At 36.3% G+C, this 144,179-nt stretch overlaps 1 long non-coding RNA gene across 1 annotated transcript; it reads left to right on the top strand.

The window, feature by feature from the left end:
• Nucleotides 1-15,837: 15,837 nt before the first annotated feature.
• Nucleotides 15,838-117,980, top strand: LOC136012586 (uncharacterized). Its single transcript, XR_010611835.1, has 2 exons — nucleotides 15,838-15,990; nucleotides 117,655-117,980. It is a non-coding gene; the product is annotated as an uncharacterized LOC136012586 (long non-coding RNA).
• The last annotated feature ends 26,199 nt before the right edge of the window (nucleotides 117,981-144,179 follow it).

Consider the following 144,179-nt stretch of genomic DNA (forward strand, 5'->3'; position numbering starts at 1 on the left):
CAGTATCTGCTATACAGCCAGAGGAAAAATACAATATTCTATAGAACAGAAAAAGAAACATGAAATATAAAAGATAAAAGAACTTATTAATCTTTAATCATGTCCACTCCAAAAAAAAAAAATCATTACTTCTTCCAGATACTGGAGTCTTCTTGTGCACTAAACTTATTAACAGCTTTCTTAGAGATAACATAGCAGACCAAAACCTAGGGAAGGTCTGTAAGCCACAGTTATGTTTTAATGTGAGTATAGAGTGTATGCACCCAGGATAGATCTGAGTGTGATCTTTGCTGCAGAAAACAGTTCAAGGCATTTTATTGTGCCTGAGTTTGTTTCTGGGGCAGGAATCACATGCCACTGAATTCTCTGGCATTCCCTGAGGCCACCAATCTTGACTAGCTTTTCACATTGAGCTCTTACCCTTGAATTAGAATAGGGTTTTTTGCAGTGTGCTTCTTTGAGCGTGGCTCTTTGTATCTGCTTGATGCAACAACATTTAGAAGCACTGTAAACTGCAAGTGCAGTTGGCTGCTTTTTGTCCTTTTCTTCCCTTCCAGTTGGTTTGCACCAGTGTCACTCCTGTTATGGGCTTCTTTCCTGAGTCAAGGAAAAAAAAAAAAAAAGAAAGAAAGAAGGGAAAAAAAACCCAAACCAAAACCCAAACCCTAACCACACAACAGAAAAGAATAACCTCTCTACATGTATCTTTGATCAAACTGTTCTTGAAAAACTCCCTTGCTTTTAGTGAGAGTGCATCAGTCTTAGTAAGAATGCTTGATTTGTGTTTTTCCTTTTGAGACTTAGAAGGAGGAAATACTTCAGCTAGATGACTGATACAAAAGCCAACTATTACATTCCCATGCCAATGCTATGAAATTACAAAATGCAGTAGGTTGTGGGCTAAGTAGAGATGGGGAAGAAAGTGAACCTCAGTGTGTCTACTAAGGTTATATGAATTTTTGAAAATTTTGCAGGTGTAACCTGAACTTTAATAATAAACTGCCTAAAAATCTAAATAATTGTGATGTTCTTAGTGCAGATGCCCCTACAGTTCTCCTGAAGGCGCTGTACACAAGTCCATTCTACGGCAGTTTATATATTTTATGAAAAAGTTAATTTACATCACTTTCTAAACTATAGGACTAACTCTGTTCTTGAGGAGCAGCAGGAGCAGTCTCCTTGCACCTGATTAGCATCTATGTTGAAGGATGAGCATAATTCTGCTTCGGATTTTTTTCCAATTTGGAACCAGTCAAAGAAGGCCCTTCTCAATAAATACACAAGAAATCACCTTATTGCTTCCAGAATGAAGTCCATGTATGAACAGGAAGAGAGAGAACTGATATATTCTTTTTTATATATGTACATATACAAATATGTATTTATGTATCATTTTAAAACATAAACCTGCACACACAGTCACATAAAAGCACATGGAGGCACAAAGATATGTGCATATTTCTACTAAATGTTAAAAATTGCATTTCTTGTGTCTAATGAAATAGATATGCTACTCAGAATGAATCATTCTGTCTTGTAACAGATAAACACAAAAGAGTATCTAAACATGGCTTGTCTTTCTTCCTCACACTATTCTGTACACTTTTTCTCAAACCAACTTCAATTCAGATTTTTACTGCCAAAAGGAAATTAAAGAAAATGTGATCTTCATGGAGTGCAGTTTTTCTTTCAGCCAGTGAACACTTTGCTGCCTTTAATATTTTCATGCCTTTGGCAACCACCTGTTTTGTCTGTGTGTTAAAGCCTAAGATAATTCAAAAAAATATTCAGCTCACAGTTCAGGGAATTCAACAGATCATTCCTGTAACTGATAATTGAAGACTTCCCTTAACACAGGGTGTGAAAATTACGTGTGATGGCAAACAATGCTGCACTGAATGAGCAGGGTGCCTTGTCAGAATTACCCCAGCAGTCACAGGTCCACTTTTCTTACTCAGGCATCTAAGACCAAACACCTTGCAGTAGCTTCTTTTTCTCCTTTTCACCCACACTAATCCAGGATTTGATTAAATTTATTGGTTTATGTTTTATTAATCTCTTGGATTAGAGATTGATTGTAGTAGAGCACTAGAGTTACTCCTACGGGTACTGGTATGGACAGTTAACTTCCATTACAGGACATGAGGTTTCTGATGAGCAGAAAAGACACAAACAGAAGAAATTCGGTTTTAATGGGCTATTTTATGTTTTCTTCTTGTTTCTTTCTTTTCAGAGAATAAAAACTGTTCTTGCAAATACAACCACGATCTCTAGGCTGGAAGTTGAAACAGAAAGAGCCTCTTTTGTTCTTTATTAGAGTATTCATCAGCAGAAAAGTAGTAAGGTACAAATTACAGTCCACCATAAACATACAGGATTCTCCCAAGCCCGTTCATTGCACAATTGTGTCAATACGTGTGCTGTAAATTTTTTGCAGGTGTAAGGTATCTAATTAATATCGTTAATTGAAATAAACCATTTTTATATCTGTTTTAGTGAAACACAGAATTCTGACTCAATTTTTTTGGTAAAGCTAATCCAGTGTAAAACATTTGCTAACAGGTCAATTTCTCTCTTCCCCTCCCCCCCCCCTTTAAATTGTCATCTATAAAAAGCTTTTTTCGCTCTTTTAAAGACTTAAAAAATACCCTGGCTAAGGCTTAGCTGCATTTTCAAAAAACTAGACTCTCATGTATAGTTGAAAAAAGTAATTTGCTCTGATGGTGGATCTCAATATCATCGGAGAAGTTTATAAAGGTACCAATAATTTACCATTAAAAGAAGTGTGAGACACAAAGAAAATAACAGTTTTAGAATGACAGCAAGAATCAGAATCTTACAAATGAAGATAGAAGTAAAAAAGTTTAGGACTTAAAATTATGGGAAAAGAAACAACAGAAACAGACTGATAAAAATATGCCATTACCTCAAATATGTCAAGTCTGATCCAGTTCAAACTGCTGTCAAAATATCTTTATTTCTCAAGAATTCCCCTCTATGGATATGAATGTGTGTGTGATGGACTGAGGTCCTGTGAGTTTCTTTAATCTTTGCTTTACAGTAGATATAGTGCCCAGTGTCCTTCTGGTACAGTATATGAAATCAAAACCATACTGTGACAGACTAACTGACCTTCACAATTTTCAATACTGGGGAGACTGATCTATATTCTAACTCTTATTATGGCAGCCATAGGGACAGAAACTTGCAATTTCTTCTTTGACCAGAACTCTGGAGTGCTTGGTCATTCTGGTTTTCACACTATTGGTCCCTCAGATAACCTCCAAGTAATCAGACTTACTTAACATAATGCTGTTTTGGTTTAGATCTGCCTATTTTATCATTAAGCATACCTTACATTTTTTCATAGATCAATTTACAGTCCCGGATACTTTCAGACAAGAGAAAGTATAACATCGTTGCTTTGCTTAATATAGACATTATGACAGAAGGCAGTGTAAATCATACCAGGATACCATTATATGTGATAGAATAAGACATATGCAAATTCAGATTGAATAAAGAAAATGCTTTCTTATAAAACTTTGTCAAACTGGTTGCCATAAAGCTTTGCTAAAGGTGGAAAGTTAAACAGATTTTTTTTAAATTAATGAGTCTTTCATGTGAGCAAGAATATCTGCAATTATCAGCTATTTATTTTGGAAAGTATTAGACTTATATCAGACTTCCTACTGCTGATTTGGAGTATTTTTGAGCTGTCCATTGAGTTGGCCACCTATGCACAAATAATAGAGAACTAAAAGGACAAATCTTCTGTTCTACTGTGGCAATTCCAATGTCCCTATACCAAAAAATGTCTTTAAATGTTTCTAAATGTGCTGCAGTTTAAAAAAATAATAAAAAACCTCCAAATGAGCAAAACTATAAAAAACCTGCTTTTCACCTAATGCAGAGAACAGTAGCCAGTGCTGATCCTCTACTTAATAGACTACAATTCCATTAAACACCTATCTTTTATGTACTACTCAGGAGGCTGGCAGTCTCTCTATAGCCTTCAGAAAGGCCTGAGTAATCTAATTTAATCTTGAAATTAGCTTTTTTTAAGTAGAAAAGGGAAGACTACATGACCTCCAGAGGTCCTTTCAACCTAACTTTTTGCTTCCATGATTTGAAATTGTATTCCAAGCAAATCACGATGCCAATGTCCAGGCTAGAAACTATTAAAATTACGTTAAGAGGAAAGATCAGAGCTCTGTATTCCAGGAATAAAACTCACAAAAAAGCTGCCAACAATTAGAATCAAATGAAACTCCATTTCTCAGTTTAGCTGCTTAACGGTAACTCCTTCCTAAGTATGAACATACACATACATAGGCACGTACATCTGCTAGTCTTCAAGGGGAACTGTATCTTGTTTCCCAACTGAGGTTTTTCATACACTAAGGCAGTAAGTACTTACATTCAGTCATTTAAGAGTCATTTGCTTCTCAGCATATAACTAGTAGTACATGCAGAGAAGTGAAATACTTGCTTTGCTTGAATTGTAGACTCTTAAGTGAAAATACTGCAGCTGTTCTGAACATATATAAAAACTTAATTTTCCAGAGGCCTTGACTCTCTATTTACATTCATATTTTTTGTGAAAATACTCTCTTTTATAGATTAGTATTTTTCCTCTTTTTGAATGCTGTGTGTGCATAGATCATGGAACAGACTGCTGAAGAAATTCTATCGTTTTTATATCTAAAGTGGCATAGCTTTAAAAATATAGATGCTCAAATTTGCATTTCAACTGGTTAGATAAAATGTTTTCAACACCACAGTAAACAAAAGGGCATCTGCTTGGATATCCCCCATGAAAACATTTTTTAATGAAAAAATGTAGATGAGAAGAAAATAAGAACATTACCAATTCCCAGATAAGAAGGGATACATTGTTTTTTATAGGAATCTCAGTAACACATTATTGTCTGTGAAGCCAAAGCAAAAGTAAATCTCCAATGTTTTCCCTCTCTTTTCCTTCAAATGAGCCCTCAAAGAATGACTGCTTGGTTGACTCTTGTGGAAAGCGTTATCTATGAAAAGACACTGTCTCAGCTCTGCAAATCTTATTCACTGTGAATAGGAAAAAAATCTGAAATCACATTAGACACCACAAGAGGTTTTGCTTGATCACAGAAAGAAAAATCCAGATCCATATTTCCAAATCCCATTTAGATCACAATGAAAATACCAAAAAAAAAAAAAATTCTGTCAAGCTGACTCCCAAGTAGAAATGCTGTAAGCAAGGGCAATAAAATAATCAGAAAATGTTCAGTGCCATTGTACAATACATTACCGGCTGTCAGGTTTGTGATTGTGAGACATTTTAAATAAATGACATGAGAAATAAGAAGTTTGGCTTTAAGTCATATGTACCATTAATGAGATTTTGGCAAATACAGTTGCAATATTATAAAAATATCTTGATAAATGTTAATATTGTGGCCAGTCCAGATTTCTAGAATTCTTTTTGTGTTTTCTTGTACTACAGCTCTACCTCAACATGTGAATTAGAGCTGTACTGTGCATCCCTGTGCCATCTTCTATACATCTGTCCTTGTAATGGAGAATAAGCACACACTTCTTGCATCCTCAGGCCATCAGAAAGCTTTTTTACAAGTGCATGCTCCAGTTCAGTAGCCATGTTAGCTCTGTGGATGACAACCTGGGGGAGAAAAATATTTTGAGTACCCAGCTAATGTGAAAGTCTGACCAAAACATGATCTCTGGCAGTATAAAAATAAAGAGCAAACAGTGACTGCAATCACAAATAGCAGGCAAATTATATTTTTATGGGTGTCAAAGGATGCTAAGGGAACAAAATTATAATGGGACTACTGGAAGAATAATGCATAGAGATAATGAACTTAGACTGAGATATGCACATCAAGGGTAAAAACTTGAGTATATCTATTAGCTCTTATCAAAGAATCACTCTAAGAAGGGTTTTCTTGTGCGGTAGCATATATAGCATAGGATAAGGCTGACTGCCTGCCCCTGAAATGGGCTGAACCATTACTTTGGTTAGAGCTATGTCTTGAGAGTAAACAAAAAGTATTGGGTAGTTTTTCTGGTATCTCACAGTTCTCCACCAGACTTTCCCAAAATTACTGCTGGAGCTACAGAAAGCCTGAGCTGTTAACTGTTTTAAGTCACATTCCTAACACAGTATGATTCACCTGACTCAAAGAGTCATTCCTTCTTCTTTACTAGTTGGGGTTTTTTTTGGTTTGGTGGTGTGTTTTTTTTTTTTTTTTTAAATAAATAATTGCCAGTTTTCCTGCAGCTTATTAATAATTGCTATTATTATTTAAATTCACCACACATACAAAATGCAACTGGAGCTCATACTCATAATTATTTATGACTGCTTGGAATTTCACAACAAGGATGCTATTAGAGAAGAGAAAAAGAAGAAAATAGTTTCATGTTTCTTGTACTTAAGTGTTGTCAAGTGGAGATTTAGTTGGCAATTAATGTAAATGAAAAACCACGAACACCTCTTACCACTGCTATCTGGCTGCTATCTGTAGCATCATAGAAGTCACTCAATTGGAAGAAAGGTTCCCGAGGCAACCAGGGTGCTAGGAGAAAATACTACAGAAAGGTTTAAAGAATTCTTTCTCTTACAGCTTGGGAATCATTCGACACTCACAGAAGGACTGAGGCACCTTTTGAGATCTAGTCCAACACTGCTGACCAAACAGGGTCAGGTAAAGAAGGTTGACCAGGACTGTGTCCAGTCAGATTTTGAGTATCTCCAACGAAAGAGACTCAGCAACGTCTGTAGGAAATCATCCTCACAGTAAGGAGAGATTTATCTTCATTTTAAATGGTGCTTCCTGTATTTCAGGAATTTGTTCCCACTGTACCTTGTCCCACCACGGGGCACCACTTGGAAGAGTCTGGCTCCAGCTTCTTCTCTGTCCTCCATCATCTAGTTTTACACACTGATGAAATCCCAAAGTTTTTCTGTCCCAGGGTGAATACTCCCAGACATTTCTGTCTCTCCTGTACTGGGAAACCCAGTACTGAACCCAGCACTTCAAATGTGTCTTATTTATCACCCTTTATGACCTTTTCCACCAACATAGACAGTCCCAAGTAGAAAAAAAATCAGTTTTATCCCAGGAAATACCCTGGGTCCAAAGCAGACAATGAATACCATGGAGGTACTACACTTTATTTCCACATCCCTCCGATGGGTCTTGATTGCCTCTGAGTGGAAGGAACAATCCAATCTTAAGACAGTTTTGGATTCTTTCTACAGGTTTTGGTTATGTTCTGCTGAATTGCTAAATTAAACAAACAAACAGAAAATCCTTAAGAAAAATACTCTTAAAAGTGATTTTTATTAATCCCTTATGCAATATTTTTCCCTTTCTCACTTTCCTTCTGACAATTATTGATCTTTCCCAACCCTCCAGCTTTTCTTTTTCCTATGAAGTACAAGTCAGCACAGCAATATATAGAGTACACTGATTTCTTTTGCTTGTCAAAACCATAAATGATTATTCAATCAGTGTTATTGGCACAGTTGCTGCAAAGAAAAAGAATTTCTTACCTTGTTTTCCCTGATGATCTTGCTTCTTCTGCAGTAATGTAAATATTCTGTAGCATCATGCTTTATCTGTGGCAACCGTGAGATTTTAAAATATTCTTTTTATTTTCCAAGAATGTGTCTAGAACTCAGAGGCTTCTACCTATGAACTTGTAAGAGCGGTTTCTTGTAATTTTAAAAATATTGCTAAATGCTGGGTCTAAATTACAGTACAAATTGCCACAAGGATGAACTGAGCTTAATTCTGAGTACTGATCTCATTTACTGTGCTTCCAGCTGTTCTGGGGCATAAATAAATTATCACTGCTAAATATCTGAGTTTAAAGAGCCTGAATATATGCAGAGACATCGTGTGTACCTGAAAAGAGGAACTGAAACACCTGAAAACTAGATCTTTAAGGACCCAACTTCACAACTGTTTCAGCAGAAGGAGAGCTCTGTGCTTTTACAGTGCCAGTCAGGCTTTGAGAAGGTTGAGGTCTGCTCATATGAAACAGTCACGAAAATTAGGTGTTCACATATTTTAAGTTTATTTCCCAGCTATACTTTTCACAAGTTTTCAGCTTGTTACACACAGATCTATGGAACAGGTTTCCCTGTATAATAAAATTCCCCAATACAACCCCTTCCATACCAATACATTAAATTAATTATTCATGTAATGCAAAAAGCAAATTCAAACTTTAACTCTGTTAAAGTTGGTGTAAAAATACTTTCAAAATTTACTTTTCATTCCTTGCTATCCATTTATAACTACATCTACAAAGAAGGAATTAATCCTAAAAAAAGGACTAAGCAGATGCATTGTAAAACCAACCACTATTATTTTAGATACATTTTATTTCAGTGTGATTCTTACCAACATATCTATGTATTGTTAGTTGTTTGCTTCCCTATTTGAAATTAAATATCTTTCCAAGTGAGCTTTTCCTTGCCCAGAGAATTTTTAATGCACTACAATATTTACTTCTCCATAAGTATTGCTTTGCCATACCACACTCTGTTACTATGGGTAAGAAAATTAATTTGAAATTAATTAATAATAATTGAATAAATTGAAATTAATTAATCAATCAATTTGAATTTAATTGAAAAAACCTCTGGAAAATTATGTATCCACAAAGAAAAATCCTATTTTATGTACTTTGGATAGCATAGATTTGCTTAACAATACAAGATTCCCCCCCCCCCCCCCTTTTTAAGACAAATGTCATAACACACTGACATTTGCCAACTCAAATAGTTATTTATTACAAAGCATCTATTATTTACACTGAAAATCTGAACAAGAAAGCAATGAAAAAGAAGTTGCCTCTTCTACTTAGGGATTTGGGAAATTTATTTAAATTTTAAAAGTAGTATTGCAATCTGTCTTTGAGGTGAGTTGAAATGTGACTGAGGTAGTTCCTGTCAAAAGAACGCTATCTGTGAGTGTAAAAATAATTCACTGTAAGTCAGGAGTTCATTCTTATCTGTAGTACTGTGCTTAATTCCTTACTTTACTTAGAGTTATAACAGACATTGAAGGACAATGAAAAACATATTAGAAAGGCAGGAAGAAAAGCTGGTGAGATAATGAATCAATCTGGATTACCCCATTTAGAAAAGATACAGGAGGATGTTTATTATAATATAGCATCTAGAGAAACCAAACTGAGCATCTTATCTTTCAAAACTCATCAAATTTAAAACTAATGAAAGAAAATTGTGTAACTGACACCACTAACCTTCGAAACTGCTTGCTGTATCAAGAGGCTAGAAGGCGTCAAGAGCTCAGAATCTCTCAGTAAAGGAGCAGCTGTATCCTCATGAATAAGAACATCTGAAGTTGTGGGTCTGAAATGAAATTAAAAGAAAAGTGTTGGTATAAACTATAGTTGTAGATCACATGCCTTTATAACAGTGTGGAGTTAAAATCCACATTCTTTTGACTTTTCCATAATTGCTCAGTTGGTAATCTCTTCCTGAATTCACAGCTGAACACTTTCATCGTGACCTTTCCTCCATGTTGAGAATTGGAGATGTGGACACAGATCTCTTATCACCTGGAGAAATCAGTATTCTAAAAATTATATGTTCCATTTCTCCCAATCTTATTTATGTGTATAAAGACTTATTTCCATAAAGGTTTCACTTACTGTTTACATCCCTCATATCAGCCACCATATCTCCTTGCTCACTTGTATCACATATAAACCAACTGCTACTCAGTTCCAATGAAAACTGGAACAGTGATGTGGATCAAAGTAGTCAGATGGCTCTGAATCGCAGATACTCTGTTTAATCTGGGCAGCATTTAAAACGTGAAGCACATTTAGTATCATGATATAGAACTGTAACCCAAGGGTATCCATACACTTTATAATTTTCACTTTATGTCTAATTTTATATTCTACAGATGCATTTTCTTTGGTCTGGGACTTTGTACGGTTTCAGTTTTTGCTGTCAATGAAAGTATGGATGGCTGAATAAGTGTGATTTAGATTTTCTTCTGAATGTCTCTGAAATTCATCATGATTCAAAATAGTTCAGGGAACAAGTTTCACAGTCACAGAACAGCAGCTGAGAAAAGTCTGTGTTTTGCACACACAACCACTTTAAAAACAGCTTATTTTCAAATTCTTACCACATAGCAACCATTCTTTGCCATTCCACAAGCTGAAGTAACTTGTGCACATGTTGGCTAAGGCCAGCAACTCTTGTCTCTTCTTCAGTGCTGCTAGAACAAAATGTTCTTGAAGGTCCCTCCGATTAACTTAACTGCTATTGCACTACACCAGATATCAGTACTTGCATGATCTGGCAATGCAGTTCATGAAGGAATAATTTTTATCTAAGATACAGTAGCAAACGGCTGGTAACTGAAAGCATGTGTTTACACTTGTCAGGCATGAAGGTGACAGTTCCAACATGCTAAGGAAATGTAGAAATTTACAAAACATTTTTGCATTGCAGTAACAATACTCCCAAACTTAAAAAAATCAGTCGTTGCTCTGGAAATTGTATGAATTCAAACCCTGCTATCTAATAGGAAAGAAGGGTGATAGCGTGAAAAAAAATGTGCGCGTTCATAAGCAGCCCATAAAAGAAGTGAAGTACAAACTGCCATGTTGCTGAATGTGTAGGGAGCTGTATTTGAGCCAGCTGGAGCACCTCAGCATTGGAAGTTTCATTCTGAGGTAGAATAAACAGTGTGCCCATAATCCTGCCCAAATATCTAAAGCTGATAGTGATGGGATAATAACTGTTGAGGGTTCTTTTTTTTTTAGTAACTCATCTAAGAAAAGAAATAGAACCACATGACTAAAAATGCGGTAACCTGGAAGATATGAAAATCTGGCTCTACAGGTCATATGAGTTACCTTGTCTCATCTCTCAAGTGCTACTTTTGCCGCACTAGACACAGAAGTGTTCAACGCTTCCTTCAGACATATAAATTCAGCTTATTGATTTCTTTTGTCAGCACAATATTTTATATTGTAACCAAATTAGCACATTGTACTTCAAGTAACCTTGTCATCTTCAAAAATTAAGCAGTTGTCTGTGCCTGGGCAAAATTATTTTACAGATGTCCATGTCATTGTCTAGTTCCAGCAATCATACAGGGAATTATCCTCCCTACATAAAATCTACGAGTCTCTTTTTAGTATCTGAATAATTTCAAGATTATTTTAAGTTTCTCTAACAGGAAGGAGAGTTCTTTATTTAAGGTGACTTGAAACATACTGGAAACAATGGTTTTGACTCTTTCTCATAAAATGTTAATTCAAAATGCTAGTAATTTTAGATTTCATGAAAATCTCTGTAAGATGTTAAGAACTTGAAACATAATAGTGGTGCAAACAGTTATGAAACTCTTTTGTTTATTGTGCATTGTTTCCTCACAGCAATATGCTGTTGTTCACTGTTGTATAATTTATCTTAGTGCCACTTTAATTGTGTTTTCAGTATTCACGGGAAAGCATCCTATTTGGGATAATTACTCACTTTGGAGATGATCAGCAATTTGGTTCATGAGCACCTCTGAAAATTGCCTTATCTGCAGAAGGCATTTTCCTGCAAGCACAACATACTGGGTTTGCAAGAGGGGCATTTTGTCTTTTCTCTTTTCCTTTTCTCTCTCCTTTCCTGTCCCCAAAATACATTTGATAAGTGCTCTAGGACATGCCAATTTCCTTACGACTCTTCATCAGTTATTTCTAGACATATAATCTCTCTGTGCTTTCTTTGTGACTGTGCCCTTATCATAAGTTCCCCTAAAATTCTCAGCTAATTTTAAGGTGCTTCCTTAACATTTCAGTTTATGTAAGACAGGTAAGCAAATACAGCTGGATCTCTTGGCAACTTGGGTGTCCACAGGGAAACATGCATCTCAGTATAAATATCCATTATGAAATCATCACCAAGATTTAAGTTTCTCTATTTAATCACATTTGCATTGAGCATGCAATCATCAATCAATTTAAAAATAAAGTAATCCTTGTAAAAATACCATGGAGATGTTTCTTGACAAACAAGTTCAGTCACAGCAAGTTTACAGATCCTCAGTTCTTGTAAACTGACATAAATGCAGTGATGATAGCTTAAGATGCTTCTCCTGCCAGAGCCCAGTTTTGCCACTTTTATTCATAAAGGTTGATATGGTACTGTATAAACAATGTCATTGAGTGAAACATGTCAGTAACGTGGGAAAATTAATTCTTGCTCTCTTTTTGCTAAATTAACATGCAGTAGAACTTTGTAGGAGAAAAGGTGCATATAACAGCACAGTTGTGAAAGCTGGAGGCTATTGTGTGGCAGATAAAAGACCAGGAACTTAAGAGATATATCCATTTAGATTTTGAGCATTGTATCCCAAAACATGTAAGGTATTAATCGAACATGTATTTAATATTAGGTAGTATTTTCCTTTCTTTTCCCCTCAGATTTTTCCAGCAAGTCTTTTCAGTCGCTGAGTTGTATTTTCATTGATCTGAATACCTATTGATGGTGATTTCCCCACCTTTTGGAGTAACTGCCCCGACAGAATGTTTATTTTACTTCTTGATGTTGCACCTCTTGGTTGTTCACACAGGATAACAGTCACTGCAGTTTACTCCTAGTCTTATTTTTAAAACTTATTTTGCATGAAAACTTATTTTGCATGAAAATGTGTTTGTTTTCTACCAGCATATTTGTTATGCATGTGATATTATCTAGATATCGTTTTCTAATTCCCTAGTCTAAGTATAGCCACTAAACTCCATGTCAGGCTTCCCCAGTGGTAAACAGCACACTCTAAAGAAAACTGCTATTAGCCAAAGAGTGGCAAATACTAGAGATGTGTTGTTTGATTAGTGTTTTACAGGGCTTTGAAATGCTCATCTTTTGGTTCACAATGTATGATCATAAACACGAGGAGTCATATAGATACAGAGGGCAGAAAAGCTGATCACTTTTCCCACACCTTTCTAATCTCTGTTTGCATGACCTCAGTGTGATACGCTGCTGTGGTTCACTACAATACACTTTTTACAGATCTTTCTTCCATGACAAATGAGTTTTTCTGTTTCATAAGCAGCAGAAGCAATGAAGCCCTTTGAACTTCTTACTTTCTCTCCTCCTCTCCCTCCAGTGCATGGTCTTAGGAGGGGTAGATACACCTTTTAGGTGGTGTTTGTGACAAGAGTATTTAGAGCCACATGTCTACCAATGCACGAACCAGGGGCTGCCTCTTCCTTCAGTGATGTCTCTGCATTTTACCATAGCACTACAAGAATGTAGTTAACTTCTAGATTTATATCCGTCTTCTGTTCTACATCCGTTGCTTCAGAGAGGCAAAGAGTGCGTTCCTTTTCTCCTTGAGAAGCTAGACTAAAACCAGATTTCTTCAAGTCCTGTAGCAGTATGGCATGGAGAGCCTGCATGGTGGGCTCTGTTGACTGCTGCAGGCAAGTAACTAGGCAGATTTCTCGGGACAAGGAATCCTTTTTGTAAAAGAAGCACTCTTACGTCTTCTCAAAGCAAGAACTGGCCACTGGTGAAATTCTCATCATATTTATGATTTAAAACCAGTAAGCTTGAGACAGTAACATTCCTGGTTATGCTTCATTCTGTGAAGGAAGAGACCTCCCACTACTTCTCTACTGCTTTTGGCCCTTAACTAAAGCAGGTTATAACAGATGTTAAGGTCTGAGCACAAGTTATTTATTTATTAATACTATTTTTATTTTTTTTTATTCAGCTTTTGATGGATGGTAATGCTTCAAACACAATAGAAAAAAAAAAGATAAATTTGGCATCCTACCCACTTCATAATGAGGGTTTCTTACTTTTTGCCCATTAAGATTTCTATTTCTTTTTTTGTTAAGGTTTTTATCTAATATTTGCTTTCATCATCTTTCTGTATTAATCTCTTAATGATGTCTATTTCTGTAGCTGGGTAGTGGGGCTGATGGACCCCTCCTACCTGGGAAAACTCATTCAACACAATACTTCCTTCTGTTGTGCTTTCCTGAACCTGCTCTAGGGGCCCTAGCCAAGTTTCTGCCATTAGGCACCTCTTCCGACACTCGAGAGCGGAATGGCTCCTAAATAGAAATCCAGTTCTCACCTAAAAGGCTTTGCCGATGCTGCCATATTTTGGATTTCCAAAACTGTATGAGGAATAATGGTTCCACTCCCATTTATACACACACAAAAATGAATCTATTAATTTTATACTAGGTTACAAAACCCTTCAGGTTCAAGAGCAGGGCCACGTGGTCTGTAGCTGAGCAATAAGGTTCTGATTCATGTGACGTGGATTAACCAACCAGCAGCACAAAGCTCTCACTTTCCCCTCTGCCAGCATTTTCTGCACGTTCCCAGGTGTCCTAAAACGTCATCTTCCAGTTTTATCATCTATCTTGTCAATCCAAGCAAGATCTGACTACATAACTTCTTCCTCCTGTATTTCATAATTTTGTAAGATTACTGTGCAGCGAAAGTCAAGCTGAGATACCAACCATGTAATTTGCATTAGCTTTCAGCACACGCACCCCTTGTTTCCCTCCTCCTCCCCAAACCCCAAATTATCTGGGGAAAAAAAAAAACAATAAATTGTAAAACTTAGTAGGGATGTGTTAATTTGGATTAATCTTTTATTAACTACTGTAACTGCTGCTTCACACTAAAATAAATCCACCTCAATCTCCTTCCTTGTATCATACAGATGTAAGGTCAGGAATTCATAGAAGCTTCATTGGAGACTGCAGCTTCATAAACACCCTCTCAACCCCCCGCAAAAATAATCCCTCTTCAAAGTCGAGCTGGATGAACCCCCACCTTTTTATCACGGTCTTGTTGCTTTTTTTTTTTTTTTTCTGTCTTGGAGGGTTTTTTTTGTTTTACGTGGGTTCCCCCCCCCCCTTTTTTTTTTTTTGTGCGTGTGTGCGTGTGTGTGTGTTTAATTTTGGGGGGATTTGTTTATATTTTGTTTTTTCCTCAAGAAGCAAGATCTTGGTGAGATGGCACCGAGGCATCGAAAAGGTACGCAGTTTTTTTTTTTTTTTTGTCGGTTTTATTTCACCACCGTAAAAAGCAGAGGTATTTTTTTCCCCTCTGTGCTAACAGCAAAGGTAAAAACTCCCCAATCCCCGAGTTTCAAGACATCCAAACCAATAGGTACAAGCCCAACGCGATCAGTCACAGACACACCAGCTTCTCACAGACGCTGCGGTACGGTACCGCACGAGGGAGGCGCGGGGCAACGTTAGGGCCGCGTGTGCAGCCCCCGCGCAACCTTCGGCCCTGCGCTCCGCTCCGTCCGGCTCCGCTCCCTGCGGCAGCGGGGGACAGCTTCCTCGATGTGTCCCGCTGGCGCGCACAGCCGAAGCGCCGCTTTCGGCTCTCCAGGCCCAGGAGAGCTCTGGCTTCCCAGTAGGATTCTCCCGTCGATCCGCCTCTCCCTTTAGGCTGTCTTCCCTCAGGCGACGGTGAGGGAAAACAGGCTCCGAAGGGCGGCGGTGGCGAGGCAGGGGAATTGTTTCTCCGCCCCGATCCCCATGGGCGCTGCCAGCGGGCGGAGATGGATAGATGGACGAACGCAAAGACGCTCCGACACCGCTGCCGCCCCTCAGCGCAGCGGAGGAATCCACCGGCGCTACCGCTCTCCCCACGGTCGTGGTGCGGCCCTGCGTGCGGCGCGGAGGGATACGCGCGGGCCGCCGTGTGCCCGCCCCCTGCGCGGCGGTCGCTGCCTCCCAGATATAGTGCGGCACGGGGAGGCGGTGGCTGGTATTCGGTGAGCGGCGCTCCGCGGGTGCGGAGCGGCTGCGTGGACGGCAGCGGGGGTTTGCCTGGTCTGGTTGAGCACCTCCAACTTGGAACTGTCCACCGGTGCGAGCTCCTGAACATGAGCCTCCTGCCTCTCTACCTGCTCGGATTGCTCCTCAGTAGCGGGCAAGGTAGGAGCGGGGCTGCCTGGTTTTGTTTCTAATTTAGTTATTATTTTTGCCTATACTGTCCACTCGCTCAAATTAGCATAGCCAGTAAAGAAATGGAGAAAAAATAAAGCAGTGTTTAACCCTGGAGCCGAATTAAAAGGGATGTAAAACTTGCTTCATAGCTTCCTCCTTCACCATTCCCCCTTTTTTTAAGTCTTCAAGAGGTATCATTTATAAGGAAAAAAAAAACCCCAAAAGGCAAGCTGGAAGGTGCTAAGTGCACTTGGCTGCTTTGCATGGGGTTTTGTCTTTTTGGGGGGCTGTTAGATGTGGGAGGGAGATAAAACGATTTTAAATACATGTATATCTGTCAGAGATCGTGCTTTAAAATACGCTTCTGCCTAAGGGGAAGGCAGCGTGGGCTTCGCTTTTAGAACCGGGGAGAAGTGCTGTCGGCGGAGGCAGCGAGCCTTCCGAACTGAAGTCTGCCTGGCAGGGTTGGTGTCTGAAGCCCGTTCCTCTCGCTCTGCGGGGAACACAGAGTCCGCCGGCCCAGGCGATGGGAGTTGGTGGCGGTGGCACCGGCACAACCGCGGACGTCTGCGCGGACGCGGAGAGTTTGTGCGGTGAATTAGCGCGGCGAGGGCAGGTGTGTGCGGAGACCGGCGCGCTGGGGTTACGCCTCTGGGCGCGGTTCCGCTTTTGCATATGTATGTGAATGTGTACGGGGGTACATAACAGCGCTTCGTAAAATACGGGGGCTGTGCTGTAGCTGCTGTAATTTGTTCGTGGCTTTTTGGGAGTGTGTGTGTGTGCTATGAAATATTTATTTAATTATTCTGGATGTCGCCGGTGTGGTCACTTGAGGATTTGTGCTACTTTAGGGGACGGGGCGGGGCAGGGCTTCCGAGCGCGGCGTGGCTCGGCGCGGGTGCCCCGGGGCGAGCGGTAACCGCTGGGGCAAGTTTCTGACGCTCGTTCGTAGCGGGACCGTGCTGTCAGTGCCTCCTGCGCGGCGCCAGCGCGCAGCTAGGTTCCCAAGGCGCTGCGCTGCCCGCACCTGAGGGGCTTTGGGGCGGTTTTATGGGAGGGGAAAAAACCCACCAATCCTCCAACCCCCCCGGGTGTCCGCGGAGGGAGCGGCGGGGACCGTCCCTCGGCCCCTGGTGCCGCCGCTTTGCAGCAGGGGGCGGCAGAGCTCCACGGCGGCCGCCGGTGCGCGGGCAGTGCCCCGCGCCGGGACGGGCAGCGGGCGCTTGGGTCGGGCAAGCGAAGGGAGCCGCGGGTACCCCCGCTTCCGGGCGCCAGGGCTGGATACCGCGCCCCGGGGCTGCACCGTGTCACGTATGGGAGAAGCGAGATCTGTTGCACTTGAGAAAAGGGGCGGGCGAGGGGGAGCATTGTGCCTGGAGGCATTAAGACCACAGCTCTGAAGGTCTTCTTCAGTGCAGTTGTCGCTAAGCCTCAATACCACACAGACGTTTTCTCTCGGTGATAAGTAGCAAAGAGCCACCAGATGCTCTCAGTTTATATAGAAATGCTTCTGTGTGTTTGCCACCTCAGGTTGAGCCCTGGAGGTTTCCTGATTAGCAGCGGTTCAGAAATAGTCCGGAGGCTTTTCAACATAGCCAGCGCGGGGATGGCAAAGGAAGAGGAGAACTGGAAAGCCTCCTTTGCATTGATCTGCCTAGGTGTAACGTGTGTAGAGATGTGGTATGTGGTGCCTATAACGGAGGAATGGTAGCAAGCTAGTTTGTGAAGTGTGATTACTGCAGCGTAGGAGGATTACATACATAGTTTTGGTTTTTTACTATCCGAGATGTCAGGAAATAAATAATGGAGTGAAATTCTAAGTGCTACTAATCTGTTCAGAAATGTAGGGAGATAGCTATGGAGGTAGATGGAAAGAAGATGAGAAAAGCTGAATATGTCTAATATTGATCGTAATTTATATTAGTCTAAATTTTGAAAAAGCATATTTTCTTTTTTTTTTTTTTCCAAATAAAGGAAGTGTGTTGTGTTGGTGTGGGGAAGAGTAAGGTTTTTGAACTGGCTGCAGAAATAACAGGAACATGCTTCCTCAGTCTGCAGAAGGGGATAGTAAATGGGAGTGGAAAAAAAATCTGCATATGGAAAATTGCCATTCAGGGTGCTGTGGGAGAAGAACATTCTTCAGTGGTGCTTACTTTTATTTTTTAATTTTTTTTTAAGAAGCATCACTGTGGTGAGGGATTTATCGTGCATCTTTTATTTTTTTGACACCTCCTTTAACTAATTGAGAATTTCTTGAAGTGATTAAAAGAATTTGAAAGGCTATTCCAAAAGCTCTTGGGATTTATCTTTTGAGAATGCAGAGGTGGGGAACATATAATCAATTGAAGGTTCTGGTGCTTTGAGGGGGGGGTGGGTGTTTGTTTTTAAGACACCCAGTGTTATCTGTTTATTAAATAATGATTATAACTTATTTGATGTTGATAGAGGGGAGTGTGGATGTTTAAGAAAAAGTAAACTAGATTTGGATTGTTTGCTTTGGAGATATTAAAGTCTTAGGTTAAGGATTTCTATTTCTAAGAATACAGCTGCAGTAGATTTTATGAAGAGTGAATTTTTTTCTTTGGGAAGTACTGGTGTTCAGGACTGGAAAGGGGGAACTTTAGTGTGTTTGTTCTGTTCTAGAAAATCAGAGAAGTTTGAAAACCAGTAGCAGACAGCAGCCTGTTCCCCCAGCCATTTAAAGTTAAGAGCTTGAGTGTCATAATTATTTTCTAGGGCTGGGTATTCTGTCCCCTAATTTCATCACAAGGGGAGAGGTTTAACTGGCAGTGTTATTATGGTAAAACGAAAGGATTTTTTTTTTTTTGTTAACCTTTCAAAGCTGTACAGAAAATTCATCCAGACTAAAAGGCCCAGATTTAATTAGCTTTGCTTTAATAAAAAAGTGAAACAAAACACACCCACACACTTCCAAACCAGCAAAATGGTCTACTCAACTCTGTAAACCTGCTTTTTAACATATGTAGTGATGGAAGACAAAGCTCCATTGGTTTTTACCAGTGTCTGGGGAGACCGACTTAAAGTGGATTAAATGGACATCTTCCCAGATTAGAAAATCCTACTTCTTTTATCATAGTATGCATTTCTTAAGGTTAGCAAAATTTTAAGGTGCAGTAGAAAGTGCTTTGCTGTAGAGTTTAATCTCTTTTGTGCTCATCCAGGAGATTTGTAGGAGTGAGTACTTACTCAGTCATTGTACTGTAAGTTTGCTCTTTTCACTGCATTGATACTGAGGTGTTTTTTTTTTTTTGTTATTTTTTTTCCCCGAAGAATTCCTATTTACAAGTGCTTATAAGGGACTGTTTGTTAATGAGGAACATCCCCTGAAAGAGATGCCAGCATGTGCATCTTATTCAGACAGTCACTTTCTAGAATCCTGCCTCTATTCTTTTTGTGTGGGGAATCCTGGAAATCCTGAATTTCTTAAATCAATCAGTTTGTCTAGTGGATTAAGTGGAACTAATATTTTACTCCAGTTGTATACCAAAATCGGGAACATATCCTGAGACTTCAGTTAACCCTTGTTTTCTGCTACAAGTTGGTTTATGCAACTGTATTAAGATTAAAATACATTTACAATACATCTAACACGTTTTCTTCTCCTTTTCACCATTCAAAAGAAAAGAAAAAAATTCAAACAAGAAGTAATGTTTGATTTGCTTTTTGATGTGCTTCAGGTGAGGATGACAATCAAAATTTTCCTGAAAATAAACCTTGACTGATGAGGGGTTGTAAAAGGTTTGCTTAAGAATAGATGGTTGAGGAATGTATAGAGTTTTGTTTCATGCACCCCTGTACAGAATGGAGTTAGAAATATTATTGTTTGCAGTGGCTCTGCATCGTGAAATATATGAAAAATAAAGTCATAGAGATAAAGCTTGAAAGCCTTCTCTAAGGTACTGAATAGCATAATTTTGACTTTCTCTTCTCTTAAAGCATAGCTAATATATTTATTTAGGCAACCAGTTATTTTTATCTATGGGAGTGTTATGACTGATCTGTGTATGTTCTCCCTTTCATAGCCACCTTCTTCAATAGTATTTTGGGAACAAATGTTGTATTTGTTTGACCTTTCATTGACCTTTTTCCTGGGGGCAGCTTTCTCAAGTGATTAATGTTTACTTACTGATGTTCTTCCAATTTACTCCAGTAATCTGCCTGTTGCCTTCAGTGCATGCAATTTGAGTTCTCAGTACAGGAAAGATATGGACCTGTTGGAGGAGGTCCAGGCGAGTGCCACAGAATGATTAGAGGGATGGAGCGCCTCTCCTGGGAGGAAAGGCTGAGAGAGCTGGACTTCTCCCCAGAACCTTCTCTCCTCCAGACTGAAGAACTTATTGTGGCCTTTCAGTCCTTAAAAGGAGACTATGAGAAAGATGGGGAGAGACTTTTTAATAGGGTCTGTTGCAGTAGGACGAGGGGTGATGGATTTAAACTAAAACAGGAGAGATTCAGGCTGGAGGCAAGGAAAAAATTCTTCACAATGAGGATTGTAAAATACTGGCAGAGTTTGCCCAGAGGAGGTGATAGATGCCTCATCCCTGGAGACGTACAAGGCCAGGCTGGATGTGGTTCTGAGTAGCCTGATCTAGTTGAAGATGTGCCTGCTTGTTGCAGGGGGGCTGGACTAGAAGACCTTTGGTCCCTTCCAACTCAAACTATTCTATGATTCTATGAACTGAGTCAAATTAATAAAATGTTCTGGGGAGCATATGGTTTAACTATGCCATAATTTGTGTCTGTGGGCTGAAAATCCATTACTGAGAGTGGATGTAGACTTCTCTAGATAAAGGATCTGGATAATAACTGATAAGCATATTTTAAACAGTTTATAACAACTAATTGATGGTATATGGTTTTATTTGGGAGGGTTTTTTTTAGCACCCATTTGTTCTATAAATAAAAGAAGGGCAGTATACTTGATGAAGCATATCCTAAGGCTTTACATGTCACAGGTAATTTCATTTTAATTTTTATAATATCAGCCTCAATTTTAATATCAGCCTCTCTTGAAATTCAGAAATGGGAGAGGCAGGAGAGAACTTAATGGATATACTGATGTATTCAAATCTGAAGGCAACTTGCAGTTATTTGAAGAGTCTGGGTATGCCCATCTTCAGTAACATAATTCTGCATTCTTTCACAAAATCTCTTCATGGCTTTTGTAGCTCAGTTTCTCTTTAAAGTGTATCAGGGAAATGAAAAGAGTTAATATAAAATAACAAGATATTCTTCAGATGTCTTGTATTTATACTGTAACATCTTCAATGGGGTATCTGCAAGCATAAGGGTACCAAGCTTCTTATTTTTGCTATATGGCTCAATTTTTATATTAGTTGCTATCATTTGACTGATGATGTTGTTAATTGGAGAAGACGTTTTCTGATTTGCTTTGCTATGGATGCACTCAGAATCTACCCATTAATTTCTTAAGAGAAAGGAATAAAAGAGAGGAATAAACAAACAAACGGGGGTGTCATCTCTCTGGCTACAAGTATTTGTGGTAGCAGCTTATGATATAAGTGTCTTTTGTACTGGAGAAGAAATACTTAAAAAAGTTAACTTAAAGTATATGTGTAAAGAAAATGAAGAATACATATGCATACACAACTCTACTTTTAGGAAACCTTGTTTAGCAAGACCCCTAAGTCTTTGAATAACCTGCGTTTGAGTAGCTCCATGGAAACACTGTTGGCTGAACTAATCAGAGGCTGACATGTGAAGCTGGAGTCAGTTGACCTCAGTAGGATTTGGCACTGTGGGATAGGGGAAAATATCGCTTAACAGTGCAGGAAGTAAACAGCTTTCATTTTTGAAATGGCATGAGATAGGACAATACTACCCATATATGCTGCTGCTATAATTTAAGGAATTCTGAGTAACAGAAAATTTTGCTTTGATCTAGGTTTTGATGCATGGATGCATTAATGACATGACACGGGAATAATGACTTGAACCACAATTATAAAAGAAGATCACTGCAGAATGATATATTTATAATGTAGCTATTAAATATGAAGATGACTGACCATTGTGGCCAAACTCTACTGACTTTAGTCAGAGGAGGATTTTTATTGACTTGAATTAGTGTTTCCATGAGAAAGAAATAGGACCAGTTCTTTAAAAGCAATTATTTTACTGTCTCAAGTTATTTTGGGAAGGAGGTAGACAGTGAAGTATATCAACTAAAAATTCATTATGTTGTTTATGCCTATTTAAGAATATTGCTACCATTAAAAAGAAAAAAATCCCAAACCAAACCAACAAACCCAAACACCTCCTGAAATGTTTTACCTGTTACCTGCTCCTTTTAGAAAAGATAAAGAACAGTTGTTTGGTTTCATCTGTTCCTTCATATGATACACACCAGGTTGTCATTTGCCACCAGGTTCCATGATAGGTATGTTATTTGAAATAGCCAGTTTGTGGTTGGTCAACATCCAGATAAAACTTGAGAAGCAACATTAAGTACTATGAGGGTTCAGTCAGCTTCTTTATTGGTCCTGCCTATCATTACTGAAATAAATTTCCTTTTATCCAAGTCCTATGCAAATTCCTTCAAGAACTATCTTTCCATCAAAAGCATAAAGCATTGACACATTAATTTATGTTTATTTAAATTGTAGTGGCTCTTTTCCAGGAAAAATGGAGAAGGGGAGTAGGAGCGGCTTTTTTTGCCCAGTTTTCTTGTCCTACCTAAATTTTTATTGTGACTTTAGGATACGTTATTGTTATTTAGTGTTCTAATTACCTAACTAGAACTACTAAAAAGCAGACCAAGGTTGATGAATAACTTCATAATCGAGCAAAATTTAAAGTAATACATAATATACCTGTAGCATATGAATAACTTATTAGGGTATGAATGAAAATTCCCTTTTCAAAATTAAATTTCCAGTTAGCTAATATTAAATGGATTATTTACATTGCAGTTGTAGCCTACGTAACAATACCAGTTGTTTGACTGGCTATGACCTGAAATTCATATTTTCAATTAATGTATGAAATTTGTAGAAGAAGTTGCTGAGCTCATTGCTTTGTCCAGGCTGTGCCATTTGGAGCATACTGTGAATTCAGTTTAAAAATACAATCATTGCCATCAATTTTCTTGCTACTAAACTACATTGCACCATATTCAGTTAAGTTGCAAGCAATTTGAAACCCATTAACTTCATGGATCTTTGTACTGCAGCTGTATTTGGCTTGTATGAAGTCAGGTCTAGCCTTAAAATACTGAAGAAAGAGACATAAAGCAGCATATGGAAATCCTCGTGGTATGCGTCACAGGCATGAACAGGTAGGGAGAGGTAATTCTTTCTCTTAATACGAGTAGTTTTCTGTACCTATCACATAAAATTTTCTTCCTAATAACAGGAAATCTGTAATCAAAACGGCAGTCTTACTATGTCAGTATTATGTCATTGTGTTATTTTAATTAGTCAAAGCAAAATAAAGATCCAGGATTTCGGGGAGAGGGTAGAAAAGGGGGATGTAAGTATACTGAAAACCAGTTAACAGGAATAACATAACATTATCTTTAAAGTTCTTGAACCTCCCATACTTGTAAACTAGCATGCTTTGAGATCAGAGCAAAGATCGATGTGCTCCAGTGACCTTGATCCAACAGAGACTCAAGACAGGAGTCATAAAGGAACAGAATAAATGCAAAAGGAGAACAGTGTGGTACTTCTGTCAGTGCAGTCTACAATGTTCAGGGATATGTCAGGTTACATCTATGTGATCTTCCTAAATAATCTTGGCAGATCTTTGTTGTGTGAATTTGTTCTTACATCTGTCAATACTTTGACCTACTTGGTTCACTGTGTCAGCAACTTAAGGGAAAAATGTGGAAAGAAACCTAAAAAAAATAAAACTTCAGTCCCTTAGTTGCTGTATTGTAAGTTGGGGAGTAATACTGTTCCCTTCCTCAACTCTTCTATGGCATCCATAATTGTATGTACCAAAGAGAAACTGCCTGTCTCTTCTGTGTCGGGCTCCAAACTTCATTATAGTTATGGACTTTCCATCAATTTTTTTACATTTCTTGTTCTGTTTGTTGTTTGTTTCCTAGCATTTTTTAATACTTTATTTTCCTAGCCTTTTGAAAATGGAAATCTTAATTTAACAAATGGTGATGAGAAGTGCTTAAATGTTAAGCTGATATGCATCAAGCCAATTGTAAAAAAAAAAAAATAAAAAAAAAAAAATTCTCAAAACCAAAACACCTCCTTGTTCATAAGTATCTCTTTTGCTCTGTAATCAGTGTTTGAAATTCTGACTTACAAGGGAGCTGTTACCCTGGTAAAATGAAAACTGAGAGAGATTTGATTGCTCGGAAGGCGACTCCCAGGGTGGAACACATAGAGACTACAGAGGTACTTGAAAGGAAAGCATGATATATGAGTAAATGGATGTAAACTGGTTACAAAAAACCCTTCAGGATAAAAACCTAATTTCTGGCTGTAAAAGCAGTGAATCTGGAGCATTACAGGAGAGAGAGGAGTGTGGTTATTCTTAAGATGGTTCTTTATTAATTTATGAAAGTATTACATTTAATGGGTCCCTCGAATGTCCCAGGAGATCCCTTCAAGTGATGTGCTTTTAAGACATTCTTCATATAAAGGTTCTCAGACACGGATAAAAAGTAATTTTCAAATTGCTGAATGATAATTTCTGGAAAATATAATTGAGGGTATCTCATCTATTAATAGGTGTTAGATAACAGATCTTGCTACTTAATGCAGTAAGAATCACTAAGTTTTCTTTGGTACCTATTGCAAATCTACTGGTGTTGTTAGATGTTGTCTGTACATTTAAAGAAAAAAATACTCTCTACATTTTTTTTTCTGGAAAAACGAAAAAATATTTAGATGCTGGTGTCACGTTTTTTCCATTTTTTTTTTTGTTAACATAAGAAAAATCTTATGCTACTGTAAATAGAATAAAGCTGTTAGAAAATGCACCCTTTATTTATTTGCATATATAATATTACAAAGACAAAAAATGCACAATGAAACATTGTTTTTTGCTAATCACCTCTATGATTTTTGTATGACATGCATATTTCAAAATAGAAGGTTTGCTTTTGTTGCTTTCAGCTTGCTTTTTGTTCCTGAATTACAATTTTGTAAATCTTACCTGAGATTTGAAATTCAAGATGAATTATAGCCAACTGGGACTTGCTATTAGTAATAAATACAATAATTAATGGGCTCCTGTTCTTCCTGTGTTGAGGAATAATATCTAACCTTAGACACATGAAAAACCAAATATTGACTTCTTCCAGTGGAAGCTGTCCATGGTATAATATGAATGCTACATCTGTCTCTAGCCTGTATAGTTTAAGAAAATCATGTTGTGAGAAGTGAGTTCTACTGACAGAACTGAGCATACCCTGCAGCTATGGAACTCCCACTGAAGTTGATAGGATGCTTGTGTGCCAAGAGTACTGTTTCAGGGGTTGTACTGGTGGCAGCTTTCAGGGTCTGATTCAAGCTTTCAGGAGGTGTATAAGTCCCATGTGAGTATATGTGAATTTCTATTGAGCAAAGAACACAAAATGAAGCTCTAACTTTATGTATATTTAAGTAGTGGGCATGTTTATAAAGTACTGCTGAAAAAGTGTGGCACTAATCCAACAGAAGAGCTAAGAACTAAAGGGATGTTCTGTTGTGCCAGGTTCAATTCAGGATAGTATGAGACAAAAAGGATATTTTTCTCGTTTTTTTTTTTTTTGTTTTTTTTTTTTTCCCTTGTTTGTTTGGTTTTTTTTTGTTGTTTGTTTTTTTTTTTTTTTAATAAAACCAAAGATATTTGTAAGCTACTGATTTCATAACCTTCCTCTGGGAATGTATGGGAAAGTTGATAAATCATTATAGTCACTTAGTTGTTGCAGCCCAGGTCATAGCTGTGTTGGAGAGTTTAACATTCAGTATAAAAATGAAGCATTTGGGCTTTTGTTTTTGAGAGTTTTGATTTACTTGTTGGCTTTGGTTTGTGCCTTTTGTGATGCTAGTTGAAATTGTTCCTTAGATGTTCTGTATTCAGGTCGTGCCTGTAGGACTGTAAGTGTACTGTCAGAGTGATCAGATGTTAAATGAATTTGTGCCAGTTTAGGGCAGTTCCACACGCTGGGTTCAACAGCTTTTAACATTCAGTTGAAATAGTCCTCCCCAGCACTTTTGCATTACATTTGGATTATGCAGCCTGTGTACATCCGGAGTTTATGCTACTGGGCTTGAGAACTCTCTCATAGGTGATATTTTCTACGCAGTTCTCCTAAACTCATGGTAGACTTACTCTGATTTTACCATTCTTAGAAATAAACTTACACGTTTGTTTAGGATCGCGGTAGCTGGTTTCAGTTCTGATTTGCTTGCATGATGCTAATGTTAAAATGTATTTTGATCTTCTATTCACTTTTTTCTGTCATTTGTGAACATTAATATTGATCAAAATTTTCCTAGGTGTGTTCTAAAACCCCAGGAATCACCTGCTTGATTCTGTGCAGCCCTTTATGTGCCACAGTCTGATAGGGTTTTTTTGTTGTTCGTTTTTTTATTTTATTTTTGCTTGTGTTTTTTCATAGGTACAGGAGTGAACAAGTTATCTGCTAAATACAAGAGCAGATCTGGCTGGGGGAAAAAATAGTTTCCTGTAAAAAATCTTCTTGAAAAGAAGTATACTTCTCTATGAAATGTTTATTTTGCATTTTTGGCTATCAGGATCTCATTTAAAAAACAAACAAAAAAACTACCCAACCACCCAGAGCCAAACAAAACCAAGGAGTACTCCTTTTCAAGAGTCATTTTGCTCCTAGATGGAGTTCTTGTATCTGTTCTTCCATGTTCTTTCTAAACTAGGGAAGGCAACTGTAGCCATTGAGTGGACTGAAAAAATTGAAAGAAGAGACTTTATAATCACGTCAATATTATAAAAATTATTTTAAAGAAATCTCATTTGATTTCTTGTTATTAGCAAATGTTACTGTTGCTTTAACGCATCTTCAGTCTGTTTGTGACCTTTCCAGACCATGAAGCTCACTTAATACAGTCCTGAAAGTTTTCTAGGTAGTCTTTGTTATACCCCAATCAATCAAAGTTAGCCCTGGAGAAAAACCTTTTTCTGTTCGAAACTACACTGGATCTGTTACATGTGACCTACAGGTATTAAAGAAGTAATATCTCTGCCAACCTATAGAACAATCTGTTTCTGCAGTGATGTTCTGTTTTTACCTATGAAAATAGCATAATGATTTTTTTTAAAATACATTTGTGAATGTTTTATCAGAAGAAAGTATTGTAATGTTGGAGGAGAGAAGACTGTAAATGCAAGCAGCAAGAAGGAAAGAATACATAATATTTGTTAAAGGTGCATGTTTTCCTCTAAGAGGAGACACTTCTTTCCTGATTTGTTTGGGGTTCTTTTTTTGTTTGGGTTTTTTAATTGGTTGCCTGTTCAAAAAATAAAATTCTGTTTTCATAGTCCAGGTGTGATTTGAAGCATCACACAAATTTTCACATGATGTTTCTGAAAGATTTTATTCTTAACACTGGAAGACAAGCTGTACTTTGAGTTATCCTCTGCATGGCAGGCTTTTTGTGTTTAGTGCCGAGTTGTCTTTTTTGTCATAAGAACACTGAAGGCTGGACAAAGGTCAATTGGACTGTTTCCTGGCGATAGAATGCACACTAAAAGCCATGTTTGCAGACATCATGACATACTGTGTGGTGTCATTTTCTGTTAACATCTAGTTCTATTTGTTTTACCTGCTATAGACTGTTAGGAAACCTTGATCATAGAATCATAGAATAGTTAGGGTTGGAAAGGACCTCAACATCATCTAGTTCCAACCCCCCTGCCATAGTCAGGGACACCTCACACTAAACCATCCCACCCATCACTTCCCTGCAAGTAAATTATCATAAGGTTTCTAAGTTTTGGGAAGAGGTAATTAGGCATTCTCACAAGTGTTCATTAGATTCATAAAAACATAGAATAGCTCCCCTTTTCATCTTTCCCTTGAGCTGTAGCCACAGCTGCAAATACATGTTCCAAGTTTATTTTGCTTATCAATTCGGTTTTAAAAGTAATATCTTAAAATTCTGTTACCTGAAGTTTTTCTGAAATTCAGTCCTAAAAATAGGTGCACATCTGTGACGAAGAATTACTAAACCAGCAAAAATGAGAATATAAGCTTTTCTAAGCAGTTGGGGGGGGGGGGAGGGGAAGGGGGAGGGAGAAGAAAAAATGCGCAGTGAAGCAAAGCTACTTTTCACAGTAAACAGTTTTATACAATATAAACATTTGTATTATCAGTCTGAGTTTAATTGCTTATGGCGTATCTTTGTGTAAGGCTTAATTCCTAACTATGTAAAGAAGAGTGTTTAATTTCTTTTAGTCTTCACTTTATGAAAATACTTCTGAATTCCTTCTGTCTAACAAGAACTGAAGTGAGAGTGGAAACAGTGAGCCTTAGACTTGTGGAGTTACTGCTGTGCTTTGCCCTACATCCATTTGGCAGAATTTTTCTCTTCTCTACCACTGTTTCCATTCACTTGCATCAAGCAACGTAAGTGCATTACTGAAACTGAATTTTTTGAGGTATGATGTTAGGGAGGTAAATATTTATGTGGTAAGATTTTTCATTCCAGTGTCTTACATTTGATAATGCAGATGGTCAGTTTACTACCTCGCAATAAAAAGGGCTCGTTCAACTGAAAAATGAAGTACATCATTTGCTGGTAATCACAAGGAACAAGTAGAACACCTTTCTTGTTTTCAGAATGGAGTATGTGTTTTCAAAACTGTTTTAAAAATATATGTCCATTCATTGTCATAGTTAGATATTGACATAAAGAAATCTATTATCATAATTGACACAAATGGTATCTTTCTCAGCCTGAAGAGAGAAGCTGAAGAAAGCTAAATGAGGATGAAAACTTTATGGATTTTAGTTTAGAAAGACCACTGCCTTTTTCTGTAAGGTTTTCTCCTGTGTTTTCTACAATTATCTGTTTGGGATTGCTGATGAAATCTAAACCTGCTTCTGTATACTTGTCCTTGGAGCATGTATGCTGTTCAGTATCAACAGCATATTCAGGAATTTTCAGTGTGAAATACACTAATCCTCACAACGCCTCCAGCCTCACCATTGGAAAAGAAAGGGATTAAGCTAGAACTTATTCTCTTCTAGGCAGATTCAAACTCTGCTTGTGAATGCTCCCAGTTAACTGAAGACAAACTAGCCCCACATCAAAACCTGAAACTGCCATTCCTGTGACAGTGCTTGAAGAAATTGTTGTTACGGCTTATTAACATTAGTATACTGTTGTGGTAATTACAGATACACGAATTGCCATTAGGTTGCATCTGGCCAGCTTAGAGCGTTGCATCTGCCTGCCAAAGATTCTGCCGATGTGCCCACAGCAAGATAAAGGCAGGATGGAGCAAAGATCTTCAAGTTAAAGAAACCCTAAACCAGTAAAAATGGCACATCGTCCTTGTGGTAGAGTGCCCACTCCTGTCAGGAACAGAACTGGAGGAAGATGCCTGACTCCTAGTTACTAGTTTCATTTCCCATAGGTTGTGGCCATGTTGACATAATATATATTGTTTCCAGATTTGAGGTGTCTCTGCATCATACCTATTCAGTTTTCTGCTGCTGATGTCATAGGCACAGCTAGCGTGGTCCCCAGCTACGCATGTGTGATCTAAATAAAGGAGATGTCACACAGAGCAGTAAATGCAGTTCAGTCTCCCAAGTCTTTAGTGTAGTACCCTAGAAGTTGAATCATCTTTTTGGATGCTTGATATTAGTCTAAATTGTAGAAAGCCACACTGACCTCTATGCTAACTAATAAAGTTAGGGGCACTAATGTCGCACATTGTTCTTGGAGTGCCCATGCAGTTTATACTCATGAAGGAAGAAACAAATGTTATCCTTCTGAAAGCCAGTCCAGTACCAGATTCAAATGGGAATAACTGAGATGTTGTTAACTACTAGTGAAAAAGGAAATTCCAGCTTTATTAAATCATAATACGTAGTGTTTCAAATTTAGGTCATTACTCTTCAGTCAAACTATATTTTTGTTTTTCATACAACTAAGATCAGCAGTTAAAACTGATAGATTGAATCACAACCACTTCTAGACAATAGGATATCCATTCAAACAGAAAAGAGCAATTTCATGAAAAAGTATGAAAGACTGTAGGTTTCTAGTTAGAACATTGCTAGCAGGTAGAAAGAACCCAAGTGGCAGGGTTCTTCCAGTGTGAAGCTTTGTGACTTAAGACAAACAATTTTATTGTGCCTCAGCAATTTTACCTGTTATTATGGCCCAATCAACTAAGTCTGGCATCAGAAGGAAAAGGGAGTTGTTAATGTTGCATCTTAGACAGTAATCCTTACTTAGTATGTTGGATTTTTATTTAGTTCTGTCACTCTGTGAAACAGAAATACCTTAAGTTTTGCTAAAACTTGTTTCTCTTTTTGCATTAAACCCAGGATGTGAAAATGAAGTATTTATTTATAAAATTATAGAAGTCATGCTCCTGTGGATGCTCTTGTCCTTAATTGTACCAAGTTTCTCCATTTTATTGATATGAAACGAAACAAAGAAACTTGATCAAGGTGAATTATGAATCCAGGATTGAGGCAGCTGTCCTGATTTCATTGTGGTGCTTTAACAGTCACCTTGCTTTCATTTTATGTTAAGATATGGAGTCAAAACTGACATGGAAACTTGCAGCAGTTGTAAACTGATTTCACTGTTGTTCTTTAGGGTCATGCATACTGATTTCAGCAGCTGTGTTTCAAATGGACTTGATCTGAGGCTAGTGTTTGGTGGGTGTGATGATTTGTCATTCTTTTAAGAACCTAAGGAGTATCCCCAGAAGTCATTATTTAAATCTGCAGATTAGCAAGTGGAATGCTTGGCTCTTCTTTTTAAGATGACAAGGAAACTAAATAGATGGTGCTTTTTGGTGGAAGACTAGATTGGGGGGGGGGGGGGGGTGTGCAACACGACAACAGCCAAAGTAAGAAAACAAAGCAGAAAACCCCACAAAACGCGTCCCAACACAAACCCGAAAACCACCTTAGAGACTCTGGAAGATCTGTATTTAAGTGTTTATGTAGCCCACTCACTACTCAGGCACTGCATCAGAGGTTACTTTTTTGTAGTTTTGGAATAATAGCTGTCATTGTTTATCTCTTTGAAGAATGAAAGTGAATAACCAAATAGTTTTCTTTTCATGGCCAAACAGGCTGTGAATGCTGTACTGGTAACACTTTCAGTAGATGACATTGGGTGAGAAAGATGCTGTCAGTATTGATAGGCTCAGAATCTGCCTAAGCTCTTTTTTCTTTCTTGCAAACTGCATTTACTAAAATTGCCATACTGGATATCTGCAGTCTTAGGGTTTTGTATCTATTTTTTGGAATTAAGGTGGACCTCCTTTAGTCTTCGTGAGTTCTTGTTTCCTTTCAGATATAAGTGGCATGATGTTACATGGCTGTCTTTGTAAGATCCCCAAACACACTGAAATACTAGTAATAAAAGCTAAATTAATTACTGGTGCCATTAGTTTCAAATACAGAAACAGTAAAATAATGATAGCAATTCTGTAATCTGTTAACAGAAAAAAAAAAGGCAATAATGTTACTTATGCAAACATATTGAGTGAGCATTTTAGAGGGCGCCAAATGCTGGTACGAGCTGTGTGGATTCTTTACTCAACACTAAAAATATGGGAGTGCTCTGAAGTGCTGATTGAAACACACATTCCCTGATCCTCTAGCACAAATGGGAGAATGGAGTAATTAGAGGGGCAAAATTTATGTTCCCTGCATTGTTTGTACACATAAGAGGTTATCTATTGCTGCAAATTGGATTAGCTATATAAACAGCAGCATAAATTATTTAAGGTCATGTCTCAAAGACTTGGAAAAGAATAGTGGAAGAACAATAAGGGAACTGTAAAGAGATTTACAGAGAATGCAGCTGTACTTGCATGTAGGTAACATGTATAACTGGATGTATTTTAATACAGTAGAATTTCTTTGTTTTAACCATTGGCAATGTAGGGAGCTTGCAACGCCACATTTCAGCAGAAGCATTAAACCTGTGTGTAAGGGCTGTTGAAATTACATATTTTAAACCAATCATATTTCATGAATTCATAAAATCAATCACCACCTCCTTCTGAGTATGTATGAATATTCATACTTCTTCCCCAGATGATTTACTGAAATGATGATGCACTTTTCAAGTGGATATATATAGTTGGCACGTTGAAGTCAATAACGTAACTTCTATTTAACTTTGGTAGTGGTTGGATTTTGTTCAGTGTCCTCTCACATAGGTACTGAAAGGGACGCTTTGGGAAGCTTCCCTGCCTGCGGCCATGGTGATAGCATGAGAGGCACAGTCAGGTGGCTCCATGCTAGCTCTGCAGAGGTCCATTAGCACAGTCTGAGATGCATTGCTCCTCTTCTGCATTTCACAGGGCTGAAACAAATGTGCTTCTTACTCACTTTGCGTAGGGACTACTCAGATGAAGAAACGTGTAACCTATACTGACCCAAGCAAGTTAAATTATGATTATTATTGATAGCATTTACCACTGGGTAACTCCATACAGAAAGGTAATGCAACTTGGTCAGGCATACAGGGACTTTTTTTTTTTTTTTTGAATATTTTTAATTTCTCTATTCCGTTGGATCTTCAGTAAATATTTTCTAATTTCTCTGGTCTTTACTTGGCATCTTCTCTTATGGGGCTCTAATTTTTTGAGAAACTTCTATACTTCTATACAGAGAACACTGTAAATGCTTAAAATTTGTTGTTTAAATACTTGAAAATGATGTGAGTAGCTTTAACAAAAAAGATACTTCTAAATGAAAATGTTTATTTCCTCATGTTTAAATAAGCTGCTTGACAAGAACAGTTACTTTATTAGAAATTACATTTATTGCCTGCAATATGTACCTTGGTTTTTCTAACCTTCATTGTTGATTTTACAGACCAAATTTGTCACTTCGGTAAGCGAGATGTTCTATTTAATCTCCAGTCTTCAATGTAGCCTTCTAAAAGAGGGATCTTTTTGAGTGCAAAGTTCGTTGTCATGTTACTAGTGTGTCTTTCTGACCAGAATGCAAAGTAGCTTTAATCCATACATTCTTTTTTCCCTGTACTGGGATAGCTGCCAAATCTATGTCAGCGATTAACTTCTGAATGTGTCAGCTGTAACAAATACAGTTCATTGTTTCTTGACTAGTTAACAGTTAGTTTAAAAGGCAGGAACAGCTCAAATGAAAGTACTGTACATTTTGTATCTACAATATTCAGGCTCTTAGAACTACTGAGAGAATTTAGAAAAAAACCCCTCAGTACTAGGAGGGATTTTTAGGTAGGCAAAAATACTTAGATGATTCTTAAAATCAAAACATGCCAGATTGCTGGGTAATGAACTTATCTGATGAAATTATGGTTACAGGTACTTTTCAGTTAAGGGTTATATAATTCAGTATTTAAGCTCTGTTTCTCATGTGAAAAGCAGAACAACTGCTTCCTCCCCTTCTCCCAAAAAAACTCCTACGCCCCTGAAACTCCCAAACCCCCAACCCTACAAGAAATCTCTTTTGAGCTCTTTAGAATATATGAGATACTTGTTAAAAAAAAAAAAAAAACAGAATATCACAAAAAAGAAAAATGCCTTAACTGATTCAGAGAACCCGAGAGTATGAAAATTATCGTTTAGAGCAAAGTACAAAATCACAGTTCAGAGGGGTGAGTTAATGATGCTCTTCCTCAGATACACATTTTCAAATTATATATTTTTTTTATTCATAAACTGGACCAAACGAGAACAATCTCATATTCAGGATTTGCCCATCTATTTGGCAAACTTTTCTCTGCAAGTGAAATGTGAACTGTTTGCTATAAATGTTTTAAAAGCACAGCGTACTTAATTAGTTCCTCATGCTTCATGTAGACCTTTATTCTCTTCCCCCCCTCCCCCCCCCCATTTTAGATCAGCTAAACCATCAGAAAAGTTTTGAAATTCAAACTGAAATTTTAGTATATGTAAGACTTTTTCTCCTTCTAACCTTTTATTTAAAAGGTGTATTTTTGTATATTGTCTCTCGAGTATAACATGAAAATACTGGTAAGAAATGAAGAAAAAACAAGCTGTTTTAATAGATGTCATATCTGATATCTTGCATAAGCGATTCAGTTGTTTTCTCACAGTGGTGACAGGCGCTAAAACTCTCCAGAGATGCAAAATTATTTTTGTTGACTGGCTCATTTGAGTCTTGCTATTTTCAAGTTGCAGTAAGTGAAAGGATTGAGTGTCCTGTTAGGCAGAGCGAAGAGAGGCCATGCAATGAAATGTCAGCAATCTAATGAGGAGGAAATTTATATTGTTATATGTAAAAACAACCCCTTAAAAAAAAAAAAAAACCAACAAACAAAAACCAAGGGGAAAAAAAAACCCAACCAAAAACTCCAAACAAAATAAAACCCTCTGGAAAGCTCAAACTGGGATCATACAGAACATGTGCTTTGAAATAAATAGCAACTGCAATGATTTACAGTGAACTGTACTACTGGGTAAAGTTTTAAATGCAAAGAAACTTGTGGAAAAAAATCTGTTTTCTTAGCTTTTAAGATAATAGGCATTTTAAGGAAGTGAAGGGGGGAGATGGTCTTTACATAGTTAGAAATCATAGACTTCCTGTATAGATTTGTGAAATAAAATGTTACATTTCAACTTATTGACAGTGGTGTAGCCAATGCAGAGTGCTTACACCTAATAGTACAGACTGTGAATCTACAGTCCCAGTCCTGCACTTATTTCTTCTTGCCCTGTGCCACCCCACCCTCATTCCCCTATTTCCTTTTTACACATTTTTTTTTTTCATTTAAAAAAGGACTTCAGACAGTGGTTTCCCCTGTACATGAGTCAGAATGTTTTATATTTGTCATGTAATTTGTATCTGTAGAATAGTGGTTGTGAGTCATGAGTGGGATTTGTTTGCTTACCCTCCACTTACCCAGTGTACATGTAGAAGACAGAGCCTCCTCATGTTACTGGGGAAGATCTGTGAGCCTTGGGAAGCAAACCAATTTGAGATACATAAATCAAGAAATCTATTAATTCCTATGTGATATGCATGCCATCTTTGACTTGTGTTATATACTTACAGCCCAGCTCCTTCTGTAGTCTCAATCACCTTCATAATTTCCTACTGCTACTTTCTGTATTTCTTCTTGAGCATTCCGGTGGCTGAGAAACACATTCTGAGGTATCCTGTGCATTCTTTAATCCCAGATGTTTGAAATTCTTGCAATGCAAGATCTTGTAAGGAGGGGAAGGAGGTATTAAAAAGGGCAAAGAGAAACTGAATGGTAGAGATAACAACAGGAAGATTTCTGCATTGGAAGTGGAAGCCAAAATGAATGAGCAGGTAATCTCCATTCTGTGTTCCTAAGTGAAACTGAGTATTTGGTGGCAAATGGTGTAGAATTGTTTAAAAGGTGGAAGATCTCTGGCCCTTAGAGGCTTGTTTCTGTAACACAAGTGGTGTGCAAAGCTGCATATATGTATGTGTATGTATGTATATATATATCTCATATAACTTTCAAATATAGATAATTTTATTTTTGTAGTTATGCCATTGTCCCAGATTCCAATGAAATCTGTTCTTTTAATTGTATACAAGTCTGGTAATCCTTTTTCAAGACTAAGTGTTTGGTGCAAGATGACAAGGCATCAGGGCATGAGAGAATATGGGCTTCTTTAAAGTAGAGAGAGGATATGTTTAGAGTCTCAAATTCCAGAGTGGAAGAAGGGAGAATTATTCTTTCTTTAAGTTAAGGTATGTTTGGTGAAGGAAGAAATGCGCTGTAACTGCCTGAACAATTTTGGTCTGAAAATGTAAAGATTACTTTCATCCATAAAGAGCAAGGAAGATGTGGAACAACCTTTAAAAAAATGGTTATATAAATCTGAGTGTTTTTAAGAAGGAGGTAAAGAGGAGTTGAGAAGGATGTTGTAATGCTGTGCCACTAAAGTCCACTAGAATTTTTACCTGAAATATGCTGTTCTCTTGCGTTCTTGATTAGAGTTGTATTTGGAATTAAACCCTGAAATTACTCTTTTAAGCTTGTACTTAGTAAATAAAAAGTACATTTGAATTAAGGATTTAATTATGTAGTAACAGTTAATAAGTTAAATAATCCATACTAAATGATAGCGATTTGTTCAGGAAATTGTTTCTAGAACTTTCAGATGTGTAAAATCTGTGCAACGATTCACCTTGAAATGAGAATGAACTCTCTTTCACTCTTGTCATGTTCTCATTATGAGTTGGTGATGATGAATTAAATCCAAAATCTGAGATTAAAACAAGGTAGCATTTCATTAGTACCTTGAAGATTTGCATGTAGAGTCTACTCTTACGCACTGAAAGAAATGCTTTCTAAATGTTTGGACTTCAAGGAATAAGTAGAAGTTCTTAAGCAGTGGAAATAATAGAAATTGAGATCATTAGACAAATTTCCATGGAACTGACAAAAACCATTCTGGGGATGTTTAAAGGAGAATCTGGTATTTAGAGAAGTCGTAGCCAAGTAAACTTCACCAAGCTGTCACTGAAAACATGAAATCAAATTATCAGTATTTGTATTCTCTGCAGATATGATATGAGAAAGTGACTAATCTTGAAGACACAAAATTTTACTTGTTACTTTTGTGAGTGTGTTTAAGCAATTAATGATAAGGTGCTGTGGAATCACTGTACTATCTGTAAAGAAAAGTATTCAGAATTGGCAATTCCATTCATTAGTCATAAAACAATTATTAAATACAAAATGACTTGAATCTGGCAAATTATTACAGGTGGAAGAAGTGGGGAAAAATAGATGATTTTTTTGTTTTTTTTCTTGTATATTTTTTACATAAAGGACCTCAGAATCAATGCCTTCTAATTTACAGGAATTATATGAGTATAGTAGAGTGTAATAGAAAAATGCATTGATTAATATCATAGAGGATTCAGAATCTGAAACTTAGATGGTAATTTCCTGGGCTGTAAGAACTTTGCAACAAGTACTTAGTTGTGTGTGTTTGTTCATTGTGGTAAGTAGTCTACATTTTGGCATTAGTGGTGTGTATACCTAACCAGATTCTACCAGTTTGTATTGGGGAGGGCAAGATACAAATGCTGGAACTCAGACATCCACATTTGATGCATCTTAAGTACCTGACAAATTTTTGCAGTGCTTCCTATTGTAATATCATTAATTTCTGTTCATGGTTTTAGTTATGCTAGAGAAGCGACTTTGCCTGAACTGTAGAATCATATGAAAATTTTAGTGCCAGCAAGTAACTGACAATCAACATGCCAAAGTCTAGTTCCATACACTCTTTAAAAAGAAAGGACAGACTAACATGTCTGTAATGTTTCATATTCTCTCAGAAGAAACAGCAGTATTCTTGGCAGTGGAAGATCTTGTAGCTTAACAAACATTTCCTTCTTAGATTTATAGGCCTTTTGCTCATGCAAGTAAAAGATGCTTAGGCTGTAAATTAAAATTGCATTGTTCTGTCATTTAGATTTCAATAGTTAAAACACACGCACACAGAAATCATGCAATATTGGTCACATTTCTCTAATAGTATACATCTGACGTGTATTACTGTAACCAGTGGAGGAAAGAAATTGATACCTCTACTAATACTAAGTTTATGTGATTAGGAAGTACATCAAAGTATCTATTTCTGTATATGTCAAAGTAGATAATTTCTTTGTAGTTACAGCTTGTGGCAGACAACTTTTTCCATTCTTCCCCTCCCCCCCCCCCCCCCCCCCAATTCTGTTGAGTCTTGTTCACCACCTGGTAATTGCTTGAATACCTTTGTGCTTGAGCGTTAACCTTGGAGCCTAGTATAGCATAAGAAAGCACAGATGACAGTTTCTGAGGTAGGTGAGCTTTTTCAGGTTTAGAAGATGCTAATTTATCACTGTTGTCATGTAACTACTTTTCACATTGCAACCTTGTGTACCTATTATTTTAGTACTTAATAGTGTTCGCAAGTTCCTGAGAACATTGGTTTCTAGTTCTGATTCATGTTCAACTGCTTTTCCAGGCTGACATTGAATCATTAAATGACATAATGACTCCAGTTTAGTATGTCCTTATTTTATATATCTCATCAATGATTCCTTGTTAGATCCGAATCTTTAGCTTTTTGCAAAATATTAACCACAGGATTTCTACCTGTATTCTCTAAACATTAGGTAGGCTAAGTTTAATTCAGCAAGAGACTTTTAATTTAGAAATAATGTACTGCTTTTAAAAACACCTCTGAAACATGCAGCCTTCACTTTGATAATTTATTCTTCATTTTAGTCATAATTCTGTATTTTAAAACGTGTATCTCTTCATGTCATATCTTCCTATCTCTTATTATATCAATATATTTTATATTTTGCTCTCTGCTCAGAGAGGAGATTTTATATTACAAATCAAAGCAAAAGAAGACTCAAATAAATGCTTCAAAAAGGTTAATTTAAAAGAATGTGAACCTGGTGCTTTCAAGGCAGTTGCATATGAAGATGACATGACTTTTTTTTTTGTAGGCCTGAAAGACTAAACCAAATCGAAAGTGTAATGAATAGGAAATGACATCTTAAGTATGAAAAGACTGATGCCCTATTTTGTTTTTGTGCAATACTGTCTGAAAAAATTACGTAAGTCCACAGCTAGATATGTAAAAATAACTTTAATTTTTCATATGAGGAACTGTCTCTATCTTTGCTATACTATGCAATTTGTAGTAAAGCTAAATTGGAGGTTTGATGCTTTTAGTTTTGCTTTGGCATGGAGCCAGTTGTGAACTTCACCAACCTAAAGCCTTATAATTTTCATGATAGCATATCTTTTCTACTGGTGTATGCCCTTGGAAAAGAAGGAAGCTTACAAAGAAGACAGTGTCTTCTGGATACTGCAGTGTCTTTAACAGGAAATCTCTAGAGGGCCACATGCTGATACGTTTTCTTCCTTGTGTCTCAGCTGCCTTTGCCTTTTCCTTCTTGTCCTCATTAGTTACACCCAGAAAGAAGTGCTTTCTCCTCCTTCCTGTTATTTGAGGCAGGGGAGGTGCATGTGAGTGGATTGCATTGCTAGTGTAGATCATGAAAAGGGGAGGGTGACTCTACTACATTACTCAAATGCTGTATTTGCTTATGGTTTGGTTTTTAGTTATTAGTTTGTTTTGTTGCATTTTTTTTTCCCTAAAGCTATCTGTATTCCCCTTAAAATGCGTTGCATTGTGAAGATATGTAGTGACAGTGGTGTGACAGACATTGAGGAAAATAATGTAGTATTCCCATGTAACAACCTTAATCTGTCTTTGTGAAGAGAGTAGCCATGTACTGTCTTTGAGAACTGGTTTTTTTTTTACTGCTGTCACTGGAGGTGACACTTATCTGTTTCCTTACGGAAAGTAGAGAAGTAGCAGTTCTGTCTAACCAGTCTCATGATTCAAATTATTTTGTTGTTTTGTTTCTGTTAAGCTGTCCTTCACATGAACACACCCTCCTTCAGACAGAATAATATAATGCTGCAGGATTGCACCTGAACTGGTTCTCTAGCTTGGGGACTGCTGCTGAGCCTTTGTAATGAATTTCTGTATATTCTGAATTTTTAAGATCAAATTGAGATTTTCAGAGTATTTTTTTTAATCCAGTTTTGGCCTCCCTGTATATTAATATTGGTAGTAGTTACAAAGTATATGCCAGAGTTAAGCAGTGTCGTTCAGGTTCTGTTTTCATTGATTGTTTCATCTACAATAATTTTCGGGTGTGGAATTCCTACCGCTGTCTCTATACATAAATAGGTAGCTTCTTGTTAAATTATCTCCACCTGGTGGCAGTATCTCATAGCTAGCAACAGAGAAACAAACACAACCGGAGCACTTTTTCTCTTTTGTTTTCAGAAACATATCATCAAAGCTAGTTAAATCAAATGAGTCATTGCTTAAAAGAAACTTGTAGATATGCATGAAATATTTTAAAGCTGAAGTGTGGTGTTTTGTATGTAATTTAATGTGCTATATGGATTTTTAACTGATAAGTATCCCATGGATAAGTACCTTCAAAATGCAAGTCAGTTGGCAAAAGCTGTCTTAGCATAACTCTTAATAACGCCTGCATTACTTCTGTTAAAAAGAGCAATGCAGGCATTTTGGTGGATAAAGTCAAGATTCAGAAGTTTTGTGTATATTCCTGCAGTTACAAAATACGGATTAGGTTGTGCAAAGCTTGCATAATCTCTTTCTTGAAGCATATTTTTGTAGTCTGTTGCAAAGAAATGCTCTTTGCTGAAGCGCTGAATTGCTGGTTTTCTTCAGTGAAGAAAGGAAGCGTTTTCAGAAAAAGCACAGTATCAATTTATCTTATCAAAATATGTTTTTAAGACCTTACCCATAAGACCTTTCATATCACACTTGTCAGAAGAAGTTTTATATTTGAAGTTATACAAGCAATTCCATATTATTTAAGTCAAAATATACCAAAACCAGCTACTATAGCTTGAAACTGCAATGGTCATGAAAAGATGTACTTTGTTGATTTTCCTCGCTACCCCCAAAAACTAACTCATAATGTCAAAACATTTTTTGATGAGAACTTGTTAGCAGCTGAGAGCTTGTAGTAAATCATATTTTGCTGATTAAAAAAGCTTTGAAATTTATTAGTTTATAAGTAGCATTATTTGTCTTCTATTATATTTGTAAATGCTAACTCAAATACCTTTATTTTATTAAAGAGATCTCTTCCTTTTGCAAAGGAGCAGTCAGCCTTTTGATGGTTGAGTTTATGTGGTATCAAATCTTACTTAGTGGAACAGTCTTTATACAGTGTATTTAATTTGATATAGCTATTTACCAGGTATACTGATGTGATGAGTTCTTTATTGGTTAAAACACAATTGTAAACAACTTCCAGCTTGAGAACCTCATGGGAAGGCTGAAAAGTTGTTCATAAAGATGGGGGGTGGGGGAAGCAAAGAAAAATAGGCTGGCAGCAATTTCAAAGGGAGCTTGTATCTTTGTGTCCATGCTCTTGTTCTCAGACCTTTACTTGATGCATGTGTGTAGGGGTTTTATTTTTTTGTCTGTAGACAAAATACTGCTTAAATCATCATTCTGGATGAGAACTAAAGAATTCACCTTTGCTGAAGTCATCTTAGCCTTAATAGGCCATAGAAATTGTGGTCTATAAGCACTAAACAGAAAGAACAAGGTAGTTAATTACCCACTGAAAACATTATTTGTGTCTGCCAAGACTTCAAATGTTTGATTGCACTCACCTTATTTTTCTGTAGTGTGAGATGCATAAAATATGAATTTATGGAAGAAAGGACAGGGGGAAAAAATCCCAACCCAGAACAACCAATCTCTTACAAGTGCTAAATAAGGAAATACTATTTTGGTTTGTCACACTGCATTCATTTAATACGATTAGAAAAGTTTCTATTAGGGTCTCTTTTCTCTGCATAAAAGCTTTTGTTTAGGGTTCTTTGGTCCATCAGGTAGTTTCGAGACTCTTAATGTATTTCTGAATTTATCAGTAAGTTGTTGTTTATGAGCTAGAAAAGTGAAACTAATAATAAAAGCTAATTATCTGCTTGCTTTCTTGGTTTGTATAAGACGATATTTCAGTGTGGAGCTGTTGAACTGACCAGCTTGAACTTACCATATTAGGTACTAGCAGCTTGTAGCATAAATAATGTGATAAAACTATCCTCATTAATGAAAGTGGAATTTAAGTAGTAAATTTTGTGCCTTATTGGTTCCAAGTATTTTATATTATAAAAAGCTATCACTACTTTTAACTTTAAATCTTAAAAAGTGATAAAATAAGAAACATTGAAGATTTGTTGTAAGGCTTGGTTTGTATGACAGCGCTTCAGCTGGAAATTTAGGGCCCAAGTTGGGTACTGTGATGTCCTAATACTGCTTCAGAAATTCACATCACCAGATCTTACACATCTGGAAGCTGTAGAAATTTCCTGAACAAATATGCTATTATTTAGTATGGATTATTTAAATTATTAACTGTTACTACATAATTAAATCCTGGTATTTACTATTTCCTTACAGAGAAAAATCTTTACGAATAAAAATAATGCTTTTTAAAATAATCATGGTTATGCAGCGCCATTTTAAATACATACTTCCGGTTTTGTACCTTTCTCTGGCTTCTAAGTCAAGGTAGGACAATGAACTAAATTTTACATTACCACTTATTTACTAAAGGAGTGAAACCAGGGCCACTAGTTTATTGCTGATGTTGCCAGAATGTTTTCGTCTGGGGGAGACTGAATCCATACTATGTCAGGAAGACAGATGAATGCTTAAACACTCAATTGCTCTTCTGGTGGTTCTCAATCTTGGAGTTCATCCAAGTGTATTTCATGGTGTGTCTCAATATAGTGCCTGGCACTTTGGTGCTTGGGGTCAAAACAAAATTTTCTTTAATAGCAGTATTATTACAGGGAGTAGTGTGAAACACTGTATTGTTTCCGTATCCTCTCCCCACTCCAGTGTTGAAATTAAGTAGCTAGCTACACTATTTTAAATAAGTACGTGTATACTTTTAATAAGACTGAAATTTCAATTAAAGTCACTATGCATTCCTGGAAAACCGTTACTAAGCTTTTATTTTGTAAAAAGTCAGTAACAGGTGCAGCTTCTCAATTTAAATGAATATTTTTGGGATTATCCTGAATGCCTAGCTAGGATTCATGTTTGTGTTCCAAATTGATTTGGAAATCATACATATATTCTTGCATATATATAAATATAATGCTGCCATTCATGACTTTGTTCCCCCTTTTTCTTCTGTGTACCAATTATAGCCATATTTGTAGTGTAGTAAAACTGACAATATTTTAAAGCTGCAGCTCAGTCTGCATCGTTTCATCACATAATAGCCTATACCAAAGTTCTTTATGGTCTTGTGGTTTTGAGGTTTCTTCTCAAATGACCACAGAAGTCAGAATTTGTATTGTGCCTACCTGGGTGAGTGGCAAGGTACATACAGCAACAGAGTTCTTCTAGACTGTAGTGGTTTGAAGGTTTTGGAAATTAAATGATTTCTTTGGGTCCTTTAATTGATTCCAACAAGAATAAGTTAATGTGTTATACCAAGATCATCTGAATGTTCTGGTGTGTATATATTATCATGCTGAGAGAGACTTTATTTGATGTGAACCAACTTACTTGCATCCAGTATGTAAAGCATGCTCCTTTATACATCTCTGGTTGCATTAAGGTAGTCATAGTCTTGTCCCAGTTGCTGAAAAACTTAAATTACTGAGTTCCATCTGTCTTTCTGGAAAGAAAGAGGGAATTTTACTATTACAAATTGCAGGAAGTCATTAAACTTTCAGTCTGCTTACATGATCAGTTTGGGTATTAAAAGTACCTGTCTTTCCATCTCTAGGTCTGAAATGAGCAGTAGCCAATTCAATATTATAACAATATCTTTGTTTAAGGTACTCAAAAGTTTTTAACCTTCTCTCAGTCACAATAGTGGTAAAACAGGACAGGTCTAAGAGGATGAAGTATGGTAGGTTTCTCTATCTGAATAGATTTGAGGGAATGTATCTGAAAGATATTTTGAGATTCAGCACAGTAACTAAGTTTGCCATATGTGACAAATATGAGGATTGTACAGAAAGCAAAGAAATTTGAGCAGCTCTGAAAATTTTCATGTCCCATTTCTGTGCCATGGTGAAGGCTCAAGCCTTCATCCTTGGTTCTCACTGGCTCCTGAACTCAAGCATTACAACATTGAGCAATCATGGGGCATGTATGGCTCTTCTCATTCAAGAAGAATGCCTGTTGCTTTGTCATTCTTCTCAAATAAGTCAGAATGGCTCAATCTTGCCATTTATGCTGGTGATATGGTTATCCTGGTCACCAGGGAGCAACTGGTCCCAGTTCTTAGATGATCTAGTTCATTTCAGTTGTTCTGGTAGGTTTTGTTTGCTCAACTGTTAGGCATTATAGCAGTGTGAATACCATCCATTACCTCAAGGGAAAATTTAACATAGTTTGATGCAGGCTCTGTTGACTGAGCACTAGACAGATTTAATCCTTGCAGGTGTAAAATATGAGGGGAGGGAGCAGTGGTGTTTATGGTTAAGTCTTTGCCTGTAATGAATTTAAACAAGGGTTAAATAACCTTTCTTTCAAATGGGAAAACTGACAAAAACTTTGAGAAGAATAAATATATTTTTGAGACCTTTGATATTTTGATCTTGTAGATTGGGTGTTTGGTTGGGTTTTTTTTGTTGTTGTTTTTAAATTAGAAGTATTTTCTTACCATCTTGTAGTATACCATTGATTTTATTATTACTGCAGTAATAATATATTTTTTAAATGTTCAATTCCAAGATAGGCTTGGATGCATAATTGAGCTTTGGCACATCTTTCCCCAAAGCAGAAGATAATTCTGTCCTTCAGTCCTTAGTTCTGTCCTTTACTTCTTTAAATGTCACCTGCTAGAAAAATTGGAGTACTAATGTTAAACTGTCCTTTTCCACTTGAAATCTTGTTAAAGGCAAAAAGAAGATGCCCTATATGTGGAGTCAGTTTATTATTACTCCAATTATGTTTACCAGTTTAGCCAAAATGGAACAAACCTTTGTTCATATTAAGGTCAGCAACTTCCAAAGCCCTTAATACCAGTGGAAAGAAAGAGTTAGTCATCATCCCAAAGTCTTTGCCAGCAGAAGTACTGTGTCTGTGGTTGTGTGGTCTTCCTCAGTCTTGGGTCTGCTTGGAGTATTCTTAAAGCTTACTCTAAAACAATTTTTTTTCCCCTTAAATGTTTTTCTTTATTATCCTTAGAGACATCAGCACAATCCCTACTTGTTAGGAGGAGTTGACTAACCATAGGCAGTACAATTGCAAGAAGTTCACCTAAAGCTAAAATGTATTTAGAAGAAGGTCACCTGGCCACTAGATGACTACTGTTGCAGTTAAAATAAGCTAAAATCAGCTCAGGCCAATACAAATCCAGAGAAATCAATTCGCAAAGAGCTAATGCGAAAACCATATTTACTTTATATATCTATTAATTTTAAAGAGGAACAATTAATGTATCTAGTTCTTTGTGCTTAACTTTTGCTATATATCTTCCTTTTTTTGGTCTACACTCTAATTTTTAAGTTTTCTCTTTATGAATTTCTTGAGTGGTTCCAAGACAGCATGAAAAATTACCTATTTCAGTGAAAGATTTAGGGAGGTAAGTTTACAAGTACAGGTGGAAAAAACGATACACTTCCCCAAAGAATGAGAAAAATGGCAGATAATTTTGAATTTGCTCGCTGCTTAGTTCTTTCTTAAAAGTCACTTTCTCCGAGCAGGAATTATGTTAGGCAAATCTGCATGACAAAAAGCATTTTTGTTATGGGAGTTCTTTGTGAAATTAAAGAAGTGAATTCTGATTCATATAGCAGATGCATTCATCGTGTGGTATTAGATGACTTTTCAACAATGAACAGCAGCTACAGGTAATGTTTTCTACCACGTGTAAATTTTGCAACAATGAAACAGTAAAAAGTAGCAAGTTCTATATGTGTGTTTTTTTATCAGATTTTTAAATGACCATGATAATTCATCCTTTGGTAAGGTGCTATTTGATGTTACAATAGATATTTCTTCTGATGCATAGATCTGCTATTGGAGTATCTCCATTCTTTTTCAGCTGAGTGGTGATTGTGATCATTAAAGAGCAGAACAACTCGGGGTTTTAGAGAAAATTCTAAGTTTTCTCCCTTATGAAGTAAATTTAGGTTAAACAGATAATTAACATATTTTAAATCCTTCAACTAGTCTCAATACAAAAGATACTCAAAGTTACTTAAAGGGTGCCATTGACCATTTACTGCCCAGGAAATAATAGTTCATCCAAAACATGGAAATAGCTTTGCTTGCAGTCAGCCTTCAATATCTGATAGTGTAAAGCTTGAATCATTATTCCAATACTTCAGTTTTATTCCCTTGAAATTCACCTGCAGTCAGAAAATAAGAAATATAGAACTAAAACTATAATGCCCCTGTGAGATACTGAGTAGGGTCTGTTAATTGTATATATAGAGGTCTGCTTATTTGTATATAAAGTTAGCAATATGGACAGTGGTTAAAGTCTATGCTTGAAAGACATTCTCACTATTTACTCTTGTAACTTGATAGAAAGACATCTGAAATTCAGCTTCAGAAGTTATTTATCAGTTTCACAAATGGCTTGGAAGAGGAAATGATCTCCTGCAAACACACCTTAGTGTTTCTTGGAGATTTTGTCATAGCTTTAACAATCAATTTTATTTTTCTGGTTTGCAGGAGATGCTTGGCAATTCACTTGTTTCTGCCAGGCAGTAACTTATTTTGCCTTTTCATTTAAAACTCCAGTAATAGCTTTGCACCTTAAATTCAGTGAGAGAACACAGTTTGCAGAAACATGCACAAGATGTAGATACACTAGGGGAATAAACGGAAGTTTTGAAAGTGCGAGAGTAGGTTATTTGTTTAGTTATTCAGCTAGGTGTCTGTTTATGCAGTTCTTTAAATGCAGTACTCCCTGGCTGCTTTTTAGGTAGCTAGAGCCCTTTCAAATGTAATTCAATCAAAAAAGTAGGTTGTAAAGTTAATTGGCCTTCAGTAAAGTCTGCTGTGACTTACTTGTGAGTAGCACAATTAGGAATTTTCTATACTCTTGAGTTATCTTCTGCACATTCTTCAAAAAACTCTGCTAGTTCCTTCAAATCACCTTTACCTGTTTGAGACGAGTTTGAGTTAGCTTTGATATGTTTTCTTAAAACATCAGTGATTATTAGAAGTACTCCAAATCTTCTGTGGTCAGTGGGGGTTTTTGGGTGTGTTTGGGTTGTCGGGTTATTCTTTGTTCTTTGTTGTTTTATGTGGGGTGTTTTTGGTTGTTGTTTTGTTTTAGGTTTGTTGTTTTTTGTGGTTTTTTTTTTTTTTTTTTTTTTAAGTCAAACCAGTGTATTTTATCCTCACTAACAACTGTCAATTGTGGCAAACGTGATTGTGAACCCTGAGGGTCCTACTGAATTCTATACCTCTGAGCTGATCACAGTAACCTTATAGAATCATAGAATAGTTAGGGTTGGAAAGGACCTTAAGATCATCTAGTTCCAAGCCCCCTGCATAGGCAGGGACACCTCACACTGAACCATATCACCCAAGGCTACATCCAGCCTGGCCTTGAACACTGCCAAGGATGGAGCATTTACAACCTCCCTGGGCAACCTATTCCAGCGCCTCACCACCCTAACAGGAAAGAACTTCCTCCTTATATCCAATCTGAACTTCCCCTGTTCAAGTTTTAGCTTTTTAACTTTAACCTTTACAGGAGTCAAAGTGTAACAGATGCACCATATGACATTTTAAATTGAGAATGGTGAAATACATATTTTTTTTTCTTTTTAGATAGAATAATTTTCATTGCAAACTCTTTCTTCAGCTCATGTCATGTTTAAAGTTGTACTCATGCTGGCAATTGTCTTTCTATGGGCAATCTTGATGCAGCTCAATTCCCCACATGCTCAAACTGTTAAAATTCTTCTCTTTCAGAGTGGAATTAATTCTTAAAAAACCTCTTCAAATGTTAGTAGAGCAGAGGCAGCCATCATAAATTCAGACCTTATCGGTGCTGTCTGAAAAAAAGAATAGAAGGCATAGAGGAACTAGATCTGGGAGTTGGTAGGTTTCTTAAATAGACTGAGCTTTTTCAGGTGCCGCTTAGATGCAAACTCCTTTCAACACTATTAGAACTCGAATGTTGATGTTCCACATCTGGATGCTGCTAGTTGTGGCTGTCAAAGTGTTAGAACTGGAAACATTTCTTCATGATACACAGTTGAGATTCAACTTTGCAAAGATTTTATATTACTGGATTTTTAATTATATTAAATTGCCTGAGCAGAAACAGTCAGGAGAGGGTCTGAGGGAGAAAACCATGCATGACTGTGGTGCATTCATACAGTTCCTGTTCCTTGGTAATATGGCAGGAAAAAGATTCCATACCAAGCAGTCTGAACTTACAGTAATGGTGTCTATTAGTATACCAATTTGAAATCTAAATAAACTCACTTAATGCTAATCCTAGTATTAAGCCATGTTAAAATGATTAATTGATCTCTCCAATTCTGCTGTCACCTAACATCACTTCCATTTCTGCCGTTTTAGCCTTTTAATTGACAAATGTCAGGTATAGTAAAACACTTTTGCAGTTTTTGTGTATATATGTGCATACATATAGAGATAGATAAAATTCTTGTGTGTTTTTTTTTTTTTCCTTAATTTAACAAGGTAAATTTCATAGTGGTACCCAAAATAGAGGCAGTTTTTATGTTCAGATTTTCAATTTCTCATACTGAAGTCAAGAAATGAAGCAAGACAAGTACTTCTTAAGTCCATGCTGTCTGATTAAGTAAGTTTCCCTTCTCAGGGAAGGGGAACAGTTTTTCTTTCCTGTCCTCATATGGTCAGGAAAAGTTGTTTAAGCTTCAGTATATTAACTGTGAGTAATCAGGCACTTACTACAAGATTTCTTGTAACCTGAAAAGGTCCTTGTTTTTCCTCTTCCAGGAATCATCTATGATGGCAGGAGAACAGCTTCCCTAAATGTTAGTACTCTGCCATCTCTCACCCTAGTCTGACCACAACTAAACAGTAGCTTGTACTTGGTGCTCTTTTAGTGATATCATCGCGGGGAAAAGAGGGAAATACTTTTTCTTTCCCCTGCCACAGGGACACTGTCAAATTTCAGCTTAGGTTCTGTGTGATTTTTGGATGGAGAAAATCCAGCTGTGAGCTCTAAAATTCTATCTGGTTGATAAAGAAGCTGAGATCAAATAACTCGGAATAAAAGCATAAAGGAAAACACATCTTTTAAGTTTTGGTGTAAAGAGCTGCTAAATGAAGGTGTTATTGGAAATGATGCTAATTGACCATCGTATTACTGAAAATGCGGTGGAGAGCAGTAACATTTTGGTTAACGCATCTGTAAGAAGCAGATGCGGCTTAAGTGGGGAGATATTATTTTGTTGGTCAGTGACTGGAGAAGTATCTGGAAAGGACGGTCCCATTGGAAGACGTGATTTCAGTGACATAAATATGCTCTTTGAATTCAATATCCTGAAATGCAATTTTGTCTGTCAAGCAAATGTCAAAGCAAATAAAGGTTGAATTCATTGTTAACTTAACTTTGACAGTAGTTTCAGGATAAGTCTTTGAGTTACACATTTTCACTCCAGCTAATGCTGACGTATGAAATTGAAGAAGTATGTTCATTAATACCACTGCTTTATTTTGTGTTGCTGTAAAACATAAATTGTAAGAATATATCTTAAAATATACAAGTCAGGTTATGCTATTCCCTTTTATGTTTTTGTGGGGAGCTGACTGAAAATGTGGGTATAAGATACAGATAATTAAATGAAATTTTAACCTGGGAGCATGATCTCAGTGGGATCAGATCAGCTGAATTACTAAATAGTATATTCTTTTCTGTATTAGACACAAATTTAATTTTTTATGTGTTTCTGGTAATTTCTATGATAAATTATTGTGCTTAAAAATTATATCAACAGGTTTTTCGATTTCATCTGAATCTGCTACTGCATGTGCTGTGTTTTGAAATACTTTCAATAACTTTTTTTATAAAAAGATTCAGATTTCTATTTGAGATTAACATCTGTATTTTGTCTCTTTAGTAGTCTGATTTTTGATATTAATAATTAGCACATTAAAACGATTGTGGAAATGACATTTTCTTCTTTTTAAATAAAAGTAGAATATGCAGTTTGAGCAAAGTGAAATTCCACAATTGTCAGTGGATCATAAATGAGACTAAGAACATGCAAAGCAGCCTGAAACAGGATATCCTAATTCTTTTGATATTCCAGTTCCTAGCTACTGCTGTATTTTTTTTTTGTTTGTTTTAAACTGTCTTTTTTATTTTTTTTTAATATGATGTAATCAATCTTTAGTATTCAGCTTCATTGATCCAGAATGTGGATTAGAAAATTTCAAATATTAAATAAAATTAGTCAGTTTTCTAGAGAATTTATTAGAGGACTGAAACTATCATTAGTTGACAGTATTAGGAAACCTGTTTGCAAACATAGTGGAATCCCCCTTCTTTAGTTGGATCTTGTGGTGTGTTGACCTGTAGGAAACATTTCCTCTTTCCTTAGCCATTCTCCTTGGCCACAGGATGAGGTGGAGCACTGCGTAGGTTCTCAGGTTCTTCACCCAAGTGTTCAGGGCTTGTAGTCACCCTCAGGGTCTCCCCTGTCTATGTTAATGGTACCCATGTGAATAAGCATTGGAGGGAAGTGGTCTTAGGTCTTAGAAATGGGTAAGACTCGGCAGTCTCTGCTGTGTCCAAGATCTTAGTTCTGGACAAGCAAGCCTATAGGTCAGCTCAGAAAACAGGTACTGTCACTCACAGGAGTCATCCCTTATGATTGGTGCCCATTGCTTGTGCGTTGCACCATTCTTTACTCCATTGGTGAGGTACAGCCAGCTCAAGTGCCATCCAATCTCACCTTGTTCAAATTTTCCTGTTGCAAGGGCTGCTCCTGTACCTGGCCAACAACCAAAGCTGTGCAAGCATCATCTTTGGCAAAGTATTTTAGCCCACATCTGTCCATATTCTGATGTATCCTCTGTTTTCCTTGACAAAGAGATGACATTATTGATGAAATACTTATTACCAAGGCAAAAAATGTAACAGAAACATTATGATTTCCTTTTCTATCAGGAAGGAAGCTCGTTGAGAGAAATTTCAGCCCATTTTTGCCGCTCTTAATGTGAAAGATATTTGAACTGGTGAGACAAACTAATTTTTTTGAGGACAGCATTTTTTTTCCCCTACATGTAGTTGTAAAATCAACATGTGGGTTGTTTTTTTATAGAGTTGCTGTGCTGCGTAGAAATGTTGGATTAGCCTACTGATGTGTAGCTAGTGTTGGAGCTATTATGATCTTCTTAATTAAATGTAATTTTGCTTAAAATACTACACAGTTAATACCACAAACAACTCATTGAAATCATCATAACTGAGAGAAAAGAATAGCACCCTCAGTACCAGAAAGAGTTACATGTTGTAAGAAGTATCCTTTCTCTGCTCTGAGATGTTACTAGAAAGAGATTACATTTTTGTTTTCACGAAAATTGTCTCAGAGAATTCCAAAAGATTTACATTTGTTATCTATACTTGCTATAATGAGGAAAAATGGCAACCTCACTTTTGAAAATTTTTGGATTACTTGTTGGTTGTAGGAATTACTCCTTTAATTGAATTTAAATGTTCGCTTGGTAGAAATGATACTACTCTTTTTATATATTAAAAAAAAAAGTATCTTCTGTTGTTGTTGAAAAATACTTGCAACTTTCTAGGCTGGATTCTATTTTGATTTCAGCCGTTATCAGCTGGAGAATAATAATCATGTTATGCCAGAAATCCTGTTTAAAGTTACGCTTCATAGTAGTGAATTTTGATGTACTGCTTGCTGCACTTTAACAAAATGCTCACATCTTAAAAAAACCCCAAACAAACAAAACCGCCCTAGAAATAAAAAAGCTAAACAAGCTTAAATAAACAGAAGCTAATCAGTCCCAGTAGGAGGTAAAAAATGCATGTAAAATTTTAGAAAAAAAGGAGGAAGTCAGTTGTTCTGAAATCAGAGACAAGTTCAGCTCAATGAGTACGAGTGTGTTTTTCTGAAAATCAGCTGGCATATTGTTTGGCGTTTTTTGGGGTTTGTTTTTGGTTTTCTATATATACAGTAGCAGGCTTGGATTTTAGATTTAGTGTTTAGATTAATTTGCAACAGAATTTTATTAGCTCATTTTGAGCTATTTCATGATTAGAGTTAACCTGAAGGACAGAAGATTCTTGGGAGACCTCATTGGGTAATAAAGATGATTGATAAATTTAGTTAACTGAAAATTTGTTAATCCTGAAATGTATGTATTCTCTCATTGCAAATAGTATATGATTGAGCTTGAGTCTATCAAAATGTCTATTCTGAAATATATATGAACTGGAAGATGGAGTATGCTTATACACCTAGCAGTGTCATCTAAAAATGAACTCTCTTCTTCACTTATTCCTCATTCCGAGTACAAAATAGAATCACCTTAGCTTTTTTGGTAGTTGTGCAATTGTTGCTCTTTTCTGCTCCCTTTATGCTTGAATGCCAAATAGGATCATGACAGTAACAGAAGATACAATTTCTGATTGGAGATTAAGATGACAAATACAATTCTCAGATGAATTTACTACTTCAGTGCTCAGTGACAAGGCTGAGCATTACCTGGTTTTAGGTTTTAATTACAAACACAGAACTTCATGACTTGAATACCTACCTAGGCAGTGATTTTACTGGCTCTGGTAATTAGAAATACGGACAAGCAAAATGTTCACTAAAGATTGGAAAATCTAATGAAAGAAGTTGACCATTTCTTTAGGTCAGAGGGAGGCTAATAGAAAGTAAAGCATATAATGTAATGAAGAATGTAAGAACATTCTTCCAATTTTACTGTTACAGTAGTCGCTGAAATTGTTGTAGCAAATGGGGAGGGTTTGTGGTCTGTCAATTTTGCAGGCTCCCATGCAACCCTAGGAAAGTTATTTATTTTATGGTTAGGCAGTTGATTATCTCTTAAGAGGTATACTACAGCATGTTGCCTTGTGATGCTAAAAAGTAAAAAAAATATATGTTATGTAAAATAAATATATGTTATGTAAAATATATATGTTATGTAGCAGCTGTTGCTATTAAAGAAAAAGAAACAAATGATGTAGATCTTGGGCAACTGGATGGTATCTGGTCCTGCTTAAGCAGGGGAGGTTGATCCCTTCCAGTTGCGTTCTGTGATTTTCAGGAAAAATGCCTTGAATAACAGTGGCAAAACCCCACTTTTTTTTTTTTTTTTTTTTTTTTTCAAAGCAGTGCATCATTTCGAAGAAATCTACTTTCCCAGAGAATGCTCAGAAACTTGGCAAATGTATAAAAATGTGCTAAAATTAATGTATTGTGACTATATTGTAGTCCTTCTCAACAGCTATTTCTGGCGCCTTGAGGAATTGGTCTTGTATATAATAACACATTATTGGAGCTAGCAGAGATGTTAAAATGTTCCTTGGCTGTTTAGGTTTTAATTTGTAATTAAGGACATAATCTAAACTTATATAATGAGTGCACAAACCACTTTCATAGGAAGGCATAAAAGTTATTTGGCATTTTCCTCCAGCTCACTAATCTGTATTAAGAATAACAGGAGTAATAGAAAAAAATAGTTTTCCCAGAAGAAAGTATACATCAAATTACCTGAGCAAATAAGGGAGTAGATAGAAGTTGCTTGCGTGGTTTGTTTCTGGGCTTCCTGAGTTGAATGTGACTGCCACAGTGTAATCTCAGACTGTGGTAAGATTTGAAACCACAACAGGTAACTGCAGAGGCCAGTTACAGGCTTTATTAAGGTTATATTGCAGCTTCATGAATGACAGGTGATGTATCAAGTAATGTAAAAGTGTGCAATGTATGAACACTTTAAAGTATTAAAGCCTTTGGTCTGCAGTGCTTTTTGTTGATGCTACTGAAGGTGTAAGAACCTGAAATAATGCCAGATGTGCAGGCCAGAAGCTGTTTGTTATTGACAGATATAAAGGTGTAAGAAAAAGATCTCTTGCCTCTATTCTGCTCTACAGATGAAATTGCAAAAAGTGAGAAGGGGAGAAGGAAAAGATGAAGGGCAGATTTTAATGCATCTGACAATACTGGAAGATGCTCTTAATGGATCTTTCTTTCCATCTTCATAGAAACTGCAGATGTCATAAGTAATAAATAGAAAAGAAAGGAGGGTTGAAGCAGGGGAGGCTGCTACCTAGTGGTTGATATTCTGCTGTTCAGTTAATGCTTATTGCTGTTTGCTTACCCTCGAATAGAGATGTACCATACTGTTTGTCGATACAGCAAGGCGTTTTGTAATAAGAACTTCTTAATTCATCAGTTAGAAAATGAATTTAAAACATTAACTTTCCATATCTTTATCTTTTTACCCTATTAATTAACATAGCATCAATATTTATACATAGAAGCATGTATATAATACAACTTCCTAAACAGCAGTACTTAAAAATGCAATTACTGCTATCATTATGGTTTGACTACATAACCTCTTCTATTTCTCCATGATAATTTAATGAACACTTCTGTGTGATTATTGATGGTTCTGTGACAGTGAGTAACAATTCCATATTTGTTCAGCATTTATGAAAATATTTTTAATTAGATTGCTCTGATGTGGAATAACACTGCATAAAATGAAACTGAGGCGTATGCTATTATTTTCAATAATGATACTGCAGTTTTGCGGTTTAAACCTGATAGGTAGCTAATTCCACCCCCACCCCCCCCCCCACACACACACACATACACACTGGCTCATTCCTCCCCCAGCAAGATGGGGGAGAGAATTGGAAGGGCGAAATTGAGAAAACTCCTGGGTTGAGATAAAGACAGTTTAATAGGTAAAGCAAAAGCTGTGTGGACAAGCAAAGCAAAATAAGGAATTCATTCACCACTTCACATGGTCAGGCAGGTGTTCAGCCATCTGCAGGACAGCAGGGCTCCATTGCATGTAATGGTTAGTTGGGAAGACAAACACTATCATTCTGAATGTCACCTCTTCCTTCTTCTTGACATAGCTTTTATTGCTGAGCATGATGACATGAGGTATGGAATATTCCTTTGGTCAGCTGGGGTCAGCTGGGGTCAGCTGTCCCAGCTGTGTCCCCTCCCAAATTCTTGTGCACCCCCAGCCTGCTTGCTGGTAGCGTGGGGTGAGGAGCAGAAAAGGCTGTGATCCGTGTAAGCGCTGCTCAGCAACAGCTAAAACATCCCTGTGTTATCAACACCGTTTTTATCACAAAACTAAAGCACAGCACTGTAGTAGATAATACAAAGAATGGTAACTCCATCCCAACCAGAGCTAGTATGTACAGTCATAAATCAAAAATATTTATAGAAATCATAAGCAATATTTAAATATTTCCTCTCACTCTAAGATAAAAGATAAATATGTGCCTAGCTGTGTGATTTTGTGAGATCTCATCATTGACCAGAGGGATCAGTACTAGGTCTCATCTTATTCAACTTATCAATGACCTGGATGAAGGGACTTGATATAGGTGGCCTTGCCTTGCAGGGGGGTTGAACTAAATGATCTCCAGAGGTCCCTTCCAACCCTAATGCTTTTGTGAGTTGTGCTTCTTATCTGGCTGTTGTCAGCCTTCTTGGTTGGACTCCAAGGACCTTCTCTTAGGCTCTGGAAAGGACATGTAGTTGTGCTTCTACTACCTCATGTAGTGCATTCAGTTTGAAATTCAGTGCAACTTCAGAGTGCTATACTATATTGTAGTTTCAAATATTTTTCTACTGGAGTAAATAGAGATAGTGGCAGATATTTAACTTGTATATATGTAAACTGTTAGCAACAGCAGCATAGAGTCCTAAATGCTAACAGATAACATTAATTCATTCCCCTTGTAATAGCTGCTATTTTGTATTTCATCACGCTATGTCATTTGTGCATTCTCCTAGGAATCTCTGCTGAATGCTGCCTTGTCTCAAAATCTTGTTTGGAACAATTAAATATTTTATTTCCTCAATAGCTTCATTTAAAACATTCATTGCAGAGGCATCTTATGGCATGTTGTCTCTATAGTAGGATTGTAACATAGGGATCTTCCCAGACTGAACAGATTTCCAAGAATTCTTTCTGTTTTCTGCTGTATCCTTGTCCTTTCTGAATGTTCTGTGCTCATGTGTTCAGACTCTGTCTCTATATTTGATTGCTAATGTAAGGGGGTGCTATTTAGCTATTTTATAAAAAATTGTTCTTCAGATAATGTTTTGTCTCTTGTGCTTTCATAGTTGCCTTTCTGGAGGTTTTCCTTTAACATTCTTCTGCTTTTCTTTTCATGTGGACACAACTCAATTTTCTAGTCCAGAGATTCCTGGAAACCACAAGGGAGCAGAGAAAAATGAAGGGAAACAAAGCAACACGTACAGTTGCCATGTGTGGGTATGATCTACTCTTAATAGATAGTATGTGTGTCGTGGTTTAAACAAAGTCAGCCATAAACCACACAGCCCGTCCACTCACTTCCCCCATTCTTGCCCTCCCCCTACACCCAGAAGGACGGAGAGGAGAATTGAAAAGAATGCAACTCCCATGGGTTGAGATAAGAACAGTTTAGTAACTAAGGTATAACACAAATCACTACTGCTCCCACCAGTCATAATAACAATAAAGGAAATAACAAGAGGAAAGAATACAACACTCAACACCAACTGACCAATAACTTGCCCTATTCCCCTCAGCCGAGCACTGACTGATACCTCGTCCAACCCTGCAATCTCCCAGCCCTTTTGGGTAATTCTCTGTTACATCTTGGGCATGATGTGCTGTGGTATGGAATACCTCTTTGGTCAGTTTGGGTCAGGTGTCCTGTCTCTGCTTCCTCCAGGCCTCCCCTCCTCCCTGGCAGAGCATGAGGCTCAGAAAGTCCTTGGCCAGACCAAACATTTGAGCAGCAACTAAAAACATTGGTGTTATCAACAATGGTCCCAGGCCAAAAAAATCAAAACACAGCACTGCACTAGCTACTAAGAAGGAGAAAAATAACTGCTACTGCTGAGCCCAGGACAGTGTGACATTCTTGTGGCAGACTGTAACCAATCATTACATTTTTGCCTTTTTCAGAAGAGTTGTCCTGTTTATTAGAACACGATTTTTTGTTTATTTTTTTTTTTTTTTATTTTTAATTGCATCCTCAGTATTGCTTAGATTGTACTAATTTGGTTGCTCACAACTGTTACCTGTAATATGTTATAATGATTAAGCAGTTCTCAAACTGGGATAATGAAAAACAAAAATAAAAGCCAACAAAACAAACAGGAAAAAAAAAACACTCCTCCCCCAAACCTCAACAAAACCAAACCAAAACCACCAGAGCAAACAATCTTTTGGACTAAAAGGAACACTTAAAGAAGACTAATGCATAGGAATATTTCTGCCAAAATAACTTCTTTTTTTTTAAAGCAGGAGTGAGGTAACAGAATACTTTAGACTCTAAAGCTTTAACTTACTTTCTCAGAAAATCTTTTGGCTTTCTTTCCCATTGCATTGGTTCCTTCCTGTTTAAGGCACTGACAAAATGTAACCCACTTCTCTGCTGTCTGGGAAATGCCAAGATAAGTTCTTCCTTAGTATAATATCATTCATATATCTACAACTGTAACATTAAAATCTTGTATTTCTTAAACTGTAAATATTTTGAGTGGTTAATATTTCTAGTAATACCATTAAAGTTTTCATTTGGATAAGTATCCTGATTATTTATAGAGAATTTAGTTGCTTTGTAGCATAGTAAATGTTGGCCCATGGTATTTAATGTAGATTGTTTTGGACTTTTAATTTGCTTTGCTCTGATTAGCAGGGGAAAACAAGACTAAGAACAAAAGGAAACACTTTCCTTGACTTTAAGAAATAATATGGTGTGCATGATGAAGGTGCCTTAGAATTAAATCTTGTGCTCTATTGCAGATGGAGTAATATACTTCACTCCTAAGAGGGAGGCTGCAGTAAGAATTCCTAAATTGCTTCATACTTACTTATATCATGGAACTGTCAGTAGCTGATGTATATGCCAAATGTTATTTGGTATGAAATTCTTTATCCACAAATAACCATGTTGCAAAACACATCTGAGAATGGAAATGTCTACATGCATCTTTCGAAGGGGAAAAGAGATGAGTTTCATTGTTTTCTGGTAGGACATATAGCTGGAGGACATGGATGCACATGCAGAGCTTTGATCCAGATCTGTTCTGAATGGTACCTGCAAATAACCTGCATAAGTCTGTAGAGAGCAATGGGAAAAGGAGGATCCAGAGGGTTAAGTACTAAGGAAATACAGAAATTTTAGAGAAGGAAAAAGATATACACATTATTGCAGTTGAGAATAGTTGATTTGGATATAGAATGGGTGGGATTAACAAAGGTACCATCCTCATCTAAAACTGATCTGTCAGTAATTCTACTCCTGACAAATACTGAGATCGTTAGGTAGAAATATTTCCAGTGCATACAATATGTTAAGATTTCAACTAAGATGCTGATGAATGTTTAACATACAGTACTGAACAAGGCATACTTGAAGTATGATTTAGCATTAGTCTAATATATTTGTCAAGGCTGTGTTCTCTACTTACAATAGGATTTGATTCTGTGGTTTTATGAGGGGGAAGTCATGTATGACCAACCTTATAGCCTTCTATGAGGAAGTGACTAGGTGGAGGGATGATGGTAGAGCGGTAGATGTAGTTTTTCTTGATTTCAGTAAGGCATTTGATACTGTCTCCCGCAGCATCCTCATAGATAAGCTAAGGAAGTGTGGGCTTGACGATCAAGTAGTGAGGTGGATCGAGAACTGGTTGAAAGGAAGAAGGCAGAGAGTTGTGGTCAATGGCGCAGAATCTAGCTGGAGGTCTGTGACTAGTGGAGTCCCTCAGGGGTCGGTGCTGGGACCGGTGCTGTTTAATATTTTCATCAATGACCTGGATGAGGGAACTGAGTGCACCCTCAGCAAGTTCGCTGATGACACAAAACTGGGAGGAGTGGCTGACACACCAGAGGACTGTGCTGCCATTCAGCGAGACCTGGACAGGCTGGAGAGTTGGGCGGGGAGAAACTTGATGAAATTTAACAAGGGCAAGTGTAGAGTCTTGCATCTGGGGAAGAACAACCCCATGTACCAGTACAGGTTGGGGGTTGACCTGCTGGAAAGTAGCGAAGGGGAAAGGGACCTGGGGGTCCTGGTGGACAGGAGGATGACCATGAGCCAGCAATGTGCTCTTGTGGCCAAGAAGGCAAATGGCATCTTAGGGTGCATTAGAAAGGGAGTGGTTAGTAGGTCAAGAGAGGTTCTCCTCCCCCTCTACTCAGCCTTGGTGAGGCCGCATCTGGAATATTGCGTCCAGTTCTGGGCCCCTCTGTTCAAGAAGGACAGGGAATTGCTTGAAGGAGTCCAGCGCAGAGCCACAAAGATGATTAAGGGAGTGGAACATCTCCCTTATGAGGAGAGGCTGAGGGAGCTGGGTCTCTTTAGCTTGGAGAAGAGGAGACTGAGGGGTGACCTCATCAATGTTTACAAATATGTAAAGGGTAGGTGTCAGGATGATGGAGCTAGGCTTCTTACAGTGATATCCAGTGATAGGACAAGGGGCAATGGGTGTAAACTGGAGCATAGGAAGTTCCACGTTAACATCAGGAAGAACTTCTTTACTGTAAGAGTGACAGAGCACTGGAACAGGTTGCCCAGGGGGGTTGTGGAGTCTCCTACACTGGAGATATTCAAGGCCCGCCTGGACAAGTTCCTGTGTGATGTACTGTAGGTTACCCTGCTCTTGCAGGGGGGTTGGACTAGATGATCTTTTGAGGTCCCTTCCAACCCTTGGGATTCTGTGATTCTGTGATAATTAACACTGAATCTTGAATGTTTTTCCTCTTTCTTTCTGCATTATTAATTTTCAGTAATATGTTTTAGTGTTTATCTGAATGGTACTATCTGGAATTAAAACCAACACGGGGATAATAAAATCTGTTAAAAGACAGACAGATACTCATTCACTGAACTTCTTAATTGTTTAAAGAACTTTTAGTCTAAGTCTGAAGATGGGAACAGGAGTGGGGCAGGTCTATAAGATGAAGAGGAAACGAGTTTTCTCTGATTTAATGTTTCAAGGTGAATGCTCTAATATTAAAGGAACAATAATGTTTTTTTCTGCTGCTCTACCAGTTATAGTGGCCAACAAAACTATATATATTTATTTTTTTTCCCAATAACATTCACTTTCTATGGCATACCTGTACCTTCTGGTTATTCTTTACTGGTTTTGTATGTGGTGCTAATAAGCCTGCAGTTGTCAGAGGCTTTCATGTTTATAGGCTGTCATCAGCAAGGAGATAGACCTACTTTGCATGGTGTTTCTAAATCATAATAGCTTCTGCTTCCCTCTTAGATGTGCTTTTTCATTTACTTTCTTGGGAGGTTCTTTTTGTTTGTTTTGCTTTTGCCCTGCTTAATTTCTTTTAGATGATAGAACAGTTGTTAAAAGCTCATTACTGTGTGTTTTTTTTTTTTTTTCTTGTTTTTTCCCTGCTGGTGAAGTGTTTTATTTCATTGCTGTGATAAAAGTGTAGCTCTAGCACTATGAATTATTTGGATCTGTGGAACAGCAAATGAATGAGTGAATGAATGAATGTGATAAACACAATTTTAATTGGTAGGGCTTATAATGATGGTTCAAGATTTAACATCAGTTTTTGATTACATGCAAGTTTGAGATGACTGCTAACTATTGCAGTGAACTTGATGCATTTTTCTTTATTCAGCTGTAATTCTGCATATGCAGTGGTTTCTAGTGTATAACGAAAGCAACCAGAATGACATTGAAAAATGATTTCAATAATACAGAGTACATTGGTGAAACCCTTATTTATAAATATCTTAAACAGCTGATAAATATAGTAAGAGCTGATAGTGAATTTTTGGGTCAGTTAAGACTTGTGCTTATAATATTTTCTAGTGTTCTTAGTAATACATTCCATGTAAAATGAACATTAAATACATATAGCTCAACTAGGATATTCTGTAAACCTCCAACGTATTTCACAAGCCAGTTGGATATATAGAATTGCATTGCTTTTACTCTTAACTTATATTACCCTTTTCTAACAATAAATTAGATACTTGCATTTGTTTACTCCTATGCATTATACGTGTACATATTGCACTGCTCCAGTTTCTCATAGAATCATCAAAAGGTTTGGGCTAGAAGGGACCTTAAAGATTATCTAGTTCCAATCTCTCTGCCATGGCCAGGGACACCTTCCACTAGACCAGGTTGCTCCAAGCCCTGTCCAGCCTGGCCTTAAACACTGCCAGGGATGGGGCAGCCGCAGCTTCTCAGAGCAGCCTGTGCTACTGCCTCACCACCCTCATAGGAAAGAATTTCTTCATAATATCTAATCTTAATCACCTTAATTACATGTCCTTGTAAAAAGAACTTCCTCAGCTCTCCTGTAGGGCCCTCCTTCGGTACTGGAATGTCGTGCTGGAGCCTTCTCTTTTCCAGGCTGAACAAGCCCAAGTGTATTAGCCGGTCTTGGTAGGAGAAATGTTCCAGCCCTGTGTTCATCTTTGTGGCCCACCTCTAGACTTTTTCAATCAGGTTATCTAACAATCATTAGTCAGATTCTTCCTGCTGAGACTGGTAACAAAGGGCAGGTGAATATAGTAGTGTTTAAAGACAACGTATAACCTTTTCTTTCCAATGACAGTAACAGTTTTTACATAATCTAAGGTCCTCATTTTTGGGATGGGTAGCCTAAATAACTGTTATGAATGAGTTAATAGTTGGTCTTGTTTGTTTCATATTCATTTGAAATAATTATTGCTTTTTTTTTCCTAGAGAAAAACAACTGGTGTGTGTCTGGTGCTCTGCTATTTGGCAGTTGTCTGAATCCACTTAAGTGTTGCTGACTGTTCTTTTTTTTAATGTATTTATTTATTCTACCACTTGTTTTCTGGACAGAGAATTTTGGAAGAGTCCTCTCAATAACATGAACTTTTTTTGTCAAATGAGAGTCCATAAAGCCCACAACTTTAATAAGGTATGTGTGATACATAACTTTTCTGAAAGAACAGCTATTCATTTAGCCAACTGATCCTACCATCTGGTAGGACTTTGGTACCTTCTAAGATATAAGTCAGCTTTAGAAATCTCCAAGACATAAAGGATGAGTAGGAGACTCATAGTATTCTGAAACACCTCTTTGAGGCTGAGTGGGATCTTCTAAGTAATTTAAAATGTTGGGTTTAGGCAGCTGAGTCCCACTGAGTGTGTAGCACACTGCGGCCTGTGTGTATATAGGCCCTAAAGAATTCTGTAACGCTTTGAGAAAACCGGCGGTACCTCTTAGAATGGGGATGGAATGGGACAAGGTGAATGTAACACTGATCTTCTAAGAGTAACAGAAGAACAGAGCCAAACTGAACTGACACAGTCTGTACACATCTGAATAGATAATTAAATGCTGTGACAAAATGGTTTAACTAAACAGGAAACACATCAAGTGCACTTCTCGTAAGTGTGAAAGGAGTGGTCGTAAGTGTGAAAGAAGTGGCGTTCTTAGTAGCTGAACAAATGTGAAAATAATGTTTTTGTAGCTTAATTTACAACGGGTCAGCTGACAAGAACCTATGGTAGATTTTATTGCTTGCTATGCATGTAGTGGGTCGGAATTTGAATTGACCTTTTCAAAGACTTTTGCAGTAAGACATAAGAGGATGTTCTGTATATCTAAACCCTTTTGATCTCCACTCACAGGGATGTAATCAAATTACTGTTTTCCTCCTGGATTTACAATAATATAATATCAGAATATTTTTATGTATGTAATCTTATTGGATCTTGACACTGCACAAGAGCAGCAGATGGACATAAAGAATGCATAGGCAAAGGAACAAGTAGGGTTGTCTCGTAATACTGAAATAGGAATATGCTGAAGAGGAATAAAGCTCCTGAATTAAGTAATGTGACGCAGGCACTCAGTTTGAAGGACTTATTTTGGATCCTGTATACTCCTTTATATGTGACTTCTTATACCATATGCTGACTGAGTGGGGTGAAGAAACACTTTGCTGCCTTTTTTTCTTAATTTTTTTTTTTAATGAACATCTTTTTCCTTTCTTTACACTTTCAAGTATCCTAATGGCCTCATGAAACTTTTCCATTAAACTGAAAGGAAGGGCAGATTACACACAGTTCTTTTTTTATTATCCGTATCTGTCTCTCTGAACAACATTATGCTCTTTACACTCAAGGAATTACTACTAGCCTTAGTTGGAAAATAAATGCATTTTACTAACAGTAAGCAGGATAATTTTGCCGTTGGATAAGTAATACACAACTTAAGGAAAGCTTAAGCATGTAGAACAGTTTCATTCTGAACAATTGCAGCAAAATGGCTGATTCCTACTGATAGATAAAAATTTTATAGAAGTATCAGAGAGGATCCATTTTTCTATTAAAATAAGATTAGATATACTGCTAAAATGCATATCCATACATGATTATTAAAGAGTTACCAAAACTAAAATGTTATATTTCCATAATTATCAGTTTTTATTATCTAACAGTTTTGTTGATCATTCATGAGGGAAAAAAAATCCACATTTTTAGTTACTTCTCAAGATTAGTCCTTCACTGGTATTTGACCTACTGTTTGTTTTGTACTGGTTAAATTGCTCATGTGTATAAACCACTCTGTAACAGCACTTTTAAAGGTGTGGGTTTGTTTGTTTTTGAATTAACATTGAATTGACACTGGCTGAATTAGTTTCAAATACCTAATGTCACCATAAAATGTGATATGTTGTTTCTAAACTGTAAAATGTAGTATGCTTAATGTGTAATCTATTTCTCTATAAATAGGGAAACATTAATTAAAATACACTGCCAGTTAAAGGATTCATGCTATGAAAGACTGTCATTAGCTGATTTTCACTTTCCAGTCTTCCAGGAGATAGCTTCTCTCTATGCTAAATCTACAGTTATACTTGAGATTTTTACATTTCAAACCAACTTACTCAAATAAATACTATTTCAGATGTTTTATTTACTGCCCTCCTGAGGGTGTTTGGAAATCTGAATGGTGAAAGTTATTTTAAGTTCCTGCTTTCTGCAGAGAAACTGAGGGTGGGGAAGACCAGAAAATAAACGTTCAAATTTAACGTTAAACATTCTGATGACTTCTATGAGTAACACCAAATGCAGAATATTTATGTGATAATGGGTGTTACTTGGTGAGTGCTCCCACTTCTTCCACGTTGGTGGTTAGTTATATACTAAGAGCACTTTAATACAGGCTGAACTGGTAGTGGTTTAGGATTAGTTTTCTTAAAGATGTCATTCATGAATCTTTGAAGTTCTGTTAGGGTATTTTTCAGTGAAACACAGGGGATCGGTGAAAATTAGCAGCAATCATTTAGATCAAATTAGAATAAAAGTGTCTTTGTGTGTATAAATTATACAGTAATGTTGTGATAATTTTAAAGTTCTTCTGCATTCATTCTGGAAGCCTGGGCGGGGAAGGCAATAGATTTGGCTTTTTATTTGTTTCTAACTAATCTAAAGGGTGTCTGGTTTTGGCTCCTGTAGGCCAGAATACAGAAAAGTTCTATCTAGAGTAATATATTACTTAAAGTACTATTAGTCAGTTACTTACTTTTTTTACCAGATTCTCCCATGACCTCCATTTTTTTGCTGCTTGGAGACATTAAAGAAGGAAATGTTTGCTGTTTAAGTGTGAACATGAAAAGACTTCCAGTTTTCTTTTGCTTTGTTGAACTCTTTACTAGGTCTTCAGCTAAGATTTTTATATTGCAGGCTTTGGTCTTTAAGCAATATCTTGAAAAAACCCAACTCCTTTCAAGACAATTAATAGCTGTACGTGCTGCATTTCTCTCAAAACTTTTCAAAGGCTCTTTCAGACAAGAAAGATTTCAAAACATAGACTTCAAGAAGATTTCTGAAGATGAAAGGTAGCATACCATGGTGTAAGAATGTGTTGAGTGTAGGTGGCAAATTTTTGGTATTGGCGGGGGGAGACTGTGAGGGGTGGCTTTCATGAGAAGAGTGGCCAGCTATGCAGTTGGAGCCCCTGCAGGACACAGCTGAGCCCATCAGCCAAGTTGGTGGTGCCTCTATGGAAGTGTGTTTAAGGAATGATGAAATGTTGTACAGGCAGTGAGGAGAGGGAAAAAGTGTGAGGAATAATCCTGCAGACACCAAGGTCAGAGAAGGGAGAGGGAGGAAGTGCTTCAGGTGTGGGAGCAAAGTCTCCCCCACATCCCATGAAAGAGACCATTGGTGCAGCACATCCCTGCAGGTATCCACACTGCAGCCTGTGGAGGGTAAGTTTTTCTGATCTGTTTAATGCAACACAAATAGTTCAAGAAGACCAAGTGTTGTATGAAAAAAATAGTTAATATAAAGCTTTACTTCATAACTCATAACTTGCAGAATGTTACCAAGAGTGAGGGAGGACACGTCTGCTCTTGACCTTTGTGACCAGTTGTAGGTTTTTTGTTTTGGTTTTCCAGGGGTGGGTTTGTCTTGGTTTGGTGGTTTTTCCCCACTGTGTACTGCTGACCCTTGCTGTGTATAGCAGGCAGTTTTACTTGACTTCATTGTGAAGCAAGACCATAAAAATGATCAAGGCCCATTCATTGTAAATGGAACTGTACTTTAAATCTGCCTCAATGAAAGTAGCAAAAGTTAACTTTTAAAATTATTGTACAACACTACCATGTTAGGTATTAGGAAACATAATCTTTCCACTTACCTGTTTTTAACAATTTTTTTGTGTATTTGCTTCTATGTAGGAATTACATCAAAGGGACATTTGGCAAGGGAAAGAGGAGGGAGATACCTCCTGTATTTCGTATTTTGAAATTTTAACTCTGCCCTCAGCAAGAGTTGCTTCTGTAGCCCAAGTATGTGCTTAGTCATGCTTCGATCAATCATTTCAGTATATGTAAGTCAAAGAGACTATCAGGTGTTTATGTATATGTCTTTATGTATAGTGTATATATTTTTACATTATTTATATAAGTTCTGTATCAATGCAAGAGCCATTACTTCAGGTTACAAAGTAGATAAAGCTGAATCCTACTCACCATAGAGAAAAGCTGATGTGGTCATTGTAGATCTACAAAATGCATAGCAACTTACCACTCTATCTTGCTTTTTCAACAAAACCTCTTGTCAGTACTTGAACTTGCACTTTCATTGATATCTTTCAAAAAAGCAGTTTCCTGGGGCAGTATCTATGATAAAAGTAGTATGGTCAAGCATTAATATTTTAAATAATGTTTTCATTTTTGAGGGGTCAGTACCATTTGCTACCTTTTGCAAGGTCTTGCTTTATGAGAGTTCTAATCTGTCTGATGCTATGTAAGATAACTTAAAAAAACAAGCATTGGTAAACAAAAGATGGGTTAGCTACAGGGAATATATTATAGATGGTCCTGTAATACCATCAGATACAGATGGTGTCCCGCATAGTTTCATAAATGCAAGTCTAGTTGATACTGGGTTTCAACCAGAAATTGACTTCTTAGGAGACTAAGCAGCAGAGATTTTCTCCTGAGCACCTTCATTCTTTTTACAAGTTCAGTCTTGATCACACGTGAAGACAAAAGGATATGTTAATGCAAAACTGAAAATCTGTGTTTACTAGTATGGTTATAACTGATACAGATGCTTAAGGGAAAAAAAGTAGCTTGTGAAACTGGAAAACAGTGATTTGGCAAACTGTTATTTACTCTTAACTCTACATACGTCTGCTGTATTTGTATTATGATTCCTTTCCCTTGTTTACAGCCTCTGAGACTTTAAACTTGCTTTTTGTGTCCTAACTCAGTATTTTATTCTGTATGACTAACGAATTATGACTGAAAAACACATCTTGTGTGAGTACCCAAATATCTAATTGATTTGTTTAATACAGTCTTCAACCTTCACAAAATTTGTGATACATTTGCAACATCAGGGAAAAAACAGGAGCTCTGTTTTGATGTGTGTTGAAAAGAAGCTGTATGTTCAGACTTGTTGATCTCATCATTCTACTTGGCTTGTTCTTTGCATCTTGGGGGCGGGGGGGGGGAATTGAAGTTGATACCATCAGGGATGGGAGTGAGGTACATAAATTAATTATATCATCTTCAGCTTCCCTCTAAAAGCTTCAGATGTATCTCATTGAACCAGGAGTGTTACAGTGTGTCTGTCACTCAGAGCTGGTAGCTGGTGTTGTCATGTTTTCTCTGGTATAGGTGATTAAATGTACTTACCAACTTCTGTTACCAACTTCTGTGTTGAATTTTAGAACACATTCTTCTCAATTTCATTGTTATTATTAATGAATTCCTCTTAGGCTCCAAAAATTAAAGTGCAATTTATCTGGAGGGCTATTAGACACACTAATAATACTGGATATACTGCTAATACTTATTCATACTGAACACTACAAATACGGCTTTTTAAAGTCATGTTTATGGAGTTCAGGACTTGATTAGCTATGCATATTTGTGAGCTGAAAACTTTCAAAATTATTGGGATAATGTACTTGTCACTGGGCACCCTTCTCACTTTTAAAAACAAATTCCTATTTAGTAGCCTATTTCAGTTGCATAGCTGTTAGCCTGGTGATAAATCTATTATAAGAAACATTGTCAAGTGTTCCTTCTAAGTCTAACTATGTTGTATTCACCAAATTTTCTTTAACAGTTCTGTTTTCAAAGGACTTCAGAAGGTTAGTTAAGCATAGCCTTGCATGTCAGAATCCATATTTGCTGTCATTAATCAAATCACATTTAACTGTGTGGTTTTTTTTTATCATATCACTAAAGATAATTTCCAAATTTATTCCTGTATGATAAGTTTCCTGGTTTGCATCGCTGTATCTTAAGGTTCCCCCCCGTTCCCCCCTTCCCCCCTCCCTCCCTCCCTCCCTCCTTCCTTCCTTCCATGTTAATGGTGGTGAGGTCTGAGGAGTTGTCCCTTCGACATATGGAGTCATATTCTCATGTGTCTTTACGAAAGTTAAATCTGCCAGCTGTAGTCATTGTCAGCACTCGATCTTGGCTACTGGCTGTGTCACTGGAATACTTCTCCTCATGTAAGAAGTGCTAAATGTACATTAGCTAAAAACATCTGTAACTGGTCTGAGCAAACATTTTGGAAGCAGCTGTTTAGAATGCACGTCTGTAGTAATTGCTCAATGCTACTTTATCATTCTGATGCAGCTGTACTTTTTATGACTAAACCTATAGGTGCTGTTTCAGGCAGCCCCTGTGCTATGGGTTGCTCACTGTATGTGCTGAGGAAGTGGTGTTGCTTTCGCAGTCTTTCTTAGAGCCTTGTTTCTTGTTGCTTCTGCAGACAAGGTGCTGCTGTAGGTACTGTCACTGAAAAAAGCCACTGTTATGTAGCTCTGCTTTATACCTGAGGCTGAAAATACTTCTTTACATTCCAGTTTAGCATACAGATGTAGCTCACTAGAGGAAAAACAAAAAAAGCTCAGGCCTTTGGTGTGAGCACTACACAAAAATTGCTGATTAATAGTATGGAAAATAAATATTTTGGGGGAAGCAGCATTGTGTAAATCCATAATGTTCTAAGTATGATTAGAGTTATATTTTGATATTGCAGCAACATTTTCAGCTTGTATGTGAAACTGCAAAGCCATCTAGATAATTTTATCTTGCCTATGGAAAACTGTGAGGTTAAGAAGCTAGTATAACAAATAATTAGATCATAAAATGAGATTACAAGAGTAGATTTTTTTTTTTTTGCCTAGTATTAGTGTCTCCAGTGCTTTATAAAAGAGGTCTATTGCAAACATTAAATACTTTGAGAGACAAAACTCTAGAATTAAATTTTACAGTTTTACAGCTAAAAATATGCAAGTATTTTGTGTGCCCAGTACTTAAGTGAAAGACTTTGAAGGGTCTCACCCTGACTCAGTCTGTGTTCATGGCTGTTGTTTTTTCTTTTCTCTGGTTGGTTTGATTTTGCTTGTTTGGTTTTCCTTTTGTTTGTTTTTAATGGTGATTCCACACTTTTTATTGCTGTTCTGTAAATAAGTACTGATAAGACTTCATTTGGAGCACTTGTCATCATGCTAAAGAAATCTGATGGGTTTAACAAACTGGAACAGATGTAGAAGAGGAATGTAAAAAAAGAGTAACAGAGAACACGTATGAGAAAACCTAAAGGGTGGCTGCATGAATGTGCTGAAGTTGAGTGACCCTGTGCCATTTTATTAGCTCAAGCAGAACGCTAAATGTGTGTGCATCTTTTAAGTCGTGTCCCGTTCCTCCCCCCCCACCCCGCCCCCAGTTTGGTTCACATTCAGCTTGAGGTAGTGATGGGGCCTTCACCTACCCCGGCCCACTCGGGTAGAAAGAGTTTTAGTTTTTTAGCTCAGCAAGATGAATATTACGTTTAAATAGGATTCTTCCTGATCATGGAAGGGAAGACAAAAAGTAATAAAAAGGTAACTGGTTCCCAAGAATTAATTTGCCTGGAAAGTGGAAGTAAGGCTGCTAATTGCCAGCCACATCTGATTCTAATATAGGCTTTCAGTAAAAATGTTACTGGGGGACGGAAAAGGGGGAGTAGATCTTGGCAAGTTTATGGTTACAGCTGTGTGAATGAGGAAACTTTCAGTGATAATGCAGGAGGGCTCTCCTGTTTCTTTTGTTTAGAACCCAGTAACTTCTGAAAATATTGTTGGCTTTTTACATGTCTGCATAAAACTGTTCACATTTTCAAAAATTAATAAACTTAAATGAGAGGCATTTAGTCGGGGCTATTAAGATCATATGTTTGAAAAAGATGCTGCTGTAGAAGATAAAAGGATATAAAAAATATTACTTGTTTGCTTACAAAAAAGGGATGTACATCAACACAAAGAACTAAAATGCTTTTTCCTCTTCATTCTGTACTTTTTGCTTCCTTACTGCAGATTGCTTTTACCTCAGTTTATTATTTCATCCTGCTACAGAAATTTACTTTACTTTTTTTGTTACTTCTGCTTCCTGTATCACCATATTTCATCCCTTCCACCTCTTCTTTCATACAGTCGTTTCTGTCTGTTTAGATCTTTTTCCTAACTCTAAGATACTATGTTTTTCAGAAAATACACTATTCTGGACTTCATTCTGTAGATTTGGTTTTTATCTTTTAAAAAACTTTATTCTTTATATAATAAAGATCTATAATCTTTATTCTGTAAATACTTTATCTTTTTAAACTTTTCGTTCTAGTCTGTGCGTATGCTTCTGTGAAGAAGTAATGAGAACTCTTGCTCACCTATGTTCCCTGAGAAGTGTACAGTCAGGATTTAAAGTCCATCACTGACTACTATGTTCCATTCAAATAAGCCTGAAAAGTATTTCATTACATTTTATTGACCCATTTTCATTGAAGTGTACATTTGGTATTATATCTTTTGTATTAATCTCATAGTTATATATCTTTAATATATTCTTAGGTGATAGGCTGGTCCTTTCTGAGTACATAATATTTTCATTCTAGCTTGAGACCATGTCATATATTCTACGTATTTACTGACTTGGGGAGTGAGAACAGAAGTATCTCTTCTTCCTTTTGAATAACTCTAGGAAGGTAAACAGTCTCAGCCCTGTGAGAACAAGGAGAATGGGGAAGGGCAGACAGAAGTTGTGTTATTTTTTGGGTGTTTTTTTTTTTTTTTGCTTCCTTTGGTAGCTGGTGTCTGGAGAGATGTAGTGTATACACCTATGTGCCATAAAGATGAGATCATCTTATGGGTAACTGTGACACCTAAATATGACTATATTTTCATTCTAGATCATTAAGTCATGATGGAATGCGCAATAAATGTACATTTGTTTAAAGTCTGAATTTCTTGAGCTTTTCCACTTGTGTATTTAGCAGTGCCTCTGTATTAGTATCCACTGGGATTGTTGCATACAACTTTCTTTATTGCTGATGGCAACCTACTGTATAAACTCTCATTCATGAGAATGAGGATGTATTCCTTTTCATTATTTTAGCAGACATCTGTGGAGCTTCTTCAAGAAATGTTTTAGGAAAAATTGAGTGCTGTAATTTAGTAAATGAGTGTAAGCTTTCAGAAATGACATTCAAGATGTTAACATCAAAAGCTAATATGCTGCAAGTGTAGTGCCTTTATTTTTTTTTCCTCCTAGTAAACTGCTGTTCAACTGAGCTGTAATTTATAATAAAAGAATAGTTTTAGCTTTCTAGCCTTAATACATTCATAGAGGGAATAAATTTACTTCTTTTATTCAGCACTAACTGCACTAGTTAGTGCTCCTCCTTGGATCCAGATGAAGAAGGCATAAGGAGACACCAGGTTGCACGAAGGCTTGACCTTACTCTAACAAGGTTAGTCTAGGAAACATCCTTAGTTATGACAAATAGGTTCATATTTGGTGGTCTCATGGTTTCAATTCCTCTTTAGGTGAGCCGTTCTCTAGTACAGGCACCCTAACAGGATTAACCATCTTATTTTCACTTCTTCCCTTTTCAAGCTGTGCTAATCACCAGAACTTCAGGAAGAATATAGGTGACATTAGCTGATAATTATAAAATTTCCCCTGACATATGAGTGAGCAAAGTGTGGGTGTGAGGGTGTTTACCATGGCAGTGAATATTTGAAATGAAATAAATATCTGAAGGTAAAATTTTCTAGGAGTACATATTTTCAAAAGCAAGCACTTTTACACACTGGGAGGCATTTGCTTTGGAAGCTTGGTAATGCAAGAAGTGAACATGCTTTCTCATTTTTATGAAAATTAGGTAGGAACTGTAGAAGGGAAGACTAGTACAGAAAGTATTAAGCTTTTTTTTTTTTTTTTATATTCCTCTGTCCTAGAAAACATTGTAGATTGGCATTGCTATAGAGGCTGCTTTGTATAATACTGTGGTCTCACTGAAGACTTCTGAGTAAGTAGTCATAGTTGTTCATTCAAATCAAAGAATTTATAATAATACTTCACCCCCCCCCAACATCGTTAAAACCAGATTCTGCTGACTTCTGTTTTCCCCAAATGGTATGATGCTGAAAAACTTTGCTGTCATTAAGAAATACTTGCCATCAGACAAAAGCAGTATTTCATGAGGACAAGACTGCAAATGGGAATTATCTTCTTCCATCTGCCTTACAGACAATGATTTAGTGTACAGGCCATTCTAGGTAGATTTTCAGAGAATAATTTTTTCCAGATCTTTCTAAATTAGTTGTGATTATGCCTGTTTGTCCTTAATAAGAAAAAGTGCTTCAAAAATGTCAACAAAAATATTAAGGATACAACCAAAAAAAATTAACATGAAGTTTTTTCTCCCTAGATTTTTTTTTTTTTTTTTAAATTGTTGTCAGAAACAAGTCGGGGGTTACTTTCTTTACTCTTTAAGAAAAGACTATTTAAGAAGACTTGAGTTTCCAGAATGTTTTGAATGTTCTGAAATGTTTTGAAATTCAGTCTTTGCAGAATTTGCAACTGTTTAACTGTTTTGAATGGATGTTTGTTTACTGTTAAAGAACTGATATTATTGCAGTTTGTTCAGAAGTCATACATCAAATTTGACAAGGTAGAAGTTACTTGTAGCATGAATGAGCAAATAATTGAATTTCATCTACTAAAACCTGGTGATGCATCAGCAGAGAACAAGAAACAACCTGATTATAAATTCTTAGAGGCTTACTAGTTTTAGTCATTTATGGGCATCTAAGGTGAGTAAACCTTAAAGGACTTGATCTTCCTGAAGTCTGTGCTTAAGAGTTTCCTGAGCATACCTTTAAGTTGTATCAGTTTGGACATTCAGTAGATGTATGTCCAACATTTTATCATCTTGACTGTTTTCTTAAGAAGTAAACATTTAAAAGCTCAGTGCTAAAATCAGTGTAATCAGTATGCTGCTGTTTTTTCTTGTTTCCAAAGTTCATGAAGTAAATTATAGAAGATCGAAGTAGAACTTGATGATTCCTGAAATTGTGGAGGAGGTGTGCATTTAGGTGAATCTGATTTATTACGTTTGTGTTAGGCTGGCAGATGCTGTCATAATTTTTAGACAAGCTTTTGCAGGCTTGTTTTCTAGTGATAGATCCAGACAAAGAAGGCTTTTGAAACTAGGAAATTGTTTTTGTGACCAAAAGGGATCTTGACAATTTGAAGACTTGTAAAGACTGCAGAAGCTGATTTGAAATGGTTATCACTGATGCAGGGACTCAAGACATTGCATTTTGTTTGAGGTCCAGAAAATAGCACTAGATTTATTTTATTTCTAAGCCCCTGCAAAAGGGGACAGAGGATGAGAGAGGAAGGATAATATCTGTGCTCTGGTTACCAGGACTGAAATTAAGCTTCATGAGCTTGAACAAGACTTACTGTTCAGGGAGGAACAGTAGACAAACAACTGCAAAATTCGATCTACCCAAGCTTGAAGAGAGTTATTAAGAGGAGAGAATTGTAATGTCCAATTAGGAAAGGAAATGGAATCTGGAGAATTCTGTGAACTTAAACTTGTACTTATCAGATCAGTGATGATAATTGTCATATTCCTTAAATCTGAGTTTATGGAGAAAAGCTTTACTAAACAGTTTTTCTTTGATTGCAAAAGTTGCTGTTTGTGTGGAAAGGGAAGATAATTGGGTTTTGGGGCATGTTTTACCATGGCCTTGCTCAAAACTTCTCTCCCTCTTAAAATCACGACTTGTCTGGTTGTCTAACTCCATTAAGTTTAATACGAGCTTGTGACTGGCAACTCATGGAAAACAAAGAGGGTGTTTTTTGACTAAGGGCTTTTTAGGACATCAGTAAGAAATGAGCATGGTGGCCCACAGTTGATACTGACATAATATCTTATTATCAAACAGACAAGTTTTTATGGCTACATTTAAAAATTAGTACGTGCGTGTTGCCTTTAAAAGTTTATAACAGTTTTTTCTAATGTTTTGATGAACCAGATTTTTTGGCAGAAAGATAGTGCTAATTTGGGAAGCCTTTTTGATATATACTTTATTTATAGCTGTATAATAAGCTGGTCTTTAATGTAAAGCTTGGGAGGATATTGAGCTGTATAATCTGCATCCTAGGACTAAAAGCCGCCTTCATAAAATAGATTGGTAGAAGAAGATTTTTAGATACATCACCTACATCGCCTAGATCCATCTGAAGATCAGAACTATTCTTTTAAATTAACATAGAAGTTGTCTGAAAAATTACTATATTTAGCGTAGGTATGACATGTTTATGCTTACCTGAAATATTAAGCAAGCTTACACATTCAGATCCATTTGGGGTGTCATCTCAGTGTTTTAGCTGCAAAACAGCCAAGGGTAAAATATTTGTCACCTCTGCAGGTCCTCGACTAGATGAAAAGGGAAATACTTTCCTTAGATGAAAATGAGAAGTAATTCTTTTACAACTGCTGTAGAATGATGCTAAACTTAATGAGTTTTAAACCCCAAACCAATCCAACACCAACCAAGCAAGTCCCTCCGGCACTCACTCCCTCCAAAAAAACTCCTGACCAAAAAAACCCACATTTTTTGAATGATACTGAATATAAAAATAGAAGGAAACTGAGATAGGTTTTTCCCTTTTAGTTATCTCTTTAGTTTCATTTTACTTTCTACTTTCAGATTGTCGTAATGATCTCATGTCTAGATTTGTCTAAGAGCAAATTGTCTGCATGAAATTGGAAATGTGAACAGAAGCACAGGCAGTGTTGAACAAAATTACCGATAGTATCCTATTACTCTTATCACATACCTAGATTGAAAAGACACTGTTGTATGAATGCCTATGATTCCATACAGGCGAAGGCTTGAGAAAAGGGAATGGTTAGACATGATCTCCTAGTTCAGGCCCAAATGCTCACTCCAGTCATTGCATAATTAAGTTTTAACACTGTGTTTCCAAAAGAAGCAGTCCATGTCTGTGAACATGCAGTTTCATCTGTAGCATTATTTTTCTCTTAAAGGTAATTTCTTACGAATAAATGCTAACAGCTTCAGTTTCAGAAAATCAACATTGTTGTTTATTACTCAGCACTTAATTTATCTGCTTTTTTTGTTTTCTGGATTATTTTATTTTTGGTAGATGTGTTGCTTCTTTTAAACACAAGTTACATAAAGGCCTAATAGCTCCTGACATTCACTTATGTGTAAATGTGGGCAAAACCACACTGCTATTGCCACTATTTACCAGTGTGTGGCATGATTAGCTAGATGGACAGATAGGTTTGGTCTGTCATAGTGCAGGTTGCAGTATGTCGTTTCCAGGAATCTGTAGGCTGTGTTCTGCTGTTCTCTTTTGAGAAAACCTGTTCATTAAAATTGCTGACTCTGATACTATGTAGTTTTGCTGATGCAGCACATTATCTGCATGTCTAAATATTTGGACTGGTCCATAAGGGACGCTGTTAACTGGAAACACTTATGCAGTTCATGACCTTCTGTTGGCCACCAAAACAAACTGTTACACCATAAGAAGAAACCATATCAGTGTTAAATTTTTTGTTGCTTGTAGTTTTGTGCTGTTCCATTTTCTCCCTTTTCCCCATGCAAAATTAATAACTTAAAAAAAAAATTACATATAGCCATGTTTTGGTATTGGTAAATAATACTGAAATAAAATAGTGGTTACTTTAAACTGATTCTGTTCAGTGCTGGAAAGTTAGAAATTAATATGAAGGAAATTGGTTTTGCTAATACACTATAAATACCGTTAATGGTAATCTTTAGAACACTACAGAGCAAGGCTACCTGGGAAGTACCGAAAGTACAATTCAGAAGGAAGATAAACTGTAGGAGCTCAGTTTGTGTATTTACTTGCACTCGTATATACGAGCATGTGCTTGTTACATGAATCAAAAGAGGGTGAAAATGGCTTGCAAATTTCAGTGCCCTGACAGAGTTTAATGAAACAATTTTATGCCTGTATCCTCCAGGAGTCGGTTAAAGCATCATTAAAGCCAACTCATGGTAACTGTTGGTTAGTGCTGATTCTGAAAATAGGAGTCACACAATCATTTTACTTTGTAAGGCTGTATCTTAGTTTAACTTTTGAACTATTTTATACAAAACTTAAAATTTAACAGTCTACATCTGGTCTTGAATATCTTTATGACAAATATGGGGGTGTCTGCCCCCAGTACTGTGTTGCCTGTTCCTCAGAGATTGTTTCATTATTGTGTCTACTTCTCCTTTCTTCAAATCAATTAACAGAGCTTTCAGATATTTTGAAGTTAAAATCAGAATGCATCTAGCTTCCATTATGGCGAGAGGTGAGGAATCTGTCCATTATAAGTATGGGTCTTGATTTCAGCTCTTAGACCAAGAGCATCTTTAATATCATACAGACATGTACACATAAGTGACATGGGCATACCCCACCCCAGCCAAATAAAAGGTTATTTTCTATTTCTCTTCCTCCCAACTTCAATTTCATATGTGACTAGAAAATCTGGAAAGCTGATGCTGTAGCTGTGAAGTTGTATCCATGTTATGAAAAACTGGTCAAGAGGGTAGAGGTCAATGAGTTGTACTCTAGAAGAGGCCAGTAACAACTGCAGTACTGTAGTTGTCTGTCCTGAGACCTCGCCTGTCTTGATGGCTGCCTAGAGAAGTGTTTCCATCTCCAGTGTCTTTCAAGATTTGACTGGATGAAACCCTGGGCAGTCTAGTTTGTGCTCATAATGGACCCTTCTTGGAGCAGGAGGTTGGACTGGAGACCTTCGAAGTTCCCTTTCAATCTGTATTATTCTACTGTGCTATGATCATGTCTTTGTCTGTGATCATTCTCCCCCTGGAGCTCAGAATAATTCTTTTTTTATGAGACAGAAGCTTGAATTTTAGATACGTCTGAAACTTATTCTGTACATGGGCAAAATGCCCTCCCTCACATAAAGGATGAAAAAAGGGAACAGCTATCCGAAGCTCTTGGATAAAAAGGGAGCACAAACGTGAAATTTTCCTTAGGAAGCCTCTTCCAAATATACTGCAAAATTGCAAACATACATCACAGAATGTTTCATTTATGTTTGCTAAAAAAAAAACAAAACCCCCCAAAAAAACCAGCCAAATATTGTTTTAACATTCAGTTATATTTCACTGATACTGTTTCTTGTCTGTCAAAAGGACATCAGATTGTTTTGTAGCATGGCTGTTTTTAAGGAGAAATCTGATTAAAATCCTAAGTAAAACTCAATCCCAAACTTACTCAGAAGGGAGTAAACACTTGCCTTTCCTTTCTCATGGACAGAAATAGAATTACAAAAAGCTGGCGGACACACTTTGCCGTATTATTTCTGTGTTAAGCACTCCAGGCTTTAACAGAATGTTGGTTTTCTTCTGAAGTGAAATGTGGTTTATTTTATTTAACAACAGCAAGTTGTTAAATACACAGGAAACAGGAGTTTCGCTATAAACTTCCATGATTAAAATACTTAATTCATAATTGAAAGCTTCAAATAAGTACTTTTTTCCAAAATAACATTCAGTGAAATATTTCCATAGTAAGCCAGCTATTTCCAGATGTGACCAGCACTAGGAGATTGTTCCAAGACATGTTACCATGATTGTTGTGTATCATAAAAACAGTATAAATTTGGAACTCAAACTGCCTCAAGGGCAAGAATTTCGTAATAATTTCTACAACTTCCTGACATTTCATTTTACATATAGATTTTTTTTCCACTTTTATGTCCATACTTTTTTTTTCCCCCCAACAATCTTTTTAGGTTAAATACTTTCAAGTAAAACACATTTGAATCACTTGGTTGTCTTTCCTTAAAATCTGTAGTTGGTTATGTACAATTCTGCAGCAGTACTCCCATATTTAGATTTGTAGTGTTCTGAGGAGGTAGTTGCACGTTTTAAAAGCAAATGCTGTGAAGTGAGCAGAAGGTTCTTTGACTTCATATTTTTCACATTTGGCTGCAGGATCACCTTTCACCTTTAGTCAACACCCAGCAAAGTATGCAGAAGGCAGTAAACATAGCTCATGCCTTAAGAGTGAAAAGTCTTTAGAGTTACTGTCTGCTACGAGAACAATAGTAACTATAGTACAACTATGGTACTGTAGTTAGTTTTGTAAAAGGGGTATTTGTAAACAAGTGGTTTCAATATATAGTATAGCATATGAGTTTCTAGGTTTCAGCATTGTTACTTATTTGAATAAATAAAAACAAAAGTGTCTGTACTTGAAAAAGTAATGTATTAACTTCATCAGAAATATCTTCTGAGGTATCCAGAATATTTCCTCCTCATGTTTGTGAGAGTGATGCTTTCAAATGCATTACTGAAACCTTTAAGGTACTTTTCCAAAATAGTAGCTATTACTGCGATACAGTTTTGGATAGGTGTTAAATTTATCATTTCTAGTAAAACTCTACCTTTTTTTTCCTATACAGGAGCAACTCTATGAAAGTAAATGGGAATAATTTCCAAGAAATAAGGAAATAGCATTTGCTTAAGCATACAGCAATCGCAGTCTCATTTTTCTTTTTTGATTGTTAAGCCTTTAATCTTGTGGGTATATTTTTCTCTCACCAAGGCACTGATTTTAAGAAATTGAGTCAATTTTGTTGGTAATGTGGGATGTGTGTTATCAGCAAATCCTAGAGGAAAAAAACCCCTACAGATTAGTTCTAGATTCTAGACAGTATATCATGCAGGTGTATTTTGAAGTAGTTTTGTCTTTTCTTCATAACACCAAGACTAGAAATAAGTATCAGGTGAGTGCCTTTAGCTACTGCTTTTTCATGACTAGTGAACGAAATATTCTGAAACATTATATTAACGATATGTATTTCATGCTATGATCTTAGAGTCTTAAAAACAGATGCATGCCACATGACGGGACAAACAAAATATAGTAGACGCATTTCCGTAAGAGGGCTTTAAAGATTTCAGAGAATCTTAGAACATAATCTGACACCCATACTTTTGCTCTATACAATCCTAAATGCCTATGGAAAGCAGTAAGTGAAACCATCCAAACAAAATATATGAATGGGGGATGGGAAGGAGGGAAATGTGTGTCTGAGTTCTACAGCAACTGAAGAATGGGAAGGTGAAGAGATGCTGAAACAGACAGGACTCAGAAATGAAGGCAAGACTATAACCACCTGCCTCTTGAAGGATATAAATCATATGAAATCAGTTGTTTATCACATGAATCAAAGTTTTAGTTCCAAGGTTATTCAGACAGAGCTATTTCCATAGATGATTTGTGTTACACTGCTGTTCTGGAAAGGTATTCCAAAGTTACTCACTCTCCAGTGATAAGAAACCTTCAAATTTCCTTCTCTGGTTATGTCTTGCTATTTTCGGCTTCTTTTTCTTTCTAACTACAGTGTACAGGAGTGACTGTACAGCCCCACTACACCATTATTCTTTTCATCTTTTAATAGAATCATAGAATCATAGAAGAGTCCCTCCCCAGCATCCCTATAGGCCCCCTTCAGGTACTGGAAGGCTGCTATTAGGTCCCCACGCAGCCTTCTCTTCTCCAGGCTGAATGGGGTAGATCTCCATTCCCTAAGCATTCAAAAAGCCTTTCTCTGGAAATGTTAATGTTTTCTAATGTAGGTGATCAGAAGGTGTATTCTATATGAAGTTTTAACGTTGCTTTGTTGAATGTCCGTCTTAAACACTTCAAAAAACAATAAGCAGGCTATCAATGATGGCATTTAAGTATCCTGATATTTAGATTAATATCAGAGATTTCAGTTTTCCTTGCTGCTGCTTTCAACTTCTTTCTGTCTCCAGTGCTGGATCTGTTATGGTTAATAACACCGTACTTGCAGTGTTTCTTTGCAACTATAGCAGATTAATGTAGAAAAAAGGGTAGAGCAGCCAATATGGTTCTAAAAAACATTGAATAAGAGCGTTCAAGTAAATGAGATGGACTTTGCGTTCTGTCTCCCCATAGGAAAGCCCGTTTGTACATACTGATGTGTAACTGATAGAAAATGTAACCATTGAATGAAGATCATTGTTAGCAACTAATTAATTAATGAAGGAATAGAAAGAATAAAGATGTGCAGCCAACAACTAAGATGCTCTGAGAAATTTATGCAGTGTATGTGTTTTCTCCCTAAGTGGATTTTGTGCCTTCCCCCCTGTCCTCTCTATCTGAATCTTTACAATAGGGAGCTTCACTAAATGTGTTATTACTTATGTTGCTGCTTCAGTGCTGAATGTAGATGATTTGGGGCTGCATCTCATTCTAACACATATTTGGAATATAGCACCCAAAAAGTCATGAATTTCGCTGTAAATTTCTGACTTTGATTTCTGCTTTCAGAAGTTTAGTTGTGGACATAAATCTGATACTGTGTGTAGGCAGAAAGATGCCTGTGAGTATTTCAAGAGGATGGCAGTTGTTTTTAAGTATTACTGCTAATGAGTGCTGTTCCCTGCCAGGGGTTACTGGTGTCAGCTTAATATGACAGGCATCAATAGAGAATTGGACAGTTTGCCATACCTTTTTCAGGCTTTCTAGAAACTTGGATGAGAATAATTTTAAGCTGAATAACCTTTCAAAGCCTGTATTAACACCTGTGAATCCTGAAGTTATTACTATTAATAATTAACTCTTGTGTATTTTAGTACAATATTAATTTACATATATGCAGTGCTTGCCTGAGTACTCCCTGTATTAAACTTTGAGCTAAGTGTAAATTTTTAATCTTGTGATGGCAAAAGGGGCTGGAAGTAGATGTAATCTTTCTCTTAAAACCAATGAAAACAACTGCTCATGGGAGGAAAAAAAAAAACAATCCATATGTTGAAGCGTAAACCAAGTGAGCAGTTTCATTTGAACAGGTAACTTAAAATTTATTAAATAAAAAAGTTACTGTAAAATATGGAAGTCTTTCACAACTTGTCTGAAATGGAAATTAAATATTTGGTTGACATTATGAAGAATAGCTTAACATAAGTGCCTAAAGAAATGCAAGAGGAAAAGAAATACTTTTTTCATTATCAGGCATCTAGATAACAGAAGGCATTGCTCAAGTAACCGGTCTGGGGCAAGAATCATCCTAGCTCTAGGGATAGTTGCATAGAAATTTTAAACCTTGGAAATAGCCAGATACATGAATATATGTTGTGCAAGGATCTGACTTTCTGTGATTGAAACATAAAGTAAAATATGATTGGACTTTCACTGATTTCTGTATGCAAATACTAGATTTATTTTTTTTTTTAGGCAGTAATAGCATATCGTATTGTAATGATGATAACTTCTAGAACCTTGTTATAGAGGAAGAAATCTGACAACCTTTTAATTTGATTTATTGAAATGAATCCTCCTTTTTTTCACAGTAAAAAAAAATATGCATTGTACATTTAATCCAAAATATTTGTCATTCACATTGGTTCAATCTGCAGTAAAATCTATTGCCATGATATTTTGTCACAAAGCATATTTGACCTCATCAGTCTTTCCCATAAGCACTCTGTATAAGAAGATAGATTTATTACTTTTTTTGAAATTCTATTTTAAATGTGTTATTTCACCTGAATACAGCTTTTTGTTTTACAGAATCATAGAGTGGTTGGGGTTGGAGAGGACCTTAAGATAATCTAGTTCCAATTCCCCTGCCATGGGCAGGGACACCTCACATTAAACCTTGTCACCCAAGGCTCTGTCCAGACTGGCCTTGAACACCGCCAGGGATGGAGCATTTACGACTTCTGTGGACAACCTGTTCCACTGTCTCACCACCCTTACAGTAAAGAACTTCTTCCTTATTTCTAATCTGAACTTCCTCTGTTTAAGTTAAAACCCATTCCCTCTTGTACTATCACTACAGTCCCCAGTGAAGAGTCCCTTTCCAGCATCCTGTAGGCCCCCATCAGATACAGGAAGGCTGCTGTGAGGTCTCCACGCAGCCTTCTCTTCTCCAGGCTGAACAGCCCCAACTTTCTCAGTCTGTGTTCATACAGGAGGTGCTCCAGCCCCGTTGTCATCCTCATGTCCCTCCTCTGGACTTGCTCCAGGGTGTAGGACCTTGCACTTGGCCTTGTTGAACTTCATGGGGCTTCACCTCTCGAACGTTTCCAGGTCTGTCTGAATGGCATTCCTTCCCTCCAGCGTATCAACCGAGCCACACAGCTTGGTGTCATTGGCAAATGACACTCAATCCCACTGTCCATGCCACCAACAAAGATGTTGAACAGGATCAGTCTCAACAGTGACCCCTGAGGGACACCACTCGTTGCCAGTCTCTACTTGGACACTGAGCCATCAATTAGATGAATGGTTGGGTCCAACCCTAACCATTCTATGATTCCATTTGTAATCCTTCTTATACGTAGATTCTATACCCCAGTACTGTCTTGACTGATGAGATTTAAATATATATGTTAATGTAGTCATCAATTTTGAATAGCATAGCAAAGCCTTAGGAAAGGATGCTGTTTGTGGGGGGTGTTGTTTTTTTTTTTTTTTTGTTTGGGTGGGTTTTTTTCCCCTCAGCATTGAGCTTGAACTGAATTTAAACTTTCCAAGTTGATCTTACTCACCTTGAATCCTGATTAGTGCATGAACTCTGGCTATTAGGAAAAATGGTGTTCAAAATGCAATAAATTTGGGGTTTCATTGCCGTAATTCCCACTAAATTTTCTGACAGCAATGTTGTGTGAAGATTAATCTATTATTTAGTGTTTACAGTCAGTAATTTTAGACTCTCATACCTCCTCAGGCTGAGTACCACTACTTCTGTTGCGTGAATCTTGCATGTTTTCATGCTCTGCTCTAATTTTAACCTGAGCACATTTAAATTCACATGTGCATTAGTTAATTCAGGAGCCTATGGTAATTTTTCTTTAAAAATTCTCCGATTTTAGATTGTGTGTTTCAGTCTTTTGAATCATTCATAGGCACATTCTGCCTTTGAGACAGCCATCAATGAACTCTGCCATGATTCTCTGGAACCAATCTAGGTTTAACCTACTGTTGTCATTTCCAGTTATTCTGAATATCTTATGCGCTTGTTTGGAGATAGCTATATCACAAAGTTTTCCTCTTACCATAGTGAATGTCGTACTCTCTTCAGTTGTCAGTAATATGAGCATCTGCCAAATCAAGTCCATAATTTTTATTCTGTCATAGATGAATACTTCTGAGCCTGCAAACCTTTTAAGGCAGACAGATTCAATACCAAGATTTGTGTAGTGCTTAACAATAAAATGGTGAAACCTTGCCAATTCATCAAGCCTGTGATTCAGCAGTCACACTCCATGACTGTAGTTGACACATTTATCTCCAATCAGAAACTGAACTGAAGATCCACTGAGAATAGCACAGTGAAAACTGTGAAGTTACATTAACTTGTTTGTGTTCCTTCTTCAAGAAACAACCTACTTGTGTATGTTCTGATGTACTATTGATTTCTCAAAATCAAAACGAATCACTCCTGCTCATAATCAGTCGGCTGTTTCACAGAATCACAGAATCACAGAATCACAGAATCCCAAGGGTTGGAAGAGACCTAAAAAGATCATGTAGTCCAACCCCCCTGCAAGAGCAGGGTAACCTACAGTACATCACACAGGAACTTGTCCAGGCGGGCCTTGAATATCTCCAGTGTAGGAGACTCCACAACCCCCCTGGGCAACCTGTTCCAGTGCTCTGTCACTCTTACAGTAAAGAAGTTCTTCCTGATGTTAACGTGGAACTTCCTATGTTCCAGTTTACACCCATTGCCCCTTGTCCTATCACTGGATATCACTGAAAAAAGCCTAGCTCCATCATCCTGACACCTACCCTTTACATATTTGTAAACATTGATGAGGTCACCCCTCAGTCTCCTCTTCTCCAAGCTAAAGAGACCCAGCTCCCTCAGCCTCTCCTCATAAGGGAGATGTTCCACTCCCTTAATCATCTTTGTGGCTCTGCACTGGACTCCTTCAAGCAATTCCCTGTCCTTCTTGAACAGAGGGGCCCAGAACTGGACGCAATATTCCAGATGCGTTTCGAGTACCTTTTGGCAAGTGTTCGCAGTAGCTGACTTTTCAACACCTCCAATCTTGTCTCCAGTTCATTTTCCTAATGGGGAAAGAAAGTTTTGATCCTGGTATGATATGGACAAGTTTTTAATCTCTAGAGATCTGAAGTTCTTAAGTGCTTTGACAGCATACTTTTAAGAGCAGCAGGAATCAGCTTGACATATTTTTGTCTGGCTGATAGCAATTTTCACCTATGATTTTTGGCCAACATAAGCAGTTTCTTTTGGAGGTGTTAATAAAGTAAGTGTATATGTAACATAAGAAAGGTGATTTATCATTTTCCTCAGTTGGATTTCTGAGAAAAAAATCTCTCTGCAACAGGTGACAGCTAATGCTAGGGAAGTGCCTGGTATTTTTGATATAAAAAAAATCAGTATTTTATTTTATTACAGCACTATCTTTTCAACACCAGTAGCTGACAGATTTCTGAAGTCTAGTTTAATTACACATCAGAGTTACAGCCAGTATTTCAAGTACCGGAGGAGACAATTATATTAGTATTTATGCAAAAAGCACCCAGATAACTTTGAAATCACTCTGTAGTGAAAGGAAGTTTGCCGACAACGCCAAGGTGTGTGGTGTGGTTGACACACTGGAGGGAAGGGATGCCATCCAGAGGGAGCTTGACAGGCTTGAGAGATGAGTCAGTGAAAACCTCATGAAGTTCAACACTGTCAGGTACAAGGTCCTGCCCTGGGTCAGGACAATCCCAAGTGCAACTACAGGCTGGGCAGAGACTGGATTGAGAGCAGCCCTGAGGAGGAGGTCTTGTGGGTGTTGGTTGATGAGAAGCTCAACACGAGCTGGCAGTGTGCTCTCACAGCCCAGAAAGCCAACCATATCCTGGGCTGCATCAAAAGGAGTGCCTCCAGCAGGTCAAGGGAGGTGATTCTACCCCTCTACTCCACTCTCATGAAGACCCCACCTGGAGCGCTGTGTCCAGGTCTGGGGCCCCAACACAAGAGGGACATGGACCTGCTTGAGCAAGTCCAGATGAGGGCCACAAAGGTGTTCAGAGGGTTGGAGCACCTCTCCTATGAAGTTTTGAAGTTTGTCTGGAGTGGCTACTACCAAAAAATACTTTCTTTTTTTCCAGTCTTTGCACAATTTAATTACTCTTATTTTGGAATATGGCAAGGGAGTTGGAGGTGGATGATCCTTAAGGTCCTTTCCAACCCTAACCATTCCATGATTGTGAAACATTCGACTTTATTAACAGCCAGTGGCATGTGCTGCGTGTCTGCTAGTCTGTTTAACTCTTCTTAGTGTTTCATGTAATTTCCCTTAATTATGTTAACCAGAAGCCCCCGGGTGCGTCATAATCGTGCCTTTGCCAGATAATATTCAGCACCTCTTAAGAATTTACAGCAGCTGAACTGTGAAGTTTAAAGTGAGAGTTCACACATGCTCTAGATTGGGGTGGTAGGCTCTGTAATTAACGCTTGAACCTCGTGTCTTGATGTCCTAATTAAAAAAAATTGATAAACATATTAAAAAAGTGAAAATTCTGCAGCACTTCTAATTATCTGGGAGTGATGGGATGATTTCTTTAACTGCAGTCTCATATTTGTAAGCGGCCAAATGCTGATGAACTGACAGAAGTCACCAATCTATGAAATGTGCAACATCCTGTGGCTGGTTCCCGAAACTACATTCTCACCTGAGTCTTTAGCTTCTGTGTATCATGTTCTTCAACTTGGAGGTTTAATGCTCTGCTGAACCGTAACCATAATCTCTGTTCAAGGACATCTGTGTATTTCCTTTCTGTAAGGAATGCTAAAGCTCATGCAGCAATTCTTTTAAAATGTCTGTGACTTAAAGTACAGCCTTTTTGCAGCTACTGTAAGGTTGTAGTTTGGTACAGTATTGAAAGAACAGAAATATTACATAAAATGAGATCACAAAAAGCAGGAGTTAAGCTCTCAAATGTTGCAAAAATATATATTAGAGCATTCATATACATCTTCTGTGATAAATAAAAATGTGATTAATATTTAAGCAATCAGGTTGTTTGCTTTTAAGAACATTGAGAACTTTTGTTTGTTTTCATCTGTCATTCTTACAGTAATTGCTACAAGACCAAAACAGGACAAATTCTGGTCACTTAAATTGTTTTCCCATAAGCCATTATCTGAGTTGAAAGCAGTTTGGGTTCACTCTTTTTTGTAACAGCAACAAACAGGAATTCCTTTGAAAGGGTATTGTGAAAGTCTTTGGGAAGGTTACACTAACCAGTTTGTGATTAAAAAGAAGGGTTTCTGCTATACAAAGTATCAAAAAAAAAAAAAATTGCCATCCTGAAGAAAGTATTTGAAGTATTTCTATGTTTTGTTTGTACAATACTTGATATACATAAAAGAATAAAGTTATCTTAGTAACTAACAGAACTGCAAAGTGCTCTGTATTGTCTTTAGAGACTGCTGACAAGCAGCTGAGGCTTTTACAGCTAATGTCTAAAGTTCGTGAATGTTACCTTCATGGGTTGAATTTTTAAAAGGCACATTTTCAATTTAGCTGTCTTAACTACTGTTAAATTTCTAGTTACTTGAGCTTTTAATGGCATGTGGTGATTTTAAGTGGAACTTGATCAATATAGTTCTGTATTTCAATTTACATGAGAAGGTAAAATTCAGATAAGGTCCTTGTAAGTCTTTCTTGAAAGTGAATGCTATTGCATTTAGAAATGTAATTCAGTTATTCTAACTTGCGTTGTAAGCATTGGTAGAGTATGACCTCTGCAAGCCACTGTAGTGAAAACAGCAACAAATCAACTGAAAACCCACTAAAGAAATGATGACATAATTTTCATATATTTTTCTCTTTGAAATAAAAAAGGAAGCAAGAGCCTGTTTTAGTTTCTTCTTGGCATAGAAGGTTTTAAAAAATGTAATGCATTCATGAGAAAAAAAAAATCTGCTAATAAAAATACATAAATAAGGTACTACTTTATTTTAATATAGCATTTAATGATAACATGGAAAGAAAGTAAAGATCTACAGCTATTGCAATAGAAAATTAATGTAATGATTTTTATCCCTTGGGTTTTTCTGCAACAGTTTCTGAAAGACGAGACATTAAACTGTAAGTTTAGATTTAAAAATCTGGTAGATTTTGAAAAGAATTTATGGCATTATAGGTTTACTGTTCTAATGTACTTGATATTTTTGTTTATTTTAAAATTTTTTTCTTCATAACTACTTGATAACCTGAGGCTCAGTTTTGAAAGTAGTTTGTACTTGGGTTTCTGTATAGTTGAATCTCAGTGTTATTAATAAAGGGTGTGCAATTGGCCAGTTAAATGTTGAAGACATTTGGATGTTTAAATAATATTTTCATTATGTTACTATTTGTTACATCCTGTTATATTATTGCATGGTGATTGTGCTATATTTTTATATTAACAGTGCTATATATTTTTCCCTGTGGTTTTTTCATAGTATCTTAAATACTTGGATGTATTTAATAGGAGGATGGAGTTACTAATCTTCCTCCTGTATTAAAAACAAAATACAAATTAAAGTAACAGAAAGAATAGAGTAATAAAAATAATAAAGGAACAATAAAGTAAAAAAAAGAAAAAAGTAAAATGTAAGAACTATGGACCTACTGATCTCTGATTGCATCAGACTCTCTATAAAAAATGATAGCTAAAATTTAAAGGTAAAATTCTATGTAGAAGTCACTAACGCCCTTCTTTGTAAGGGTAGATGTATGTGCTGAATTTTAATAGTGGTGTTTGACTGCAGAAACACTGCAAAGAAACCTCACTTAGGAACCAAAGGAACCATCTGAAACAAACAAAAACAGCCTTTAATAATTTGCATTGCAGGCTCCTAATCAGACTATAGGTACATTTGAAACATTCTTGTCAATTGTCAAAGTCCTTATTAAAACTAACATTTTAAGTTACATGTGAAAGATGGATTTTTGTCATTTGAGAATGAAAATATGATGTTGGAGTCTGCATGTAAATTATATTATTTGCATTTGCCTTTATCACAAGGACATTGAAATAAAATATGTATAAAACGTACATTCATTGTTTAGAATATTTTATTTTGTTGTGGTCCAAAACAAGCATCCTTCTCATTTTGTCCACTTTTAACTTACTCTCCCCAAATAATTTTGTACCATCTCCTTGAACATTTATTTCTGTGCAGATCCTTCAGAGAAGCCATTTTCTCTAGCAGAGAAGATAAATGCTGTCAACAGGTAGCTGTTGAATTAAAGCTGAATGAGTAAATGGCTAGCCCTTAGGATCAGAGAAATTCTTATTGCCCAACAAGCTGCATTTCCTGCCCTTCCTGTGTACCATTTTTACATCTTAGAGTCTTGTTTTCGTAAATTACATACTGCACATGATTAAGAAAGGGTTGTGATTCCACTTGCTGTATGTGCAAATAAATGTAAAGGAGTAATCATGCTTAAACCCATTAAAGTATAAGTAAATATATTTGGGGATGTTTGGCAGACATTTGACTTTTTATCAAATCAAAAGCAGAAATGAACTGACTGATCAGACATGTATTTATCTGTGCAAAATGCAGGACTAATTTAGATTTGTTTCTTAACCTGAGAATTGCAAAATTATGTGTGTATGTTGTATTCAAGTTCAAGTTGGCATTCAAATTCAGAGTATGGTATTTATGTGTTGTATTCAAGAGGTCACTGGTGTGAACCAACAACTGGCAAATTTTAAATTGCATCTGTTTGAAATTTCAGCAACAGTAACTCAAATATTATACAAGTCTTTGATCGTGGAAAAAATATTTAAAAGCCTTAGCAGACGGTTATTTTGCAGATGTTGATTGTGTATGTCAGTGCTTAAGCAGAAAAAGCTTTAGAAAAATTTCATGAGTCATATCAAAGTGTCTGATTTTAGGTAGTATCATAGAGTCAGTTTTTGAGTAATTGTTTATTAAAAAGGGATTAAAATAATTACTGGTGTCTTTGTCCTTGTGGATTTGGTAGGAAGTTACACAGCTTTGCTTTTCAAGCTTTTAGGGAATGCAGTGTTTAGTTCATCAAAGCTTGATACATGACTTGACCGTATTTTTAACAACATAACTTGCTGTCTGAAAAACACAAAAAAAGTCTGGGTATCTGGGTAGATGGAAGTAATGTTATGACAGCTTCTGTGAGTGATACAATTTAAGTATTCCTTGTTGAAATTGTTTTAACCATTTTGGAAATAAGCAGTAAAAGTCCCAAATGTGTCATTATTGATAAATGTTCTACATGCAATAATGAAATATACACAGGTGTCTTGTTAAGGGTGGTTTCTTCCCTATTATCTAATCCTGGGGGTACCTTTCTAGTGCTAGCCTTTGTGCCACTAATCACACCTTGAGCCCAGAAACTCGGGCGGTTTTGGACTGACCTCACTGTCTGCTTATTAATACCAGGCTTCATCAGTTTATTTATGAGGATGTTATGTGTTCAGAATGGTCTGAATGTTTAATGTAATGGATTTATGCGCATAAATCCATGCTTACTACTCCAGATCACCTTCTTGTCCTTTGTATGTTTGCAGATAAGTTCCAGGATTATTTGTTGCATCATCTTCCCAGAGATCAAGGTGAGGCTGACTCACCTATATTTTCCAGGATCTTCCTTTTAGCCCTTCTTGAAAATAAGGGTGACATTTGCTTTCTTCTAGTCCTCAGGCACTTCTCGTGATTACCTGAGTCTTCCCAAGATTATCAAGAGTAGCCTCTCAGTGACACAGGCCATCTCCGTTTGCACTTGTGGGTGCATTCCATCAGGCCCCATGGACTGATGTTTAAGTGTCCAGTATGTTTAAATGTTCCCTTAACCTGATCCTCCCTGACCAAGGATATGTCTGTGTTGATCTATAATTTTATGCTGTCAGATGCTTCAGATTCCTGAGGGTGAATTTTCTCAGTAAAGACTGAGTTGAAGAAGTCACTAAGTACCTCAAACATTATCATAACCTTCAACACCAGGTACCCAGACCCATTCAGTAGTGGGCCTACGTTTCCCATGGTCTTCATTTTGCTACTCAGGAACCTGTAAAAGCCCTTCTTGTCGCTCTTCATGTCTGTTGCCAGATTCGGCTCCAGATGCACTTTGGCTCTCCTGACTCCAACCCTACACACTCAGACAGTGTCTGTTTTTCCCACAGGTTATCTGAGGGATCTCTTCAACCTCTCTTCTGTCTAGGAGTTTATCTTGTGGAATGATTAATTCTTTTCCATCCTTTTTTCATTCACAGATTATCATGCTGTTACTTTTGTATATAAAAAAAAAAAAGTTAATACATGTCAGTTTTTCCAGTGGAGCAGTACACTTCGTCTTATTATACTACAGTCACAAAATATTGAAGGGATAATAATGAGAAGTAGTAGATGGAGATTAAAAAGTTGTAGCTTGACTTTAGTCAGTTATGGTAACTGACCCTGTGCAGTAACTTCTTTAGTTGACCTGATAGTCCTTCTATGTGTGGGTTGTTGTTTTTTTTTGTTTTGTTTTGGTTTTTTTGGTGTTTTTTTTTTTTTGTTTGTTTTTTTCCTCAGAGTAACTGTTAAGCATTTCCATAAAGTCATCCTGGAATTTTAATTTTTTGTTTAAGTGTTAACTGAAGACATAATTATTCCAAGAAATGACAGATTATTTCATATCCACTTAAGCACTGCAAACTTTTTGGATGTGCTTTCAGTGATGCACTCATGCTATTTTTTTCTTCTGAGTATAGAAATCCTTAATTAGGTTATGTCCTGTTTATACTTACTAAGTTTTTAGACTTGTCTGCGTGATTCCATTTACTGATGCTCTGGCAATGCCTGAGCCACGCACGTCTATGGGGTTCAGATAGGTGCCTCACAGATACCACCTCCAGTTCCAACATAGTATAATAATGTCTTTAGGGGGAAGAGATCAAACTACTAAGTCTCTCTGAGGAACACTTTTCTGATTCAAGTTCTAGAGGTAGCTTGGAGAGCAAAAAGAGATGAGCTACTGACCAGGCTGGCAGATGGTGTTCAGTGGTAGTTTCCTTAGCAGTTTAGTTAATCCACTTTGTATTTCTTATAAGGAGTTGAAATTAGCAAAGCTTATCAATCTTGACATTTAATTTCAATTTTGAATAACTGGGCTGCATACTATGGGCATGTGAATACTTGAAGTGAAATACGAGACAAATCATTCTTCTGAACGGGCCAGAGTTTAATGAATGGCAAAGAATAGGAAAGTATAAATTCATCCTGTAAAAGGGGTCTGTAGTGTCTGTGAAGGGAAAAGACACAATCTAAGTTCCAGTGAGTATGCCATGGTCTTGTTACCCTGTGGCATTTATCACGGAAGTTAATATTTTTCTGTATTATTTTAAAATAGATGGTGGTACATTGTAGGTAGGAGTCCATCTTTAATCATAGAAAGCAGAAGCTAGTTGGTTCAGTAGTATGAGTACTAATACATCCTGTGCTCAAGGAGCTTATTATAGTATAATAGTGTGACATTGCTTTAAAATAAGTTATTTGTTTTGTTCCTTCTTTATTTCTGGAGTGAATACCTGGTGCGTCACAATTAGACTAGAAGAGGAAGTAGGGAGGAGGGGAAGGAGAAGCAGGCAAATGTAGAGGAGACCAGATAGAAACAATTAAAGGCAGAAAATGTTTTTGTTAGTTTGGGTGTTCGTTTTTTAACAGAAGTTACTGATTTCTTTTGTAGATTGTTATACATTCAGAAACAATATTGTGCAGAATATGAAAAATTAACCTAACGTTAATATAATTTATTACAGAAAGTCTAGAGATCAAAGTATCCCAGAATTTTGTGTAGTAATCTCCCACTTCTGCTAAACCTGAAAAGTATTTGTTGTGTTTTTATTTTGTGGAGGTTCTCCTTAATCATTTGCAAATATAACTGAACTACAGTATTCATTATGTAAAAGGAAACTTACTTATATGCTTTCTAGACTCACATATGCAGACCTTGCTTCTATTCCAGACTTGGCTGTATATATTTCACTGTTGAATGCCTCTGATAAAAGTCAAAGGTCTATGGAAAGAAACTTCAGGAATAAAAATGCAGGAGTCATTAAATGCAGTTGCTGTTATGAAAGGAGACTATATGCACAAAGTGAACTTTCCATCTTTCAAATTGCTCTAGTACTCCCATTAGTTTATCTTCCCTGTTTGTATTTCCCATATTAATTATCTTCTGGGAACTATCAATTTGAAATCTTTTAAAAGAGGGTTTTCACCATCAGAGTAGGGGAGGTAATAGACAAATTTCTTTGTGTTTTTGTATTTTTTTAGTATTTCTGCACAAAATCTGATCTTAAAAGCATATTATTGGTATTTATCCTGACCATTATCTGGTTGTTTCCCAATGAATGAGCTGTGAAAGGAATTAAATAGTGATTTAAACTCATGATTTCCATTCTTTGTTCACAGTAACAATCTCATAGTGCCTGGGTGGTTAGGTAAAAACTTGGACCCCAAAATGGATTCTTAACTTTCTTTAAGATGGTCAGAATTTGACCATTTCTTTTCAATAGAGTAGAACGTTTATGTTGATTGGGATACTTATAGTATTCCCCTCCTTCCTTATTCCATGTGCGTATCCTTTTAGCCCATAAGATAGATGTGAAAATACTCTGTTTGGTTATAGATCTAGATGTAAAATTTGTATGTAATACATGCACATCAGCAGACAAGTACTGTTGTTTATGGAAAGCATATTATTAAATTTTAAAAAATGTGTGAAAATGTTCTCATATAATTTATAGCAATATAGTTTTCCCATGTGTGCTGAAATACTGGATAACTGTAGTTTTAGACAGGTAGAACTATTTTTCAGTAACTGTTCTACACATTTTTCAGTATGTTTGCACATTTTTCAGCTAAGGAAGTGCTTATTTTCTCTTTCTTTTTTCCTTTTTTTTTTTTTTTTTCCCCAATAGTGTATTCTTGTGACTCCTGTTATCCTTAGCATCTCCCTTCTCTTGAGTGTGTGGAAGTTATATTCAGTAGCCATTGCAGAAAAATCTAGTAAGATTAGTGAGATCTAGTTAGGAATTGAGTTTTGAGTTTAATTCTCTTGATTAAGGCAGACTTTTTTTCTACATATCCTGGAAGAGGCTACTTCTATTATAATTAGAACCAGAAATATGTACCTTAGTTTTTTTGAAGTTTATCTGGCACTTATGTTAACAGTAGGATTGCAATAAGTAGTTGCTTTGTGTCTCAGGCCCAAATCATATGAAAGTTGATGGAATATTTTTTAAATAATGTAAACTATTAGTAAGTGTGTAAAATGTTTTCCTATAATAGGGGTGAGGGGGTGTCAACATGGAAAAGTGCAAATAGCGTATTATGTGTGTCTCCCAATTGCATGAATGGTTAAAAAGTCATGTCTAGTAGGAAATTATCACTAATTATACAAATATTTTAAGCAAAAGTTTTTGAAATTGCAAATAAAACCGCATAATAGAGATAAGCTGTTCTTCTGTAGTTCAAACATTATACTAGCTTTAAACAGATGCCATGAGCTACACAAACTGTACAGGTGCAGTCTCATACGAGTTCAAATCTAGCTGCCGTGTGAAGCACTGGAAATGAAATGAGCCACAGAAAAGCTGCAGTTGTCACATGACAAAAACACAGCAGCCAGAATTAATGGAGAGACAGCAAACTGGATGTACAGGTTGTCAGCATATATCCATAACCTGAAGTGGAGGGTGTTTAAATATTTTCTAAGCTATTCCTTCTATTTGCTAACAGTTTAAATATTTATTGGCTTAAGTTTTTGTTAAGTTGTTTTTTTTTTTTGTTGTTGTTTTTTGGGTTTTTTTTTGCTTGTTTATTTTTTTGTTTTGTTTTATTTTCCAACCAAGGATGCTTGAGTCTCTCCTTCTGTGAACTTTTCATGCACCTGGACAATTTTCCTCCATTGCTATGGGGAGTATAGCTTAAGTCACTCATATTTTTCCCACTAAAATGGAAAATGATGCTGTCTACATAGCAGTGTTTTGATATAAGTGCATTAACCAAAGAAGGGCTGAAATACTGAAAGATTGACATTCTCACCTCTAAAACTACATCCAAACACATTTCCATGTAGAAAATATTGTGTGAATAGTAACATCAGTGGTAGAAATAGATGATGAATAGTTCGGTGAAGGAAGATATGCAAAATGTCTTTTAAAAAAATTACTTTCATTTTGACATGTTCGTGAGACAGTGTTTGCATTATTAAATGTCTTACACTTTGTGTTATGTAGCTTTAATTATTAGTGTCTGAAACACTGAAGGCAGGAAGAAAGCAAACCAGATGCATATCTATGGGATTATAATGCAGTAAAGTCTTGAATTCAAGGGTAAAACCATAAAGCTTTAACATTTTACAAAATCTCCAGACAGACTCTTTTATAAATTGTTCTCTGTGTTTTAAATTATTAACATTTGCAGTTTGATTGAGACAGCTGTTACTGTAACTCATTCAGCTTCTTTCAGTGTGATTATGTTAAGAAAAAGTTCTTCTGCCTTAATTCTGAGCCTCACGCATAATTTTCTGTTCATGTCAGGTTTGATGGAAAATTAAATTATTTTTGTATATTAATGAAAGAAAGTGCATTAAGTTGGTAGAATTTACTTACATACTTAAGTCTTCTACTGTGTCTTAGGACATCGATTGACTAGCTTGAAGTCAGTTGGTCTACCAATAAGAACTCAACATAAGCTTTTTAATGCAGTTTCCATGAGTTTATGAAAACATCATGTAGGTTGAGACTAGAGTGATTGGAAAAAGCCTGTTCATAGCTGAAAGCTTCCATCTAGCATAGACTTTCCATGAAGACTTCACACTGTTTGGAATGAGCACACTGAGTTGCAGCTATGTTCCAAGGTATTTATTGGAACACAAAACTCTTGGAAAATTAGCAGCGTTGGTTCACCTGGAAAATGTGGACTTCCTATGTGAGTGAAACACCATTGTAGATTCTTACTAAAATGGCTAAGAGGTTAGAGTGAGGTAAAACAAGTTAAATATCAACTTGTGTTCAATGAGTTCATGTAAATCATAGAATGGTTTGAGTTGGAAAGGACCTCAAGATCATCTGGTTCCAGCCCACCTGCCAAGAGCAGGGATGCCTCACACTGGACCATGTCACCCAAAGCTCTGTCAAGCCTGGCATTGAACACTGCCAGGAATGGAGCATTTACCACTTCTTTGGGCAACCCATTCCAGTGCTTCACCACACTCACGGTAAAGAATTTCTTCCTTATATCTAACCTGAACTTCCCCTGTTTACATTTGAACTCATTACTCCTTGCCCTATCACTACAGTCCCATAAAATATTTTAATGTTATACCTTAGAAAAAGACACTGTTTTTCCTGAATAATGTATTTCTGTGATTCTATGATTAAGCTAGATTGCATGTAAGCAAACATCGGTATAATGTGCTCTGTGACCTGTTTCCTCTTCTGTAAACTCTTATCTAGGATTGCCTCCTGCCATGCAAATATCCTGAATTTTCTGCAACTATAGTATAAGCTGCATACTTTAAGATAAATGTTTTATTAGAAAATGTGTAGTTCCTAAAATTGAATGTGATATGTGTATCTTAACCTAAGTTATCAAAACTACAGTTGTGCTAGAGAGTGTGTCAAAAGATTACTTAAAAATAAGAATGTTTTGATGGGGTAGTGGTGCTGCCATGAAAGTCCAACAAAAATTCAAATCACAGAGTTCTCACTAAAGAATGGCAGCCTTAAAATGCCTATTCCTGACTTAAATTTGAAGAAAAGTAATTAAGGATTTTCCCTTAATTTCTTTCTCCCCTGCCCTCCAGAGGTGAGTTTGATTTTTGACTTGTAGATCTGTTTGTTAGTGTGGTGAAAGAATTAACTTTGAGGATCAGAAACTGCTGGTACAGGAAAATAAACTGAATACTTTTCTTAGAAAAGGAAGAGAAAACAGGATATTGTTTTCAGTAGTTTCCTTGAGTGGCAGTGACCAAATACTGCAGCCCCATTTTTTTTTTTCCTTTTATTTTTTTACTGTGCTGCTAATAATGTGTCCATCTGATTGATACCTACATCACATGTTATTTTCTTTAGAAATGGTGGAAGTTCACGTACTTCTAGAATGGTACATTCCTCTTACGCTTCCCCTCCTAACTCATAGAACAGGATATCTCTGTCAGTTTCACTAATGGTGTGTATGAACCTTTTCAAAAAGGTTCTTTTTTGTAAATTTTAAATTAACATTAGTTCCATAGTGTGCTATATTTTTCCTTCTCCCATTCAAGTTATTACAAGCTTCTGTCAAAAGTCATTTTCTTCCAACAGTGTAACAGAGATGTCAGCTAGTTTGAATGGTAATAGTTTTATTGCTTTTTGGTTTACTTTTGAAGAAACAAAATTTTGTAAAATGCTTTTCGAAATTGCTGACTTCAAAGTACAACTTGACTTGTACAATGAATTTAACTGTGCTGTGAAGAAAAAGTATATGTTTTCATCTGAAAGATTAATTTTTACTTACAGAATTGTGGTTTAACCAGGCTTCCAGCCAAACGATTATTTTAGATTTATATGTTTTGTATGTCCATAGTCTCCAAAGAGATGTCATTAAAGTCTGGTAATTGTTAGCCTTTTGAGAAGGGCATGTACTTATAAATAAATGCTTTAGCATTAATTTTTGAGGAACAAGCTAGGCGACTTCTTTGTGTGGATTTGAACTGAAATTTGCTTTACATTGTAAATAACTTTGTGTGTTTGTCATTTAATTTGTAGTATTGCTCCCTACTATGAGCTAGATAATGCAAAACTCTTGGATAAGATCATTTCTTTGTATCTGGTGCATGAGTTTCAAAGCCAGAGTCGTACTGCAGTATCATAGGTCAAGAAAACATTCAGCTGGGAGTTCGGGTGGAGCAAACAGCAAGCACTCAAACAAACAAAATCCCATTGTTTTCGGAACAGATGGTGTCCCCACAAATTTTGGGCATAATACAGAAGGTCCTACTGAAACAGCATGCCCTTGGCTTGTACCCTTTGATTGTTTTACCTGGTGGTTGTACCAGGCACCCGAGGTTACATTTAAGAACAGCTGTTTTGCATAGATTGTTGGAAGTTTGTGTCTTTCAGTTCCAGGAGAAATCCTGTAAGCGCTGTTGAGAAGTTAGGCTGCTCCAGGAGCATCATAAGCAAAATATAAGTCATGGTCCAGGACACATCACCATGTTCTTATTAGGTGATTTTTTTAACCATCTTTGTCTATTTCTGTAATTTTAAATAGAGGTGCTCTTCTACTAAAATTCTCTCAGGAGCTGAGAGGTAGTGTTTGTTTCTGATGCTAAACTCTATAAATCAATTCCTTTTAAAGTGAAAAACCAGAAAAGGTCGAAGTGCCTCCCTCAGGTAACTGTGCCAGTGCAGAGCATTGAAAATCATCACTAACATTGTTCATGTTCCTGTTTACTCATTTCTTATTTAATTCTGAAATAAATTTGGAAGAGTTCTGAACATGAAGAGAGCGTTACAAAGCTGTAGCAACATGAGACACATGCACATGCTTAGTAAAATTTAGTGTGAGTATACTCAACTTGTTTTTTACTTAAGGCAGATTTTTATGAGAATCTTAAAACAGGATACATATTGGATAAGTTTTGACTTTAAGGTCCTTGCCAGTTACAGTTGTGGTGTTTCATGTGCATAAAAAGGATTTTGAGTGATATAGCTGTAAGTGCATGTTTTAGAAGAGCCATTATATTGAATCTATTCTAGAACATATCTGTAAAAGAAGTTTTGGAAAAAAAGAAATCAGCATAATATATCCACTTGTACATGCCAGTGCATTCTAATATATTATTTTTCATACTGCATTTTACAGTTTGCTATCAGTTGTCCTCAGTGATTTCTCTCAGTGATAGATAACTGCTTTTGAAATGTTTGTGTGTGAAGTATGAACCTCAGTGCTATATAAATAGGATTTTATTCTAACATTCTTAAATACCTTTATTCTGAAAATGGCTGTAATTGCAGCTCTGGGTTCTGTTTTGCTTTTCTCTTAGCATTCTAAGGGGTGCAGTTTTTAAAGGCCACTGTCTATCATACTTACTGAGGATTTTCTCTGCAAAAAAAAAAATCACATTTAAGCAAGAGGAAATTGTGTGAATCTTTTTATCAAAGAAGAGCAGTGTGAAAGCTGTTGTACGTGATTCTTTCACAGGCAAGCTTACAGTTTGGTTGTGTGTTACAGGTTCCCTAGTTTAATTCGTCTTACCAGACCCACATTATATTATCTCTGGGGAAGTCTGGAAGGCCACTCAGTTAATGCTTCACTTCTACTAGGTGTTATGTCCCTAGATTTGAAAGTAACTTCTGCTTTGTAGTTGTGCATCTGGACAAGTCCTGCTTTGTTACAAATATCCCCTGGTCTTCCAACACAAAGTGACTTAATGACCATGAATACTATTAGTGAAGCCCTTAATAAAGAGAAGCTGAGGATGGCCCATCCCTGGCAGTGTTCAAGGCCAGGCTGGTCGGGGCTTTGAGCAACCTGGTCTAGTGAAAGGTGTGGCAGGAGATTTGGAACTAGAACATCTTTAAGGTCCCTTCCGAACCAAACTGTTCTGTGATTCTATTAAAACTAAATTGGTATTTCTAAAATAAGTGCTATCTGCAGGACAGGATATGTTAGTGGGTATTTTTGAAAATATTACATACGTTGTAGCATACATTAAGTATGATTATTGTTCTTTTTATGTAAAGTGGGAGGCTTTAGAAAGAAGAAGCTCATCAGGATGAAGAATAGAGATGTGATTTCAATGTTTATTGAAAAGGGCAATTCAAGATAATTATTATAACTGATAACTTGCACCTGCTGCCTTTTTTGTTTCTCCTATTTCTCTGCTGTATCACTCAGTTGCTATAATTCTCTTAAAGAGCTTGCGAAACCTTTGAGTTCATAACTTAGTTAATTTCTCAGATTTTATTAAAACGCTATGAAGGTGCTGTTTCCTTTAGGATAGTTAATCAACTGATTATACCTAAGACCAAATTGTATGTTTAAAATAATTGGTTCAGTATGCTGATTGAGTCATATTCATGATTCTTGGAGCAGTGTGGTTCTTTTTGAATGAAACTTGTTCAAGGTATGGTATTTTCCCGATTTTAAAAGAATTTGAGATTCTTATAGCAAAGATATTAATTTGCAGTCCAGTCTTATTTCATGCAATTGTAGTAGAATAACTGAGGCTGAGAAAACATGGTGAAGAAACATGGAAGCCGGCAAAAAAGGGGACACAGCAAAACATATACATGCTTAAATCTAACTCAGACACTAGCTAATCATACCCTGGCAGCGCTGTGGTGGGTAGAGAAGTTAATACGCAAATAACCACATTACCTTACAGCTTAAACATGATTTAAAATATTTGGTTGGTTGTTTCAGTGGGTTCAAGTTTGTATCCAAAGACCCATTTTAGCAGTCTCATGTCTACTTAATTTTCGTAGTCAGTGGGTCTTGTCTACTGCTATTTCATTGAAATAACACTGACAAATCCTGAAGACATTACAAAATCAAACCAAACTCAAAACTAGAAAGGACCCCAAACAATATTCCTTCTTCATAAGATCACACCCTTCCTGCCTAGCACACATATATGAATGCATACGTGTCTAACCTGTTCAGAAAGAGCTCTAACAATGTTGGTTCCACAGGCTGCTGAAGAACGTGGGAGTTCAAGGTGATAGGGCTTTAGTATTTTTTCCAAGTATCTAATCACATCAGCAAATAATTCTCAAACTGTCAGAGAAAGAAAGGACACACGGTAAGAAATATTGCATCTGTGGTTAATTTCCAATGATAAATGCAATGTATGTCATAGTCTGAGCCTTACAAAAGAGTGAAATTGATCCTAGAAATGGCTGGAAGAGGTACTATTGACTTCTCTATCTCCTAGTCATTGCTAACACTTCTGCTAGGAAGCATTTATGTTGCTCATAACCTATTTGTTTAGTACTGCTTGCTTTGTTGATCATCTTCCACATAAAGAAAATATTCTGTGCTTATGTTGGAAGATTTTCTGGTTCATCTCTTCCTGGTGGTTCTGTGCTAAGCCAATTTTATGAAACCTAATTAGCAGTGTAGAACTTTCTCAATGTAGTTTAATCTGGGTCTGATTTGATGGCATGGTATGTCACATTTTACTAAGAAAACTGAACAAGTTTGTTATCTAAGCAAAATTGGGTGGGAACTGGCTTAATGGATACATTTCTTAATTTCATGCTGATTGTTATTATAATTTTAAAAATATATAAAACAGCATGCAAAAGTCTGATGCAGATCAGAAGTATAATAATTTGGTGTTCTTTCTCAGTGACACTTTTTGTCTACTGAACAAGTCCAAAGAATAAACATGTGCAAAGCCAATTTTCTCTTCTTACGTGTAATCCATTAAAGTTATTTTTGTGATGCAAAATTTCTGACTTGCACTTAAACAAAATGTAAAACTTAACCTGCAATTTTTAAAGATGGCACGTAAATCATAAGTACAATGTCTATACAACTGGACGTATTTGCAGCTTTTAAAATTGTGTTCCACTTTTCCGTCGATTTTTGAGTTGACTTTTTTATATATTTGACTCTTTTACCCCACTAATGAAACAGGATTGCTGCATTGCTATTTGCCCAATCTCTAATTTTTTATAGTTTTTTACAAGGTTTTTGGTTTTTCTCATCCTGACAGGAAGGACGGAGTATCATGCATCTACATTTCCCTGTGGTATTTTGAAAAATCTGAGGTGTGAGGAAATAGCATCTAGAATCATTGTGTTTAGAGGATGTGGAAAAGAAAAGGGATGTCTTGAGTTTCCAGCAAAATCAGAGACCTAGGGTCCAGGCTGGTCTGTGACTGAGGCTCACCACCATTGTACAGAGGTCCGCAGCAGGGAGTGCTCCTTAGCAATGGTGTCTCCCTACACTGGCTTCAAGCTCCCTCTTAAAGCTCCCTCTGGGACAGGCTGGCTTGCATTGTCTCACTAATCCATGTAACTATAGTAGATTCCATTCAGGGAAAAACAAATATCACAAATCCCTTTTTCCTCAAATGTCGCATGACAAAATGTAACTCGTGTCTGTACTTTTTCAGTCATGAAACAAAATCCTAATGTTGTCCATTTTTTATGCAATGCTGTTTATTCTTTTCAGTCTGAGGCTGTCAGAGAAGAATGATACTTTAGAAAGATACTGATACTTGTTAAGAACAAAATAATCCAGTGTTACTTAGGAGGTGGCATTGCTAGAGAAATGCAGTGTAGCAACTTTTGATGACTTAGTTGAATTCATGTGCTAAAATTAAGTACCTCCTTCTGTCTCTACTACAGAAGTAGTAAAACTGGACAATGTGTGAGAAACTGTTCAGTGTGGTCAGCAGCCAGCTTAATCTGTTGTTAGAAATAGTATCTACATAGCGAACTTCAAAGTTAGGGAAAAATACTTTTTCCTAATAATAATAAAAAATATTTATTTTTAGTATTGTGGTCATACAATGTCTAAAAGTTATAATTTGTTAAAATCAAGTGTTATAAGACAGAAACAGCTCTTACTTTTTGATTAAAAATAGCAGCAATGCTATCATATGCAGAAGTTTTAAAATGCCCTGCTTCTCCTAAGTTTTATAGCACTAAACCCACACACACACAAAGTGACAAGCTTTTAAAAAAACATACATAGGTTAGACAAGTGTGTGAAAGGAGGCTTTGGCTAGGAGGATGGGCAGACTGACAAGGAAGTTATATTCAATGGAAATGGAAAAGGTTAGGGGAAAGGAATGAGAACGAGAATGGAATACAGAGGAATTGCCTTATTTTTAGGTGGAAAAGGGAAGATTCTCTTGATCTTGCTAAAAGATTGTTATTTGAACGCAGAGGAACTAGCTGGCACCATTTTTCTATTAGTGACTACTAGAATCAGGAGTGCTATTGGCTAATTATAGTTGCAAATATTTTGTTAAACCAAGTGAAGTATAGAGATGAAAAGGTATTCTTTAAGAGACATTTTGAGAGTAATCTCTCACATACACATAAACATTGTGGATAGATTTTCTTAGTTTCTGTTCTACTCTTTCTTGATATGAATAAATTCAGGACTTATAATCTGTTTATGATGGATTATTAGCAAGAGTAGTAAAATTCATCTTCATGCAGGGGATCATCACTGGGCTACGAACAACTTAAGAGATAATTTAGTGCTCTAATCTTCTGCAGTTAATGCATAACTGCATGTGGGATTCCTGATAGAGGAGGAGGAGAATCAATCCAATTCTGAAAGAATGTTCATTACTGACTGGAAGGAAGAAAAGTGAGAAGCAGAACAAAACGTAAACTAAGACACTGAAGATCCTTTAATAATCAAAGGCTCGGTGATTTATTTATTTAGCGACAAGTTTAAAGCAATGGAGTTTGTTTCTAAAAGTCATCACAGTGGTGGGCTTGGGAGATGAAAGAGAAAATAAGGAAGGAATTGGTTGGTTAGTCTGTCCTTAGCTGTTATGATAATGTAAGCAATTACCACATGCCCTTTCCCTCTCTTCCATTTGTGGCACTGAATAATATTAGCCGTGATAGTTGTGTGTTTTAATGGTGGTGGAGAAAAAAATTACTTTTTTTTTTAATCACCACATTATGTTAAATTCACAGGTGTTACAAAATTAACGTAGATTGAAATATAGCTGATTCACTGTTTGTTTTTTTTTTTTTTTTTTTTGCTTGCTTTTAAGTTAATACCTGTAGGCATCTCTGGAGTTATTTCTGTGATTGAGATGTTTTTCAAGCCTTGCCATTTCCCTAAGTAACTGTTCTGTTTTCAGTTGCTGGTAAATGCAACTATGTGAGAACAGGCAGATGAGACTACTGACCCGTAACCATCTATATTGCCAATTTTCAAACTTCTGTTTTCCAGTTGGGCTCTCCTAATCATCTTTGTATTTCTTAAGTTGCTGTGCACAGCTGAAGTCAAGTACAGAATGGTCCAGTAGCTGATTGTAGGTTTGGTTATTGATTGTACTGGGATTTTCTTATGCCGAAGAAATTACTGAGCTCAGATCTATTTAGCATCCCTGAATACCTTTCCAGAGGTAGCCAGGATACTTTTTAGTGTTCACTGATATTTGTAGATTGTGCAGGAACGAATGAGACAGAAAAGAATTTGAAAAACTTACTCTTGCAGTACTTAGAAGAAAATTTCTTTGGGATGTGTTATTGTTTTGCCCAGATTGAAACCTAACACCCTTGATGAACTGAAGTAAGTAAGCAAATGTGTTTAAATTAACACATCATGTTGTCCTCTCTACATCTCATCCAAATGTTTCTTTATCTCATGCAAATCAAACCATCACAAAATCTGAATTTTAAGAATTAAGATTCTTCAACGTGATGGAAACTGACAGCCATAAAATTTTCAACAGTGAACAGGCATTCGTACAGTTATTTTCTTGTCTTTGTAATAAATATGATGAAGGAAAATAAAGATTTGAACTAAAGATTCAGTTTGTTATTTCTGGGTGGTTTCTGAGCAGCTGGTATTGAGAATTTGTAAGCCAAGGAAAATCCCTTTATGTCCATAAATCAGTTTCTTCTCAGTAAATGCGACCTTCCTTCAGAGCTGTACCAGAGAATTGAAGCTTTAACTGGTACATTTTGAAACTTGCTGTTCTTTTATTTGGAGGTTGTCGTGGTTTCAGCTGGAACTTTGTTTCTTTGTTTTGTGTTTTTTGGTGTGGTTTTTTTTTTTTTTTTGTTTGTTTGTTTGTTTCTTTTTTTTGTGTGTGTGTTTTTTTTTTTTTTTTGTTTTCTCTTTTTTTCTTCCTAGTAGCTGGTGCTGGGCTGTGCTTTGGCTTTAGTCTGAGAACAATGCTGATCACACACGGGTGGTTTAGTTGTTGCTTAGCAGCACTTACCCTGATCAAGCGCTTACCCTGATGAGACCCTTTTCTGTCTCTCATGCTCTGCCAGTGAGGAGGGCCACAAGAAGCTGGGAGGGAACAGAGACAGGACACCTGACCCAAACTAGCCAAAGGGCTATTCCATACCACAGCACGTCATGCCCGAATATTAACACGGGGAGTCACCTGGGAAGGCTAGATTGCTGCTTAGAGCAGCAATATATAGAAAATGTGCATAGCATTGAATAACAGTGTCTGAATAAAGAACTGCAGTTCACAGGAAACCGTCCGGTTGCCATATGTTTTTAGACTAGCCCAATTGTACCTGATTATCACTTCTTCTATGTACTTTAACCTTTATGTGCATGTAAAAGAGCTGAGCTTGCAAAAGGTAAGTAAAAGCCAACAGATCTTTTAGAAAAGAACGGGCATTTTTTTTAATATACTTTGCTTGCAAGATTACCCTGTAAATTAAACTCTTATACACACATGCAAGTTTGTTTTGTTAAGTCTCTTCTATATGAAGAGTCCTACTGAAGATAGTGGTTTTTCTCAGAGAGAGAAAAGGGGAAGGTTTCTTTGTACAGCTTTAGGATAAGCAAATTAATTTCCTTAGTTTTATGCTTTTTGGGGACTGCTGTTGGAGAATGTATCCGCAGTCCCTATCAGGAAACAGAGATTGCTAGCACCAAGGTGGCTTGGGTTTTGTGCAAATCAAGAGTATTAGAGGTGGCACGGCTTTATCAGAATTCAGAAAATAGGATTGTCAGCTTAACCAGGATGAGTGGCCAGGAGCTGATTACCTGGAATGCATTTAATGCCATTTAAATTCAGTTTATAAAGAGCTGTGAAACCTTATGTTGGATTATAGGCACACTTACATGCTGACTTGGAAGGGTTCTTTAAAATACTTCATTAGTATTGTAGCCAGAATTAAAGCTATAAAGAGAAACCTAAAGCTGTAGTAGCCATTTGGGCAACTTTTTTTTTTTTTTTATTGTAGTTACCACAAAGTGGAACCCTTGCAAAGGGGGATGTCCAGGGTTCTACCTCACTGAAGTTCTACCTTAGTGAATTGTCATAAATATTTTATATGCTACATGTCTGTAATGTGGCAGGGATCTGTAATGAAAATGAAACATTTTTGTCCTTTGCCTGTGTGACTTCTAATGACGAAGCTTGTTCACCATTTTAGAAATGAGACACATTCTGAAATGTGGCTGTAACAAAGCTCCACTTTTCCTATCAACATACTCTCTATCTACGGAAGCCAGGACTAACCCTATACACTGTTTTTCCAACGTTGAGACCCAGCAGAGCACCTTTTCTGATTGGCCTGCTGCTTGGGTCAGCAAGTAGTCTTTGATACTATGCAGTATCCCCCTGGATGTCTTATACTCTGCTATGTTGCCTCTAGCAGATGATGCCGTGAAGTCTCCCGCAAGAACCAGGGCTTGTGAATGTTGAGACTACTCCTATCTGCCTGTAGAGGGCCTTATCTGCTTGTTCTTTCTGGCTAGGTGGTCTGTAGCAGACGCTAATTAGGATATGCTCTTTACCTGTTTTCTTTTTAATCCTCATCCATAAATTCTCAGTTGGCTCATCATTCATCTACAAGTAGAACTCCATGAATTCAGCTGTTCTGTCTTAGTCTGTTAAGCATTCCTTAGCCCTACCTGATTATCAAAGACCTGAGTAAATACTGAGTATGTGAAATAATGTCAGGAAATACTGATGTAAGTTGATACAAAATTCTTACTGGAAAGACCTGTTACTTCCTTTGACAAGTCAACACAAATTGGTAAGTATATTTAAAGAGGTGCTGCTAATGCAGAATACAGGGACTAAAGCTAGAATACTTTCTGCAGTTCATAGGGATTTTGTAAGCTGTTAAGGGCTTGTTGGAGTTTGAGGAAAAGAGATAGGAGCTACACAGATTTGGCTAATATATCTGACAAGCCACAAAATCTAAAGGAAATGGCAGCTTGCATTTTATGTATTTCTAAACTTTACATATGTGAGTCCAAAGAACATCATTTAGGCTGAATGGCTTTTTCCTTTAATTCCTGAAGTATGAGTAGAATCAAGGTCTGAAAAAGCTTTGTTATGCTAGAAGTGTTGCAAACAGTTTTGTTGCAGTCACTTCTTTTCTGATCCAGATTGACAGAAAAATTAATGTAGCTTTTGGTACCACATGTGAACAACCTGGAGGGTGGTTTTTTTTTTTTTTTCTGTTTTATTTTGCTTTTAGTGTGTGGTTTTGTGTGGGTTTTTTTTTTTAATTATTTTTATTTATTTATTCTGAAGTCTTTGGAGGAGACAAAATTTGTCTTTCAAATTCTAGTTTAGAAGACTGCAAATCCCTGCAAATTAAACCAGTGGATTTTCATGTTAGTAGAGCTGGCAGTTGTGGGTTAGAGTCTTTATTAGACCTTGACCAGGGAAATGAAGACTGATTTTCCTGTGCATAAGGCAGTGGTTAGTTGTGGGAGCTACTTAGTCAATTAGAGAAGCACTTAGAAATGAAAATTAGGCTATTTATGTTGCCTTTTAAAGACACTTCTTTTCACTGAAGGAAGAATGTTAGAGGCTTTCTGCATATCCTTCCATTCCCTGTCTCCAGTACCTGGGGATATACTAGGTGACTGCAAGTTCTTGCAGCTGTGTTGCGTATAAGAGAAAGAACACTAGCGAGCTTAAGAACGGTTTAAAGAGGAGTGGTGCCATACAGAAAAGGCAAAAGACATCCCATAATGGGAAGCTGGGATGAGACACACACGTTTGTGTTCTTACTAAAATCTATGGCTCCTGCAAGAGAAAGAGCATACTTGCAGAAAATCAATTCTGCCTAATTATCTAAGAAGTAGTTTTAAATTGGCTCTGAATCAAAACCAAAGCCAAAGCCTGTTAGAACAGGAGGGAAGAGATGTGAAAGGTGAACTCATGGTAAATTACTTAAACTGTTCTGGTCTTTGGGTGTTAAAGTTACATAAAGCTCTATTCCTTGCTCTGTTGAAAAGTTCTTCTGAGCGTTTAGACAAGATGATTTTCCTCTTTGTGCCTCAGTTTAAAGAGAAAAATGGGAGATTCTTACTCTACTTTACCTTTGTTTTAAACTTACTCTATTTATAGCATTCTTCACATGCATTCCCTGTACAGCTGCCTGTACAGACTTTCTATGTAAAAAGCTCTGAGAGGGTCACTTAGTATAAAGGGGGTGCAAATAATAATAAAATACAGTTTGAAAATGTTAATGGCTTGATGTTTTAAACCTGTGATTCTCTTTTTGTAAAATTTTATGAAGATAGAATAATGGGAGTAGAAGTCAATGGGCAGAGAGTAATATAACATTAGGTATGTTTCAGAAAGTATTACTTATTTCAACATTGTTGGTATAGTAAAATTTAGATTAATGACAGTTTGGTGGGAATTAGAAGTCTAATTGGATTTTTTACTAGCTTTATTAAGTGAGAGGGAGTTATAAAATTGTTAAGTAGGCTGTATTCAGGTTGTCTAGCTAAACTACAGTTCTCCAGCAGCAGCCCCTAAACTCAACTTCACCCTTGATGTCTAAAAGCAGCACGTGTTTTGGAGCAAAGAGTGCTTAACAGTTTTGCATAGTCTTTTCCATTTATACTCAGAGACAGTCTGATTGCCTGTTCTGTTTCTTTTGTGATTTGGTGACTGAAAAGAAATGCCTAATCTCTGCCTGCCCTCTATTGAAGATTTAACAGAGAAATGACCGTAATTCATTCAGAGTACATTGGATTTAATGCAAGACTTGTTACTTTCATTTCAGAAATCCAGGTGATTGGGGGGTAGGGAGGAGACCTCTTTCAAAATGTGCTGATAATATAAGTACTTGTTCAGACTGAAGAAATTTCATTTTTGTCTCCTGTTTCTTGGTTACTGATTTGAGCTTGGACAGCCAGATGTGTACTGGCTCAGGATGCTTCACAGACAGTTCAAGGATGGCTGTGTTACAGCCGAGAGTGAGGTAGGTAGCCAAATGGAGTTAAATGAGAAGAGGCCTGCCTTTTTTCCCAGTGGTGGTTGTGTCTTCACATTCATTTTTTTTAAGTGAAAAAATGCTTGCATGGTCCTTTGATCAAGAACAGGGATAGTTGTCTTACTTCAGACAACTATCAGACACCAAAAAAAGAGAATGATTTAGGTTGGAAAAGACCCTTGAGATCATCAATTCCAACTGTTAACCTGACACTGCCAAGTCTACCACTAAACCATGTCCCCAAGCACCGTGTTCATTACATGTTAAGTTAAAAAGAATAGTTACTTAATGAGACTAAAATTTTGGGACTAGACAGGACCTTAATGGGGTGCATACTGACGTGTATGGTCCTCCATTGGTGTAGAACACTTGAGTTGCTTCATCTGTTGAATTAGAACCTAATTAAGTTGCATGTCTGTCTAGAGGCTCATGTATTAATCAGATGCAGAAATTATTAAAGAGTGGGGAAAAATGTTCTAACAAGTACTGGGAGAATGATCTGTGTGTTGTGTACTATGAGACTATGCAATGAGAACTGTATTTTTAAGAGACTATTCTATTAGATGCCATTAATAAAACTACTGTTATAGACCAAAGAAATAAACACATTTTTTCCCCAGTTGGTCCTGACTAGGTCTCATTTGGAGTACTATATTTATTCAGTATAGCAATTTAAAATGACAAATTGAAGCCTTAATGATAGTCCAGAAAATTGAGGTTACAAGGAAGCCTACAAGTGTGGAACTATATGCAGTTATCATAAAATAAAAAAAGGGAGAAAGAAAATTGATAGTGTAGAGAAAGGGGAAGATTTATAAATTGGGCAAGATACAGCAGTTGTTTGATAATGGGAGCAGAGAAAACAGGGAATTATGGAAAGTAAGAGAGAAAATATTGTCAGAGAAATGCATGAAAATGCTTACTGTCTAGAATGAAAAAGCATGTTTTACAGGTGCTTTTGGTAGAGGAAGATGCTCTATTGAGGCAACCACCATCAAAGACTAGTATATGAACAGACTTTTTTTATTCATGTTTCATTAATGGCTTTATTAGTATAATTGCTGAAGCAATGCTGCATCATAAGGCTAGACAGCTTTTTTGTGGTGTCCAATCAAATACATATTATCCCATTTTAAACGGTTTATTGAGATGAAAATAAGAGTTCGTATGGTTCTTAAGATACTGTGTTTCCATCAACTATACCAGTTGTCAGTGTCACTTTGAGTATAGTTAAAAGGTTCATGTTTACTGCTGCAGTGTCATGACTGTAGGTACTAAAGAGGTACTGTCTGTTAGGGAGAACTGAAAACTTCAGGAAACATTTTGGAGTCACTGATACATACTTTATTGATTTTGAAAATATTGGTAGATAAGCGAAAATGTTGATATTATCCAGTGTTGGAGATAATTTATTGGTTAGTTAATACCATGCTTTTCAAGTTCCTTGGAATAATGGATCCATTTGGGGAATGGCATCTGCTTTGTGTGCAATAAACCACCTTCAGTTTGGCAACCTATTCATCGACTTAAATGTGCATGAAAAAACATGTGAATCAGTACATTTAACGTCAAATATGTCTTTGAATGCTCTGGGTTTTGTAATGGTGTGTGATTAGCCCTCTACCAGTGAACTGCTTCTTTAAAGACATAATGGATAAGGTGATGAACATCATTTAACTTAAGAAACACTTAAGTCCCCCCTCTTGGTTGTGATTTTGCAGGCTAAAGAGGAGTGATTAATGTTAGAAGACTTCAGATTAAGCAAATAGAGACACTTCTGAGAATTGTGTGTGTTCTCTTTTAAAGTGAATGTTCAGTCAGTTGAAAGGTTTGCAAGGTCTAAATTGTTACGGTTTTGGGTGTTCTTTTGAAAAGCTTTTGACACTGACAGTTACCACTATTAAAATACTGTGGCCTTTTCTGGGAGGTTAGTCTTGGGTTTTAAATACGTCATCAGTTTGAACAGCTACAGTGTACTTTATGGTTGACATTACTATTGTCATGTTAGATTAATTGCTGACATTTTTCTAATTAAAATCACTTGGGCATCTGAATTAGCTGTCACCTTATTGCACTTTGGGGTATAAAAAGATCTGGGAAACTATATATAGAGGCAAGTGCTTTAATGAAGACAAATCGGGGAGGGATCAAACCCAGATAAATCCAGAAAATGCAAATCTTCTGAGCATTTCGAAATAGATATTAAAGGAATGTCTAGGTATCCCAAGCATTTTTATAGTTTCCTGGCCAGAGGATTGATCAAAACTAAATGTTACTTATGCGTAGGTATCTCTGTATTTGTACAGCAATAGTCACCCATAATGCTTTTCTATATGATGTTATTTCAAATTCAGGATGTTAGAGCGAAGATATTTAGTGAAAGAAATGGCTCTGAAATAAATATGAAGTTTAAATAAATTTATGCATAAAGTAGAAAAAGTGTTTCTATTTATATCTAAAAAAAACCCTAATAGAGTGGATTCATTTTTTAGCAAGCACAAGCGAAATGGAAAAATCTTCCTAATACAGAGGAGAGTCAAAAGATACATTACATGTAAAAATGTCCAGGTTGCATGTTGCAAGAAGTAAGGATGGTTATGAAATTAAGCATAATGTCTATATAAATAATCTTTTAAATTTTGTTTCTGCTCCAGATAGGAAAGCTGTAAGTGGACAAAAAGTAGTTTAAGTAGAAATCCAAAGGTATATAAATAGAGATGCAATCACCTGTAACTATCATTTGCATGTTCACCAAGAAGGGGGGAAAGGGGGAGGAGCAAAAGGAACATAATATATTGCTTTCCTTAACTGAATTCCTTGTGCTGTACTTGATCTCATGGATATTCAAATATATACCAAGATGGATATTTCAGTAATATAAATGTCTAATAAGTTCCTGTTAAGTTACTGAGATTTTCTGCTCTTAGAAGTTGTTACGCCTAAAATTGCTTAAATTTGATCCACATTTTAAATCTTAATAGTGAATGTAAGTTCATAGGCTGCACAATCTGAGAAAAGCAGAATATCTGGTGAACTGAGATTGTTCATATATGAAATCTCCTCAGAAAATCAGGTAAATCTTGAAAAGGCAAATCAGGATGAGCAGGTATATTAGCAAATTTGGACAAAGGGTCTGATGGAAGGCTTTGGTAAGAAGGTCAGGATGGGTCATGCAGTAGCAAAAAAAAAAAAGTAATCGTTTTTATTAGCAGCACGTAGCAAACATCCTTCAAAGACATTTGGGAGAAATGCATCATGTAGCCTACAGATGCCAGGGTTACAGTTCCTATGGCAAAAGGTTTCTGGGTGTGTGGGGTGTCTTTTCATGCCTGCAGCACAAAATTGCTTTAAGAAGCTTTGCTTGAGGGGTGTGTAGATGAATGTGTATCTGTTTAATTGCTCAATAAGGTAGAAAACCTTTATAAACAAGTGCACTCTTGAATATTCTTTTTTTTTTTTTTTGGCTTGACTATTCTTGACTTTTCTGCCTTTTTTTTTTTTTTTTTATATTTTTTATTTTTATGAGAATGGAGCAGTAGTAGACAAAAACCTGATAGACTTCTGTGAGTTCTATTCCATGCAGCTAGTGCACCTCTATGATTACGGACTTTATGAAGAGCTGTGTTCTTGAAGCAATAACCCTTGACATCTTACATCATGTATAACCTATAGAAAAGAGTAGAGGCATAGATTGATAGCTTGTGTTTGGGTGAACTAGTGGTGTATTAAACTACTAATAACTAAAATTGCTTTGGGAAAGGTAATTCTGTGATGTTTTAGAGATTAGATCATTACAATTTGAACATAAGAATAGACATGTTGAAATTTTTTTACAAGATGAAATACATTTAAGAATGACAGACCATGAATTTGGGATCCCAGGGTACCAAGAAATCCTTAACTTGAAATGCATCTGAATTATTAGTGCTTATGGTTTTGTTAGCCTACCTTTGAAGTTATTAGAGTTGGATGATCATAGAATCATAGAATACCGTGTTGGTAGGGACCTCAGGGATAATCATTATTTTATAAATTAATTTGAGCCATCATTGCAAATATTGTTAACAAAGTGACAAATTCTAAGAAACTGCTTTGGAATGGTTTTGAAGTCTCACTTCTGGACTATACCATGTAATTCTCTATAGAACAAGAACTAAAGACCCAGTAATTCAACATGTAAGCATTGGAACTAAGCTAATTAAACTAGCTTTAAAAATACTTAATGATTATATATTTAATTTAAAAAATATGAATATTATTGAAAATGCTGCAAGCATTTGGAAGTGTCTTAATGGTGTGGTAGCTTAAGGTAGAGTTTATTTAATAGAGTACTTGCTACAGAAAAGTTGTTAGCCCTGTGTAAAGTGTAAGTATATGAATCATTTCGATGGGTATGTCACTGTCACATTTTTTGATTCCTCAGTTGCAAATTAGAACAAGACAAGATTTTCAAGGTCAAAAGGCATTAAAGTAGGAGACAGTTCCTTAAGAAGAAAAAATGTGGCTATTCATATGCACCAAAAGCACACATGATTGAATAATATGAATAATAAGTTTTTCTTTTCTCTCTTCTTGTATTTAAATGAACCTTTTTATCTTTCATTGAATTGCAATATGGTTGATAATGTCCTGACTGTTACTGCAAATAGGTAAGTTACAACTATTTTTCTCTAATACAAATATTCGGTTGGATGTGAAGAATTAATAATTTTTTAATTCAGTATTAATTTTTAAGGCTGCTTACTGAGTATTGCATTATTTCTTTCTAATTAGAAGTTCAGTACAGGTTTGTGTTGTCCTTGCACAGCAGACAGACCAGGATGATCCCATCATTTCTATTCGTTAAAAGCTCTTGTTTGGTTTGAAAAATGTTACCTTCATATTTATTGTCATACAAAATAGCTGCTTGGTTTCAGGTTTTATATTGTCATTGTTATTGCTCTAATCCTTATAATCTGTTATATTTACTATGATTCTTTGTTCACTCACCTCTCACTGCACAGCCAAAAAGAAAAAAAAGCCTAAAAAACACCCAGAAAAACAAAACCCTAGTGGGTAAATTCTGAATTCTACAGCGGAAGTTCTTTTCTGCACTGAAGAAGTTAATATGCAATAAAAACGTAATGTGCTGATTTGGCCTTAGCTAGTATCTTAGAATTAATAAATAGAATCTCCCATAACTCCTTTTTTAAAAATTGATTTAATAATTTCCTCTACTTTACCAGCCAAATTTATTTCCAGAACAGCTTTTCTGCTGTTCCTGTTTTTAATTAAGAGGACCATAGATGTTAACTGCTTTTGGGTTTTGGTACCAATGCATCCACCATATAATTCACAAATATGTATTTTCTAGAAACTGAGTGCTATCTTTTTAAAAGAAATGCAAATCAGTTAATTAATGGCTGTTGGTTTTTCACTGCTGCAGCCTCAAAAGAAAGAGTTCATTTTTCTTTCTTTGACAGAGAAACTGTGACAATCAGCATACCTATTTTGATAGAAAAAAGGTTTCCAGTAAATGAGATTAACTCATAACACTAAACAGTGCATCAGAATTCCTACAACACTAAATAATGTATCATTTTCAAATAACTTACTTTCTGATTAGTCAGATCACATTACTTTCTGATTTTTCTCCACTTTACTGTGGGGTAAAATGATGCCAAATGCTTATTTAACAATGCATCCTTACTTCCTCTTTTCCTAATTATTGAATTACTTGCTGGCAGAACAGATTTTTTGCGAAGTTCTGATGACAAAAAGAAGCATTAACGTACTTCCCAAATCTGTGACTCAGTGTTCAAGGTCCTGTTTTTCCACAGCTTGAAACAATGCCTTTCATTAGCAGCTTATTAGAGCCTACCATGTACAGTCAAAAAAAACAAACAACAAAACAAACCCCCCAAAAAAACCCAAAAACCATAAAAGGTAATAAATACCAGATAAGAAAGGCAAAAGTGTTCAGACTGTTAGGACAGATAATTTATCAATTATCTTCACAAGTCTAAATCCAAGGAAAATATGCTATGAAAGCTCTCAACTTCATATTCTAGTGATAGATAATTTCTGTCCAAAGTACTTCTTGTTGTTTTTAATGCAGGGTACAGGGTATTTAAACTACTCTAAGCACACATGGTGGGATTAATTTAGTTGGTTTTAGACATATTTATCTCGACTCTTCTTATCATCAGTGAAGGGAAGTACTTTGAGAAATTCGATTTATTATTCTGAAGTACATGCTTGCCTTAGTATGGAAGAGATTTGTACTGATGAATTTAGTCATTATAAGGACAAGGCATTAAATTCTTGCTCTTAGTGACAAATCAAGTTGCTCTTAGTGTTATATTTAGAAAACCACAGATAATCTAAATTATGTGCCTTGAATTTTGTTCCAGTAACTCCTACTGTCAGGCTTTTTTCTGATATGACTGTAATAAGGAGTTTGCCTGAGATCCTGGGCATCTGAGTTTCTACAGCCCTTAACTCTATATGTAGATTTGACAGTAGTGCAATACAAAGTGCCATTTTCTAGGCATCTATTTTAAAGTTACTCCTTCGAGTTGTTACTTGGAATATAGAAATTTAAATAACTCTGTGGTAGTTCAACATAACAATTTGATTTTAGTTTAGTGATGTCTTCTTTCCAGAAAGATGCAAAATGTTGGATTGTATTTGAAAATAAATAGTGGCCAGTAGTGACACTCCTAGTGGCCCTTCTGTGGAATGAAGGATTTTATCAGGAGACACTACCTGTTAACAACATGATTGCCCTTTCAACAGTAACACTGTATGTGTTAGCCTGTGGCCACAGGCTAATTGTGGTGTTTGTTTATAATTGTGGTGAACATGATGAAGGCAGTCTTGCTAAGATTTACCCAATTTCTGCCTTAAGCTATTAAGGGATGAAATATTGATCCCATTAAAATTGTTTAAAATAAAAGATGCAGTCTGGTCAAATTATTGACTCCACCTATAATTTCCCCTTGGAAAAAATAGATCAACTGAAGTGTTGGTTTGGTTGGGGTTTTTTTTTAGTTTGTTTTAATATATATATATGTATATATATATTTAGGTACATTTTAGTCAGAGATTTTTAGAGAATACGTCAAAATATCCCCCCCCCCCCTGCCCCCCATAACCCCTCTTGCGTGTTGTTGCTTACTGGCAAATCTATTTCTTCAGTCTTGAAATCTAAAGTATTAAGATCTTTCTTTTGCATTGTTGGATTTTGAAGTATTCCATTTCAATCAGAGGTTTGTGGAGCACTTAGGAAACCTACTGAAGCAGACAAAAGTGACTTGTCACATTTTTGGCCAATAACTTGCCTATGTGAAAGAAAGCAGTTGCTGATACCTGTCACTGCCCATCATAAGTATCATCTGTGTATGACTGTCAGTCTAGTGTGAGTATGACAGTCAGAAAACTCCAAGTCAAACCTTCTTTCCTTTGAAGTGATGTGTACATATTGAGATGTTTGAAAGATGCAGGAGATAAAAAATATGAGTAAACTTTTGCCATTTCTTAAGTCATTAGTCTAAAGTTTAATGGTATTTACGTTTACTTAGTTTTTCCTGAATATACCAAGCAGGCTTTTATGAACTCGGTTTTAAGTATTTGAACTTGAAATGTTTGACTTTTAAATGCAAAGAGTTCATCTGCCCTGCTAACTGGGACTTCGAAATAACCTTGAAAAATAACAACTGAATAACATTCACTTTTGCTTTCAAAGTAACAAATATGTCTTGTTAAGTGCGTTTGGGGTTTTTTTTATGATTTTAAAAAATAATTACTGTTAAAAAAGTAAAACCAGCATTGTTCAGTTTATGTAGTTGCAGTGACTGAAGTTCTTCTTGAACTCACCATGGTATTTTCAACAAGAATTTAGTGCTTCACATTATGTCTGAAAGCCATGGGGGCATTAAGATGGCAGTTTTACAAAATAAAGGTTTATTTAAAACAGGGTATTGGAGCCTATTCTGGAGTATCTATTTTTAATGTGTAATAATCCCATTAGCAACATCTGTTTCTTATGTCATACACAGTACAATGTAACAGAAATGCCTGAGGCTTTCTGCTTCCAGAAATTTAATTTTACATCTAGCCCCAAAAGATTCATCCATCATCATGACATTAAATCCAGATCACTCTTTTTTTTAAAGCTGAAGCCTCACTGCCTTATGTCCTTGTAATCTCTTAGATTGCCTGTTACTTGGATCCTGGTTATGAAACTTGCATGAGGGTTGAGGAAGGGAGAGAACACGGTGCAGCAGAGTAAATGTGAATGAGCAGCTCAGCAGCTGACAGCTTAGGAAGAAACTGTTCATCTCTATCTCCAATCTCTTCTCCTGCTGGAGATACTGTGTCAATTACAGCAGTAAGAGGGTTTATAGTGGCACAGTATATGCACATAGAAATACATATGCATTTATGTACAAAGGCTGTATTCCCTATTCCCAGAATTAACCTTATTTAATATATGGCTTTCGAAGCAGGGGAAAAAAAAATCAGGTCTGCACCTGACCTAATTTATCTTGTTTTATTCTTGTTTATTCTGGACCTCATTTATCTTTGTTTTGGGACCAGGGCTTCCTTTGATTTAGCCAGGTATCTTTCTTGCTTATGCTTGCTTATGGTTGTTCAGTGGGTCTATTCTGGTGGTACCAGGCACCCATCCTGCATTCCCTGCTGGATTATTTCAGTTTACAAAACGGCTTTCTTGCTTTCCCTCTATCCTTAGTTCTTACCTTCCAGATTTTACTACTTGTATAGGTTTTCGCATACCCAGTTTGGAGAAATGTCTTAGTCTGTGTAGATTAAAACATTGGTCTGAATTAAGAGAGCCACAGAGGTTTCTGCTCACGAAGGATCTCTGCGGAAAAAAAAAATAGAGTAAATTCTATACATTTACTTTTTAAGCTGGACAATATGACCAATAATAATCATGCAGTTTAACTTGTTAATTAAGATGTTTACTTCGCTCACACAAAGAAGATATTTATTTCACAAAATAAGCCCATAATTATGGATCATTTACCTATAAAGTTAGCAGATGACAGATGCAGCTGTAGGGTTAACCATAGTCCTGATATAATTGTTACTTCTTTGGATTAAGTGGAATAATTCAAAACAGAGAACAGCTTAACATTATAGTGTTATATTTCACATGAAGTCAATGGTGCATTTGCTGCTTTTGCTTCTTTTTTAATGTGTCTGAATTGGCTCTTTCTAAATGGTGAATTTTAAATAAAGGCAGCTTTGATTTTCTGCTCCCTAGGAAAATTAACACTTGGAATATGTTTTCACATTGCTGTACATTGTATTCTTCTTTTGTATTCATTCCATGTAAACTTCGCTTTTTCAGCATCCCAACTAATTCTAATACCTGATAATATAGATTAGCTCTCTGAGTCCTTGTTGGAGGTCTGTCCTAAGAGAGAAGCATTGTCTGTGACAACAAAAAAAGCTTTTCAAAAATTTGTGTCGTCTGAAAACCAGTAGAAGAATTGCATGAGAAACTACTAAATATTTTTGGAGAGATGTGCTTGCAGTGTAGCAAAGTCCCATTATAAATTAAAATAAAATGCATTTTCTTTTTAGAATATTTCATTCTGTTCATTTTAAATCCATTTCTTCTGTTACATTTGTAACAGCCAAACTCTTCTTGTCATGTAGAATGAGGATTAGGGATGAAGGCTAGGAATTACATCCTTACAAATGAGTCCATGAGACTCTAAAGAATAAAAATCTTTGCAAGCAAGTGACAGTGGAATTTTTCTACTTATGCACAACTTAATCAAGTTTTTTAGAAAGGGGCGGGTTTTTCTGAAGCCTTTCAAACTGAGATTTTTCTTTCTGTGAAGCTTAGTTGCAGATGATGAGATTGAAGCTGAGGACCTATATTCACGCCTCCTGCTATCTAAAGAACTATGTTTGATCACCAGAACGGCCCTAAAACCCATGAAACCATCCGTTGTGAGCTTGTGCCGTTCCAGAGATGTCCAAAGAATGGATTTCCAAATCCAACAGTTTCTACAGACACTTCTCCTCCAGTGCTGGGCACAGATGCCTTCTTGATCTCAGACACAAGAGCTTTCAGGGCATTAGATTGTGGTGTCTTAAGATTTAGATTCCTCTGTAGCTGGTCTCAAGTTTTAACATTAATAAAATAGCAACTGTGGAAATACAATTACATGGATGTGTTTTAGGTTTTCTTCTTTGGAAAAAAACTTTTCCTTCTCCTAGCTAGACATGTAACTGTGGCTTTGCAGGCACTTCGGTTTGTGTTTGTGCATGATTCTATGTGTGGGAGCATGTGTGTGCAAGTCTGAACCAATCTATTTCAGTGTAGGCCAAAGTAGACTAAACTGTGTAGGATTATTCAACTGTTTGGCATGATGCAATGTTTTGGCCTTCGTTTCATACTGCTGGAAAGATGGATCATGTTCATCTGCTGAAAGAGATGAAACTGTAGGAAATTGTGTTCAACGGAAGAATTAATGTAATGGTAATGAAATTGGCAGATATGTAAAAGCAATCCATTGACATCCCATATGTTTATTTACATTGTGCATATGTTTAAAATCAGAAGAATTGAGCAGACATCTTGAAATATTCTTCAAACAGCATTAAAGATAAGAGCAAATATTTGCAAATACGATCAAATTATGCAGCTATCAAATACAATTTTCTGTAATTAGTGGGTAAGCAGAAGTTGTTGACTTTGTAATTACATGACAATTCTAAAGGAAGTTCACCTTTAATTTGTCTTAGTAAATACCTCCAGTGCGCTCAGAATTGAAATGCAGCACAGTTGTACTTTGACTCATTGACTGGAAGGCTAGCCTATGCTACAGAAGGAAATATATGAGAAGGCAGAATTTTCTGCCTGTGAAACATCCATATATTGTGAAAGGTCTCACTTAACAATTAGCTAGAATTTTGTCCTACCAGAACTGGAGCAGTGACTCTTTGACTGTCTCTGAGATATTCAGCACTAAGGGGAAAAGGTATTAAAGAAAGATGAAAGGTATTAATTGAAATGTGGAACTCAGGAGGAATATAGATACTTATTAAAGTCTGGGGGGAGATGAGTGATGTGCAAAGTAGAAAAACACATTGACCAGAAAAATAATTTGAAGGAAATAAATAGCAGGAAATAAAAAGTACTTGCTTTACAAGCTATGGCATTTTGAAACAAAACAAACAAGAGGAAGGATAATAAAAAAAAGATATATAAAAACTCAGTGTTGCTCTGAGAGTAGGTACTAGTAATCTAGAGTATGGAAGAAGTCTACAAGGAATAGATCCTGTGACAGGGTGACTGAATCTCAGTAGTTTTTCTGCATGAAATGAAAGAAAGAAATACTGAAGTAATAATAATAAAAAATAAGATGGATAAAAAAAATCTTAAGTATTTTGTAAGAGAGCTAGAGGTCTCTGTATCAGTAAGAATAGAATCATCAGCAGAACCTATGGGAAAAATATTTTAGATCATTATGAAACAAACTAAATGGAATGCTAAGAAATATACTGAGACATATGCACTGCTGGGTATGTGGAAATCCTTCCAGGTTTTTTTTTTTCCTATGAACTGGAAGACTCATCTGTCAAGAGAAAAATGGGGAACAAAGCCATTTTGCTAGTTGTCCAAATGGCAAATGAATTGTCCAGCCTTGAAGAAATTAAGAAGAAACAACTAATGAATAATTTTCTTATGCATGGCATAGCCAAAGTATACTGGCATACAGAAATACTGCTCTGTATTAATTTGATTAATTTTTTGAAAAATAAGTTACATAATTTGTTAGTTTTAAAAATACAGTTAATATTACTTTATTAGTGATTTATTGGCTTGAGACATGCATGCATTATACATAACCATGCATTTGAGATACTGTTAGATATGTTACATAATTAATAATTAGAAATTTTGTCTCCATTTTATATGAGAGGAAAAATGAAAGTTTGAAAGAATATGTAATTTGTAGAGTGACTGTAGTTGTATGATACAATCATACAGGTATAATTTAAAGTGTTTTAAAAATTCTTTGCTGTTGAATGGGTGTCCACCACTGCATATGTCACAGGATAATTGTATTGTGTGAAATTAGTTAATCCGAAGATATTCAAGAAAGGTAAGAAAGAAGAACGTATGACTTTGTACAGTGTGACCTTGGATTTGATTCACTTATCTTCGATACAGAGAGGCTGCAAAAGAAACCTTGTGTGTGTGCATAACTCTGAATTCCCTTTTAACTTTCATTAATGGGCAAAACCAATTCAACTGAGTAGATTACTTTTTCCCTATTATTTGACTGTGTTATTTGTGTTATCAAATTTGTGTTATTAATTCAAATGTCCAAGTCCAGTTTTCCAAAGTAATTCAGTGGAGTCAGTGTATGTGTAAGTACGTTTGTCTCAGAAACTTCTATTTATTGTTAATTTCATTAATTGGAAGCTTTTTAGTACAAGGAAACACCAGAAGTATGGTCAGAAATACAGACTTAAATATACAAAGAGAGAGGTCTTTGGTTAAGATCTCAGTTGTTCACCTGATAGCATTTTAATCCATGCATGTAACAAAATGAAACACTGAGAAAGTGGGGAGGGAAGGAAGACAGAAGGATGGGAAAAAAACCCAGAAACTTGAGCTGTGGCTCAGGAAGGTGAAAAACGAAGGGAACATGCCCAATCAACTGTAGAAGCTCAGTTAAAAACCAAGCCACCAAACAAAACCCACATGCAAAACCAACCAACTGAAGTAGCCAACATAATAGAAAGGTTTACATCAGGAGAGGGTCCAAGCAAGAGAGGATTTTGTGGGTGTGGGCAAAAGGTAGATTTGCTCAGTTAGGAGAATGCCAGTATCAGAAAAAGAGAGACAACTGTAATTATGAAATTCAGGATGATGCAGCCTTTCTCTTCCCAGTAACGTGTGAGGAATGAACTGAGGAGTAATCCAGAACCACTGTATGCTTTATTCAAAGTGGACACAGAAATGGGAGATGTCTCTTGAGAAAAGGAGCTCAACTGTGCCATTGTGATCTATTTTTTCAATATAGGATCAAAGGATTCTCATAAGAACGCAGATGTTTTGGCACCCAGAAATTAAATTATGATATCAGGATACATTTAAGTGATATTACAACTTCAATAGTTGAAACCTCTATCTAGTTTTAAGTACTACTGACATGGAAGTAGGGTCTTCTGGAAAACACTATTTTTCTGTTCAATGAATGTCTTCCTGCTGTCCACAACACCTGTGTTACTATGCCTACATGACTGCTTTTATGACTGTTAATTTAAAATCATTAAGTCATGCAATTTTAGCATGATTCTTGGTATATTCTCAGTCTGGTTTAAGATGTATTTTTTCCATGATCATTAAGGTTGTTAATAGTTTTTCACATGATGCACATTGTCATAATGTCATTTTTTTATCCTAATGTTAGGAGGGGAAATGTGTTACTCATTTGTAATAAGAAGGCTGGCTTAGGTTCTGTTGGAAAGGTAAATAAAACAGACTTCTTTAACGCTGGTCAGACTTCCAGAACAGTAACACATTTTATGTATGTTGGTCCCTGGTAGTCTAATTGAAACTGTAATTAAATTGCATTTTCTTTTAATTAAAAGACTGGTGGGGCACCAAGTGCCACAAGGATTTCTTAAATAGCAGGAAAATTGAGAAACAGTCAATTTTGAATACCTTCTCGCTTTACTAGCCTTTCTCCGTTACTCTATATATAGCCTTTGGCAACAGAAGAGGCAGTCAGGTTTCTTCCTGTTCTCAATTCAACCACAACATTAATGTGAATTCTTGCAGTAGTGAATGTACTGAATGCACTGCTGAAGATTTCCCCCGAACCTCAAAGTTTTTCTTATTGTTCCAGGTTGCCAGGTATGTGATGGGGCGTCAGGTTGTCTGAAGTTCCGAGAGCATTTTAAAACCAAAGCTTGTTACTACATGTGAAGAAAAGAGTTCTTTTTTTCTTTTTAGGTGCTGTGTTTTATCTCTTTGATCCTCATAATGCTTCCTATTACTGTCAATAGTAAGAGCTGTAGTAGCATCCTAAAAATAGGGCACATTTATGAACATGTATGTGTAGGGAATCCAAACTTCTGCCTTCTGGCCATGGCAAAAATGTGTAGTACTAATAATCACCAGCTGCAAGTGACCATGGATCAAAATACTTATAATAAAAATCAAGTGAGATGAAAATCAAGTGAGATGATATTGCATCCACTTAATGAAAGTTAAAATTACATTCTGCAATTGGATGAAGAATTTAGGTGGGGATGAAAGGAAGGAGAGGGAGGAGGACTATGTTCTAATACTTTGAAAGCCAATTCTGCTAATTTTTCAAGTTGATTTGTCTTGAAAACAGCTCAGCACTTCACTTGTGCAATGCTCCTTAGCAGAAGAGTTCTTAAAGCTTTACTGAAATGAGTATGAATTATTTTATTCACTTTCTGTGAGAATGAACTAGAACTAGCCCAGTGATTCTGCAGAACACAAGAATATCCAATAGCCTTGCTGTGCAGTGTACTGCTGTTCTTCTGTCAGCATTACGCATTTCAGAATTTTCCATTCCTACCAGCAAAACATCACTGTGACTGCAGATTTTATTCCATACTGTTTCTCTAGGTTGTCATACTACAGGTTTCCACATAAATTCCCACTATTATTCATCCATGGGATTTTTCTACTTAGAAAATTCATCCTCACAGTGAACATCTGGTTTAAGGTCTTAAACCACCTTCCTTACAGCAATTCATTACTAACTTAAGTGACAAGACCAGAAAAAATTACTGTCATGTACAATTTTCCAAAGATAGGAAGTTAATGGATTATTGCTTTCCTACACAAGGCATTAGTACTTCGTATTTTGTAACTGCTAAAGTGAAACTGAACTGAAACTACATGGATAAAAGTTACATATTCAGAATGAGGGGAAAAGATTTTTAAGTACATTTACTTTGTAAGCTGTGTATGTTGAAGCTTTGCAAGTGTCAGCTTCACAAGGATGTGCAGTGACTGACTGACAAGTCATAGCAATGATGATTGATAAGTGACTTCTATTTTGAGGAGACTGGTTGGTAAGCTGAATTTTGAAATAAAGTCTGTCCTTGAAACAAGAACTTGCCTAAATGCTGTCAGCAGAGTAGGATTTGTGGCATTCTGCTCTCTATATTTCCAGCATTTTTCTTTATTTTAGAAGAGCTGATGTCAACATCAAGTAACTTTTTATCTTTCTGATTAACAAATTTACTTTAATGGCCTTTGTAAATGCCATGTGCTGTGTTCCTTTTGTCCTTAAAACAGGTATCATCCACAGCGATCAATTAAAATTTTGTCTGGGAGAAGATAGTTGAACTAGGTCAGTGTTTATGATTATATAACCACAGAAATGCAGAGGTTTGGATCACAGATCTGCTTATCTGTATGTGGGGGTGGTTTGGCTTCTTTCATTGTAATCCAGATGCTACAGCTGCACACGAGGACTAGAACCGTTGACCATAACGTTGTTTGGCAGTGATAGTACATAGTAGGAGCACTCGGTATAATGAAGTAGTAGTGACTCCATAGTTAGATAAAGAAAGGGATAGAAGGGCCTATAAGATTATTTTATGTTTGTGTCAACAATTCCATGCAACCACTTAAAAACATACTTGTTATTGTTCAGCTGTAAGGTTAACCCTGCCCATCTTCCCATATTTAGTAAATCCCATGCTTGCAAGCTACCAGGGCATACAAAGTAACGGTGTTTCACTGAGTTGTAGCCTTAGATGTCAAGGCTTTTTTTTTCCTTCCATTTTTTTTTTTGTGAGCCTGTGTGTGTACACATATATGTAGATGAACTAAGAGTACAATTCAATTTTCTGAGCTGAAAATGTGCCGTTCATGTAAACACAGAGGTAGAATGCTGTGGGAAAAATTATGGGGGGGGGGGAGGTTGATGGAAGGGAAAGACTTTTGTTTAAACTTCGCTAATTTAACTGGGATTACAAACCATCATAAAATGGAGGATTTTGAGTGTTATACTTGAGCTATGAAATGGTGAGCTAAGAAGAATACTTTTTACAGTAACTTCTTATTTTAATCTCAGTAAAAATATTTCCTTTCCATAAGTGGTATATTTCACAGGAAAGGAGAGAATTTCTGAAGTTCTTTACTGATGTTGCATATGCAAAACTGACTATAAAATGTATGAGGATAACACTTGTCAGTTTAGCCTACCACTTATATGAGTGGGTCAGGTGAAACTTCTTGGTATTATTATTCAAAAAATAGAAGAGTGAACGGGAAGTGTGAATATGTTCAAAACAAGGCAAAACTGTGATCCAGAATGTCACCGACGTTTTAGCTGCCTAATGTTTGCCTTTAAAGGGCTTTGGGAGAATTTGGGAGTATACTTGGAAGAACAGCCACGCTAAAGAAAAGCAAGGTCCATTTTCTTTTTGGCAGTAAGCGTGAATGAATCTTTTGTGGAAATGCTTATAACTATAAACAAGCAGTACTGTTTTGACACAACATCCTTTATGTTTCCAAATGCCCTGTGTTTCTTGTGACTTTGTCATACATGTATGATCAATAATCTTACATTTTAATTTAATTCTACTATATTTTGCTAGTTCTGGTTATACTGATACTGTGTAATTTGGTGACTGTGCAGCTGCATATGAAGTGTTATTGTGTTATCTCTCATTCTTGTTCTCTCAGTAGAAAAATATGTTGAGATTTTTTTTTCTTTGTTTACAGTTGTTTCTAGTTTATGCGCACGCAGCCACACATACATGTGTATTCTGGCGTATATATATTTTTTAGGAGGATCAAGGCCAGAGATACATACCTAAAGCTGAAAACTAAGAAAATAGGGTTTCTGGATACTTTTGTTTTCTGGTCTTGATCCAAGCTCATGAAATCTGCTTAGTGTACAGTCACATGATAATCTTAATGTCAAAACTTTCATTGCCCTGAAGAGGAAAGCTACCAACTACAGACTTCACCAGGACCTTTAAATCTATCTGTCTTTTAGTTTGTAAACTCATTGATGACTGAAAGTGAGAGAAGTTTATACATGTTCTTCAGTAATCACTGAAGAACGTTTTTTATATTGACAAAACTAAAGGAGTAAAGTAATGACAGTTTCCCATATTCATGTTCAGGGCTTTAATGCGTTTGGTTTTGGTTGTGAAGGCACTGAATTGGATTAATTACCTGTCTTGGTGATTGGGCCAATCACCATCCAAAACTGGTGAAAGAATTTAAACGTGTGTTCACCATCTGTGGCAGTAAGAATTTCTGAGAATTTATACTGGGGTTTAATACTACTGACTATATGTATATGTATACTACTATACATATGTAGTCTGCTGTTACCTGTGAAGAGGCAATGTTAGTGTGAAGTTCTGTAGACCATAACTAACACTAAAAAATGTCATAATTTTAGTGAGAGAAATATTCTGTGGAAATAACATTAAGAAATAATGAAATTCATGGGTTATAATTCATGTATTTTTTAAGAGTATTTTGATTATTAAACTCTGTACTATCTTACTAATTTAATTATTTTAAGTGGCAGAGACCAAATATTCGAAGATATATCACGGGTGTAATTTCACAGTTCAAAAAAACAGGATTCCTTTTGTCTGAAAAAAGTCTAAGCCAACCTGTTTCTGTTGCTTTTTTTTGGCCAATGTGCTCATTTTAAAACTGAGGGAGCAATAGCTTATATGTTGTATCTCTGCCCCTGTCACAGTCAGGATCCTCCTTTTCGGTTCTGACTGGACCAATTCCTTTGTCATGCAGTTGAAGCTATTTTAGCTTATATTAATATGTAATACTAAAACTAAGATAGAGAGTTTCCATCAAAGTGGTTTTTCTCCTCCTGTCCCTCTTCATATTCTTACAGTTTGGGACATTTTACTGCTGTTTGCCTTTGTTTGCTGTGTCAGTGAAAATGAAAAATCAATTCATGTATAACTGGTAATTATACATGAAATAGTCTCAACAGTGATACGGTCTCAACACTTGCAACCCCTTAACATGCAGACTAGGAAAAATAAATGGGCAGCATAGCAGTATATTGCTTTGAGGCTTTAAAATCATGCAGATTTCGTAGTATGAAGGGAAAGTGTATGGCTGTGAATGTCACTAGCAGAAATTATACAAGGCAGTAAACATGCTCCCCCTCCCCCCCCCCCAACCTGGAAGTCAATGAGAATATTGTTTGAAAAATTAAAAATTGATGAGTTTCATGTTAGTTGCCATTTAGGACAAAAAGTGAAGGACATAGAGGATGGCACTAAGGTGAAAATCAATATGGGAACAGATCTGATATCAGCTAGATAGAGAAGGATCTAGAAACTTGGAATGCAAATAATTCTGATATATGTACAAATGTGGTTTACAGTAAGAAGAATTGAAATTCCTCTTTAGAAAATATTTGCATAACAGATCTGCTATGTGACTTCAGTGATCTGGTTTCACACCTTCCCTTGAACAGGCTAAAATATGTTTAAAACCCATAATGTTTAGAAACTGTTAGAAAATACATAGAAAAATTTAAATGCTTTTAAATAACAGTGTGTATGGCTTTAAATAATTCATAAATGCTTTGTAAAAGAAAATGGAGGAGATATTGGGGTCTGATTTGCATAGTTGTGTGGGAGATCAAAAGAAATCTTCTAATTTTCGTAGTTGAGGAGCTTGTAATTTTAGGGCAAATGATCCAAGGGTTGGTTTGTGTGACTTCCATATGAATTTGAGACAAAATCACATTCCATTGGCCTATGCAGCTGTGTTTCATAAGGTCTCAGCTTTGAAACGTGAATAATTTCCAGATGTTTGCGATTATTTAGATATGCCTGTTAAAAGTTTTGAGGTAGGGTTGGACCAATGGTAGGCAACAGGTTTACCATGTAGATGTTTTCATAGCAGAAGACAAAGTCTCCAATTTTTTTATTATGAAAATAATAGAGGCCACACAGATTTGGAATGAGGAGTGGGCATAGATGCATCATAGCTACAGGAGTTGCTATTCTTTTTATATTTTCATATATTGATAAAAAATCTGAGAATTTATGCAGTTGAAGGAACTTCAGCTTAACTAAATAAATGAAAACACCTTTGTTATTCCTTGTTCAGTTGCATCTCTGAATAAAATTGTTTGTCATTTTAGAACATGAATGGAATGTTTACTTTCTTATTTGTCCATGGTGTTACGTCATGAAGAATTTCTGTCATTAGCATGTCAGCAAGCCTTTGTATTATTAGAGTAATGCCTCATTGTTAGGCATCACCTAAATTTTATGGACTTAATTTAAACCACACTGGAACGTATTCCAAGAGAATCAAATCCAGGTTTAGTCACTGTCTTGTCTAAAAACTTACTTATCTATCATTTTTCTTAATCTCCTTTCCTCTTCTTGTTTCTCATTCGTATAAGTAATTTTTGTTCTCCAGCTGGCCTAGACTGAAACTGTTACTAGTTCATATTTGTCAGGAAAAAAGAATAATGTTAAGGATTGCTGCTATTGGAAACTACAGCTAGACATCAGTAGAACATTAAGCAATTAAGGGATTGTATTAAGCAGGTTTTTTTAACATCCTGTTAATCTTCATTTTGCTGACTGCAAGGCTTTTTGTTAGCTGTCACATTGCTTGAATCTAGTAATAAATCTTTGATTGTTGTGATGCAAGGATGGTGTCTAACTGGAGAAACAGTAAATGTACTTGGAAACTTGAATCCTTTTAAATGATTTTTTTAATCCCTGCTCTGAGAATTCTGTATTAGACCAAGCTGTTAATGTGGCCAATACAGAAGTTAGTCTTGATCATTTTATAGTTTCCCAGTGTTCCTCGAACCCATTTTTGAAGATAACACTTGTCACCTTTAAGTTCTTAGATATCAAGGTAGTTTTGAGAAAGAAGTGTAGCAGTTATTAGGCTATTTCATCCCTGATTTTGTTCTCAGCTTGGTCGAGTAGTCCCCTTTATAGGTGATTTCTTCGTTTTCGCTTTGTTGATTTGTTTCGTAAGTGCTTCCACTGGTGCTTTGATTTGGGGCAAGCCCTTAGGTGTGTCTCCCATAGAGGAGGCTTCTGCTGTAAAGCTCTTCCATGGTACACATGGAAGCAAAATATCTGTCCTCCATCACTATAGCTTCTTAGAATGCTTTCTTTATCCTGTGATCATGCACTGGTTCTATATATACTTTGGCAGTCTTCTGCTTCAATGTGTTTGAGGAAGGTTTTGTTAATATTTTTTATGCCTTTTCCAAGCTGCTGCTCAGGCCTTTTTTAAATTATTATTATTTTTTGACTGCCTCAGTCTATTGCTACACTTGACCTTGCAGAATTTATGACCCTTTCTATTTGGATGCAGCTTCGGCTTTAAGAAATAATATTTATTCTCCCATTAGCTGTGCTGTTTTATTTAGTCTTTCTCAAGTCAATCTTCCAAAGGGAAAAGTACAAATTTGCTCTGTCGTTGGTAGTTTCATTTAATAGTCTCCATGCTAGTGCAAAAATAACAATTCTTTACCCGTCTTTTTAGCTTCTTTTTAACACACTTATTTTTTATTGCTTATGTTGTATTTCAGGCAATATAGTCTACTGTGTATTGCAGCATTTCATGCAATTTCCATAAGTTGAGAACAGCAGATATGGAATGATGAGAGACCCATTTTATTTAAGTGGGAGGGAGAAATTTTCCACTTCAAAGAGGAGAAGAAGAGTGGTGTAGAAAAGAGAAGTTTGGAACAAAATTCACCAAGGAAGATTCTTGTTTTTTTTTTTAATTTGTTTGTTTATTTATTTAATAAAAAAAGGATGGCTTTTATAGGTTCCTTCTCTAATGATGCTTTTGGATAACTGGTGTAGACCAAATTATTCAAGTTAATTCCTTATTCCTTCCTTGTTTTTAAAGGCAATATGCTAACTTGTTTTAAAAATAAAGCTTAAGGGAAAGCTGTCAGAAATCTACTAAAATCTTTGTGCGCTTACTGCCACTTACTGTGAAAATGCCTTACTAACAAAATACTGCTATTTTACAATCCGTGTATTCTGTACAAAGAAACATCTAAATTGTTTTCCTCTACATTTGTCAGTCTCTGTATTCAAAATCAAAGTAATACTACATTTCTTGAGATTTACACAAAACTTTAAAACTAACATGAAAAATAATCAGGTTTCAAGATTGTGCTCTATTATGAAAAAAGCTTTTCCTTTTCTAAATACTACAGAAGTTTTTAAGTATTTGAAATATGTGTGGTTTGAAGAGATGCAGCTGTAGGAAGTCAGCATCTTTGAACTTATGGTGAAGGCCCGGTTTCCTTGACTTGATCAAAATTCCTGTTGTCTGGAATTCTTTAGCTGTTTCGGTGTAGGATCTAGCAAGCAAAGACAACCTTCAGATTAAAGGAAAAAATGAAAAGTAGAGTCACTTGTGATTATTTAAGTATTATTTTAATGAATTTTTTTAATGAGACTACACTACACCTTAGTTTTCCAAATTCTGTTTAGAATAAAAGAGGCTTGCATTAATATGTACTTTTTAATGTTAAGAAAGTTGGTCCCAAAGAGAAGAATACTAGTTAATACCATATACTTTTCATGGAAATTTTCACATTTCGAATGCTCTTTTATTATGCTGTATTCTGTAATAGTTTTCTTTTTGGTGATGAGAGGGAAGATTCCAATAAATATGATACTAGTTCACTAGTAATGTGTGACCCATTACAATTTTGATAGTAAGCATCTGCCTAAATGCCATTTTCTGGTTTTGAGCTTTTGGGACAATCCTTAAAATACGTATCTTTCATCTGTGATATTTGAAAATATTGCTGTAATAATAATACAATTCTTAAAATTTTGAAAATGTCTTTAAGATAATTAAAATTATTGTAACATGTTGACAAGATCATGTGTTGTAACCACATTTCATTTTTATAGAAATTGAAAGATGCATCATTCCTTTATTTACTGAAGGTTCCATGTATGTATGTATATAATGACATATTTCAGTAAGTTTACCATTTTGATTCCAAGAATGCTTGACTTGTATAAAACTACCATCTGTTCTTCTTGTAATATGAAAGAAAACCCAACAAAACAAAACAGAGTGTATGTTGCTTAATTATTAATCACTTCCAGGATGGGTATAAAATGGCACACACTATGTAGGCATGGGAGTGCACTAAAAAGATAGAATGGCATAAATAATCCTGTTCTTGTATTCAAAGTAAGTTTGTCTTCCCTGCACAGTGACAGTCCGACTCTCCAAAGTTGTTAAGCTTACAGCATTTTGGAATGCTTTGTTCAAAATTATGTAAGACCCTTGCTGGTCTTTTTTCTATTTTTAATATTTGTTGATGCATGACGCACTTTACTGTCTTTCATTTGTTGTGAACAGAGGGGATGTAAAACTGGATGGATGTGCAGTGATAGTTCTGTTTGAGCTATTGCAGACAAAGCACAATAAGGCATAGCAACTTCATCTTTTTGCTTTCAATATAGTCTTTCATGTGTTTAATCTGTAAGATAACTGGTTCTGGATTGAGCTTCACAATTTTTATTTTGTCCATATACAAGAAATTAGTTATAATGAGCAGGTTAAATAATGAGCTAGGCAGCAGGGAAATCAAAGGATGTGCTGTTAATTCTCGTAATGAGGCTGGTTTGGTACCACAGTTTCTGTGGTTTGTAGCCAGTTTTCTTCAGCGGAACTTACATTTAAACAGAAGGCTGAAAAGATGTAATTATTCTTGGTGGTTTGCTATTGTAATAAATTTTAATTTCAGTACAAAAATCAACAAAAATTGGGAGAAAAAGCTGTTTATGAAATAGAATTTTCTGTCTGATACAGATGCAGAGGTGTATTTATTTCAGAAAGCGTTTATAACTAGAACATACTTGATTGCAGGTATTCTATTACTGAATTTTTACCCACGAACAGAGATACATTTTGGGGTCTGAAAACTAATACAAATGAGTAAAACTTGTTTTATCATGCATATTTACTCAGAGCACAGAAAAGGCTATGTTTTGCAATTATAATATATTATAATTGTTATATATTAATATTAATATATAATTAATATTAACATATATTATATATATTGTAAATATTAATGTACTTTTATTTGTGCTTCATCAGAAGAGTGCTTCTGTAGCAAATACTGAATCTGTATGCAAGATTTAAAAAAAAAAAAGAACAGGGGAATTAAATACTATATAACGAGATAAATAATATGCTCAACTGAATATATCATGTCCATGTTAGGGAAATATTAAAATTATACATGTTGAGGATTAATATCTGGAAAGGCTTATATATATGAATATTTGATCCCTAGCTTCTTCTCCCAAACCACTTTCCCAGGTGGGGCAGGGAATTGTAGACTTTCTTGTTCTTACAGTCTCTCTCACTTGAGAGGAAATCATTAAAAAAGTGATTTCTAAACCGTGAAATACTGCTTTGAATTCTTAAACATCACTTGGACATCTACATGCAACTTCCACTTCAGTTCACCCATTTTATTTCACTCCAGTCCTACCAAATGAGTTTGTTTTATAACTTGCTTATTTCCTGTATAGAGAATTGGATTATGACATATTTGTGTGTGGAATTGAGTTTACAGCTCTCGACCTGCGTGAGGAATTTGCAAATCACTGATCAGAGAGCGCAGAGTTAGTGAAAACTCAGATTGAGACAGCTCAAGTTTCTGGTGATTGTCAGGGATGAGACTCTCTGCTTATTTGACTGGTGCAGTGCCTGTTCCAGTTCTGTTACCTGTTTAAGGAAAAAAATAGATTAGCTCTAATAAATGCCTGTTACTTTTAGGTAGGTGGTATTGTGTATATGTATGCAGGGATACATCTTCATTTTCTGAGGGAGCGTTTCTCATGTTTTGTGTAATGTTATGAGGACTCATCTATCAGTTTGTGTGACTCACAGTTACGTATGTTTTGAAAACATATCTGAAATACCTCTGAAAGAAGCCATGTTAGTCATAGGAGCAGCATTTATCAGTACAGTGTAGCTGACAGCTTGGACCACAGCAGTAGCAATGATCTTGTATTTTGATTGCCTTTCTTTCATTTTCATATGTTAAAAGCACACAGATAAGAGGCAAAAATTGCTTCAAAGTGAAAAGGTGAGTACTGAAGCATTCTAATGTGGTCTTCAAAACAGGGGGGAAAGTGATAGAGTGAATTAATGGTAAGCAAAATAGCTGTAGAAGGAAATCAACTTGAAAAGATAACAGCCAGGTAGGAAAGATTTCCAGAACACTCAGAGTAATGCCAGAATTATATTAAAATATAATCAAGAAAATAAAACCAAATTTTTCAAAAGCAATCATTCCAGAACAGTGGAGAAGGCAGAGTCAAAGTGCTAAAGGATTATGCTGATTTATACAACTAATCATTCTTAAGTCCCTATTGCCATGTTTTAAAACTGACTTACACATACTGTCTTCAGGCTGAAATTCATACATAGACCTAATATGAGGAAATATTCCTGGCTTACCAGGGCTTTGAAAACGCTGGATTGTGTTGCTTTGTTTTCCTTTGCTAAGGAGTAGCTTCTTCAATGTAATCAGAACATGTTGGTGTCACAAGAAGGTTTTCTGTTTGCATCTGTGTTGCCCACAGAATATGCCTTTTAAGTACAGGTCAAATTATCTCAGTAGGTACTATTTATACAAAATCCTTTACAAGAAATATCTATGTAATGTGGTTATTATTGCTATGTCTAATACACTGTTCCCTATATGCTCCCTGATTCACACAAGTGGAAGAAAAAAATTGTTGAGCTGGCAGAACAAATATTTACTCCAGCAAGAGTAAAGAAATTCAGAAAGAAAGGCAATGGCTTCACTAATGAAACTTTAAAAGGAACTCTAAAGGCTCTTCAGTTAACTGTTTTACTTTTTCATTCTTCTGAAATAATAACATGGAGTATGCCGTCAATAACAGTTACTCTGGAGTGAGAGATCAAAATCTGAAGTTACATAACATCATAACTTGTTCCTATGCCATAAACTATTATTCACAACATGGTCATTCCTCTGAGGCTGTTCGTAAAAAGCATGCCTAGCCCAGATTTCAGGGTAATGGCCCTGGCTGCTTTCAAAATTAAAGAAGTAGGATTGAAGTGAATCCAGAATGTACCTGTGAATAGAATTGTTGCTTTCTTCATTGCTGTTACTTTGGGGGAGAAGGGGCAAGACAAGAGAGATTCCTAAAGGCATCTGAAGCCATTGTTCTGAAATTAAGATTATATTTTTCACAAAGCAAGATGCTTTCACCAACATGGAAGACCATTCTGAATGTTCATGAATGCTGAGGGAACTAATTTAGTTTCCAAGTAAAAGAAAAATACATATATGCAGGAATACATATAGGACGATACATGTACACATGCATATAAGTGTGTGCACATACTGAAATTCTATGTGGAGTTTGGTTTCTGGTTGTTTTTTTGGCGTTTTTTTGGGTGTGGGGCTTTTTGTTTGGTTTTTTTTTTTTTTTTTAGTTCCTGCTAGCAATAAGAATATCAGGGTTTAAAAATGCTTTTTTTTTTAGCTCAGATTCAGTGGAGGCTCTGCACATGTTCTATGATGTAGAATATCAGTGAGACTGAAAATCCGGAGTTCTTTCCAAATCTGGCTTTTTGATTAAATCAGTTCTTTGGAAATGGGACTTGTTCTTGTCCTGTTATGTATTACACCTGTCATTTGAAAGAATTGAAGAGCTTTAGCCCTTGTAATGCTGAACTGTTCAGTATTAGCACATGCAGCATTTGACCACATGAGAAAAACTGACCATGAGAGAAACAATGCAAGTCTTAAGTTCTACTTTATTTTTTTAAATCTAAATTTAGCTTCTGCATATTTGTAATTAATTCTAGGTTAGTTTGTGTATAGTGATGATGAGTTGTTTTGTTGTAATAAGACGGAGGAAGCTAACTGCTTTTAACTTGCATGAAGAAAAATTAGAGTGGCATTGTAAGAGTCAACCACTACTCATGGAGTAGTTGTTCCTTATATTCTTCACATATCAAAGGCCTGATACTGCTGTCCTGAAAAATCTGCTAAAAACAGTGGTAGTCCTGTAAACTAAAGATTGGTAAATCCATGAAGCAAGCAACAAATAATGTTTTTCAGTTTCTCTACTTTTGTTGCCCACTTCCGTCTCTTGGGAGTTTGCAAGAAGCTTAAGTGTCTTGAATTACTGCAGCAAAAAGTAGAGAAGCACTTGTCCGTGAAGTTGATTTGTTTCTCAGCAGGTGATGTGGTACTCATGTACACAGCGTCAAGCTGATGAAATAATCTTCTGTACTTAATTAATCTAAAACCCCAAATACTCCTTCAAACACTTACAGCCTGTCAGGAAGGCACTTATTCTTAGCAAATTCTAGTTATTGTATCAGCTTTTAAAGCTATGAAAGCAAACAAAGATTTTTGGTTTAGGAAGATATGCTTCAGTTCTGTTACGTGTAGTACAGATGTTCATAAAAAAGATTCATAAATGTGGAAGGATGAAAGTGATTGTGGACGTCTCCTTAGAGACCCAAATAAGTAATTTACAACACAAAACTTAATTTTACTTAAAATGTGTGGAATGGAGGTCACAATTACAAATAGTGAACATTGTGCTAACGGTTATATGCTGGTTCAGTCGTTCAGCATAGGGAGAGATCCCTAATCTGTCTTACTGATTTGAGTTTATAATCAGTAAAATATGAATACTGCATTATTTTACAGTTGTTTGCTATCAGCTGCACCACTGCATAGGTCTGTGTATTTCTCAATTCACTAAGACAAGTTAAATGGCTGTGGAAAGGTCTTTAAAATGTCCTCCTCATTGATAACTAATACTATATTTGTATCAGCATATATGTATACAAACAACTAATATACAAGACTGCTACATTTTGTATCAGAAATAGTTTGGCCAGCAGGACCAGGGAGATGATCGTCCCCCTGTACTCAGCATTGGTGAGGCTGTACCTTGAATCCTGTGTTCAGTTCTGGGCCTCTCACTATCAGGAAAGAAATTGAGGTTCTGGAATGTGTCCAAGGAAGAGCAATGAACATTGTGAAGGGTCTGAAGTACAAGTCTTATGAGGAGCAGCTGAGGGAACTGGGGTTGTTTAGGCTGGAGAAAAGGAGGCTGATGGGAGACTTTATCACTCTCCACCTGAAAGGAAGTTGTAGTGAGGTGGGTATAACAAGTGATAGGACAAGAAGAAATGGCCTCAAGTTGCACCAGGGAAGATTTAGATTGGATATTAGGAAAAAAAATCTCTTCACCAAAAGGGTTGCTGAGCATTGGAACAGGCTGCCCACGGAAGTTGTTGAGTCACCGTCCCTGGAGGTATTTAAAATACATGTAGAAGTGGCACTCAGCATGGTTTAATGGTAGACTTGGCAGTGTTAGGTTTACAGTTGGACTCAAAAGATGTTTTCCGGTCTTAACGTATGTATGATTCTGTATAAGTAGTAAAAGAAAGCATCAAGCTGCTGAGTAAAGGATCAGGGATTATGAAGTAGCGGAATGTACTGCAGAGCAAATTATTAGTACAGTCTTTCTAGGCAAATAGAAGTGAATGTTGTGTTTGGGTGGCATGCCTAGAAGGTAATTCCTTTACTTCATGTATTAATACCAAAATACTGTTATACAGAATTAACAAATTAGCTTTGTGGTCAAGCTAGTCTTAAAAAAAAAAAAAAAGTCTTTGGATGCCAGTCAGAGCTGCTTCCAAGGGCAGTAGAACCCTCACTGTGAGCAAGTTGTCTTTTGTGAAGTGTCAAAGAAATTTTGAGAGAATGTGTGAATTTCCTTTTTTTTTTTTTTTTTTTTCCTAAGTGCAATATAATGCAAGATAGAGAAAAATTTATATTGCTTACCATGTCCTAGGGATATACTGAGTATCTACAGGAACAGAGAAATAATTTTGTGATTGTTCCAAAACCATTTAGGTATTGCTAAAGACATCCTATGGAAGCGTAGAATACAGGGTTCAGCTGAGTATGTGTGTATGTTTTTAGGGAGTCTTCATTTCTTGCTTAGAAGCTTAGCATTTGGAGGAAGACAGTGTATGGAGAACTATTTTAGGTGACTTTCAATATTGCTCTGGAATACATGGAATAAATGAGAAAACTCCTATGGAAGTTCTTGGCATATATATCTTGGATATGAGAGCTCTCATGTCATTGTAAGAATGTGCTGTATCAACTTTGAGAAGCCACGTACACTGGGGGAGATTCTTAGTGACTGGAGAAGGGCAAATGTTACAGCTGTCTTTAGAAAAGGGCAGGAAGAATGATCATAGGGATTACAGACTGTTCAGCCCCACTTTAATCCCAGGAAATATCTTGGACTGAGTTACTTCAGAAGCCATTTCTGGGCACATTAATGAGAGTAAGATGACTGGGAATAGCCAGCAGTTATTTAACAAGAATAGATTTTATTTGACCTGTCCAGTTGCATTCTGTGATAAAATTGAGATCCATGGTTGTGAGAATACCAGTGAATGTTCTTGATTTTGACTTTTACAAGGTTTTTGGCACAGTCTCCCATAACATCCTTATATCCAGGATGGGACATTATGTCTGAATGAACTCATTCAACTACAGGTGGACTAAAAATTGGCAGGATCATAAGGCTCAAAAGAAAGTAGTTGATTTGAATTCTACCTGGAGGCATATTTCTAAATAGAGTTCCTTTGGGTTCTGGCCTTTCTTGTTTGACATCTGTATCAGTGACTTGGCAGAAGAGACAGTGCACCCTTCAGTTTGGTGTTGCAGCTGGAGGGCAGGGTTTTCATTCAGAGAAACCTGAACGGGTTGGAAGAATGGGCCAGCAGGAGCCTTATGGAATTCAACAAGGATAAATGCAGAGTCCAGTACCTGGAATGGACTAAACATCTGCAACAATACAGACCAGAGACTTGCTGGAAGGGGAGCAGCTTTGCTGAAAAGGGCTTGTGTGTGCTAGTGGACAGCAAGCTAACCAAAGCTCAGGAGGGGATGAGAGGTGGATCCTGACCTCAGGAGAATAAGTGGACAAGGAGAAGATGTGATTGGGATTAGGCCTGAGTAAGAGAAGTGAAGGTCAGAAAAACTTTAAAGGAAACATAATGCAGCACTCCACACGTACCTGGACAGAATTTTGGCAGATAAATCAAATGGCTCTGAAAACTGATAATCTCACATTTCTGTGCAAGAGAGAATCCTGTCTAGTGTTTAAACCTGATATATTCAGATTAAATAAAAAATGTGTGAAGCACAGTGCAATAATAAAGCAAGGATAGTGACTAGTTAAGGGACTTAACCAATATGACATTTCTTATATATTTTATTTTTTTTAATTATTAGTAGTAGAATTTTTCACGTACCAGTAAATTTTGGAAATTATTTGCAGAAATTTCTGTCTTCAGAATTTTACTAGTTTTAATACTGCTACTTTTTTTTACTGAGATATTAAGGAGAAAGGCAGCATTAATGGTATGTGTTTTACAATGATCTGGCAAATGAATCATTGTCAGTAATATACAGTCTGTTTATTGATTTCATTTAAGAAAAAAAAAATTGAATGAATGCCAGAAGCAGCCCTTGTCTCATTTCTGTAGGGGGATAGAGTTGACTCACTAGTTTAAAGTGTAGTAAATTTAACAAAGCCACTTGTATATAGTGAACATGTTGCAAAGCAGTCAATATTACTTGCTTATTAAATCACAGGAACTTAAAGTCCTTAGATGTATTTTTCTATATAAATTTAGTTTCTGTAGATACAATTTATAGGGACATTCATCAATCTTTTTAACTTTTATTACTGTGCAATATAAATGTGTTTTAATTTTATCCTAAGAAACAAAATTAAAAATATTTAATTAACAAGCAAAAACTAATATTTGGACTTTGGTTTCATCATGGATTCTAGAATGTGACCTATATTAAATCTGTAAAAAAATACAAATGGTGTTGCATTGAGCAGCAGTAATACGAAATTGGAAAGATTAACTTTTTAATGTATTTGCTTATCTTTAGCATTTAGATTTATCTCTTCTTTGTTTCAGAGTTGTCAATTTGCTTTTAGATTTGTAAGTAAATGTAGCAAAAGGCCGCACTCTGAAGATATCCTATAATATGCAGAGGTGTGGCTAATCTATTTGTTATACTGCCATTTCTTTTCCCGAATCTTCTGGATTTTTGCTTTGTGATTATGAAGCAGGTATTGCAGAGTACAGTTTAGGATTTAAAGCATGTTAGGACTGCAGTTCTGCTTCCAAAGTTGAATCAATGTCACATAAGTAGTTTCTCTTTATGATTTCTGTGTTTGCACTGCAAAGCGCAGTCACAATTGGAGATTCAGTCGAAAAGAGATGAAGGCAATACAGATAAGGATCATCTGATTCAAGTCAGTTTTCTGGAAGGATCCATGCTTCATCAGAGAAGTCAGTGAAGATTTTAGCATGGTCATTCCCAAGGTAATAGAATGTGACATCAGCAAATCTCAGCTTTCTGGTATCGCAGTCTCTTTTCTCTCTCCTGTGCACAAACAATCTCCTTTTAAAGAAGAGCTCTCTAAAAACAGGCTCTGAAAACTTTGTCAGCTCATATAATACTTCATTCTTTGGGTTCAGAAATGTAATTCTATATGCTTCTGAAATGTACACTTCTGGGTATGTATTCAGACATATTTCAGAGATTTAGTCTTAATAAAACAAACTGAAGTCATGTGTACCCTTATGCTATGCATATGCAATACCTCTTTTCAGTTGAAGCACAAGTTTATTTTTGTTTCTTATCTGTCACAATTGGAGCATGAGTCCAATTCATGTATCTATCAACATTTAGTTTTTCTGAACTACTTTTGTGAGAGAGGTGGATTATTTCTGTTATTTTTAGTATCTGGCAGTGGGACCTGTCATTAAAATAAATGACCTTCAGAGTTATTAGCAGCCAGTTTTCTGGACATAAATTTTTGAGGCTGAAGTGAAGAGATAATTTCTTTGCACAGGGAGCTCAGCACTGAAACAGGCTTCTGTACCTTTCCCTCAAAGTTTTAAAATTATGTGAGAGGTTTCAACGCAAGTACCCATATCAAAAATATAGGAAACGGGAGTACCCATATTAAAACAGACCAAGAGGGGAAAAAAATTAAGTAAGATGTCTCAGCATCCACATCATAAGGAACATAAAAGGTTTGAGCTGGCTTCCTTTATCTCTCCCCTTCCAAATAAGGTTTTATGAGACTGATTACTAAACGGATTTCCTCAGTGCTCTACTTCATGGCCTGAAGTGCTGAATTGCTTTCATCACTTCATCTCTTCCCATGCTAGTAGGCCTTAAATAAAAACTGTATTAAACACACCCAAAAAACCCAGAATTTACTGAATTTTCTTCTGACTTAATAGGGTCTGCTGCTCCTGTAAATCTGCTGCACCAGGAAACACAACATTTTCTACCTTCCTGTTTCACTTAATGGAGCAGAAAAAGTCTAATTTATCTCTTGGTTCAGTTTAAAAGCCACTGCTTACCTTGGTGGGTGCCTTCAAATTCTTGAAGGGTCAGTTATAGCACATCTACCAGTAAAACAGCTGCAGTCCTGTGGAAGACAGTCAAACCTGATATGCCTGGCATTCTGACCTCTACTGATTCACTTACAGTTACAGTCTAGTTACGGTTATTCATGTCAATGAAAATGACCTTTTTGATCACAGTTGCTTATATGAGAAGGTTGAAAAAGAGTCAGTTTCTGGTTACTTTCTTATATACCATGTGATTTCTGGAAAAAGTACCCTGTAGAAGCTATTTACAGCTCTCCTAAGGTGATTTGAGAATTCTAGCTGAGCCAGGAAATTAATTTCCGTGTCTCCTTTTTCTAAACTTGATGCATACAGAGCTTATACATCCTACTCTCCCTGTCATTTGGGAGATTGGGTTTCAAGGTGTTTCTCTCATGCCTTCTTGAAATGTTTAAAAATACTTCCAAGGCTGTTCCTTTGAAGGCTAAGAAGTTGCTGTAATCTCTATGCTGAGACTCTAATTGGATAATGCTTGCTATGAGATCTCCAAATTCATAGTGAAAGTGAATGCACTTCTCTAGAGTTCAAACTAGATGGGAAGTACCAGTGAGAAGTGCATGTGACAACTGCCAAGGTGCCACCAGGTGTACCAGAAGCAATTTATCAAATCCCTTGCCAACCTCAATCAATTCGGGAATGAAACAGGAGCGTATGCCTTCCCTTTTTCATTTTCTTTCAATTAAAGATTCTGAGATGCACTTCCAGTGTTAATGTCTGTCTGGTCTACGAGTGGAATGCTGAACAGATGTTTTGCTAGTAACTTTGACATATGCAATCACTGGATATGCAGCACTTTGAATGAGTTTGAACTTCATCTGTCTCAAAGCCTTTCCAAGACCATCTACCTCTGGAATCCTGTTGGTGAGAGGGACAGAGAGGTTTTTTAATTTATTCTGCATATTTTCAGGAGCTGACCATAAGTCGTTAAAGCAACAGAACAGCTCTGATGTTCAGTTATATACACAGTGAATGCACATCTCATGAGGTTAGTAAGTGTGCATAAGTTACTCAGTGGTAGGGAATAAGTAGTTCTTACATCCTTTGGCAGGGAAGACCAAGCACAAGCCATCTGACTATTTCTGGTTTGTATTTCTGATATAGTTTATACCTATAGGTAATCAAACTCCAGAAATACAAAAGGGTTATGCGATATCACTGAAGGTATTACTGGGAAGTCAAAGTATAAGGGTTCAGCAGTTTGAAGAAGGATTTAGATGAGAAATTCACTGATGTTTCATATGAAGCTTTCTTTTAGGAAATGTATGCAATTTTTATTTAGCATTCCTCTAAGAAGTAGGCACTATAAAGACTACCTTGAGCCTCTGTTGGCAACGTACTAGATTTCCAGTGTTACTAAAGAATTCTGCAATGAATGATAGTAATATGGAGACAGAAATTTATCTTCAAGTTTTGAAATTATCTGTTATATGCATAGTGCTTGCTTTTATGCACAACTGGAAACACTGGGCTTATTTAGTATTATATTCCCCTGAATTTATTTTTTTTTTAATTTTATTTTTCCCCAGGGAAATGACTAGTTAGAGCATATTACATTGCATGTAGTGCTACAGAAGTCCAAAATGATAATCAGTTTTCAGAATCTGATTAGGCTCTTTCATTTCTGAATTGGTGCTGGCTTGGAAACCTAAACAGCTTTAGCAGTTTTGCTTCTTTGAACCTTCAGTCTCCAAACCTAATTCAGTCTACATAAATACAGATTAAATATCTTGTTTTATGTTGTAGAAAAATGGATTGGCTTAATGTGATAAGTCTTCTGGCTTATGCTACTCTTTTGAAAAATACTGATGCTCTAGTAAAATGTCGTGAAGTACATATACATACTGTATTTTCTTCAAGCATGTAGTTTATTAGAAAAATAAGGCTTTTATCTCTTTATGTGGTAAATATATAATGGAAATGGAACGGAAAATTAATATTTTTTAGTGAATTCACAGCCTTTCCATACACATAAGTGAAGTTTGTCAAATATCTTTTTTTCAGGGGATTTATAGTTAAGACAGAAATTACTGCTTAGTCCTTAGCCAGGTTTTACCAGTTGCTGTTTACCATATAACTAAGGGCAAGTCTGCAGAATTAAAGATATACACTGGCCATTAGTTCAAGTGGTGATACTTTTTGAAGACAGACAATTAAGTGTTTGATTTTATTATGTTAATTTTTTCAGAAGATTAAATATGAAAACAATACAGTGAACTATTTTTATATAAATCTAGGCTATTTCAAGGATTCCTTCACTCATTACTATATTTTATCAGAATACACCAGACAGTACTTTTTTTTTTTTGTTGTTTTATATCAAGCACCACATCTTTTTCCTCATGTGATACCTCTTACTAAACTAGCTTAGACTGTCTTATGCTTACAGGTTTTTATTTTCATTATGCTTAGTACAAATAAGCTTAGTACAAATAAGCAGTCTCAAGCTGGATTTATAATGGAACACTACAGGGACAAAAATTAGTTTTATTCATATTGTGTAACAATTATATTTGATTTTTCACAGGGTTCTTCGTGTGGACTAGATTCTTTAGGTTGATTTGATACACTGAAGTGATTTTTCCAGTGGAAAGACATCTGTAGGATAATGAAGACTGTGGAAGATATGTTTTCTACTCAGAGGAGCAACACCTGATGTGTGTTAGGGCTGTGTTAACAAGCTGTGTTAATACTAGTTGGTACAGAACTTGAACACTTTGTAAGGGTTGGTAGCCAGTCTCGTAGGAGGAGTACCTTCCATTCTGGGTGTAAAAATGGTAACTGTATTCTGAGCTCCAACCATGGAGCCATATGGCCATTAGCCATAGCTATGGCTAATTTCTATCTTTTTCCTTCTCCCCCCCCCCCCCCTTTTTTTTTTCATAAAGAATTTTCGTTTAAAAAAATGAAAGCCACATTTCTATGTTTGACATGGAAACATCTTCAAGGTTTTGTTAGTCCCTGTGGTCCCTTCTGGTAGTTTTCAAATTCAGATTCTTTGTGGTTTAGGACCTGCAATCAAGAATAAGGCATTTCTGAAACTATTTCCCAACATTATTGCTTCCTTCAGTCAGTTCTCTCTATTGGTCAGCAGTGGAGCTGAAACTTAAGCCCCAGCGATTTCTTTCAGTCACATTATTCCTGGAAAATTAAATTCAAAAAACCCCGTATATCATTATATATGTGGCATTAATTGATGTCAGCACTTATTACATAATATACCCAAACTGTGGAAAAGGAGCAGTTAGTGATTTAGCTCTTCCTGGATTTCCTCAGGCAATGAGCTGGAAAAACGTTGTGGTTTATCATAATGGATTAGGTCAGTTAAGTAAAACTTATTAATATGTTAGTTCAGTAGGCAAAATAAATAGTCATAAAAATTGAAAGTATGTTTAAGATCTGTGGGAATTTCTGGGGGAACTTTTTTATAGTTAAGACAGCATTTTTTTTTTTTTTTTTTTTACGTTATGGTATCTCTCTCTAGTTTTAATTTGCATGTGTTTCATGGGTTCAGCTGTAGCATTTGAGTTTCCCACATATGGGGAATTGCAGGTCTCATACTAGGAAAGAACTCCAGTGTTTCTGTCTTTATAACAACAGTCTGCATTTTTCCTTAGAGTGGTTTGAATGGGAATTTTTAATATTACAACAAGCATTAGTCTCTGTTGCTTATGCTGCTGGACCTTACCCTTTTCTATAAACCATGTGGCAGAGGAGACGTGAGAAAATCAGTAATGAGTTACATAAGATTTTGTATGTAGCAGAAATACAAGAAGTGAATATTGCTGCTCGCTATTCATGAACATGTGTAAGCTAAGGATTAAACCTAAGTACTATTTAGTAAAGATGACTGTATTAATGAAATGGTGAGAAATCTAGCCAGGCAATATGTAATGTGTGAGATACAGATATATGTGTGGGTATAAGAACTGTTATTTCATTCCAAATATATTCGATCAGGGATGGAGATTCATTTTCTAATGCAATCAAGGATTTTGTGTGTTTTATCAAAATATACAGAAATATAGTCCCATTTTCAAATGCTGGATGTTCAGCACTTCTGTAAATTGCAACCTTTCAAGTTATCTGACAAATATATATCAATTATTGATATATATTAAGAATCAAATATATATTAAATGCATATCAAGGTAGATATCACAAAAATATATCAAGTATCTTAATATTTTGGTTCTTGTGAGGTGTTAGTGTATTCATGTTAGGTTGTTTTTTTCAGCTAATTATAAAAAGGGAGGAACACTTGGAGGCTGTGAATCAACTGATACATCTTAGACACCTATTTTAGGGTACAATGAATTGGCCTAAGTGTTTCTTTCCTTCGGTTGACTCTTCTAATTTGAGGCATTAACTAAACAAGGTCATTTAGATTTGGCCAGGTAAATGGTACAGTGTTTCTATCTGCAGTAATGTAGATGGTAGATTATTGTGGTCTGTAGTTGTTGTTTTGGGTAACTAAAAGTGCTCAAAATAGTTAATGAAATTCAAACTAAATTTTAATAATTTGTCTATTACCTAAGATTATGGATAGACTCTAAACAGGAGGAAATAAGATAAATTTTGTCTGCAGATATTCCTAGTATTTTGTTCTATGTCAGAGCATGTCTCTAATTCTGTTGTATGTTTGGGAAAATGCTGAGTAATATACTATGCGGGTCCTAGAGCTGGTTTCACTGATTTTGTTAGTAGCAAGCAACAGTCATCTGTTCCTTCCCTCTTATCTGAGAGATGTGTTTAAAAAGAGCCATCATACAGAAAAACGCTGTATGG

The sequence above is a fragment of the Lathamus discolor genome, chromosome 4, assembly GCF_037157495.1.
Source record: "Lathamus discolor isolate bLatDis1 chromosome 4, bLatDis1.hap1, whole genome shotgun sequence".
Taxonomy (NCBI): Eukaryota; Metazoa; Chordata; class Aves; order Psittaciformes; family Psittacidae; genus Lathamus; species Lathamus discolor.